At 37.6% G+C, this 144179-nt stretch overlaps 8 protein-coding genes across 11 annotated transcripts in view; 4 read left to right on the top strand and 4 right to left on the bottom strand.

Moving 5' to 3' along the window:
- Positions 1–3002, bottom strand: part of LOC100893494 (RWD domain-containing protein 4) — a 16667-nt gene extending 13665 nt beyond the window's left edge. The window contains exons 1-2 of the mRNA XM_030992084.1: positions 2863–3002; positions 892–972 (exon numbers count right to left, since the gene is read on the bottom strand). Of these exons, the coding sequence (XP_030847944.1) occupies positions 892–972; positions 2863–2889 (108 nt within the window). The 5' untranslated portion in view covers positions 2890–3002. The remainder of the gene's footprint in view (positions 1–891; positions 973–2862) is intronic.
- A 305-nt stretch (positions 3003–3307) lies between these two features.
- On the top strand, positions 3308–19152 carry LOC585438 (notchless protein homolog 1). The gene is made up of 13 exons (XM_030992083.1): positions 3308–3445; positions 3819–3957; positions 5369–5586; positions 6830–6909; positions 7573–7649; positions 8189–8323; positions 8829–8984; positions 10992–11127; positions 11628–11674; positions 12154–12356; positions 14586–14628; positions 15309–15496; positions 17626–19152. Exons 2-13 carry the CDS (start codon positions 3826–3828, stop codon positions 17636–17638), a joined length of 1428 nt encoding a protein of 475 aa, XP_030847943.1. The 5' UTR covers positions 3308–3445; positions 3819–3825; the 3' UTR covers positions 17639–19152.
- Positions 19015–25416, bottom strand: LOC100893606 (protein rolling stone). Of its 4 annotated transcripts, none has more exons than XR_974147.2 (4): positions 25163–25416; positions 21097–21343; positions 19769–20688; positions 19015–19696 (listed from the first exon to the last, which is right to left on the bottom strand). XR_974147.2 is itself a non-coding variant. In XM_003728393.3 (3 exons), exons 1-3 carry the CDS (start codon positions 25232–25234, stop codon positions 20180–20182), a joined length of 828 nt encoding a protein of 275 aa, XP_003728441.1. In that variant the 5' UTR covers positions 25235–25416; the 3' UTR covers positions 19015–20179. The 4 variants fall into 4 exon arrangements, 1 of the variants encoding a protein (XP_003728441.1); XR_974148.2 differs by having other exon boundaries at positions 19015–19624; XR_974149.2 differs by having other exon boundaries at positions 19015–19768; positions 20129–20688.
- Positions 25417–27965: 2549 nt separating this feature from the next.
- LOC115926451 (protein rolling stone-like) lies at positions 27966–30455 on the bottom strand. The gene is made up of 3 exons (XM_030991171.1): positions 30291–30455; positions 29435–29675; positions 27966–28616 (listed from the first exon to the last, which is right to left on the bottom strand). The coding sequence occupies exons 1-3, from the start codon at positions 30453–30455 to the stop codon at positions 28081–28083; spliced, it is 942 nt and encodes a 313-aa protein (XP_030847031.1). The 3' UTR covers positions 27966–28080.
- A 3526-nt stretch (positions 30456–33981) lies between these two features.
- Positions 33982–46043, top strand: LOC100893425 (short-chain collagen C4). The gene is made up of 6 exons (XM_003728390.3): positions 33982–34216; positions 35317–35411; positions 42196–42448; positions 43220–43333; positions 43810–43971; positions 45079–46043. The coding sequence occupies exons 1-6, from the start codon at positions 34114–34116 to the stop codon at positions 45567–45569; spliced, it is 1218 nt and encodes a 405-aa protein (XP_003728438.2). The 5' UTR covers positions 33982–34113; the 3' UTR covers positions 45570–46043.
- Positions 46044–51610: 5567 nt separating this feature from the next.
- LOC753022 (protein rolling stone) lies at positions 51611–70736 on the bottom strand. Its single transcript, XM_030992081.1, has 3 exons — positions 70270–70736; positions 60505–60739; positions 51611–53783 (listed from the first exon to the last, which is right to left on the bottom strand). Exons 1-3 carry the CDS (start codon positions 70357–70359, stop codon positions 53251–53253), a joined length of 858 nt encoding a protein of 285 aa, XP_030847941.1. The 5' UTR covers positions 70360–70736; the 3' UTR covers positions 51611–53250.
- A 6542-nt stretch (positions 70737–77278) lies between these two features.
- Positions 77279–89103, top strand: LOC592714 (probable 2-ketogluconate reductase). Its single transcript, XM_030992080.1, has 6 exons — positions 77279–77295; positions 80857–81085; positions 82274–82430; positions 84537–84720; positions 85425–85603; positions 88656–89103. Exons 2-6 carry the CDS (start codon positions 80873–80875, stop codon positions 88910–88912), a joined length of 990 nt encoding a protein of 329 aa, XP_030847940.1. The 5' UTR covers positions 77279–77295; positions 80857–80872; the 3' UTR covers positions 88913–89103.
- Positions 89104–95325: 6222 nt separating this feature from the next.
- Positions 95326–125255, top strand: LOC100893980 (alpha-(1,6)-fucosyltransferase-like). Its single transcript, XM_030992079.1, has 7 exons — positions 95326–95678; positions 96159–96273; positions 96948–97185; positions 111476–111728; positions 118773–118949; positions 120431–120581; positions 124036–125255. Exons 1-7 carry the CDS (start codon positions 95521–95523, stop codon positions 124198–124200), a joined length of 1257 nt encoding a protein of 418 aa, XP_030847939.1. The 5' UTR covers positions 95326–95520; the 3' UTR covers positions 124201–125255.
- Positions 125256–144179: the final 18924 nt, after the last annotated feature.

Raw genomic sequence — 144179 nt, 5'->3', positions numbered from 1 at the left:
GATACCACAGCCCAACGCTAACAGGTGTCCGCTAAAGGGTCCCAACATTTGTATTATTTAGGCCTGTAACCGATCATTGGATCGAGGGCTGATCATGAGCCGATCAGGGGTGATCGGATAATAATTTCCGATCGCCGATCAAGAAAAATGATCGGAAAAAAATCAGCAGAATTTTGTAATAATTTTTTTAACCCAGTCATGACATTTTGTTGAGCATTTGATAGCCAAAAACTTGAAAATTTTCGTCATTAAAAAAAATTGCCGATTATTTTTGCCGATACCAATCACAGGTGCGAGGATGTCGCTCCGATCGTCCGATCCGATCAAAGCCCCAACTTACAGGGTTAGTATTATTTTTGGATCCCTAGAAGTTTAAACTTTATAACAGATGGCTCCTGCAAAAAGTCTATGTGAATTAAAATCCAGACTCTGTGAAGAAGCTAGGAGCCCTGCTGATACATCATGGGGGGGGGGGGGGGGGGGGGGGGGTTCACAAATATCCTAAGTTGAACTTATCTCTAAGTTGGACATAAAAATTATGGAAAGCCATTAGCATCCTTGAAAATAATTTGTAAAAAATAATTGATTACAAAATATTGATTCAAATCATTCATATTTTCTATTATCATGGGAGATTTCAAGTTCTTGATGTGGAATACGGTACATGTATATGAAAGTCTAAAATACTTGAATTTTTGCTTTGAATTCTTTTGAATATATTTCATTATAAGGCTACGAATGGCTCTCCATAATATTTAAGTCCAACTAAGAGTTAAGTTCGACTTAGAATCTTTGTGAAACACCCCCCCCCCACCATATCAATGATATCCAAGCTTTTTTAGCATCTAGGGAAAACAAAGCAACAAAACAGCTTTGAAACAAGATACTTACCCTATACTGATAGGTTGTTTCATTGAGCTCTTTAAAGCATGTATCCCCATCATAGATTGAAAGTAGAACTTCTCTCTCTTCCTGTAAAACACAATTATCAAAATGCTACTTTGAAATATGAAACAAGAATTTGAATGACAATCATACACAACTTATTTACAATTAACTTGCATTGAATTTTCTTGCATACAGCCACAACAAGGTTTGTATGAAGTCCAATAATTGCACAAGATAATCATAGGCTTAATACAGTGTGTAGCAAAAAGGAAGTCACAATATTTGTTGTAGAATATTTATACTGTAATTATTAATACATTATATAGTAATGATAAATTCAAAACACCTATGAAGACTTTAAAAACATTTTAAGTCATCTTTTTAGAAGGACAATCAAACCTGGATTAGAAGTTGCTTTGGGTCAAAATTTAGAAAAATCAGTACAAAAAACACTGTAAAAGTGGACACACTATAAGAAAGTAAAAGATACATGTAGATGTAGTTTAAACTAGTGTTTGCTCACGCCTCCCTACTTTGCCGAAAAATGGGAGGAACGCTATTTTCAAACTGTTATAACTTGTGGTCCCTTGGGGCAAGCGAAAAAACAAGCGTATGGATAGATTCCTACAACTAAGACTACATAGTTTTACATACTTTTTCAAAAATTCATAACTTTCTTATTAGTTATCCAATTTTGCTCAAACTTAAATTGGTTTGTCTGATTTTTCTGCTTCTATTGAACGTAAGTTATTTTTGGACTGGACTTGTCCTTTAAAGCCTGTCCTACTTGTAGCTACCTATTAGTCCCCCATGATCCTCTTTTTCTAATGTTAGTTGAGAGCTGAGTTAATGAGATAGCTACCTGTCAGTGACCTCGCTGTTTGGTCTAATCCCTTCTGGCCCAGTAGTATTGACGGTCTTTAAACAAATTTTCATTTTCTGCATATTTAAGGTACAAACTTGCAAGTTGTACCGGAATGTTCATTGATTTTTCTATTTAATGTGTGGTGTCACGTAATATATTATTACGTAGTCTAGATCAATTGACTTTGCCAATGAACTTAAGTTGCACTAAGTTAAGTAGGCCCTCTCTCACTTAAATTCGAAGCCACTCGAGCGGATCGGCCAATGAGAGCGCGTAACTTCACTGTACAGCGCTCAATGCGCAAAGTTTGTGGCCCGGTCCTGTAAATAATTCAAAGCTGCTTGCACACATAGTCTAGCTGCATTACTGTCCTGGCCGTGTATTAAAAGCTGTGCTATTGATTCTCAACATTTCAAACACCACTGTACAAAACTCAACTGATTTTACTCAAAATTGAAAACGCTATCACGCACGACGCGCGCTAGATTTCGAAAAAAATGCTATACCTTACGTGTGTTATAACCTCGCCTGTGCACTTGCGCCGCGCCAAGTCATGAAAATGTCACGCATTGCCATTGGCCATTGCATTGGCATTGCTGATCTTTGATTGAACTTGGCGCCTCTGGCTCTGCTTTATTAGTGACAAAAGATGACACCTAAATAGCAGTAAAATACAATTATTTCAACTTACCGATGTTAGAAAGAATAATTTAAAAGTTCAAATCGTGAGTCTACTGTCAATTTGTCAAACTTGCCGATCTGGGGCGGGTTCCTAGAAACCGTCATAGATCTAAGACTAAGTCTAACTTCTTGACTATCCCATTGAAACGCGTGTTAATTCTATAACACACGTTTCAATGGGATAGTCAAGAAGTTGGACTTATGACGGTTTCTAGGAACCCACCCCAGCCACATTGTATTCATTGTATGCATCTGTTGACTATTCATGTGTGCAAATGCTGCCTATTAATACACGTAGGTCTAGATCTAAAGTTAGAGCCTAACTTTAGAGGTCAATACGCAAAGACATTGGCATTAGAATTGACTCTAGTCTAACTAAGACTCTATGCTTTGTTGGAGTGGATATATTATAGATAACAATAACGAACCTGTTGTTCCTCTTGATTGGAAGTCATTCCCGATGTTAACGTGTTCCAGATTTAGCAATCTTTAAACTTTAACCCATAACCATGATAACGTTTATATTTAACCTCAATCCGAATCGTACGTACTGCACTGTCGCTGAGCTCCGGCCGCCTCGTTTTAAATCGGAGTTCGGTAGTAGTGAGGTCGACCTAATGAAATTATCCGGTCGTTTTTTCTTGTTTGATGTGGTACTGGTGAGAACATAGAAAACCTTGAGTTTGTACTTGAACAGTACTTCACTCATTGTTTAATTTCTCATGAGGTTTCTAGGAAGCTTTGCAATTTATCGTTTTTTATTTTTTGCCTAGTTTGTTGCAGAGAGCGCATCGAGGAATTTATTCCAATATGTAATGTGGACGAGTTGTAAGATACCTGATTTTTCTTTTTTTGTTTTCTCTTCTATCCACATGTCTTGTTTATTTTTTCTCTTACGCACGTGGGTTGTCAAATACATGTAGACCTGCGATACCGGCGTACTTTAATACTTTAGTACAGTTAAACCTCGAGTCTTCGACCGACCTCCATTATTACAAGTCCACGGTAAAGGTAAAAACTTCCAAACTTCCTTTCTACTACTTTTTTTCTCGTAGATTCAGCTTCACATAAGTCAGGTATTACCATCAAAAGTAAAGACAAGTCGTCATTAGAGGTAAGCGCCAAAGCGGTCACGTCACCAGCTTTCCCCTTGTCATGCTTGTGGAGCGCCGGAGCCGCCCTATCGCAGGGGAGGTATGATACTGATGATAGTCGTACTACTACTACTAGTGTAAAAAATCTGAGACACTGTCTGTTAATCTTTGCTGGAAGGAAGACTGAAGTTTACAATCATTTGGGAATCGAATTTACTCATGATGCTTGTAATGTCATATTTCTTTAGTATATTAACCACTAGATCTACATGTATTTCATCCAATTACAGGTAGACAATGGAAGAAGGACAGCGAATTCTTGCTCAGTTTGTGAGTGAAAAAGGAGAGGCTGCAGGAGCTCCTTTTGATCTACCTCTAGATGTCTCAACAGAAAAACTACAGTTGATATGCAATGCAATTCTTCAACAGGTTTGTAACAGATCTTTAATAAGATACTGTAGACATACTAGACACACTTGTGTGATATTTGTTTGTGTGTTTTCACTGTGTGAATCAGATAAGTTGTTCAGTTTTATAAAATTTTCTTTGCCCACAGAAAAGATATTGAAACACTAGTGTGATATGCTTTTAACTTGAAATTGAAGGGCATTTAGCTTAAAAAAGAAATTAGTACATGAATAGATCTACATTTACAATTTGAAAGGATAATATTTGTTTGATACTCAGCTTGATACCCCTACATGCTGCTGGTCAGCCACTTTTCAACATTCATGTCAACTCTGGCTCCAGTATTAATCACTTTCAATAAATACATATCATATGAAAAACATATTTCAAAAAAATTGAAAGAAATCAGACAACTAATGAGAAAGTTATGACATTTTTAGTGTGATTAGAAAAAAAAATCTTTCTTTTCAAGACAAAAGGCAACTCTGTTGTATGGTTATGATAACTTTCTTCTTGTAACGTATACATTATTTTTGGGGGTGTAAATTTTGATATTTTACATTTCCTAATTTTTCTAAGGATGCTATTCTCTCAAACATAAATCCAATTTATTGAGGGTAGCATTTTGTTTAACATACCTGTATGACCTAAAATGTCTCTTTCTGTCAAAAGCCTGAAAAGTGATAGTAAGGAGATTTATAAAAATTAAAATCAGAATTTATTGGTAAGCAAACTCATGAAAACACCCCTATTCGTTAGTTTTGCAGGATATATGAAGTTGCAAACATTGAATATAGGATTATGCTTTCAATCAATGAATAGTGAAGGAATTCCATCACAAACATTACTTTTGTTTTAGTTTTTTGCGATCAGTTTTTAAGATATTTCTGCTTTTATTACTCACAACTTATTTTGGGACCGAAGTTCTCATTAAAAAAAATAATGATTTCATATTCAGTGTTACCCAGACAAGAGGACATTGGGACGAATCTAGCTCTCTTAAAGGGCCCGTGACATTGAAATATATGTATTCCTGTTGGTGTGCAGTCCTGCATACATCTCATATTTTGATATGTAAACTTCTGAATTGCTTCCATAGATTTTTAAATAGTTTTTGAAATATTTGTTTTTCAAACTTGTTAAGCTCCAACCCAAAAAACCTTCAGATCTCATTCCCCTTATGACATCATCTGTCAGTCATCAATGAGGCACTTCTTGATCATTTTGAAGCGCAATTTTGTTATGGCTTCAATATTACACCATATCACAGACACTGATAACACGTAGAGCCGTGCATCTCAGGTTTAACATTGTTAAACGATGCCTTTAATGATTTCATACCAACACAAAAAACAAACTGATGAGCTTTTAATGATTTCAAACCCACACAAGAAGAAATACTGTGAAGACTTTTTTATTTTATTCCACACAGGAAGATACAGTACCATATGCATTCTATGTCGATGAGAAGGAGATCACATCCACTCTTTCAGAGAGTCTAAGTAAGGAGGATCAGGAGACAGAGCAAGTGCTCTCAATCGTCTATCAACCTCAGGCTCTGTTTAAAGTAAGAGCAGTCACCCGATGTACAAGCACCATAGAAGGACACGCAGAAGCAGTGATATCAGTAGCATTCAGTCCAGATGGAAGGTAATCCTGGAGACAATTTAACTCTAGCTGCTCTGGGGGGTGTTTCACAAAGATCCTAAGTTGAACTTATCTGTAAGTTGGACTTAACAGTTATGGAAAGCCATTAGCATCCTTGAAAATATTTTGTAAAAGTTATTTTAAAAGGCATAAAATGTGATTCAAATCATTCATATTTTCTAATATCATGGGGGATTTCATGTTCTTGATGTGGAATTTATGAAAAGTCTAAAATACTTGAAATTTTGCTTTTGAATATATTTCAAAATATGGCTACAAATGGCTCTCCATAATATTTAAGTCCAACTAAGAGTTAAGTTTGACTTAGAATCTTTGTGAAACACCTCCCAGGTGGAAATAATGTCCTTTCTTGGATTTTGGAAACTGTTACATTTGAGATAATTCTGTTTTATGGCTTCCTTTCTTTCATTTTTCTCATCTCTTAAAGGCAGTCTGTCCCTTTTGCAGGCTGAAAATACAAAATTGTGTAAATCATATATGGTAAACAAGGGATATTTAATACCAACTAAAACCTCTTAAAAGATTAGAACTGGTAATTGCCTCTTTATTGAATTATATCAACCTTTTGGAATTTTCTTACACGCATTGCCAAAAATATGCCTAGAAGGTAGTCTGATTTTCAGACTTGATAAGTTTAATTTTTTTCATTATAAGAAGTGGGTCATCGATGTGTACAAATGATAATGTACCCTTTACAGCTAATTTTATATATGTTATAGACAAATGTAAAAAAGTCAGTCAGGCAGTCACTCAACAGTGTGTGACAGTAAAGTCTAGAGATTAAACGGTTTCCCTTGCATACCTAGATCACTGCTAACGTTTACATTTCACAGATTGACATACATGACACACTCATGATTCCTGCAAAGGCCTAAAAAATTTGATGTTGGCTGCAAAAAGGGATTCACTACCTTTAAAGTCTTGTTGAGACACAATGTTGTAAACTTTTGAAAAAGAAAAAGAAACCATTTTAGAGTAAACGAATCACAACACTCTTTCAACGTGGCTTGACCTCATCTGACCTTTGTGCCAGTCTGAAGGTATAGAATTCATTTACAAGGATTTTGCTTGGAAAAATGAAGAAAAAAGTTTCTTATATCTTTTTACTCAATTTTTGTTCTCCTCTTAGCATTTTCATCATCTTTGTTTTCTATTGAATGATAAGTATATGAGTGACCGATATATTATTTTGTTATCTTAAAGTGTATGAATATTTTATGTCTAGATATTTGGCAAGTGGCTCTGGAGATACAACTGTCAGGTTCTGGGATGTAACAACTGAAACACCACATCACACCTGTAAAGGTAGGCAGTTAGCATTTTGGTATTTTACACTCGACCATTTTCGTAATGTATCAAAACCTAATGCATACTAATTGGAGAGGATCTTGCAAGATACGTCACAGAATTGCTGGTGACAACTTAAAAATTTAATAACTTTCCTATTTTGAATTGGATATTACTCAAAATTTCACAAATTGTTTCTCTTATTTGTCTGTTTGTATTAAAGCCAAGTAAATGGCAAGTAGATATTCCCTTTAATTCTACATGTAGGTACATGAACATATCTTGTAGGTTATAAAAATGTACTTGTTTAATATCAGTTGTATCTGTCATTGTTACTTTTTATAAGAAGAGTTCAAGAGTCAATGCCAGTGCCAATGCATATTCACTAATGCACTCAATAACATGTATCAATTACCTGATATGCTTGAGTGCTAGTTACTTTAGCAGCTCGGCTACGACCAGGGTAATATGTGTAAAGCGCCATGAGCGTCAGAACCTGACGGATACTGGCGCTATATAAATAACCATATTATTATATTATCTTATGGGTGTATTAGTTCCTGTGCTATACCTGTAGATACACGAGATTGGTTTGGACTTCATTAATAAATCACCTGATTTTCCATGATTTTAGATCACTTCACTTTTCATGGAGAGTGTTTCTGCTTTTATTTCCTATAGGGCATAAGCACTGGGTGCTGTGCATAGCTTGGTCTCCTGATGGTAGACGGCTAGCTTCAGGCTGTAAGAATAGTCAGGTGAGTGCATTCAACGGCTGAAGACAGCACTTACACTATGAATATGACGGACAAAGAAAGCGGACAAAATATACAGTTCCTCATTCTACCCTCAACAATCGCTATGGTAGACAAAGGAACATCCCTTTACTGCTATTATGTAAAAAATGTGTAGAACAGGTGAATATACATGTGACACCTGTTCTACAGATTTTTACATAATAGCAGTGAAGGGATGTTCCTTTGTCTACCATAGCAATTGTTGAGGGTAGAATGAGGAACTGTATATTTTGTCCGCTTTCTTTGTCCGTCATGTTCATAGCGTTAGTAAATTCAACAGAATTTGCTTGCTCAAAATGATATCATTTGCACATCTTTACTACTCAATTGTTAACATGTTGCTTGAGTGATTCTAGCTACTTCAGACCATTTAAGATACATTCTACTTATCAAATTATTGCTTCTTTGTTTAAACCTCTGATGTCAAGGATATTAAATCTATCAATGTTGTGAAGATGATTTTCTTTGTTTATATGATTGTTTTTTTGTTTTGTTTGTAGATCATTGTGTGGAATCCAGAGACAGGTAAACAAGAAGGGAAGGTATTAACGGGACATAAACAATGGATAACATGGTTGGCATGGCAACCATTTCATCTCAATCATGAGTGTAGACATCTTGCATCAGCATCCAAGGTAACTAAACTTTCTTCTTGGTCTTCCTACTAAACCTTGATGCTACAAATATGTTATATCCCTGAAAGCAAAATTTAAGTTGCTTTATTTGTTATTGTTTTCTGGTGCAGTCCTTAGAGTAATGCACACTTTAAGGGATTTTGAATCTCTTGTATAAGGAAAGTTAACCTAATGGATTTAGACCCACATTCAAGGAAACAATTCTGCTTTCTGCCTTCGTGATGAGCATCAAAAGAAGTTATTAATAAATGAATTGTTTGAAAATCTCCATGAAAATTTAAAAGAAGGATCAAAACAACCGGTGCTAACATCACGGTTAACTCTAAAATCCTAGGGAAATGGGAAAAACAACAAAAGAATAAATTGATTTGCATTCTTGTATTAATTTCAGCCATTGTGTATTACTCTTTTTACAGCTGAAATTTTGTCTTGTAGTTGAAAGATAGAAGTAAATTCCATACACATTTTTCAGTTAAGTTTTCCTTTATTATCCCTGATGATACAGGACGGAAATATAAAAATTTGGGATGTTGTTCGAGGTGCTTGCTTACGAACACTGTCCGGTCATCTTCAATCTGTAACGTGCATTCGATGGGGTGGGACTGATCTCATCTATTCAGCCAGTCAAGATAGAACAGTCAAAGTATGGAGAGCTTCGGATGTGAGTATGAATAGATGAACTGTATGAGGTCATAGGTCATTGGCACATTGTATATGCAGAGGTATGAATAGGGTGGATTCACAATTAACAGCGCCCCCACTGGCAAGCCACGACAGGTCAAATTTTCAGCCTCGCGAGTCAACATCTTTCAAACAATGCATCGTGGCAAAACGCTAGCCACCAATCAAAATGACGAAGGTAGTCCAAACAGTGTAAATTGTTTCAATGAGTTGGATTGTTCTGATATCAGCGCACATTTTTATGCCTCTGTTACGAAGTAGCCGGGGGCATTATGTTTGCAAGTTGTCTGTCCGTCCATCCATACGTCTGTACATACCGTTCTTGTGATTGTGTTATCTCAAGAACCGATTGATGGATTCCTGCCAAACTTAGGTCATGTATGTATCTTGCAAAGCCAATGAACTAATTAGATTTTGGGGTCATGGGGTCAAAGATCAAAGGGTCATACATGTAAATGAAAAAAAGTTTGTAATCAAGATATTCTGAGAACCTGTTATTACAATCAAACTTGAATTTTAAAAATTGCTTCTGTTTTGGTTTGTAAAAATCGCTCTTTGACGGAGGCATCATTTTCGACTGCTCGCAGTCGAAGGTCCATCTAGTTATATTCAATTTGGATGTCAAAACTCATCCATCAATTAATTCTGACGGAAAATGTGGCTGTTACAAATGGTTACTTCTTTTTTTTTTTTTGGGGGGGGGGAGGGCCAAAGTATTGCGGATAGGCGTTAACAAAATTATAAAGGACACATTACATGAAGGAACAGTGCACTTCTTATTAATAACGGGTATTTTTCAGATGTAAAAAAGGACACTTTTCAGTAGAAAAGAGGACAGTTAAGTACTTGAACAAAATGGGACATTGTGCCCCCCCCCCTGAATGCCGCCTCTGTAATTGATCGTTTTTTGTATTAACTTTTGCGATACAAAAATAGTAATCAATAGCGATTTGTGAATAAAAAATGTTATTCTTCATTTTTCTGATCCATACCGGTAATCAAATTGAAGTTACATGTAGCCTACATTTATGGCCTTTCAAACCAATCAGGATCACTTCCTATCAACTTTAAATTGATATTACCCGTATCCGTAAAATTAGTTATATATTTTTGATGAACAGGGCCTAAACCTTATACAGTCAAACCTGCTTTAGTGACCACCTGTCTACAAAGACCACCTGTCTACAACCTGTCTACAAAGGCCACATTTGTTGTTTCCCTTGACAATGGTTTCTCATTGAATCATGTACTAAAGGAACCTGTCTACAAAGACCACCTGACCTCAAAGGCCACTTTTTGTGTTTCCCTTTGGTGGGCGCTATCGACAGGTTCGACTGTATCAATTTTAAGATCAATTTCAAGGCTTGATGACACACCCCAAGGCCTGACAGGTTATCTTATGTAGGACATTACAATATCCTTATCATTGGGTGAGTACTATGCTCACTGCTCTACTGCATACATTTCTTTTTCTTCTCTGACATGGTCTCTTATACAGTAGGCTTGCGGGTGCACCATGTGAGAGAGAGGGAGGATTGAGGAATCCTGAAAAGGACTCTCATTAATCTTTCTTGAGGGTTTGTAGTCCTGAAAAGGACTGTTGGTATAGTCCTGAAAAAGACTTGGTTATCTTTCTTAGCTTATAGTTCTAAGGAGAACTATAGCGCTTGGAGACGACGAGTGGCGGGTGTGGCTCGACGTTTCGAACAGGTTGACTATCCGTCATCAGGAGTTCAAGAAAGATTATCGAGAGAAAGAGATCACCGAGACTCCTTTTCACGATTCCTCAATCCTCCCTCTCACATGGTGCACCCGCACGCCTACTGTATATCTACATCACCCTGCAAGCCGACACTTACAAGCAGCATGGTCTCTTATGTAGGACATTACAAGGTCATTTCATTTGTGGTTTCATTCATTGCTTTTTTGATTTTACAGGGTATCTTATGTAGGACATTACAAGGTCATTTCATTTGTGATTTTACAGGGTATCTTATGTAGGACATTACAAGGTCACGGGCATTGGGTGAATACCATGGCTCTGAGTACAGACTATGTGATGAGAACTAGCTGGTTTGATCCTGTGCAAGCTACCATCAATTACCAACGCATCAGCCAATCAGGTTAGTTATTTATGGGACCGTTTAGTCATGATCTTTGGGACAGGTTAGTCATGATCTTTGAGACAGGTTAGCCATGATCTTTGGGACAGGTTAGCTATGATCTTTGGGAACTACCTGCTTGATATTTTGTTAACTTTTACCTTGCTAATTTTCAAATATTTGAACTGCTTTTCCCCAGCTTGTGAACCTCCGACTAAAGTGCAAGTTAATGTAGTTTTAAACGTCTTGGAGGACAGATCACCTTTGTCATTTCTAGTATTTATATCATAGCATTACATTATTCAGTCCTCAAATAGTGATAAAAAATTTCTAATACAAAATATTGTGCTAATACCAACAAAAGTGCTGAAAATGCAGTAAAGCTGCATTATGGTGGCATGGAAGAATGAATGAGATGTGCATGTACTCTATGTAAGAGCATTCTTGATTCTTTCTTATTTGCATGTAGACAATATTTAATCTGAATCATTTGATACATGTTTTTTTTTTTTTTTTTTCAGCTGAAGAACTGTCGAAGATTGCTCAGGATAGATATGATACAGTGAAGGTAAGAAGGCGTCCACATGGCTATTAGTAACTACCAATACCTTTTAAATTCATCGGTCCAAAATAATAAGATTTAACTTGGATAATTTTTGAATATGAGTTATCTGAATACATAATAGGATACCAGTATCTGTCAACTATTCTGATTATTTTGTGTCATTAATTTTAGTGAAATATTAATGCTTGTGCAATATTTTCAACTGGAAAGTTATATGAAGTTAACGTAGTAGAAGTGGTGGTTATTTTACCTGACTGCTATGAAATCATAAATGTTTGTTAGTCAGCAACCATAGGACCGACGGCTTTAGGTCCTCTCCGAGAGACCTGGTAATGAGGATTAATGCCTTACCAATGGGCACTAGTGCATCGCCTTGGTTTCGAACCCGGGTCACCGGATTACGAGAGCACTGCTCTACCAACTGAGCTATCGCGCCTCCTATTTGTCATTCATATTTGTCATTCATTCTTCTACTTTGACAGGGATCTGAACCAGAGCGCTTGGTGACAGGCTCGGATGATTTCACTCTGTTTCTATGGCAACCAGAAAAAGAGAAAACATCTGTTGCTAGGATGACGGGTCATATGCAACTTATTAATGATGTAGCCTTCTCTCCAGACACTAGGCTTGTAGCCAGCGCATCATTTGACAAGTCCATCAAGTTATGGAATGGACACACGGGCAAGTAAGTAGAGTGAAGAATGGAATACTAGTGTTCTTAAAGGGATCGTTTTACAATGTTAAATCTGAGTTACACAGTCCTACATGTTACCAGTGTCTGTGATATGGTGTAATATTGAAGCCCTAAATAAATCGCGCTTCAAAATGATCAAAAAGTGCCTCAAAAAAGTAAAAATCTTTGAGTGACCGGTTTTACCATACTCGTTTTCCCCAATAGACTGTAGTTTCGGTGAACGGTTTTCAAAATTTGTAATTCCAATCATTAATATCTTGATAATCAGACAGGCGATCAGTTTGTAAAAGTCATGGAGTTCCTGACCGACCTAAAGGTTTATAATTATCATTGCAGCATGAGCTAAATCAAGGACTATTTCTAAAGGATCTAAGAAAAAGTTACCGGATTCCTTTAAAGTGGAAATCCAACCTTGATAGAAAATTACTCTTGGAGGAAAGCAGATAAATCAGAGAAGTAGACTGGTGAAAGTTTGAATGAATTCTGACGAAGCATGAGAAAATTATGAATTTTGTAATCACCTAAGGTATCGGTATTGGTAATGTCTCTGTGATGAGGTGGCGGACAACTTTCCTATCTGTTCCAACACACAATATGACTCAAAATTCAATTTGTCAAAATGTGTGACTCTGGAGGGGCTTTTCTATTTAGAGGACCTTTATCCCTATTTTAACTGGGCTATTTCAGACCAGGTTTTTACTGGGGGGGGGGGGGGGGGTTAATTTGACCCCCCCCCCCCCCCCCCCCCCCTAAGATCCCCCCTAAGATCTCGGCCGTTTCACTGCTGATCGCGGCGAAAATTTGCATACATGTCAAGTGAAGTGTATAGAATACTCTGGTAATTTCAATTTTTCGAAAAAATTGCTCATTTGCATATTTATGGTAATTTATGCAAATAAGGTCATAAAATTCACATTTTTGACCATAAATCATACATTATTCATATTTGAGTATTCTTTTTCACTACATATATTTGTTAGACCATTTGGAATAATAATACAACACAAAAAATTGGAAGAGCCAGGTTATTCCTTATGTTATCTCTTGTTTTGATAATTTCTTGTGTATTTCATTGTTTTTTTAACTTATGTATTTTATTGTTTTTGTTGTTTTATTTCATTTATAACTACAATTCAACTATTTCGACTTCAAAACAAACACCTAAACTTTAAAGAAGACTAAATAACCAATGTTTTATCTCTTTTTAAGAAAAATGACATTTCCATATGTTTTGTACACAAATCACAAAAATGAGCGATTTTCGGGCCGACATGCGAAGACAAACGGTCACGTGACTTTGTAACTATACGTCCGATTTTCGAAAAAATTGTTTTAAAAGATGCGTAAGACTCAAAAGAAAAAAGTCATGAAAGAAAAATTGTATATCTGCAGCAGTTTCGGAGTAGTCGCGAAATTTCTACAGGGGGGGGGGGGTCAAATTGACCCCCCCCCCCCAGTTAACGTAGGGTTAATGTTATCCATTACGTATTTTGAGTAGTGCCCCAAGGGAGAAGGCTTTTAGGAGAAAAACAGAAATTCAAGATATGTTTGTACACATTAAACAGGAGAGTTATCTGCATCTACGTCTCAATCCTTTGACCAAACTGCCAATTTGAGTTTCGCATAGACTTGGTGATCTCATATTTCAAGCATTCATAAATTTTGTATCATAGTCTGATTTATTTCAAACTTTTGCCATTCTGTTCCTCTTATTTTTCTGCTTTCATACAAAAGAACTTCATACATGGTTGGATTGCCCTTTAGACTAAAGAAGCATTCAGAATTATTCCGAACAATATACTATGAACCCATGTGAAAGAAAATTGCAAGATTTAACATGGTTAAAGAAGTACAGCCAGTTGAAAAGGAAGCACTGTCTGTGTTTGAGTGAAAAAAAACCTTGAAACAAGCAACATCCCTTTGAAAAGTAGGAGTTAATTTTTGAATTCTCTCATTCCCATACGCTCAAGAAAGGGCATCCACTTGTGTAGGCAATGTGAACCATTGTGATGAATGTGTAGTGTGTAGTGTAAATCAAAGATCTGACTTGTTTTGAAAGGCTTCTTAGAAACAGGTATTAAAGATTAATCCAGAATATATATTATGAAATTTGGTCAGTTAGGACACAGAGTCGTTAATTATAAATACATTTTCATAGAAATCGAAGAGTTCTTATGTTTCTAGTATGACTGATAATGAACATTGTGCTTATCCTGCTAGGTTTATCACTACTCTGAGAGGACATGTCAGTAAAGTTTATCAGGTAAGAATATAATGTATCAGTGAAGGTTGGTTCATATATGAAGTGGCAGACCTTGGTTTTTGTCTTGCCTACCTAGCAATAAGCGAGACATAGGCGCTGCTTTTTTGGTGACGGCGGTGGCGTAAACATCATCATTCCATGGCCAAGACTCAAAGGAGGGGGTGGGGGGGGGGGGGGGGTAGAACGGACCCCCCTGTGCAAATGTTTATTCATATTCTGACTGGGCTTTTTTAGAGTAAGTTTTAACTGGTGGAAGGGGAGAGGGAGGGGGTGGGGCGGGATCAATTGAGCCCCCCCCCCCCCTTCGATTTCAACTTTGGAAGGTCCCAAAAATGGGAAAATTTGCACGGATATTGACACGTATAATAAAGAGTAACACAGCGTTTTTTATTTTCAGGAAAAAAACAAGGTATGAAGGTATATCTTTAAAAAATCTGGTTCTGAAGATGAAAAGAGATCTAAATGAAATTTGTTGTTTCATTGATAGTTTGTTTGTTTGTTTGTGTGTAAAGATATCCTGGTCATCTGAAGGTCGTTCAGTATGCAGTGGTAGCTCTGATTGTACTCTTAATGTATTTGTTAAGATCAATAAGATGAAATCATTGAAATGAGATCAAATTCAGTAGTAATTGAAATTGTTTAATTAAAAATGTATTGTTTTTGTCTTTTGGTGTGTAAAGGTGTCGTGGTCATCTGACAGTCGTTTACTATGCAGTGGGAGCTCTGATAGTACTCTTAAAGTATGGGATGTGAAGACCAATAAGATGAGCGGAGATCTGCCCGGTCATGCTGACGAGGTCTACGCTGTGGATTGGAGTCCCGATGGGCAGAGGGTCGCTAGTGGAGGAAAGGACAAAGTACTCAAGATGTAAGTAGGATTAGGTCAAAAGGAAAAGAAGACGTGTTGAGTAGATGAGCACAAAAAGAATAATAATAATAATAATAATAATACATTTATAGAGCGCAGAAACTATCCAACATTAAGTTTATATTCTACTGCGCTACAAGAGCTCCTGATATGCTTAGATTTACAGTCAATTAAAAAGATGTGTTTTCAGTTTCGATTTAAAGACATTTACAGATGGTGATTTCCTGACTTTAAATGGCAAGTTGTTCCAGAGTTTTGGGGCTGCACAAGCAAATGCTCGATCGCCTAGCGTTATTTTTGTTTTGATAGATGGGATCTGCGGCATCAAAGTATACATGACTAGTAGATGTACATTTCAAGAACTAACATTTTTTAACTTTGACCCTTCTTTGATTAGTCGTAGTCGAGTGGTTTAAACACTTGACTTGAAATTCAAAGGTCGTGGTTCGATCCCCGACACAGCACTTATGTCCTCTGGCAAGGCATTAATCTTCATTTGCCACACTCGACCCAGGTGAGGTAAATGGGTACCTGGCAGGAATTAATTCCTTGAAATGCTGGAGCGCTGTAATGGCAGCTAGGCTAAAGCTGGGGTAATAATAAATGCGTCTTGGAATAGAACTTCTAGATAGAAGGCGCTAGAGAAATGCCTATTATTATTATTATTACTGTACATCTACACCACATTTTAGTCTTAATATTGTCATCAACTGTGATCGAATTTAACTTCTCTGTTTATCTCTTATCCTTCCGAAAAACTTAGAAATTAAAACATGTTTTCACCATATCATTTGTTTGGAGCCACAAGGCAAAAGGGAATTACATCTGTTAAAGATGAAGTTGAGTTCTGGTCATGTGATTGCATTGTGAAAGAAACGGTGTGGAACCGACCAGAAGAGGTTGATCATCTAGCATATAAGAATTTGTGTGTATTGTAAGGTTCTGGAATCATCAAAATGATAAGAAATTTGGCCAAGTCTTGGTAAAGTTACAAACACTTGCACAGAAAGATGTATATGGGACTACACGAACACGTGGCGTAAAAAGCCGGCCCCCCCCCCCCCCCCGATTTTTACGATGTTACATGCATATTTAGAATATGAAGGCATTTGAAGAGCCATGCTTTTCATGGAACATGTCTTATCTGATGTTCTTCCACACTAATAATAAGAATGATAATGCTCACAAATTATTTTTCACCTCTTCCCAGAACTCAACCTTCTCTTTAAAAGAATAGAATCAGAACATAAGAAAATCAAACAATACTAGTGCTTAATTTTTTTAATTTAATAATGTTCTATACTTGATGCTGAATATCATATTGATTATGGTATATATGCGGTAAATGCAATTTACAATTTTGTTAAAAACGAATGTCTACAGAAATTTCTCATTTAGGATATTTACAATTGTTTTATGTTCTCTTTGAATTTAGTAATATTAGGGCTGTATTATCTTAAATGGAGAGCACATGGCAGTTTATGTGTTCTCGATATGATTCAATTCAATTCAATTTATTTATGTTTCCAACAAAACATAACAAATCAATTATAAACATTTACAACAATTTAGGAGTACAAAATGGAAACAGAGGGGTCCACAAAAAAGCAATGCTTGTACAAGTGTAAACCCCTCAAATGATTACTTGTATGTACACAATGGGGAGTGAATGAATGCTAAGACCATGGCTATGACTATAACTATAGCTTAAAAACAAAAACAAATTGATCACAATTTTATATCAATGATAACTGTGAACTAGAGAGACAAAAGTTTGTAATTTTTGTGATCGATTGGAGGACTTGTGTTCATTCTGGATCAATCAAAACTCTTTAAAACTAAAAATAGGGCCCGTATATCACTCTAATATACCCCTTTTTCATTACTACTTATAATGACTTTCCTCAAACACAAGACATTAATATGATTTCTATAATTATTATCATTAGATACCTGCAGTATGTTATAAACATTATTCCATTTTCTAGCTCAGCTGTTGGTATTTCTTTTAAATACCTCCAATTCAAAGGATTCAAAACAAACTTTGCAATACATTCAACATTTGGTCATTAGTTTAGATGAAAAGTTTCCCTTTTCCCTAAGTGAAGTATTCAATGTTTTATTTACAGATGGAGAAGATAACGTCAGCTAGAAAGAGCAAGTTCTGTGATACTTGAGTCATTCCATCTTTGATAGGACTGACACAGAGTGCTCAGTATTTATCACCAAGGAAGGGAGTGAACATGCTAGAGAGAGAAAGAGGCTGGCTACCCCCGCTTCAAAATCAGTCGGTGTGTTTGACCAGGAAAGATCTGTCTAGTAGATTCATGGTGATCAACAATGATCAGTGCTTTCCCTTCAGTCTAGAGAAGATTTCTAGACAGTTTAGTGGATATAAATAGTAAAGGAGAGATAGCCTGGTGAGTTCATCATGTTATAGATACATCAGGAGTGTTCCCTCATTAAATGTTAAAGTGATATCCGACGTTGCATTGAAATAATGCAAAATCAGAAAAGGGCATAAAAGTTGACAGTTAAAACTTAAATATTTCTCCAGGAATGACAATAATCAAGACCAGTTTTCTAGCATTTGTGCTTCATCCATTTTGCCAATACTATTATGATTATGACGGTAAAGGAGAGCCAAGAAACACAATATTTTAACACACTTACAAAACTTGAATCAAATTATTAGTTGAACATTTGATACCAAACTCTGGGAAGTAAGAGAATAAATTTGCATTTACCAAATCCATGTTCAGGATGGCGGAATGGTTGCTTCCCTGCTGTCCAGTTTATATTACCAATATATGTTTCTGTTTGTACAATATCATTTCACTGTTCTTTTTTTTAAAACAGTAATCTACTAAATTATTCATACCCTTACCAAGTTTTTCTAAATTTTTAAGTTTCTTTGTAAAAATGAGATTTCCTTGATTTCTTTTAATGAGAATGTGACATACTAAAGTTTACATCAAAAAGTAGTCATCCTGTCCATCTTCCGTCCTTGAGATATGCAAAACAAAAATAAAACATCAAATTGACAGGGGTTATGAATAATTTAGTTGTTAACTGCATATCTAGTGTCATGATGACCCAAAAAGAAGTATGAAATATATGCTTAAAAGTGTATTTCTTTATATTATTAAATCTTACCCTATAGCTGTTGTAAAGCATGTAATCAATGATATACATGTAGTTACCCTGTTCACATAGAAGTAGGTATCAAAGTCCAGCTATTTATTTCACAATATCTATTGATTATTACTATTTCTTATGAAGCACTTTACCGGTTTTAATGTAACCGACCAAAGCGCTTATAGTATTATTATTACCCTGATCACTGGATTCAATTACAATCCTGAACTTTAAAGTGCATACTCTACACTCTACTTTGAGAAACAAGTAATTTCCAAAGGAGACAAAAAGTCTGTCTAAATAAGTGCCACTAACTTACAATTTATGGATATATAACTAATCATTAAAAAATAAAGAAATAACAAGTCACATGCAACTTCTTTGCTGTAAACCAGTGGAATTTGTTACTTATTACATGCATTTTTTTAAAATGTATTATTTCTCGGGAACTTGCATGTTTCAATTTTTTTAGAATAGATGTAGTGAAATTAAAGAGAGTAGGTAACACACAAAAAAAAGGTTTTTAAAAGATACTTGTCAAGAAAGTTTATGATCTCCTGAATTTGAAACTTCAATGATGCTTTTTCACCCATGTAACAATGTCAGGTAATATAATCTATATTTGAAGTAATAAATTATCATCATTTATTGGCAGTATTATTATTCTGAATAGTTCTCTTTATGTATATACACTTGCCCTAAGCTAAATGTAAGGAAAAATGGCATGGGAAATATTCTAAGGAGAAAAAATATTGGAAGAGAAAGAGATAGAGAGGGGTGGTTATCAATGAGAGAGAGAATGGGGATATCAGAGAAACAGAGAGAAAGAGAGAGAGAGAGAGAGAAAGAAAAAAGGTGGGGTGTCAGGAAGAAAGAAGGGCCAGGTTCAAAGCTATATCAAGAAATGTTCATGATTTGAATAACGTATAAAAGAAAAAAGGTTATTCTAAACCATTTTTTAGAATATGGTGAAATGAAATGTTATATGTCCTATATCCCACTAAATAAGTCCTACCATCATCAGTCGCTCTTTTACTTCTAGATGATCTCACAGTTACACACCTATATCCCACTAAATAAATCTCACCATCACCGGTCAATCTTTTACTTCTAGATGATCTCACAGTTAGGCACCTATATCCCACTAAATAAGTCCCACCATCACCAGTCGCTCTTTTACTTCTAGATGATCTCACAGTTCCACACCTATATCCCACTAAATAAGTCCCACCATCACCGGTCAATCTTTTACTTCTAGATGATCTCACAGTTCCACACCTATATCCCACTAAATAAGCCCCACCATCACCAGTCGCTCTTTTACTTCTAGATGATCTCACATTTACACACCTATATCCCACTAAATAAGTCCCATCATCACCAGTCGCTCTTTTACTTCTAGATGATCTCACAGTTACACACCTATATCCCACTAAATAAGTCCCACCATCACCGGTCAATCTTTTACTTCTAGATGATCTCACAGTTAGGCACCTATCACATACAGGCCTTATCAGTCTAGGAATTATTAGTACAGAGTGAAAGTCAAGAATATGAAGTAACCATAGCCAATTCTGTTAAAGGTATGATTTCAGGTGATCGAACCCTTTCAGAACAGTTACAATCGTCAGCCATCTTGTTCCTCAACATCTTCAATCCTACAAACATCCACTGAAACACCACTGCGCCTACAGTCTCCCCGACGATGACTAGCCCCACGGTCCTGGCATGGTTGAAGTCCAATATGCCATAGATATATGGACGTCCATACGGGTCTGTTCCGCCAGATGCCCAGTAGATTGCTGCAAAGGTCAGATAAACACACCCATATACTAAGGGATAGACTACATGTAAGAAACGAATGGGTATGGCCGTCACCATGAGATCTATGAATAGGATGACGGCAGGTAGTGCATGTACGTTGATGTTCTCGGCTAGTTTGTAGGTAGGTAGATCAACGCCGACGGTTGGCCAGAAGGATACGAGGATGAGGAAGGAGATGTTGATACATATGCTGAAGAGACACCATTGTAGTCTGTACAGGATAGGAGGCTCTGAATAAAAACAAAGACAGAGAAACATATGTATTACAAGATACACTTTTTTTCTTCTCATGTGGATCAGAAATTAACAGAACAAAAACGTTCTACGTACTCGAGACGTGAGGTCAAATCATCTTTATCTTTTAGTGGTGTTGTTGACTGTTGCCTTGACTGTACATGGTTTGGATAATAATTTTAGTTGCAGCCATGATTTATACAATATAGATGAAAATCGATAGTTTATGAAAATTTAGCTGACAATTACTATATTACATAATATACCACAAAATAGTAAACTGCTATCTGGTTGAACAGTCTTTGTTTTTTAGGGGGCGGGGGGGGGGGGGGGGGGGTAAGGGAAGGAGAATTAAACATGGTTGAGACATATGCCTGCATGTTGCATTGCTGAGCAAATCTTACCATCATTGTAATCGTTGAGATACATGCCATACCAGTGGTAGTAGGCATAGTCGCCTACAGCATTCAGGAAGGCAACAATCACATAGAATGTGGTGAGGATAAGAGTCCAGTCAGATAGATAGATGAAGATCTTTAATCCAATCACTCCCGCGATGGCTGTAGACAGATGAATCACTAAAAACACAACGAAGTAAGCCGCTACTAGCAGACGATACACCACAAATGACAACTTGGCGTGGGAACCACACTGTGTGGATATGAATTTGAAACCATCATTGAGATATTGATTAAGGTGATTAATCTTACAATAAGTTTGAAGCCAATGCAGTTGTTGGGTCACAATTCCTTGTTTCGAATATCGATTTGAAAACGGGGATATCAACTCGAAATGCTATAAAAAGAAACAATGTCGTAGTTAAATAAACCACTCAGTTATACATTACATTATACATGTAGATACACTGCGATTAAAAAGCATAAAATGTAGTGTCAAAAAGGTTCATTTAATGGTCCCTTTTCAGCCCGATAAATCGGACAAATAATAAGACTCCGATCTCACCCCGTCAATCTCTTTCCTCTATCTTTCTTACTAACTTACTATACCCTCTTTTCTTTATGCTCTTTCTTTCCTCACCTTTCGTCTCCCCCTCTCTCCCCCTCTCTCTCTCTGTCACCCTCCCTCTCTCTCTATTTCTCCCCTCTCTCTCTACCTCTCCCTCTCTATCTCTCTCCCTCTCTCTCTCTATTTCTGCCCCCTTCTCTCTCTCTCTCTCCCTCTCTCTCTCATTCTCTTCCTCCACCACCCTTCCTCTCCCTCCTATCTCTCTCCCTCTCTCCCGCCCCCTCTCTCTCTCTCTCCCTCTATCTCTCTCTCTCCCCCTCTCTCTATCTCACCCTCCCTCTCCCTACCTATCTCTCTCCCTATCTCTCTCTTCCTTTCTCCAGCCCCCCTCCCCCTCTCTCACCCTCCCTCTTCCCCTCCCTCTTCCCTCCTCTCTCCTCCTCTCTCTCTCTATCTCAACCTCCCCTATCTCCTTATCTCTCTCTCTCTCTCTCTCTCTCTCTCTCTCTATATATATATATATATCTCTGTATCACTTAAACCACTGGTGGCCAACCCGCGGCCCGCGAGCTCTTCTGGTGCGGCCCGCGGAGCAGTGAAAAAATACTTCATAAATGAAATGCAGCCACATATAGCAGCGATAAAGTAGGGTAAAACATTTACACGCAGCTATCTCTAATATTTCCATAATTTGATTTCATCTTTCACAACGCATTGACTCGTTACTTGGTGATACACTGACTCCTCAAATTCCCTCTCATTACATTATATTAACGACATTAATACCCGCATTAATATCACTCGCCGTGTTAAAATCAATTTCTAATTTCCGCACGCAACTGTTGTGATACACTGACTCCTCAAATTCCCTCTCATTATATTATATTAATGACATTAATACCCGCATTAATATCACTCGCCGTGTAAATTTCATTTTGTAATTTCCGCACGCAGTAACAACTGTTGTGAATCGAGAAATAATGTTTGAAATGCCATACTTGTTTTCAAACTTACAACTCTTTTCTCCCGCCGTACAATTTTCTCATGAATCTTAATCGTAAACTTTATAGTCAGTCCCCTTCCCTCTACACCGCGTTCAATTAGATGTACAGTGTACAAGTAATACATTTAGGATATTCTTTCTGCTGTGTCCTTGATTTTGATTGAAATAACAACCAACATGGCAACGACCTCGAGACCTGCGAAGAAAAGGAGAGTTTCTGATGAAGGCAGAAACTTTAAATCAGATTGGTCTCTAAAGTATTTCTTCATAGAAGAGAAAGGTGGACCACTTTACCTCATTTTCACCAGAGTATGTAATGGAGGTTAACAACATAATAGAAAAGTGCAAGCCACAGAAATCACACTAAATATAAGCCTGATTTGTGTTTCTCACTGATCTTGTTGTTTGCTTGTTTGTTTTTGCAGAATTTCAGGTGTGTACACGTATTGCATGAGTGTGTGTGTGGGGGAGGGGGAGACTAGCTACGGCCCGCCAAGTTATGCCAATCGTTAGCTGTGGCCCGCGAGCTTTAAAAGGTTGGCCATCCGTGACTTAAACTTACTCTCTGTCAATCGGTCTTTATCTTCTTTTTTATTTTTTCTTATTTTTTAAAAAAAAACTTACACTTTCTTCACCATGAATTTATAATATCAAGACGATTCTCATGATATTTCGCATATTTCATTATGTCCAACAACCTCTTCATAGTATATTGTAAACACTCTTTCAATTCCACGTTTTTTTAACACATACATTCATACAAATCTTGCATTGTTTGTCTTTTTTTTTTTTTTTTTTTCTTTAACTAGAAACTTTGTCAAGAAAACACCCTCTTTATTCCAAATCTCTCAAAATGTCTAGCGTATCCATAAACAAGTAATTGAATCAAACACATTTTTATAAAGAAATTCTTCTATTTCAAAACTGCATTTCAATAGAGAAGCAATAACATCAACATGTAAATTGGGTTAAATGCGCAGGCATCATCATATGTAATTCTTTTTTTCAAAGAAAGGACTTATTTGTCCTTTCTTTGAAAAAAAGAATTACATTTGAAATTTGATCTATAATGTAAAATACATGTAGTGTTTACAAAAAGTAAACAATGTACAGTGAACAGTAACTATTCTACTATGCAAAACAAAGTATAAGGGACCGGCTATATGCGTGATACTTGGTAGGTCTGGGTCGGTATCGTGGGCATCGATCTTGATCTACTGAAGACCTAAAGACCGGCAGGCGCAGGCGGCGGCCGGTAGTCTCGCCAATTGGCATTATCCCCCCTTTTCCCCCGGTCTGGCCCTGGAGGCTAGGCTAGAAATTACCCCTAAACGCGTATACCGGCGAGTACAGCAGGATTTTGAAAAAGTACCCCTTTTCTCGAAAATGGCCCAAAATGGACGTTTTGAACCACTTAATGCGGCACCGCGCGGACCATGTAGGGACAATCTTTAAAAAAAATTTTTTTAAAAACACCCCTTTTTACGCCTTTTCTTGGTCACGCATGCTTACAGTATTTAAATTTTACTGAGACCCCCGGGAAAATAATGTTCCATTATTGAAAACGTGGATTCTGATGTAAAATATAATGCTCAAAAAAATGACACTAGTTGATTTTTTTTTCTCATGAAATGTGCCCAAAGTGCCGAAATTTAGGTTTTAAGGGGCAACCATTGTTTCTTTGCATTTTCAGGACAAATGTTTTCGCCAAAAATTTTCGGTTGATGTAGAAAACCGATCACTTTGAAAAACAGAATAAATATGCTAATGGTTAAGACCAACAGAAGACCACATGGGCCCGGAAGTTGCTCTAAAAGGTTCCAAACGATCACCTACTCACGACAGTCAAGAGGGCTGCTTAAAACCATTTTCGGAGGTAATGGGAGCACAGTAAATCTGTATTTCCGTATGATACATTGTGGATATGCAGCTATGATGGTTAAATAGTTATGTCTCAGATACCGAAAAAGCTGATTTATTTTTCATCTCATTTCATTTCATCTACATGGTAACCCAAAAAGGTCAAGTTACATAATATTTCAACAAAGCAATGATTAAAACATATTTACCAAATGTTAAATCATTGTTATGTTGAAATATTATGTAACTTGACCTTTTTGGGTAACCATGTAGATGAAATGAAATGAGATGAAAAATAAATAAGCTTTTTCAGTATCTGAGACATAACTATTTAACCATCACAGTTGCATATCCACAATGTATCACAAAAACACTTTCAAACCTTTGCTCCCAGAGATTGGTCACGGGACCTACAGGCTGGTCTCTAACTAAAATGGAGCCAACAAATAGAAAGAGCTAGTTAAAATTTGTCCCGTTCAATACACCATTTATGACAATAAATCAAACATTAAGAGTAGGCCTAATCATTGAATCCCAAGGAAATATGTTTGTTTTACACTAGCGAAAGTAATAATTAAGAGGGCTCATTTATACAATCGATAGATGCATGGAAATGAAGTGAGAACCAAATATATATTTACCAATGGTCTGACTATGCTGCTCGGATATCTAGTGTCAAAATCACAGGCGGAACATGTATCTGCGTCACACATCTTGATAAATGTCTGATAGAGATGTTCGAATGTTAATATCCTGCCACAATTTTGAAAACACTTTTGATGTGGACGATAAAACCGGGCAATGGGAACTTCCCGTTTTGACGGAAAAAACCAAAGCAGTAATTGATGTATGTACCAAAACTGAATGAGAAAGGCGTTGTATGTATGGAAATAATGTATCATACGAAAAGTACTATCCAGAAATAACATATACAAGGCTACCAGGATAAATATGGGCTAAATACCGTCACCTGACTTTGTGCTGGTAATCGGCGTATCAGGTTCTTAAGGTTATTCACTTTTTTTTTGTGACGACGCATAATTATACACATTATGACTGTAGATCCGTTCTCATTTACCGAAGCGAGTCTATTCATTGAAGGACAACAATCACCTTTATATAACTGTCCTTAGATAATATAATAATAATAATAATAACTTTTATTATTAAAACTATTTTTATTGAAGGACAACAATCACCTTTATATAACTGTCCTTAGATAATATAATAATAATAATAACTTTTATTTACCCAGGGTAGCCACTTCAGTTATGAAACTGTTCTTCCAGCGGGCACTGCATAACATAATATGTTATTACTACCCTTCTCCAATCTAATATGCTGAGCGCCTAGCTAGAAGGCAGAAGGTCCCATTGTTATAAGTCTTTGGTATGACTCGGCCGGGGTTCGAACCCACGACCTCCCGTTCATGAGGCGGGCGCTCTAACGACTGAGCCACCATGCCCATATCCCTAGATCGAGTATCTCTACACTCATTATATCTAAAAACAACAACTAACCCTTTGGCTAGACAACTACCCCTAGGACATTTGCTACCAATAACACAAGTATCCCGTATCCCTATACAAACTAATTAATTAATAATAATTATATTTGCTTATATAGCGCCTAACACTTACTTTATCAGAAGTCTCGAAGCGCTCTACAATAATGCAGCATAATTACCCTGGCTTTAGCAGTGCAGCTGTTACGCGCGCTGCGTTTCAAGGAATAAATTCCTACCAGGTACCCATTTACTTCACCTGGGTGGAGTGTGGCAAATGTAGATCAATGTCTTACCCTCTAGGATAAATAACCCTAGGATAAATACCCCTGTGAAAATTAACTAGTTACCCCTATAGGACAAACAACCCTATAACAAAATTACCCTAGGACAATTACCCCCGAGAACAAGTATCCTTAGGGCAGATACCCCTTAGATAAACTACACCAGGACAACAACCCCAGGACAACTAACCCTAAATGACAATCAATTCTCTCCTGATATATACCATTGGTACAGTTAACATTATTGCTAATACGAGGGAAATCACCTCGGGGTGCAGTATTTCGTAGGAGTCCTTACCTGTCCGATGGTAAATTCAACGAATAAAGGCGGCGTTTAAGGTATTACAAAGTTTTGGTAAATTTTGAAAAATGGGTGGATAATGATTCTTTACAATTTTGATATATTTGGATGCCCCTGTGGATGTATTAAATGCACTAGAAATATTAGTCCCTAAAACACTTCAGCTTTCAAGAAAAATTAAATATAACCATTCACCGGTGCTCCCGGTAAATTTTGATAAATTTCAAATAGCTCCTACGGCCGTACAATGGTCGCTGCGACTATGGAAATCTCAGAATATGTAGTTGTGCTATCTAATTTCCGAACGGGAATAGCTAATTGGTCGATTTTAGTCAAGATACATTGTTTCATAGCTTAATTAATAGCTTGACCTTGAGAGGGAGCTATACAACATAAAGTGTTTATTATTTACAATTTCATAAATTTAGAGTCGATTTTGACTTCGACAACGATCACTGAATATTGTAGGATCGCATATGCTTCCAATATGTTCATTTGAACCGAATTCATGACCCCATACCAAAACTTTGTATCACCTTTAAAGCTAGTCAGAGGATCTTCGAAACAAAAATCAGTTGGTAGTAGCTAATTTGGAAGCATTTACCCGTAAGAAGCAATTCATTGCCATATTTGATAGCACTTTACTGGTTTTATGAATAAAATCCAACACATGAAATCGAAATAGGACCAATGATTCATTTACCTGGGATGGGGGCTACATTTGAAAAAAAAGAAGAAATGCCCCTCGATGGGCGTAATTGCTACATGTGATGCTCTGTGGCCTATATTTAAATAATACGGGCCGGCCAAATGTTATGATGCACATCTGACTTAAAGACCGTCACCACTACTGGGCCAGAAGGGATTAGACCACACAGAGAGCCATCGAGGTCACTGTGACAGGTGGCTATCTCATTAACTCAGCTCTCATTTAACATAAGAAAAAGAGGATCATGGGGGACCAACAGGCACCGATTGGGGAAGTTTTCTATATAGAGGGAGCAAGTAGCTACAAGTATGGCAGTGTGCCTTTAAGGCATAGTTCTGGGGGTAATAGCCTTGTGTGTGTGTGTGTGTGTGGGGGGGGGGGGGTAAAAGGATGGTTGTCTTGGGACAGAGGAAGTTGTTATATGTTTTTTGTATTATTATAGACATACAAATGGTGTCTTCCTCACAGTATTATGTTCATGATCATGGATTAGTATAACTTTCATTATTTAAAAAAAAAATAAAAAAAATAATAATAATCTTATTAATTCCGTGACTATGCCTATAATTTTTTTTCGCTATTGAATAAAGATCAATTTCATAGCTCTATATCATTTTTCATCTAATATAACTGTATTTCAAAATTGAATGATACGGTGTACGGCGTATGTAAAGTAAAAGTTTTTACAGAGCAGCCCATTGTGGTATTGACATTATACCTGTTTCACTTTGAGGTAAAAAAGCATGGTAAACTCTTCATTCTCATTTGTTATGCTCATTCGTTGAAGTTCCATATTTTGTCGTTGTCAAGGTTTCAAGCTCCTCACCATCAGGCTCCTTGTCAATCGGACAACACTTTGCGAAAAATTTCTCCCTATAGAGAAAGAAGAGTGCAAATGATCCATGAATCAGGAAAGTTCCAGTGATCTCTCCAGCTACCACAAAGATCACTCGGACGGGATGTTTACCGAAGTCAAGAAAGATGTAAATATAATGATTGCCATAGGGGTCTGTTCCTCCTGCGCCCCAGTAGATGAGCGCGAAGATGAGGTAGATGAGACCGAAGCTGAGTGGGTAGACGATGTGCTCAAAGCGGAGGGGAAATGTAACGACACCGACTTCGAGAAAAGCGATGATGACCCACATACCATGGAGATTGATGATCTCATAAGCTCGTGTTGTTGGACTTATACCTGTCACGATGACCCATACCCAGAATGTAACAGCTCCAACACAGGAAGATGAAAGAGAGATGTTAAAGAACAGCCATTGTAGTCTGAGGCGCCAGGGGGTGTGTCCTGCAAACGGTTGAAGCGATGTTTGATTATATATTATATTGACCACATAATTTGTCCACATTTCTATGCATATTCTATGTAATCATTTTTCTGAAGTCACCTTTGTCGATTCATTAATTCCTCTCTTTTTGAGTTTCTCCTTTCAGCATACTTTTCACCCTTGGCGTACGCAGAATGTGGTGTATGCTTAATAAAAAGTGGTATTATCAATGCATTGAATGTATTTATAGCCACTATCAAATTCTCAAAATATTCTGAATCAGGTACAACACCGCTATCTCTATTTTTCCTTAAAAAGTATGTACTGGGTGATTTGAAATCCAATGCCAACTGCAAAATTATTATATTGATCTACAGAGCCCTACCGCTCCATGAATATCACATTATTATAACTTATCAAGCATCCATTCACTACAGAATCAATATAAATTCTTACAAATAATATGAACTTGTAATTAAAATATTCAAATTTCAAAATTCGTCCACGTTGAGGTTTTATTAGCAAACGACCTACTATAATGATTTAGTATGGGATACGTGGCGTAATAATAATCTATCTTCCGGCGGGAATTCAATATGCAACATGTATCCTTCAACAGTCTTGCAATCTATTCCTTTCACATTTCCGATGAATGGAAAACTTTGGAAGTTAAAATACACTTTGAATTGAAATATAAACTTTTTGACGTCAAAGATATTTAAAAAAGAATTATTGTTTTAAATGAGACTTTATTTTTTAACTTTCTTGTCAAACATTGTGTTGATTTTTGTGTTTATTTATTTGCTCTGTTCGAGTGCTTCAACTTTGTTTTGATTACCTGTCGAAACGTCCAGGGTGAATGATTTGTATTCTTGATAGATATCTATGACAACGTTCACAAATGAGAGAAGGAGATATAGAGTGATGGCCGTGTAGGTCCAGGTCTCCAAGTAGATGAACGTTTTCGCGCCTATACGACCTGTTATTTCCCGCGTTAGGTGGTAGATAAGGAAGACAAAGGCGTATCCAGCCACACCGACACGAAACAAAACGAACAGGACGATTGGACATCTCGCACACTAGTATTGATAAAAGAAAAGGAAAAGAGGAGTACCAAATAAGAATAGTATCAGTGATAACGAAGAAAGTATGGTCTAAAATAATTAGGGGCGATAACCTGTATCGTCCGTGAGCAATTTTAGAGTTACTTAATATATAAATGCAGTACTTACTAAATATAATGATGCATTAGGTTAGCGTGGGATGGCCCCGTAAATTTAAGCAAACACACACACACACACACGCACACACACACACGCACACACACGCGCGCGCACACACACACACACACACACACACACACACATACAACACACACACACGCACACGCACACGCACTCTCTCACCCTTTCTCTCTCCCTCCCTCTATTATAATGCTTTCGCCAGTTTATTTAAAAGCAAAATTATACAACATTATTTATTAAAAGAAAAAAGAAAAGATATTTGCATATGATTTTAAGCTCCCTGTCTGGTGTATTTCTCCTAAAGGCGGTGTTGTTGATTCAGTATCAAGGTTCAAAGTTACATTTAATTTCAGTTCTTTCTACTGATTATGAAGAAAAAAAAACCGAGTCTCTAATAGAATGATTAATAATTCCAGTCATCGTCCCCACGTTGGCCCCTACATGACTCACCATGGGTTTTGTGAAATCTTTATGGCAATCATGATTGAGCTTGACCTGTCCAAGTTCTAAAGAATGGCATCCATGCACCAGGGCATCCATGGATCGTTCTGCAGTTGTCGGTGGAAGAGGTTCTACAGCTGGAGGGTCTACTGGTCTTGACGTCTTAGAACCCATACCTGGTCTTTACCTAGCTTGTCTATGTCGTTCAAAATTAACTGAACTTGATTATTTCCTGCAAAGCTCTGTTTCAATAGAAGAATGTATGAAGTCGGATGTATTTCTGCGTTCCCTCACGTGGATTAGATATATTACTAAAATCTTAGCAATGTGTTGATGCTTTGGATATTATCCGTTCCATTGAGAAAATATCCATTGATAGCTATAAGTAGGTGAAATATACTTCATAGGAAGAAGTTTGTTATTTTACACCATGGCGCCTTGTAACGTAATTCGAAATGAGTGAGCGAAGAAAAAATCCCGTTCAGTATTAAACAACTTATCTTCCTTATAATGAACCTGAAATGCATAACTGAACAGCAAAAACTGCATTAAGGGTCAATGTTTGTGTGTCTTTCACAGCGCTTCAGTCTGTGAAGAGGGCGTTTTAGTGTAATACAAGCTGCTAGTGGCCGAGATGTACAGGTATGTCCATTCGATCACTATAGCGTATTTAAAGGAAGGGGCGAAGGGGCAGTTTGCTCCTCCTGATAGATGGAAGTCCGACCAAGGAAAATATATGCAGCAACTATTCATAACTTTTAATAGCAGGTTTAAAGGCCGGCTGTCCTTGTTCAGTCAGGGATTAGACCACACAGCGAGGTCACTGACAGGTGGCTATCTCATTAACTCAGCTTTCAATTAACATAAGAAAAAGAGGATCATGGGGGGACCAACAGGCACCGATTGGGGAAGTTTTCTATATAGAGGAAGCAAGTAGCTACAAGTAGGAAAGTGTGGCTTTAAAAGGACTAGCTGTAAAAGTAAGAAACCCACGGAATATAGTCATATTCTCAAAAAAGTTACTTTGGGTGATACGCCCGTAACACAAACCAAGGCCCTCAGAAAGTGAATTACTTGCTAAAAGTATATGGATCATATTGAGATGTATTGCGCCTCCTGGTAGCAAGTGCTGAATTCGCCACTGTATTTGATTCTGACAGATCCTTGCATCGTGAACTGATATTTTCTATTTCATAAACATGCCAAATTTCAGTTTGAAACCAAATCTTTTCCAACAGTATTATGTCTCCAGAGGCATAACCATGGGGATGGGGGAGGGGGGGGGGGGGGGTATGCATGAGAGTTTGGGCTTGCAAAATATTACAGTGACTAGCACTCGATCCATAGGTACCGGAAAAAAACATTGATTAAGTTTCATTCCTTCCTTCATTCATTCATTCATTTATGTATTTAATAACTGTAGCTCGCTTCAGCCTGAACGGCTGTAATTCAGAGACCCCGTGAACTGAATAAAGATATACAAATTATGATACAAACAAAAGCCAGTAACAAAAGATAACAAAAACAAAATCATATGATAAATAAACAATTCAAATAAAAACAAAGTACAAATTTATAGGCATGGGTAATATACAAAAATAGAAAAAAAAGAAAAGAAATCAAACATAAATTATTATATGTGCAGAAAAAAAATTAACAATAATAAATCAAAAGTAAATAATAAACATAGAACCGAAAATATGTTGACTCTTCGCCCCATAGTCAGCCCTATCCCCGCGGAGTGACATGATGTTAAACAAAAATGTATATATTCTCTATTTTCATTTCCTGTAAATGTGTTCCAGCATTTCTTCCCCTATAACTTTAACTCTTTATTCTAAATATGTTGGCCTTCAGGTACTGAGAAATTATAAAAGAAGTGTCTGGTATCATACATAGAGTTAAAAAAATTAAATTCTAAAAATTATTAAATAAAAGAGATATCGGTGGTATCGATCGCCGATATCGCGTTCGCCCAGTAGAAATAAATACACGGTAATTGACCAATCAGATTGCAGGTATTCTTCTACCCTATTTTATAATAGTTTTTATGTTGTTCAATTACAAATATGTGACATTTATGAGATTAAGTTTTGTCTTGATGTGTAAGATTATGATATCCGTGGGTACTAGATAAAAATACATATTATTTGAAATGGCTCACATTCTGCTTGTTTTAGGATAAGGATTACTCCTTGAAATGCACTGTGCAACGATTTACGGCTGCCGGAGCTAAAGCTAGGGTAATAATTTCCAAAGCTCTTTTGAAGTGCATAGAGACTTTAAATCATAATGTGTTTTGCGCTATACAAGAACGGACTATTATTATTATTTATCATTATCTTGTGTTGATTATTTACCTATCTTGAAGAGGTGTTGTGGTTGAGTGGATACGTCGCCGGACTGTCGATCACAAGGTCCGCGGTTCGAGTCCCGCACTAATGTTCTTTGGCAAGACATTGATCTACATTTGCCACACTCCACCCAGGTGAAGTAAATGGGTACCTGGTAGGAATTTATTCCTTGAAATGCTAGAGCGCCGTATGGCAGCCGTGCTAAAGCCAGGGTAATAATCGGGAGCGCCAGGAGGGTCAAATCTGACTGAAATGAGCGCTATACAAGAACCCACTATTATTATTATTATTATTATTATCTTATTTGGTTCACTGAAGTCAACTTCTTTAGTATTCAGTTTGTATGGCAAAGGCCATTTTTTTAAAGAAGACCATGGCTTCAAATAACCTATTTGTTTTTTTAATAATTAAACGGTCAGCTTAAATTATTAGATGATTACCATTTGTTTCTTGTTGTTGAAAAACAATCATAGTATTTTCTACAATTAAATCATTTCTTGACCAGTTACCATAAGAACGGCCTAGAAGTCACGTCCATCACCTGCTTTATGGCAAACAAACAGATTACGATAGCTGAGGGTCCTAGCGAACAGAAAAATCTTCATTTAGAATTATGCAAACATTTACCTAACAATATATTTATTAGTTTCAGGTAATTTTTTTTATACAGAAATCATTTTTTGTGTGTGAGCTTCTTAGTATAAATCAGAAATGTTTGTTAAGACATTCTGGCATATGAAGGAAGGCCAACTTAGCCGGTCTGGCAAGGCCGGACCATTTTTATTAAGTATCTATCGTATAAAGCATATAGTAGTTTTAGATGAGTATCGGTGAGCTCAGTGTTCTAATAATTGACATATTCCTTTTAAATTTCTTAATTTGTTTCAAAAGTTAGAACAATTCAAATAGTTTATTAATTCTACCTTAACGTCTTTCCATAGTCTGGTATTAACATAATTGTTCGTCTTATTTTTCATAAATTCAATATAAAGGACAAACTCAGTAATACTAATAATGAAATGTATACACCAATTTGCATTTTGAAAATTGTGCACACCAATTATATTACACTTTTCATCAATACAGACTATTATTTTATACTTAATCTTTTTTTCTATTATCTATACCAACGATAAGGGCAGCCGGAGCTAAAGCTAGGGTAAAGATTTCCAAAGCTCTTTGGAAGCGCATAGAAACTGAGTCACGTCTTTCGGATGGTGACGTTTAAAGGTCGGTCCCCAGACGTAAATAATCATACCTAATTGATGCACGTCTGTAAAAACCCAATACACACACATATAGCTATCCCACGATGGGTTGTGCCGAATAAGCTCGGGCCCCTCCCTGTCACCAAATTTGGCAAAAAGTGGGAGGGGCTTTAGTGGTATAAATACCGGAGCCAACCAGTTTCTTAGACATTCGAAATCATCTTCTCATCAAAGTGATTGCAGAAATCTATCATCAACACACTTTTCAAGATGAAGTCGTTCTTTGTCATCACTCTCGATCTATTTGCATGTCTGTGTCTTGTTGGAGTCACCCAAGCCGTTTCTGTTTCAAAGGAAGGTACGCACGATGAAGGTGAGGTTTCTGGGCAGGTTTGATTGATATATCATTGTGCTACTCATCACTGTAAAACTACTACCTTTGATGTATTTTACACAAGTGCCGAAGCGGGGTAGATATCTTCCTAAATAACAACATCATTGAAGTATATTTTGAGAAGTGTTAGGAGGATTTTATTTCCCGACCAACGTCATCTTAGCCCAAATTAATACAATTGATTTAATCGATAACTTTGATCCACAAGAGCATTTTCTGGTGTATGATTTAAACTAAAGGTATTAATTGGGATTGGCCAATTGCAAGTTTCTAGTTTAAGCCAGGGACAGGATGTGCAAGTATATTACATTTTAAAATAATGTATAGGATAGGACTGAGAAAGATAGGAGGTGGATAGGATGCGTATATTTTGATGCATAACAACATTTTACAAAGTCAAATGAAATCATTTTGTGACCAAGCCCTAAGGTCGAAATTGGTAAAACAATGTTTGCGTGTATGGAACATAATTATTATATATATATATATATATTTATCACCAGGCAGAAATCTAGCCTTTCTAATATATATATATATTCTAGTCAGCTGATATGTTTTATTGATATAGTTGATATTCAAATACTCTGTTTCTACGTATATATAAACTTACGTCATTGATTCGAATTTGCGTTGATAATTTTTCTTCCCTGTTTAACGTTTTATTAGGAATACGGTTGAACAAATTAAGCTAATACATTCATGATAATGAAGGTAACGGCCACAACATTGTACAAAGAAAATGGACAAGTTAAACAAGATTTTGATCAAAATATTATAAATATTGATCACTTTCTCCCTAAAATTGTAATAAGTCATTACGCAACAAAAGTTGTTTTTTCTTTCTCTCTCTCTCTCCCCCTCATTTTCTGCTTCTATCCAACTGTTTATATCTCCTACATTCTCTATGCACCCACCCCTCCCTCTCTTATCTCACCTCCTCTAGCTTTCTTTCTCTCATTCCTTTCCTCTATCTTCCTTCTGTCTCTTAACCCTACTCCCTCTCCCTACCTCTATCTAATCTATACATTTCTCAACGTGTCCACCTCTCTCTCTCTCCATTTCTCTCTTCTCGCATGTAGCTTTTGACATTGAAAACATTCTAGATTCAGGCAAACTGACCCAGACAGAAGAGGATAAAATCTCTGAAATTAGAAAACAAGTATTGTTCCTTCAGGTATGTACACGTTTTTTTAAAAGTATACATCTTTGCTTTCCATTTAAGACCAGTTTGTATAAAATCGCACTAAAGTTAGGCCAGGGCACTGTTTCATAAAACTTGTTATCAATAAAAGTTGCAATAACTGTTATAAGCTACTGCAATTGTTGCACTTGATTGGCTGAGAGCACATTTGTAGAAAAGTGACACTTTTTATTGATAGCAAGTTTTATGAAACAGGGCACTGGCCTAACTTCAGTGCAATTTTATAGATGTGAAGGTTCAATCCTCGTGGAGCTCCAAATAATTCCCTCCAACATAATCTCTAAGACGTGATATTTCATTTTTTATTTGTTTTATTCGGGCGTCATTTTTTTAGTAATGCATGGAATCCCTGCTAAAAAATCTTAAAAAATTACAAAGGAATACCATGTAGGGGTAGATGCCACGCGTATTTTATAATGAAGTAAATGTTATTTTTGGCTCAATATTTGAAAGAATGTAAACAACAAAAAAAAGGCCTATATACCTTTCTTTAGAATGGTGAATACATCTAATTATCTGATTGGTCGAAATTGGATTCGTTATTTTAGCCATGCGCGCCTACCGGTCAGTAGTTTTAGAAGGATGTCCGCATGCCTGCCTACCGGTCGATAGTTTTTTTTTTAAAGATGCCCGTTGTCCCGTGAGACGGGCCGCATAAATAAATTTTGTTGAGATCCCCGTTGGTTTACGTGTTCAAAGTTTCTTTGTGCGAGCGCGGATACCATACAATGCTTTTTGTCTGCGATTCACGACCATATCTCTATGTTCACGACTGATCGCTACATTCAGGCAACTTTCCAGCGAAGATTTACAGACATTGTCTCTGATTTGCTTTGATGTTTTAACCAGTCTTTACTCAAGAAAAGGATGGAGTAAGATTTCTTTATAAATTTGTCTGTGAATTCGTTATATAACAAATATATGGATTGCTTTAATATTCGAAACATAGCTGTTATACTGGCTCTCGGGGATGTAAATCCTGCTGTGACCCCTCGGCGCGCCGCACGCCCCGGAGGAGCGCCTCGGGTTATAGCAGGATGTATCGTCCACTTGAACCTATATAAACAGCTAGTGATGCCTCTCATAGCAGTCAATATATCTATATTATTATCTGAGGAAGACCTTTCAAGTGATAAACTTTTCATTATGAATTTGATGTAATAACCCTGTTTCATATATTACTCACAGCAATGAAACATAAAAGTGTGATTTATTGTCCAGGATTCTTCAAAGTCATTGATTATAAAAAACTAAACTCTGGCGTCGACGATTCTATTTCACACTTATTTTCTTTTTCTTCTAATAAATGATGAATCTTGTATGGAACTTACTATTTAATTTGAAAGGAATGTGCATTAGGCACAGGCTTATGTCGAAAGTGTGTGGTGCGACGCGGTGCGACGAGGTGTGGTGCGTTAAACGCACCCTTTCGACAAAACTTGTCTCGAAAGGATGCGTTGGAAACGGAGTACCCTAAAAAGGTCGGGCTATTTGAGGTCTTGATACGGCCGGGGGGGGGGGGGGCATTATGCCCCCTCTAAGTTCTCGGCCGTGAAACGTCAAGTCAAGTGTATAGAATACTATGGTAAATTTCATTTTTTGAAAAAATCCCTCATTTGCATATTTGTGGTAATTTATGCGAAAAAATGTCATAATGTTCACCTTTTTACCCATAAATCATAAATTCTTTATATTTAAGCATTCTTTTTTCACTACATGTATTCCTTAAACCATTTGAAACAATAATACGACAACAAAATTGGAAGAGCTAGGTTATTCCTTATTTTATCTCTTGTTTTGATAATTTCTTTGTATTTTATTGTTTTTTCAACTTTTGTATTTTATTGTTTATGTCATTGTTTTTTATTTCTAACTACAATGTAACTATTTTGACTCCCAAAACAAACACCTAAACTTTAAACAAGACCCAATAACCAATGTTTTATCTCTTTTTAGGAAAAATGACATTTCTATATGTTTTGTACACAAATCACGAAAATGAGCGATTTTCGGGCTGCCATGCAAAGACAAAAGGTCACGTGATTTTGTAACTATACGCCCGATTTTCAACAAAAAAAGTTTTAAAAGATGCGCAAAACTCGAAAGAAAAAAGTCTGCGAGCAGCGGGGCGCCATTTCAAAAAATATTTAAATCTATGAAACAAATTCAGAAGTTTACATATCAAAATATGAGATGTATGCAGGACTGCACACCAACAGGAATACAATTGTATTTCGATGTCATGGGCCCTTTAAGGCGGTACTCCATTCTCAATAGATATATTCAAAACAACAACTGCAAATATCACCCAATCAAATCGAATTCAATTGTGTTCCTTAAGTGACACTACGGTATGTTGCCGTCAAAGCAATCTAACAGCAAACGTGATACATGAAATCGCATCTAAAATTCATTCAAAATTACATTGTCATTAACCATGTCATTAATGAGATATGAAGCGAACGAAATATATACAATAAGAAAAGGGGGGCAAAAAGATGGTGCCTTGCTACGCGGCAGAGCATTTAATCACTCATCATTTATTATAAAGCTCTTTTTTCATTACACAAAGCGCATAAATGAGAAATACAAGAGAGGGGAGACATGGACAGATTTTGGTTGACAATGAAACGTGCTGCTTTATTTTAGAGGAGTTGAATGGGTTTATGATATATAAGTGATAAACATTTGCATTCAATTTGCATTAAATACTTGTAAATTTATTTCAATTTCAATTTTATCATAAATTTATCATAACGCGGCCACACCGCCAACCCGTCTCAAAACCGACTAAAGGCTGAAAGTGTCATTTAACACCTGGGTGGAGAGTAGCAACTGCAGGTAAATACCTTGCCAAAGGATATTGGTGCGGTGTAGGGATTCGAACCCTCGACCTTCGCATCTCCAGTCAAGCGCCTTAAACCACTCGACCACGACACTATCCCAATATAGGGATTAAGCAGGGGCGTTAACATGCTCATGACGGGCTCCAAGCATTTATTCCCGTCGCACTTTATTGGATTTTTAATCTCATTTAAATTGGATACGAAAGAACTCACTGAAGATCACGTTCCATGATGATAGGCTAATTAAACAAATTGATATTAATTCTAGTTGGGGGAGATAAAGTATTACGTGTGTTTTCTTAGCATTTATTAGTGTCATTGTTCTTTCCGAATATTGCATGAGATTCTTATCTTGATAAATGATTATAGTCCTACAATAATTATCATCCAGAAATTATAGCCATGCCAGATGTTCTACTCATTTTTATTCTTTCAACCTTTAGACATCGAGAATGCCAGAGAATCTGTGGTTCTAAGCGTGATTCAGTTTCAAATACGTCTTAGTGTTGTATCATTTAAAACTGGGAACTGGGCTGACATATTGCAGTCGTCTTCATTTTTTACTTTAAAATGTGAAATTATGATCCACTCAGCATTTTAAAATGCAAGGTTATAATTGTCATGAACTCAATTTTTTTTTTTTAAATCCCAGAACGAAATATTTGCAATTTCCGTCACGAGAACCAATAGCCTACCTCATATCATTATTGCCCTATTGGTACATAATGGGGTAGCGTTAGCCAGCCACCCCCCTCATTGGATGATCAATTAAAATAAATTTGGAATATGGTGAGTGAGAGAGAGAGAGAGACAGGTATAGGGGTAACAACAGTAACAATACTAATATTAATATTAACTATTATAATGCTGCTACTACTACCAGGGAGAAGAAGAAGAGGACGAATGAGAAAAGGGGGAGGAGAATCATTTTAGCGATATTTATATAATATTGACTGGCCTTGAGGGGTATATCAGAAATATTGACCAAGCTCAGATCATATTGCCCCGAGTCGAAAGACGAGGGCAATATGGTCTTAGCGCGGTCAATATTTCTGATATCCCCCGAAAGTAAAGCCAGTCAATATTTTTATTGTTATCTAAATCAGACATCTAGAGCAAATACAGACATCCACCATGACAATCTCAAGAACTGAACAAACTTTGTCAAACCAACACTGTGCATCCAGTGCTTGACAAAATTTTCGATACACTGCAAACAGTGTGTATTTTGGTGTGATTATTACGTCACAATAGAGTGCGCGCAAAGTGCGCAGGTTCTCGTACGCATAATAGATGCGCAATGAAAATGCGACGCGGTCAATACAAGATGCCCGGCCGGGTGCGAGACCGTGGAAAATACCAAGGTATATTTTCACTCGTCTCTACACGCAAAGTCAATACGCGCAGGGAGACCAAGGAAAATACAAATAATATACCCCTCCGTTCCCACTGCTAGTGAAAACTAGGGCAATACGGTTTTGTAAATGACCAGCTCAGATGTCTGATACGGGTAATAATAGTTATTATTTCCTCTATAATCAAGGTATATACATGCACATGACATACTTTCGTGGTAATGGTATCGGATTTTTTAACTCATGAAAATTGGATACGAAAGAACTCACTGAAGATCACGTTCCGTGATGATAGGATAATTAAACATATTCATATTATTAATATTGAGGTAGATAAAGTATTACGTGTGTTCTGTTTAGCGCTTATTAGTGTCATTGTTCTATCCGATTATTGCATGAAATAATTATCTTGATAAAAGATTTTAGTCTTATCATAATTATCATCCAGAAATTATAACCATGCCAGATGTTCGACTCATTTTCATTCTTTCAACCTCGTGACATAGAGAATGCCGGAGAATCCGTGGTCCTAAGAGTGTTTCAGTTTCAAATACGTCTTAGTGTTGTATTATTTAAAACTGGGAATTGGGCTGACATATTGCAGTTGTCTTCGTTTTTTACTTTAAAATGCGAAATTATGATCCACTCAGCATTTTAAAATTCAAGGTTATAATTGTCATGAACTGAAAAAAAAAATTCAGACCGAAATATTTGCAATTTCCGTCACGAGAACCAAAAGCCTACCTAATATCATTATTGACCGGTTGACACAAATGGGGTAGCGTTAGCCAGCCGTCCCCCTCATTGGATGATCAATTGAAATAAATTTGGAATATGGAGAGTGAAAGAGAGAGAGAGAGAGAATTGGTAACAACAGTAACAATAATAATATTAATATATACTGCTGCTACTACTATCAGGAAGAAGAAGAAGATGATGAATATTATTCCTGCCCTGTTGGCACACATAGTGTCACGCTAGCCACCTCCTCTTCATCGAATGATGAATTGAAATGAATATGGGATGCGGTGAGAGAGAGAGAGAGAGAGAGAGAGAGAGAGAAAGAGAGAGAAAGAAAGTTGAGATGTTAACGAGGGAGAAGTGGGAAGGAAAGTGAAACTGAAATAAAAGAAAATGATAGGCAGATAAGGAGATCTACGATTCCCTGTAAGCCCTCCGCATTTCGCCCACCTATTGTTAGTACGACCAGTGCCCGCCCCCTTTTAACGTCAGTAGTCCTACGCCACTGCCCGCCCATAGTTATCATGATTGTAATGTTTTTTTTTATCAGAACCACTGTACTTGAGATCCCCGTTTAAGTTGTCTAAAATGACAATTTTCTTCTCCAAAGGGATTCCATTTTAGGGGTTAGTTTATATTTTGTTTATGCATGGGATGATATACGAGATATAGTTAAAGGATATTGTTGAATCATTATCTCCTCGAATTCAACTTTGCCCCGCAGATAAAGCAATGTATAAGTTTACAGCATGATTCACAACATGGCTTAATATATATTTAAACAATATGTATTTTTTCATGGTGTTACGGACTCTTTGAAGGGCGTTTTCGTTGTAGTGGCCGAGGTATTTTCATCGATGAATGCATATCGGAATGATCGAAGTGTTATAGCAAAGTAGAGGTGTTGTGGTCGAGTGGATACGTCGCCGGACTGTCGATCACAAGGTCCGCGGTTCGAGTCCCACCGCTGCACTAATGTCCTTTGGCAAGACATTGATCTACATTTGCCACACTCCACCCAGGTGAAGTAAATGGGTACCTGGTAGGAATTTATTCCTTGAAATGCAGCGCGCGTAACAGCTGCACTGCTAAAGCCAGGGTAATTATGCTGCATTATTGTAGAGCGTTTAGAGACTTCTGACAAAGTAATTGTTAGGCGCTATATAAGCACTGTAATTAGCAAATAAAGCACATTCGATGTTTTTTCTACCCTCTCTATCAAAATGAAGTAAGAATTATATTACTAGACATTGAACTCGTCCCGGAGACGAATTATGTGATCTGCGGCTTTGTTCGAGACATAGCACATGAAATAACTCAATGGGAGATTTGGTATTAAAAAACAACAACCCCAAAACATAACTGTGCAATAAAGTGACAGGATGAATAATTAAAGCAGTAGCCCATTGCTTAAGGTTCCCTTTAAACTAAACAAATAAATCCCTGGCTAGCTGGAGTAAGACATGCACCACAGGATAAGTATTATTTTACTGATGAAAGCAAAAGCTTTCTAGATCTGTGCTCTTATTTCACTACATAATCTTTTCATGAATGATTAAAACCTTCAAAATCTACTAATTCTACTCGAAGGTGGACCATTTTTAACGTTTTTGGGCCAAAATGCCTATTATAGTCTACCGGCAACTTATCGTAGGGTTGGAAGGCATCTTCCATCACAAAAAAAAATCCATATCAGATTTGAAGACTACCTTCATCACACTGCCTTAATCAAAGAAAATAATATCGAGGGTACGGTATTAGTGATTTTCTTTCAAAAAATGTGTATCTTAACTTTTTAACTACAAAATCGTGTAGGAATCCGTTGCTGAGATCATCCGTTCCTTCTCAACTCTCGAACTCGTTGCGAAGAATCCATCAATGATGGCCAAGATTCACATTCCTGACTCTCTCGAGACCGAGTTTGAGCTGGGAGAACCTGAAAAGACACGACGTCGAAGGGAAGTCGACTCGCCATCGACTCTCCCGACATCGGTCCCATCATCAGGCGCCGAGCAGCCAAGCCTGGGTCAGAACCCATTCGGACCATACTCATGGCCCATGTATTCTGGTAAGAACACCAGGTCCCCGTCTCTTAAACTTTCTTATCAATAACATATGCTAAGATTCTACGAAAATTGCAAAGATTTTAGCATAGCTTATAATAGTTGAAGTAACTAGTTATCTATAACAATTCTTATGGAATAGAGACTAGAAGTTTCTTAATTTCTCTAATGCCTATCGCATACGAATGCTCACCTTAGTCCGTGCGCTAGGAAATCAAATGTACATTTTGCATTAACCTTTCGAATGATGATACTCTCACCTGACACGTAAACAAGGACACATAGCAGGCCTTGAGGCGCCTAAAAAGCCAGCATGTAACAACCAGGAAATCGACCTCAAAATCTCCAGATTTCAAATCAGAAACCACTGCATTAGACAGGGCAGTACTGGTAAAATATTGTACGCAATGAAAGTTGAACAAAAACATCAAAGCTAACAAATGCGTTGACTAGAAGAAAACAGAAAAACGAGTGAGCCCTACATAAAATGCCCAAACGATCTTTTAGAGCCATAGGTCATGTTGGTTGGACATGTAAGTCCCTTCAAAGTCCGAAAATAGGAGATATCAGTATCCGAAACTAAAATATCTATGCGTCAACTAGGAGAAATAAGAAATTATCGATGGAACGTATGACGTAGGCCATTATCATCCAGGTGAAGAATGACCTTCAGACGGAGCTATTTTGATTGGAATATAATTTTATGCCGGCAGAAGTGTTTAAGACTCGCAGATCATTAAACTTGATATGAAATGAATATGCTCTTTCTTCTCTAGGTGAATGCTTCATGTGTCCTCCTGGTGTTCCTGGACAAAGAGGTCCTCCAGGCACACAGGGGGTTGCTGGAAGGGACGGTAGAGATGGAAGGGATGCACCGACGAGTCCACAAGGTAGGTTTATAACGACATCAATCTGACACGATATAGCACGACATGCAGAGGTTCTAGAACAAGCATAATTGTGACATTGTGATTATTCAAGTTGGAGAATGCATGGCTAGCAAAATAAAAATTAAAGTTATTGGAAAACACATCGGATATTGTAACTCCTGTGTTGTCTTTAGCAATTTACTCAATGAAGAGATACTATAGGCTTATATAAAAAAATACAATATGAAGACGGATAGTTGAAGGTCACTCGAGGGTTTTTTGTTTTCACATTCTTATGTCCTTACAGCCGCCGCTTAAAAAAAGCATACGTGCAATTAGCCATTGATAATGGTGAGAATATAAGCCGGGTAAATTACACAATAATATGTGGTAGCTTTTTGCGGCTTTATTGAATTAACTACTTTTGATAATATACGTTTATTCAAATCGATTCATAGACTCCAATGTATGAATTTTCTAAATGTTTAACATTTTAGCTGAGGTACCTCCCACTTCACCCAGCGACGAAACAAACCCAACTGAATTACCCGGTGATGACTTAGTGCGTCCAGTATGTAACATGACAAGTCTACCTGGTGTCATCTATACTCGCTGGGGCAATGATGTATGTCCTGAAGATGCAGAACACATCTATTCAGGTTGGTACAGATGGGTAATATCACATGGGGAAACACTCTGAACATGTTTTTGACATAATCGCAAGGACTTTCTGAAAATCAACCACAGCCAATTTCAATAGCCTTGTCCGTATGTCATATTGAAATGTGCGAACACTTTAACGCATTTCAAACATGATGGGATACACAATAGGAAATGAAATATCCTCGAGTTCATTTTTCAAAAGTCTTTGCCCACTTGTTTCAATGTTAGTGTAATCTACAATCAATCTGATGTTGTGCAACAAACTCAAACGAAACACATGCCTTCAATAGGCTCACTGGCTGAAAAGAATCGGTGAGGGTTACGTGAAAGCACAAACGTAAGCCAAGTTTCTTTGAACTTGACCCTTATTTATACAGCAGATGCAATATAAAAACAAATAGAAAACCGAATTTTATGCTAACAGATCATTAATGTTAAGGTAGTAATAATAGCTACAATTATATTGCGCAAATATCAATCCTATATAATGCTCAAGGCGCCTATAAGTACTTTAATTACCGATGTCTTTAGATCGGCTGCCCTAACAAAAACACTAAAAGGCATTCAATTAATTAATAATTACCAGATTCACACTTACAACTCCTGAGTGGAGAGAGGCAAATGTAGATAAATTCTTGCAAAAGTACATTAAGTACGGAACTCGAACCCCGAACCATGTGATCAACATTCTGGTGACGTACCGCTAGACCATGACACCCCTGTGCAACTTGTTATGCAAATGAGCTATGTAATGCCATTACCAACCATAAGGATTAGCCCAAGTGGAATACTCTACTCAGGTGCCGTTATGGGTTGTGGAGTTGTCGTATATTATGTCATTAGACAGTAGATAATATGATTCGAGGGTCGAGTCCCAACCTAGTTTACTAATGTACTTTGCCAAGATATTAATCCACATTTGTCACTCGCTGCGCAGGTTTAAATGGGTACCTGGTTTGAAATTACTCCTTGAACGTTCTTCGGTGTTGCCTACAGTGGTTGTCATTGGTCCTTCATCATGCTTAATTCGATTCTGATGAATTTGAATTTGTTATAAGTGGGTTTACCTTTGTTTGTGATACATTACTTTGTGATTTAATCAGGTTCTATTGGAGGTGCACACTTCGATCACACTGGTAGCGGCTCAAATTATCTCTGCATGCCGGACGAGCCTATCTATGACGAAGTAGAAACTTCCTTACATGATGACCGAGCCCTACTATACTCCTCTGAATACCAAGTCGATTCTGGTCCTTCACGAATACGACAAATGCATGACCAGACTCCGACCTGTGCAGTCTGCAGGGCGCCCTCTGGTCGCACCAGCAAACTTATGATCCCTGCCCGCAACGTGTGTCCTTCTCAAGAGTGGCGTTTAGAGTACGCTGGTTATATTATGGCAGAAAGAAACACACACCAGAGATCGGAATTTGTGTGTGTGGACCGAGAGATGGTTCCTAAAACGGGTACCATGGGGGATCAGAATGGTGCGCTGTTGTGCCTGACAGAAGTCCGGTGTGTGGTGGGTGATGGCTTGGATTGTGGACCCTACATCGATGGTTACGAAATTACTTGCGCCGTCTGTACTATCTGACAAAGTTGTCAGTTCTTGTCATGCGTTTAGAACATCTTTGTTACGTACACACAACAGTGATAAAATGTGCACCTTAGTTTCAGAAACATACCAGTGATAAAGTGTAAACCTTAGTTTCATACACACAACAGTGATAAAATGAACACATCAGATTCAGACACATACCAGTGATAGAATGTAAACCTTAGTTTCATACACACAACAGTGAAAAAGTGTTTGATAAAATTAGGCCTTGTTTTCCGATTTGTTCTCTAAATATTGTAAATGTATATTGAATTTCGTGATAGATTTTCTTTTCCTTCAGGACAGATTAGTTCCTTTGCTTCTCTGAATTTTCTGACACAAATTTGTATTGATTCTGACTGACAGAAATGTGATACGAAACTCATTGATCGTTCATTGATTATGTCTATAAATAAGACTTTTCTTTAATTGAACTGAATTAAACAGACATGGTCTATATACAATTTCAAAGGTGTTGAGGTGTGCTTAATGTTGTCTATAATGCTAAAAAAACGGTTGTGAGAAAATAGATTTAACGGGAACTTGCTTTAGATCAATTTTATCTGCATATGGAGAATTAAAAATAGTCAATTCATATTAGGCCTTTGCATCTGTAAGGTGGTGATGCTCAATTAGATAGTAAGGAGAAATCGTTAGATCCTGATTGCCTGTTTATTACTCTACAGAGTGACAACTTGGAAATGATCTAGATGGTTAATTTAACAGAGCTCACTGGCCTCTTTTAATTATAAAAATTGATTGATATAACGACAAAATTAAACGAAATTAAAATAAAGCAATCAGGAACCCATTTTATATATGCATAACAAAATCGCAATATGACTTTCAGAAATAGATTTAAGGGCAATCTCAGTTGTTTAACTCTATTGTACTTAAGAAAACTTAAAATGCAAAAGTAGTAGAACTGTGTGTTTGGCATTGGTCGGTCAGTGATAAATCGGACATCATCTATCCATCTAAAAAATATCTCTCGTTTTTTTTTTCTCTCTCTCGCTCTCTTCTATCTCTTCTACATCTTTACTTTTTCTCTCTCTATCTCGCTGTTGTCTATGTGGTCAATAATTACCTTCCAGTCTGTCTGTCCGTCACACACATACACCCTTTTTATTCCCCCTTTTTTCCCTCCCTTCCTCCTATTATGTCTCGAACCCTATTGAGATATGAATATTTCCATGGAAAATGAACCCTATTTAAATCTCGGAATGTTGAACCTTCGGTTAAACGAACCTTTGGAATGATGCAACAATGTCAAAAAAATGAACCATCTGGTATGGTAAATTGATGTTTGGCATTGCGATTCTTCGGAATGACAAACCTTCGGAGAAACAAGTGTTCCATGAGTTACAGACCGGGCCACAGCCCAAGTGACCGACAATGACGGTTTTGTGGATTCTCTAGAGGGTTTGCTATACTGACAGCCCTTCAGGCCCTCAGTGCTGGTCTCGTAGGCTGGCGACTTAATAAACGCACCTTCAGAAAACTACCTTAAGGCCTAAAAAAAAAAATGTTGTATTGTCCTTTGCGACCGACCCCAAAATCTTGAATTCTATGGTCGGCTTTTTAATTTTTGTAAACATTTTTTTTAAATAGTATTTTAGAGAAAATAAGGCATTCTAAAGTGAAAAATATCAGCCCAATCAGGGCGAAAAAAGAAGAACAAAAAGTTGATAAAAAAAAAGGATTTCCGACAGACCGACCCATGTTTTGGCACTAAAATAAACATCCTTTTTTTTATAGGCCGAATGACGAGTGATTCCTTTTATTGGTACCATGCACATTACTTATCGGTTTTTCTTGTACCTTTATCTTGCCTTATATCACAAGATCATACAGTGCGTCCCAGAAAAAAGAAACCGAGAATTATCGATGTCATAACTTAATCACAATTATAATTTACAAATGACACATATTCGTAAAGCTTAGATCCTCCTCTTTCATTTGGTGCAACTCATATGATGCATATTTCACGCATGAGTAATTAATAACAATTTGAAGAGAGGAAACCAAAAAGTCATTTGGCGGGCGGTATCTGAATTTCAAAGAGAAAAATCACATTTCTAAAAAGTTCATTTTCTGCCCTTTCTTATGACACCTCAATCAGGAATAACAAATTCTGTTTGTTTAAAGTAAAGCTTGCTTTTTCATGATTTGATTAAACAAATTCTTTTTCACTGGCTGCCTGCCGTAGCAACTAACAGAGTTGACAAAAGACTTAACTCCGTTTCGTTGACGATCAACCATGCATCAAGTCTTACGTCTTCTTTGTGCGTGGAATATGCATCATAAGAGTTGCACCAAATGAAAGAGGAGGATCTAAGCTTTTTTTCTGGGACGCACTTGAAATTGCATAATAATCCCAAGATCTTTTAGTTTTAAATCATGTCATCACATCTCACGTCGTTTCGCAAAGTTGTTATCAGAATTTTAGTCTTGAATCTCGGTACCCTTTTTTTTTGGGGGGGGGGGGGGGAGTTGTTGTGGTTTGTTGATTTTTTTTGGCTTGTTAAAATGTTAGATAATTTTAGGGAAACTTTCGGGAAAATGTTGTTAAGACACCATTAAAAAAAACACGTGTTTTTCACAGTTGTAAGATATTCAACGTCCCCGCTTTACGTAGTCCAGAATCTGGCCGATTTAATTTTGATCTCTAGTCCATCACACCAACGCAATGCGACCTTCCACTACTTACTTGCTGACAGCCGAATATGGCGTGGACACCAGGCGAAAAGCTGGGCCCATAGGGCTGGTGAGCGTATGAGTTTGTTGATCACGCCATCTTCGGCGGCTTTAATCAATTATTGTAGGGAATATAAAGAACCGACCAGATTTTGGACTACGCTTTAAGTTTAATTACTCGGATTTCGGTAAGAAGCGGGAAATTCCATTCTTACTTTTGCTACAAGACATTACTATATCGCTAGGAAGAACAGATCTACTAGATTAATTGACTCTAAATAGAGCGATCCATCCGTATCATTTTTAAATAATTATCATTATTGTTCATGTTTATAAAATACGTACAGTGCGTCCCGGAAAAAAACGAAACCGAGAATTATCGATTTATCATGACTTAATCACAATTATAACTAATAAATGACACATATTTGTAAAGCTCAGATCCGCTTTTTTCATTTTTTGATGCAACTCATATGATGCATACTTCACGCATGAGTGATTTTAAAAAAATTGAAGAAAATTACAAAATATTACTCTACCAAAAGCTGATAAAGTCATTCCCAAAGCATTCATTAATTCATCACCATAATCATCATCATCATCTTCTTCATCAGCATCATCACCATTGATCAAAGTAAAGTCCCCATTACACCAAACTAGTTCTCACTACGTTCTGGAACCGTCCTTGAAAATCGTAAAACGGTTTATGGTCGGGGTCGAATGTGTAAATAGTGTCTATAATACGATCCTAGATCGTACATAAACAGTCCTCAATACGTCCATCTCGTCTGTAACCCATCCACATTCAGTTCATATCAAGTTCAGATAAATACGGTGTGATGGGGGCTTTAACAGTCCTCAATACGTCCAACTCGTCTGTATTCCGTCCGCAGTCAGTTTAAACCAATTCTTAGCTAGTTCTACCTTGTTCACAATGTCCAAACCATTCTAACCAGTTCGCAACTTGTTCTAACTAGTTTGTAACCCGACCACCCCGTGCAAGGACAGTTCAACTCGTCCTCATCTCGTTCTTAGTGCGTTCGAACGCGCCCCTATAGGCTCGAGGGCTACAAAAACCCAGCGCGTTCTTGCAATTCCTCATTTCCGTTCAATAATGCTACTGATAAATATTGATGCTCGACCACGTCACGTTGTAACACGTTCCTAGTAGGACCGAAGTACGGCAATTCTGTTCGTAGTACGTTTATTTCGTTTTAATTACGTTGTCACTCCGTCTAATTGCAGGAGGGGAAACATTTTGAACAGGCTCGAAGTTATAGAACACCCTTCTCGTCCAAGCTAGTCCGAGCCCGTCCATGACGTTCTTAAATAGATAGTAAACAGATGCTACTACGTTCCTTCCGTTCGCAGACAGATTGAGCCCATTTGGCAACATTTGACAGAACGAAGTGAGAACTAGTTGGTGTGATGGGGGCTTCACTTGAATGTCTTGATCTGCACAGCTTGACGCGTTGAAGTTGGACGGGAATAGGGACTTTTAGATTTACACGACGAGAGCGTGGACTGCCGCGTGTGACATTGTGCTAAGGCACTGGGCCGTGCCTGGCTGTGCCTTAAAAGGACGTCACATGTACCTTAAAAGGATGTCACACGTGACGGACCACGTTCTTGTCGTGTAAATCTAAAAGTCCCTATTAAGGAATGGCAAGAACGCGCTGGGGTTTTATAACCCTTGAGCCACGACATGATTGCACTCGCTCTAGGAGCGTGTTCGAACGCATTAAGAACTGTCTCTGAACTGAGTTAAAATGGATTTGGTCGTATTGGGAACGAGGTTGAACTAGTTAATAACGGGTATAAATTGACTACGGACTGGCTTTTACTGCCTGGAAATGGCAAACTTACCCGATCTGAACTTGATATGAACTGACTGTGGACGCGGCACAACGGTATTGCTTTTTTCCTCCTCTTTTAAACAGCAACTCCACGTATGCCTAAAGATCTTGACAATCAATCTCTATTTCTGACTGATTTATAATCATGATCAGGATAATTATAGTATTATAAAGTAGATTTTGATTATAAGGGCAAATCTATTTTTCATCAGCAGCAATGGTTGAAATTCGTCTATACTTACGGGAACGCGCCTTCATTCGTTATGCCATACATGCATATCATTCTCTGCTTGGCGATAGATCTTTCTCTACTTCTGCACCCAGGTTGTGGAACAGTCTTTCTCAAAACCTACGCTCTTTCAAGGATATTGTGACCTGCTATACTTTCAAAACCCACATCTATTCCATATACAACTAGCCATAACCCCAGTCTTTCCCAGGTGAATCATGGGCGACATAGTCAGTCATTTCTAAGTCTCACCCATCAGTACATTTGAGTAGGCAGCTGGATATGGGCGGCCTACACATTCCCAGATTGGATTGGATAACTTCCTACAAATCTTTCACTATATTGAGATTTATTTGAATAATAACTACATATGTAGTGAAAGTAGCAAGGTAGTCTCTCCTATTTAGTACTCCTGTTTAAACAGCTGGAGTCAAACAAAATAGAAATACAAATAAGTCATAAGTCACCTTGAGCTATTATCACAAACATGTTTCAGGGTCGCATGTGAAAGGGTGACCGTCTACATGTACTTATACATTAGAAATAACCTTGCCCCTTTCACATATCAGTACATATTAATGAAAACAGTTCTAGAGACTTTGAATTTAAAAATCGTCATAATACACAAAAACTCGGCTTAATACACAAAAGGTTCTGTCGAACTAGCTCGGGCCCCTCCTTGTCACCAAATTTGGTAAAGAGTGGGAGGGGCTTAAATTGTATAAATACCGAAGCCAACCCGCCCCTTGGACAGTCGAAATCACCACGCATTCATCTTCTCATCAAAGTGATTGCAGAAATTCCCTCATAAAACCTTTACTTTCGAGGTAAATTAAGAAAAATCTCTCGGTTACTATCAACACACTTTTCAAGTTGAAGTCGCTCTTTGTCATCACTCTAGCTCTTTGTTCATGTCTGTGTCTTGTTGGAGTCACCCACTCAAGCCGTTGCTGTTTCAAAGGAAGGTCCGCAAGATGCATCAGGTTTCTGGGCAGGTTTATATTTATATATCATTTTGCTACTAATCATTGTAAATTTATACCATTGATGTCTCGTACACAAGTGCCGAAACGGGGTAGATATCCTCTTACAACGCCAATAAGGTAATTTAAGAAAGGTGTTTAATACATACATAATTTATGGCCTGACCCACATTTGGTGCTTCGGCCAAAACTTGGGTGCTCAGTCATCCCTTGCAGAAAATTATGAATAGCGAACCATCCGAGAGAAAACAAATGACTCTTTACAATGAAATAGATTTCAAGGTCACATAGATTATGGCCTTTTAATCATAAGTTACCAAATTTAGGTATAGGTTGTTTTTAAATATGCACTGTATATGTCTCTAGACTAGAGTGAATAGGCCATTTTCGTTATGTAACCAAATTTAAAATATAAGTCTTTGTGAAGTACCTCAATACTAATTAATTCATTCACCTGATAAGAATAATAGTATTTCAATATGCAGAATGTTTACTGCATATATTAGATGTTGCTAGGTATGTCAACGCATTACATTTGGTTACATTACGAAAATAGCCCATTGATGCATTACCATTTGGATCCTACTTTATTTGACGCTGACGTTTCTCTATATTTCAATAGGCAAGAAGGTCTGCATTAATATACCGGTTTACTAACATATTCACATTTATGGATGTTTCCTTCCTAGTAACGAGTTATTCCATTAACCTGTTATTCATGAATGAACTACAAAACTGGTAGTCCAGTCTGCATAAATTAGTTGATGCTTTGTCGGGCAAGCATCTGGCAACCTTTTCGGGTTGTCAAGAACAACATTTGTATCAAATTTTGAATATACATTTTGAATATGTTAGAAAACCGGTCTATTGGTGACAAATAATCTGATAGCTAGGCTTCTGTATCAAAATCAGTTTCTTCAATATGATTAGTATCAGCAAAGAGAATAATCAAGAACTCATGATAAAGGAAGAATATTGCATTAATGCAATAGAGAGAAAGGTCCTACAAAGTTTAAATTGCAATTAATCCACAAAGAATCGAAATCAAGAAGAATAAACTTAACACAAGTATTTAAATTCACGTTGTAATCGTGTGCATAATAACCCGACTTTCTTTAATATTCGTCAAATCAACCCTAAATAAAAAAGATTGGCGTAATAATAATAATAATAATAAAGTCATTTTTATATAGCGCATAATAATAAGCTCTCTATGCGCTTTACAACAATCAATTATATAATAAATTACATGATTAATCTTAAGATTTAATTATGCATGAATTAACAGAAATACATGTCGTATACAATGATGACTAAATCAGATGTAATATAAATGATATAAACTTATGAACACAATTATAATTGTTAAATAATTTCGGTCTTTTATTGTAGTAAGGAAATAACATTATTTGACATAAACTAGCGTATAATTACAGACTATTGGATGAACATAACAAATCCCCCCCCCCCAAAAAAAAAAAATCCGGGATGATGTAATTTTGGTTTTACTGTTATCTGTTTGTCGTTAATCTTTTAATGATTTTTGTTGTTGTTTAATTATCCCGAAAGTTGTCAGGGGCTTGACAGAAGTCGGCTGAGTTCTCTCCGAGGACGGTTCGGGGGTGATTCGGTTCTCGACAAAGTGAATATTGACACTGCGAGTTGATCTATAATTGTCGGTCCTGACCATGTAATTGGGGTAGGATCACGCAGAATCCAGAATCTTACGATAGGATGTGAAGTCAAGTTGATGCTTCGGATTGAAATACTGCTACGACTAGATGAGGGCCACACAACCGAAATCAAAGATGAACAACTATATTTATACCACATACCAATATAACTTTTTACAATTCTCGCCTGATTCTTCTGTCGATCGGCAAGATTACCACTGATCATGGTTATATAACATGTTACCTATCAGAAAGCTCCATATGAGATCCCGTGGTTGCACCATTTTCTGTGTTGGTTCCATCTAAAGCTGTATAAGATGGATTGACTTGATGTGTTGTCCATTCCCGAAGAAGATATAGCCCTTTGACTGCTGCTTGGCACACTATGGAAGCTCCTATCACTTCAACGACAAAGATCCAAGCCTGGCTAGGATCATCGCCAAAATCAAGTGAAGGATAGATGAAAGGTAGACCCCATGGGTTGGTACCGCCTGCCTTCCAGTAGAGCACAGCGAACAAGACGTAAACCAAACCAAGGCAGATCGGGTATATAGCATGAACAAAGCGGATAGGAACAGATGTTGTGAGGAGGTCTACTAGAGCGAAGATAGCTGGTAAGAGATGAAGATTAATATTCCTCACCATGTTAGCGAAGAGTATCTGGATGGAAGGTGTGGTGTAGTAGAGGATCCAGAAGGCGAAGGTTATCACTATAGAACCATTCAGGACCAGGTTGAATATAAACCACTGGAACTTGAGACGAGTTGGTGTAACTGCATGAGGAAAAAGAAAGAATCATTGAAATAATGACTATCAATTAGAAACAAAATGACACCATAAAGATTTAGCTTTCCAAATGAATTTGTGAGTACCAATATTCAAAATCTAGCACCCTATCAAATTCCAGTTGGATTTTAAAGTCATTTCAGACCAAAGACAGTGAACATTTTAAGATATCGTCCCTACCTAGCTAACTGTTTTAATTTGTATGTCCCCTCTACTAGTTTCTATTATCACGTCTACTCCTCATTCTTATGTGTGACTTGTCCTCATCAAGTACTATAATGTATCGGGCTAATTTTGGGGAAAATGGGTGTGTGTGTCCAGATAAAGATTATTGTTTTTCCGTAATTTTTAATCTTGATTTCATTCAACATGAAAACGATACAATGATTCTTCAAAAATATAATTCCTTTTCATCATAATAACATAATTCCAATAACTCAATACATGTTCAATTAATAGATTACGATCGAGAAAAAAGGGCAAATATCCCCCGTCACCCAGCCACACACACAATGTACACACAACAAACTACCCTGTAAGGACAGGGGGAGAGAGAGATAGTAAAATGACAGACAGAGAGTCAGACAGACATTATAGAGAAATACATAATTAGGAAGAGATCGAGAGTTAGAGTGTCTGTTCTCTGGAGAGGCAGGGGCTTATTACTTCTCACTTCTATCATAATTTCGCTTACGGCCGATAATTCTTCTTCTCCTCCACTTCTCCTCCTATTCTTCTTCTTCTTCTTCCTTTTGAATACAGACCTCTTTACAGAGTATTATCGTACTATACTGGGGGTGTGTGCAGGTGGACCACAACACCGGGGTTGCCCCCTACTCTTATACGAATAGTGCAGTGGGTTCTTAACGTGCAAAGGTAGTGACTCTTCTCTACACGGGGCCTCCATTTAACGTCCTATCCAAGGGACGGAGTGTTTTCCACTAGACATAACCTGCGTCTATGAACAAGGGAAGGGTTACGTTCTACTTCCTCTTCTTCTGCTTCTTCTGCTTCTTCTTCTTCTTCCACTGCTTCTTCTTTATTTCTTCTTTCTTTTCCTTTCTTTTTCTTCTTATTAAAACAGTGTTTTACAAAAGAGAGGACAAACTTAGGTTGATTATTTTGCATAACTCTGCTTTGCCCGGAAAGGCAAGATATCCGTTATTTGGAATATACAGAACACTAACGCGTGATATATATTTAATTCAAGGCAATTTTTTCATGTAGTGCGCAGATGAACTCTACATGCAGTAAAGAAATCTTTACATCATGATAAATGAAAACTTAGAATATTTGTGTACATGTTTCAAAATGTGAGAACAAGTTAAGCAGTAAACTCTTGGATAAGTTCTAAACAATAGGTGCTACACAATAACGTATATGAAGTTAAAACAAATCACAATACGTTTTAATGTTGTCATTTCGCATATAGCAACATTTTTTTTGCACGTATACACTTAAAGAAACAGGAGGAGGAATCCATACAACTCATTATTGTATTCATTTATTCCCATTGTTGTATGTTTGTACATGTACCAGCATTTTTATTTGATTGATATCTGATACAGAAATGTCTACACAAATCCTTGAAGATCGTAACACAATATGCAAACAAAGAGAATATTATTTATATCAACAGTCATGTATATTAAAAATTGCTCATTTCCCAAGCTGCCTTAAAGGTACCCTGTCCCATTTGCCGGCCAAAAAATGAAAAGGTTAAATTCCAACGGCATTTGGAAGATAATACTTATTTAGAACCCCCCCCCCCCCAACAAAAAAAGAAGGGGGGGGGGGGCTTGAAAATGTCTTTAAGTGGGAAAATAATGACTATTAGTTGTCAAATCGACTTAAAAGCTATAGAGCCAGTAAGTAATAGTCTGATTTTCAGACCATTGTACCAAATGGTCGTACGTCTTATGCTGCGCAAAGATTCAATCGGTTTAATTTTGGCCATTACAAGAATTGAGTTATTGATGTAGACAAATGCTCATGTACCCTTCACACCTCATTTTATGTATGTTATTACCAAAGAAGAAGAAAAAATAACAGTCAGTCACTCAATAGTGTCTGTCAGTAAAGTCTAGCAAGTAAACGGGTTTCCTTGCATATTTTGAATATTAGGACACTGCTAACGTTTAAATTTCACAGATAGGACATACATGACATATTAATAATTCCTGCAAAGTTCTACATAATTTGATGTTGGCTGTAAAAGGGACATACACTGTCGCTCATAGAGTTGGAATATTTTAGTTTTACCCCAATTTATGGAATTATTTAAAAAATAATTTAAAAATAATAGATCTAGATAATAGAATACATTGTCAGATTTTATTGAATAATAATTTGCCAATGTGTGTTTTGCGTGACTGCTAAAGCATGTGTATGCTACTATGCTTATCAACTAGGGGACCTACGCCCTTAAGTCATAAAATAACAGTAATGAGGATTAATGCCCCACAAAAGGGCACTAAAAAATCCTCTGTGTGCCCATGCCTTGAGCCATAATGCATGGCCGTCCAGAGGATTTTTTTATTGAAAATTTATTGCATTTTCTTTTTTTAAATTTATTTATGGAAACTGCCCCCTATACCCTAGCCCCCGCTGCGTACAGTTATGGTTCAGTGACAAAGCAATGGCCTCGTAACTGTGAGGAACCAGAATCAAAACCGTGTCGATGTGCTATATTAGTGAACTTTTGTGGGGTATTAAGCACTAGAAAAATTAGCCCCTGAAACACTTCTGCTTTCGAGAAATATTTAATATAAAAATTTACCGGTGCTCCCGGTAAATTTTGATAAATTTCAATTAGCGCCTACTGCCGTACAATGGTAGCTGCGACCATGAACATCTCAGAATAAGTAGATGTGATATATAATTTCCAAAACGGGAATAGCTAATCGGTCGATTTTAGTCAAGAAACATCGTTGTATAACTTAATTAATATATTGACCTTGAGAGGGAGCTATACAACATAACAGTGAATTATTTACAATTTCATAACTTTAGACTCGATTTCAACTGCGACAACGATCATTTAATATTGTAGGATCGCATATGCTTCCAATATGTTCATTTAAACCAAATTCATGACCCCATACCAAAACTTTGTATTACCTTTAACACGAATGACAGCCTTCCTATACAGTGCGTATCAAAATAAAGTGTACTAAACTTTTGTAGGTTCTTATTAAAAACGTATGACCTATGTGACCTTGAATCATATTTCATGACGAAGGGTATGAACTAATCCCCTGTCTAATGATTTCATATTCATAATTGCGCTGCTCCGGATGCTTGGGCAGCAGGCTTTTAAAGATGTATTGTTAAAGTCCTCTTGTACCAAGTTTGGGCTGAAGCAATGAATGTGGGTAAAATGCCATTAGGGGTTTTTCGTTTGTCACGTCGACATAGTCGACGTCAAATATGTGACGTCATTTCGGCGATCTGCGCATGCGTCGGGTCGTCTGGCGTCGTCAGGCCACATTTGCGAACCCGTTCATCGATGATTTGAGGTTCGTCAGACAACTAATGACCCGTCGTCAGAATGGCGTCATCTTGCTACATCGCAGCGTAAATCAGAAAGTAAAAAACAGAAAGAGAAAGTGATAGAATGATTAAAAAAACAAAGAATAACATAAGAAAAGGTGATAGAAGGAAGAAACAAAGAATAACATAAGGAAAGACAGAAACAGAAAATGATAGAATGATAAAAACAAAGAATAATATGAGGAAAGATAGAAAGAAAAATGATAGAATGATAAAAACCACAATAACATTAGGAAAGACAGAAACAGAAAATGATAAAGAATAGACAATGGAAAGATAGAAGAGAAGATGAAAGATAGAAAAACAAAGAATAACATAAGGAAAATAGAAAGAGTATAATAGAATAATAAACGAAGAACAAAATAAGAAGAAGGAGAAATTGAATAAGCGCGTGCGGGGCCCATTACGTCATCGTGTAGAGAACGGGTGTCGACTTAAAACGAAAAGGGTTATAAGGTAGTGAACAGGACGAGTGTCTGACGCCAATTCGCATCGTTAGAGGACGTGAACGACGTCCTCGTCCACACAAACGAAAAGCCCCTATTATTATGTGTGTGTGTGTGTGTGTTATATCACTCCAAAACAATTGCTCACCTATTTACATTGACTATTAGACAGTTGAAAAGAAAATGTGTTAATATCAACTTAAACTCAAGGAAATGCTTGTTACAAGCAACATTTATGATTTTCTCTTCGATATATATGATGACAATGTTGACTTCATTCGCATCACTTGTATAAGGTAACCCTTCTCATTCAGTGATAAAAAATGGATACAGTTTATTTAGGATGTTATCTTTCTTATGAAAGTCTACTGTTAATTTCTGTGATACTTATCATCATATGTGTTTTCTCTTGCATGTGGGTCAAGTAACCTTTGAGTTTTCACTCGCTATTCGAAATAACACATAATGCTCATTATGTATTTGAAATGGCACAATGGACAAATGAGCAGAGGAGACTGAGATATCGTGATACAAGAAGTTAGTAGTAGGATGTTCAATATAATTAAAGGTTATCCTGTGGATCGAAACAAGGTTCTGTGAAAGCCTATATACACTGTATCATTTTAAACAATAAAGCACACTGGGCATAAGGCATAATTTAACTTTTACAAGGGTTTAAGACGAAAGAAGATCATGCACAATGGCCGGATACCCACATTCGTTCCATCAGCTCAAATTTGGTACAAGGCGATTTTGACAACACTTTTTAAATTATCCTGGTGCTCGGTCACCTGTATAGCAGAATTGTTTGGACAGAAAACAAGTTACTCTCCATCGTAAAAACACATTACAAAGTCATATTGGTTATTACTTTTTAATTAGGAGCTACACTTTTAACACAAAGTTGAGTACACTGAAAAAACGAAACCGAGAATTAACGATATTTTATCATGAATTAATCAAAATTATAATTAATAACTGACACATATTTGTGAAGCTGAGATCCTCCTCTTTCTTTTGATGCAACTCATATGATGTATATTTCACGCATGGGGGATTAAAAACAATTTGAAGAGAGGGTACCAAAAAGTCATTTGGCTGGCGGTGACATTTATTAGTTATAATTGTGATTAAGTCAGATAAAACATCGATAATTCTCGGTTTCGTTTTTTCTGGGACGCACTGTATATTGACTCTATACCTCTAAACCATATACATGTAGCTCTACATTGTCGTTCGTGTCATCAGTATAACACATTTCAAAACATTTTGAGAATGTTTTTTTTGGTAAAAATACCCACTCTATAGTTACTCTATCCCTCCAAACCATATACATATTATACTTTTTACACAAAGTTGAGTGTCATCAGTATTCCAGTTATGTTCAAGCCCCTTAAATACTTTTCAAATTGTTTCAACTTGATCTCCTCCAAACAAAAATATGAAAATTATAAAAATTACAGTAGCAAGGAAACACCCGCCTTTTTTTGCGAATAATTGGGAATCGTTAAAGTCTAACTAAATCGACTTAATAATAATAATTGTAATGGTACTGGTTTTATTGAAAATTCATTTGCAGCCAGATGGCTGAATTGCAGAATTTTGTACACTGTAAAAACATAAATATGTATACAAACATAAATCGTATTAAGACATATCACACAGTGAATTAATTTTCTAAATAAATCAGTGTACACATATATATATATATACATATTAATAACATTCGCTTAAAATATAACAGTTGCTTAAATCTATTCCACAATCATCATAATATGGCTGGAGGAAAATAAAGAAGAGAGGTAGGGAGGATAATAGTGCAGACAGCATAGGAGATCCAAGAAAAGTACGAGATAGATAAAGACAGAGGGAGAGAAAGGGAGAAAAGGAGATAAAGCGAGAGATAGAGAGATATGTATAAAAGATAATGCTGAGGATGAGAGTGAATAATTATTTTGTATCACGTTTTTACCCCTTCATCTATATCTTTATGGATTTTTTTCGATTGAATGTATCATGATTCATACATTAAATAATGATATAAACCTATATACCCACTTACCAAACCGTTCTCTGTCTATACATCTATATATTTATCTCTCTCTTACCCCTCGCCCTTCTGTCTCTCTCTCCCCTCTCTCTCATACTCTCTGTGCTGTGTCTTTTGACTTTGGCGATCGATTTGTTTTCTACCTATTTCCTTTGTCTCTGTCCTTCTTCGGCAATAACCCTGGCTGTGAATCCCTCTTCCCATGCAAGCCATTCAAACTATCCATCAAATCTACTTCTGTCTCTATTCCTCTTCCCCGAAATCTTTTCCAATTTTTCAGCCCCTCCTCTGCCTGACTTCACTTCCCTCTTCTGTCACTTCTCTGCCAGTTTTGTGGGTTTCATTTTTCACTCTCTTGTGTTATGTATTATTGCTTTTTAACATCTTCATGATGGTAAAAATTGGTTTTGGTTGTTTACAATAGGTCGCCCAGTCGTTACTGAAGTAAAATATGGTTTGATGCCTTTTCATTATGACCATACATGTCAAACATGGTTTAGTATATGATAATGTACGTGTATATGAACATATAAAATAAACATTCAAATATATCCAATAAAATATAATCGAATCAAACCAAAACAGGATTGCATTCTGAAAGATTCTTCGAATGGGGTATTTAATTTTGAAAGTTGAAAACATGAAAAGCATTAATCTTACCTTCTACTAAATCACCTCTGTTTTTGAAGAACAAATACACATCTACTAATGTATTGATGAACGCAACCAAGACATAGAGGTTGAATATCAGGTACACCCAGGTAGTTAGAAAGATAAAGGTTCGAACCCCATCAAAGCCATTAATTGTTGTCACCAGATCAAAGATCATATACGTCATGAAATAGAGGAAGACGATCGAGCGATAGATAAAGTAGAGAACAACGTTGACGCCGCACTGTTTGAAACAACACAATGAAAAGAATGTATTAATATTGTGGAAGTATTATAACTGTAATTTCTGATTAAATTGTATAGACAATTTCACATTCAAAAGTATCAAGAAAAAAAAATTGAAATTCCAGATAACTGACCATGTAAACGTTGTAAAAGCCTTAAGATTTTTGTAATTAAAATTAAACTTAAATAGGCACCTAATTTTCCTCTCTTTCTGCCAACGATAAGAGTGCATTTATCTTTAGCATGGAAACCAACAACCCTGTAGATAACCATGGATGTCGCTAGAACACTTGGAGTGGGGATGTGAGTGTGACACCTCGATTTGCAAACATGTATGTTGCACCGTAATTTACGCTCCCCCTCTACAGTTACACATTGATTATTACGACCACGTTAAAATTCGAATTGTATATAAAGCCCACCGCACACCATATGTTACAACTTCGGTCCGGCCTTGGTTGATCTTGCAAAAATTATCATAAGATATGAACATCTTAAACGAAATCGGAGATGTTGATTTTTGTCTTTCAGTCGGGCACATTTTATTTAGTTTTTGTTGCATTTTAACAACGGCTTCGGTATACTTTAAATCATCAGTTGTATCTTATATGGCGAGGTAGCAAAAAAATGGGTAAAAATTAACGTTATGTAGTTTGGAACAGGGCATTTCAAATAGTTTTTATCACAGACCTGAGCTTAATATTTATCCCTTACCTATATCTTCTCTTAAACATCAGCGTAAAGCATCATTACAGTATCTATTGTGACTCTCCAATATCGGGGAACGACCTTTTTTTTATATGAAGAGGCCAATGCAATTAACAGATCTGTTATAACTCTAAAGTTAACGTATACAATGCGAGAGAGCGTAGCGACCGACCTATATAGAGATGTTACATTTTTGAATAGTAAGGGCAGTGTAGAGCCGAAATATAGAGTGCTCTAGCCCAATGTTTTTCATCCTTTTTACAGTCATGGCATATTTTTTTAAAGGGGAAGCCCACCCTGATATCAAGTGGTTTTGATTGAAGAAAATAAATGGGAGGAAAAGGACAGTCAAAGATTAAGCAAATTCCGATTAATAAAAAAAAAAATTGGAGAGGAGCTCGCAAAATCCTTTTTTTTTTATTCATCAGACTGCTAAGAAAGCATAAATGCTTGTAAGTAAGCAACCAGACGGCCGACGGCTTTAGGTCCTCTCCGAGGGACCTGGTAATGAGGATTAATGCCTTACTAAAGGGCACTAGCGCATCGAACCCAGGTCACCGGATTACGAGACCACTGCTCTACCAACTGAGCTACCGGGCCTCCTTATTTGGGCATCTTGCTGCCCGAATGTGATAATATTCGGCACCTCGCTGTCTAAAAGATATTCAAGCACCTCGTTGCCCAATAAATAGAGGAATTAAAGCACGTCACTACCTGAAATCTTTAGTTTGTAAATGTTAATGTTTGTAAATGTTACGGGCGAAGAAAAAAGACACTTATTTCTTTTAAAAAGTTATTTCTTCATCAAAATACCTAGCACTTTCTAATATTTTGTTTTCACGCAATTGACGTTTATTTCAAAATGAATCCAAGGTAGATATTAAATAAATTTCTCTCGCGGTATCCCGGTTGGATAACGCTGCTATCGCCTTATTATGCTAACATTTCTGTAAATAAAAAGTTAAAGACCCAGGACGCCCTTGAGTTTTCAACAATTTAGAGCTTTCAACATGGGCGTCATGAGCGACAGAAATTGTAATTATCTCTCGATATTCACACATCACTTATCATTTAATTTCGGGAGAAATCTTTTATCTTTCTGTCTTAAAAATAATGTCACAGAACTGTTCTTCCCAGCTATTGCTCTTTGTTCGTAGGCAGTCTTCACATTCACATGTTGTTCCAACTCATCGGTAATGTAATCTGTACGTTTATATTTAATGTTCATGTTCTTCCCCCCCCCCTCCGTTTCCTTTTCTCTCTCTCTCTCTCTCTCTCTCTCTCCCCCTCACACACTCTCCTTTACCTCTCTCCATCTATCTTTTCCTCTTTTACCTTCCGTATTTTCCCGTTTCTCCTCTTTCTTCCGTCGCTTTCTTTCTTTCCTTTTATTTGTAGGCTGCCAAAGAGGGGTCCTCAGCTGATCCCCCACCCCAATCTGCCACTGATTTATACATTTATGTACGCATTACGCCTGGCTTGTGGTGGAGTCGGGTTTCCATCCCATTCAATACGTTGCCGACCCGTTACCCAGTTTTTGTTTAAATCTCTCTCTCTTCTTCTCTTCTACCTTATTTGCTCTTTTCCCCTCTTCCGTCGCTTTTTCTCCCCCTTTTACTGCCGTCAAGGAGGGGGGGGGGGGGGGGGCAGGGGTGCACCCGATTGCCATCCCTGAATCCTCCACTGTTAGATGGTAGTGTTGTTTGCTATATTAACCCAAATTCGATTTAAACTCGCAGGAATTATTTAGAACATAAGGACCTGGGATATTATAGTATGAAGTAAGATTTAAACATTTAAATTTTCAATAAATTATTACTGTTTATTGACCTCTTAATTTTTCCACTGACTTCTTTCTAAAGCAGAACTTCAACTTGAAAAAACCTTTACTCTCGACTTCGAATGTTATTATTCTCGGGCACTTTAATTGCAATATGCTCACTTGTAACCGAATATCATCTAAACTGAATAATACTTGTATGTGCACCTACCTGCAATTGAATAAAAAAACCCAACTAGAATACAAAATAATAGAACCGCATGGATCTGATTTTACTGCATTTTGAGACGAAACGTTTGAATCGCAATGCGGTATAAATGGGACTCAGCGATCATCAAAGTAAAAAAAAAATATAGGCATCTGTTTCTCTTATGCTATAATCTTATTCTTTTAATACAACCTACTTAAAATTGTGATGATTGTTAAATGTTATGTTAAAATGTAACATTTTGTTTGTATTTATATATTTATTTATGTACATGTATATGCACCTTCGAATGTCCGAAGACAATAAACTAATCTTGAATCTTGATGCGAGTCGAAACGTTCTGATACGATTTGATGCGCTTGGATGCGGTATTGTCACGATTGGTCAATTTCAGGGGACACGATCTGGTCTCCCGTTCAGATACGATCATAATACGTTCCGGTATGATTGTCCAGATTGAGTCTACGATTGGGTCTCGATGTGACACGATCATCACGATCGGGGTCCCCAATTTGGGACGATCGGGTCGCGCAGATACGTTCGGATACCTTCCGAATACGGTCATCACGAACTGATGCGCTCTGTTGCGACATGATACGATTGTGGTCGCGATGTCTTCCACGATAAGGGTCCAGAGTGATCACGAATTGAACTACGATTGGACCCCGACGGATACATTACACAGGCCGACTGACCACGAAGTTCATGTTTCTTGAACTCCTACAATGTGACCACTACAACTCATAACCATTGATGATGGTAGTAGCTGAGGATGATGACATGCCATTTGCAGTATTACTGTATGCTTAAATTATCGCCAGAGAGATAGAAGACGATCATCAGCCAGACCAGCCAAAGCCCCAACCACAAAGGGCCAGGAGAGCTGCAGAACAGGCAGTTCTGGGTGCGACCATGGCTCACAGAGGAGAGGAGGCAACATTCTGGACAGTTCTCCAGCCTCCTAGACACCCAATTGAGGCTGAAAGATTCAGTAGCGTTCCAAAACTACACAGGGTTAACACCACAGCTCTTCGATGGAGGCTTGCAGCTTGCGCCAGCAACCGAGAGAGAACGCACCAGTTTTAGGCAACCCCTCTCACCAAGACTAAAACTGGCAGTGACACTGGAGACAACAGTCGGTCCATTGTGTGTGCCTTCAGGTGTGGAGTGTCCAGCATCTCAGAGATGGTTTCAGAAGTATGTTAGGCAATTGTGCAAGTGTACAAAGATTAGGTTTTTAAGCCTGCCTATGACCCCTGAAGCCTGGACAGCCGTAGCTAACTAGTTTGAGCAGAGATGGAACATCTACCACGCCATTGGGGCCCTGTACGGCGAACACATTGCTATCAAGAAGCCACCCCACACTGGCAGCCTGTACTACTATTACAAGGGCTTCTTTTCGATACCACTCCTCACTCTGGTAGATGCAGATTACAAGTTTGTGTGGATCGAGCTTGGTGGAAAAGGACACAATGTCATGTCAGATGCTCAGGTATTTGGCGACTCTGAGCTGTTCAACGGCCTTGTAGAGAAAGCTCTAGGACTCCCCCACCCTGTCCCTCTGACTGCAAGCCATGATGACCTCCAAGAAATGTCCTTCTTAGGATGGGAATGACTCCTTCCACTAAGGAACTACCTCATGAAGCCATTATGGCAGAAGAGGGACGGCCAGAGAGGAGAGGATTTTCTACAGACTCTCAAGGGGGAGGAGAGTGGTGGAAAATACCTTTGGGATCCTGGCCAATAGATTCAGGTGTCTCCTCGGGACTCTAGAGCAGAAGCCCTAACACTGTGAAGGGTATGGTGGAGGTGGCAGTGACAATGCACAACCTACTGAGGCAGAGGCATCCAGGCATTGCATCACAAGAGGCGGACCATGAGGCTGAAAAACCACAATGTAATTTTCCTATTCCATTCTATTTTCTACTTCTCCCTTCTCCTTTCCCTTTTTCTTTCCTTCTTCATCGATTCTACTTCCCTTTATACCGACAGGGGAGGCGCATTTGCCATAAGGAAATTGTGTCTGTGTATGTGTGTGTGGAGGGGAGGGGGGGGGGGGGGGAGGGGAGAGGTCACATTGAATTCAATATTATTATTATTTATTTCTTTTTTACTGTGATAGTTGCATTTCATATAGAAAATTATTTCCTGATATACCGATATAGTGTTAAATATTTAGAACATCTGTAACACATTTCGGAATACACAACAAATCATATTCACGAAGAAAAATCAGGCAAAGGCTACTTATTTTTCAATCGCTTGTTCATCACGTTTTGGAATGTGTGATCATTACGTTATGTAATCCGAACTCGATTTCTTTAAGATTCAGCAATACGATAGGGTAATTGCCCTTGAGTTGATATTTTGAAAGACTCAAGGGCAGCGCTCAAAATACACGGGGGCGGTGGGCGATTCGCCCCCGTAAGCTACATAATCGCCCCCGTCAGGTTGCTCACGGGGGCGATTGCAAAATTAAAAATCGCCCCCGTGGAATTTAAAATAAAGATTATCTTTTCTGTTATAACTTTAACACAATATTGAGTTTTAATTTTCAAACCTTAAACCAATGAAATGGAACTTAGATTAGCGTGCAAGATTTCTCGTTTTATGAGTATAGGCCTATTATTACCGATTCAGCTCGCAGTGCAGTGCCGCCGTCAGCAGTGGTTATAGGCCTACTCTGCGCCGTTAGTAGCGGTATGTGTGCACGCTACCGCGCCATGTCTGCTGGAGCTGGAGGCGATCGCGCAAGGGCAGAAACATGGTCATGGAGAAGTTTTTCGTTGTGAAAGCGTTAACCCGCTGAAATCTGGTGATTTCAAATGACCAGCAAATAATGAACCTCGACCAGTAAATCAATATTAGGGACTTTTAGATTTGCACGATGAGAACGTGGACTGCAACGTGTGACCTCCTTTTAAGGCAGTGCCAGTGCTTAAAAGGACGTCAAATGTGACTGCCAGTGCACGTCCACGCAAATCTAAAAGTCCCTATTAAGAAGAAGAGGAAGACCAATATCTCGTGGAATGATATGGTAACATGGGCAGATCTACGGGGGGGGGGGGGGGAGTGGAGGACTACTCTATTTTATTTTTTTCAGGGGGGGGGGGGAGTGAATGGCCGTTTTAGCATGACTTTCTTTTTAACTCTTACTTTCACCTATCTTAGATAACCCAAGTTTTTGGTTGCTGCGTTATATGTAGTTGATAATGCATGATTACAATAAAGAGAGAGAGAACCACCATCATTTTCCAATGCATTTCTTAGCGTCTCAACCCTAAAAAAATAGCAAAACTATTTTTGAGGAAAAGCATTATACTGAATTAAATAAAGAATAATAGCTTTATATTGGATCATACTAATACTGATACGGGCTAAAGACAATGTGGTATTTGTATAGAGGTATTCCAAAATGACATTCTGATAATCAACATTTGTTCTGGTATCATAAATGTATATACGCATAATACAACTGATCTTTATGATTTCTTAACGTGACATAGCTTCTTCTCCACCTGCAAACAAAAAAGAAAACAAGGTTATTTAATAAAAGGATCATGCGACAAATAATCATTGTGATTCAAATTGATGCAAGGATTTTTTTTAAATAAGCAATGCTTTTCACCAGAATCTTCTTTGTAAAAACGACTTTTACAAATCTCAGCCATGCAAATCTGCCACTGTGTTGTAAGATCACTTTCAGATTAGGAGAAGTGTATTCTTTAATGAGTATTTTACATTGAATGGAACGTCTCAACTCAGTAAGCATGGCTGAGATTTGTAAAAGTTGTTTTTACAAAGAAGATTCGGGTGAATAGCAGTGCTTATTCAAACAAATATTCGCATCAATTTGAATCACAATCATTATTTGTCGCTTAATCCCTTTTAATGACCTTGTTTTCTTTCTCGTTTGCAAGGGGAGAAGAAGATATGTCACGTTAAAGACATCATAAAGATCAGTGTTGTATGCGTTTATATTATATACACAGGCCAGTAACAGCTATGTAGCTTGTAAATTTGTAAGAGGGAAAATGCTGATTGAAATGATAATGATGAAATAGCAAATAATTGAGGAGTATCATAGGTACCAATTCAAGGGATATTTGTATAAAAAAGAGCCCCCGTCAGTACTAAAAGAGCCCCCGTGAGAAGGCTTACGGGGGCACTTTTTTTGGGGGGGGGGGAAGAGCCCCCGTGGACAAAAAATTAATTTGAGCCCTGCTCAAGGGGTTAAATACAAATTTTTATTCAACCATGATAAAAAAACGGTTTCCCACTTTCGCTTCTATTTTGATTAAGACCGAGTTCAATAAACATGGGCCCAATAATCTTTCTTTCTTCCTTTGTTAATGTATTTATATATATGTGTATACAATGTTATATTATCGCTGATGTAAAACATCTTTCAGTTTCAGATATAACTGAGATATGTTAACAAAGTATTTTTAAAGACTTAAAATGGAACATGTTTTATTTATTTTACTTTTAATTACTTGCATTACTTGCTCGACATACATTTATTACTGTAAAAGGTTATCGTTTTTACATTGCAATCCTGTGATCCTATAGTTTAATTATGAAAGAAATATCACATGAAAACAGCGTACAAAGATTGTCCTTCTCATCCGTCATGAGAAAATTATTATCGTAATTATTATTATTATTATTATTTTTATTAGTATTTATATTATAGATGGTTCAAATTTTGCTGTTAAATTTCATCTTTTAATTCGTCAATGACAATGTTTATTACCTTGAATCTATAATTATTATTGCATAGTTTATGTGTACAGAAATGTTTCAAAATCTGCTTTGTAGCTAGACCCTGATGAATAAAAATAGTAAAATCACTGATTAATATTTAGTCAAGAAAAATACTAGAATAGATACAAAGGAAAGCCAAATGATGTTCTTTCTCGGTAAAATGAAGAAAGCCAATGTGGGCAATACATCTCCGTCCTTATTAACGTCTGTTTAGCAAAGTATTCTGCTTTTCAACTTGACATATGTCTACATGCGTATTTGTCACCAGATGACAAAAGGAATGAACGATCATGACAAATTACCCCAACGCCTGTTTTATGAGACTCCCCTTAACAGCAATAACATCTGTGTGAGGAGCGTATTTATCAAGAAAGTCCCTTGTCATGATGAATGATGAGAGGGTCGTCAGACAAGGTTTTTTTTCCTTTGTTCAATTTATATAACAGTACCGTGGGACATTTCCACGAAGATTGTGAGTGTATGGGCATTAGGATAGATTCAAGTTGAAGTTTATTAATTCCCCAAACATAATAATCGACTTTTAGAATTGTGTCTGGTAAAATAGAAAATATTCTTTTGGTCCTAAAGAATGTGTACATGTAGTTTTAAACTTTCTTGGGATTGTAAGATTTGTGTGTGAACATAGTTTATTAACGGTGTAAATTTTAAATAGCAATAGTCAGATGGCCAGATACTACGAACATCTATACTTACAATTGATATATTTATTTCATGTTGATTCCTGGCATATGTTAGAATTTAAATATGTATTTCATGCAACCGCTACTCACATAACTCGGAATTTGATTCATCTTAGTTTTCATATTTACAATCCCAGCTGTGTTATGTAAACGGCATCTCAAGTATGATCCATATCTTGCGCTTCTCTATTTCGCCGCTAAATATTTTCTCACGAATTGGGCAAAAAAACACCCCCCCCCTTAAAAAGTCTTGGCTACGCTCTTGGTTCATTAATTACAACTATACCATAAGTCCTCGGACCCAAGCAATCAATAATTCTTGTACCTTATTTTGAATCATTTGTACCTTATTTTGAATCATTTGTACCTTATTTTGAATCTTTCTTTTTTTAACCTTATTTTGAATCATTTGTGCCTTATTTTGAATAATTTGTACCTTTTTAACCATCTCACGTCTTAGGGACGTTGCGCATCAAACATTTTTTGTATATGCTTTGTTCCTACTATGTATTAATATATATTGTAACCCACTGAATTTTATTATCTGCAAACAATTATTTTGCATGGTGAATAAATAAAACAAACAAACCAACCTAGGAATAATATTTAAATCCCTATTGACAACTCATATACTGCTAAATAAAAGTTCGTATTGCCTCAAAATTCAAGTAGTTATCATGTTATAGGCCTAGCTTATTCTGATTAAAGCTACATGCACTCGAACTCAAGCTCAAAATAGATTTATTGTATCATCAGATAAATGGAAATAACAGCTGATATTCTATTCATTTGTATCGATTATACAAGAGTAGGCATGAATGAAAAGCAGTAAATTCAGCATCTGGATTGAGCAGTCTGCTGCTTTCATATCTGGTAAACATGTGAACACAGATTGTAATTGTTCAATTTAATCAGATAAGTGTATAACATGTAAGTCATTTTTGACAAACACGTTTTCTCACTTCGGTTCTATTGTATCCACCATTGTGAACTAATTCATTACTGTAATTATCATTATGATTAATTTTAGAATTTGTTCGTAAAGAAACAGATGATGAACTTCAACCTTTCTTTTTATTCAAGTCCATTTGAAAGACGCAGTAAGAATATACGTTTGCAACAATAAGTATGAACTCTTCTGTATCGTATGTCTATTGATAAATACCTACATGAATATCTTTCGCAAATTTGATTTTGTTATAAGACTGTTGCGATGATACGCTGCAATGATGATGATGATGATGATGAACAGCATTTGTATAGCGCCATATATCTGTTTCAAAAAACATTCAAAGGCGCGAGCTCCTCCAATAAAATTAGCATTTAAATTAGCAATAAATGAAATAAGAATGACCCAATCTTACCTGTGGCACGTTGATTGTTGGTGAAGTATCTGGTTGAAAACCAAAATCAGAGCATTTCAGTGACCAGCAAGTCCGTGATTGTGCTTCCATTTTTATCCCCTCTTACTACAATCCTCTTTCTCCAGCTCAATTCGACTGAGGACCAGATTATTAGGATGGTCGAGATATCCTCTCGTTTGATACAAAGAATCAACAGTGTCTTCTTTCTCTAGCTCAATTCGACTGAGGACCAGATTATTAGAATGGTCGAGATATCTTCTCGTTTGATTAAAAAAATCGAAACAGTATCTGTCCGAGTGTAAACAATAACGACAGTCAATACATCATAAGCCTGCAGATCCGGTTCCTCCAAGTATCATACCATACACTGATACCAGCACTGATACATGCATCACCTACCAGCACGCAATATTGAATGCCAAATGGTTTCGTGTTAGATTGATTTGAAATGAATCGATTTACTTTTCTCATTCATGCAATATGGTTCGTCTACCACAAGCCATGGATGGAAGGTGAGCGTTCACACATGGCGGTTGATGGGACTAAAACTACTAACACGCACATGGCCCCGTTTTACAAAGAGTTGATATGAATCGCAACTTATTAATTCAATCGCAATTATGTACATAACTGCAAACTTGCCTTGATCGGAAGACTCGCGATTGATTTGAGTCAACCGCAATTCTTCATAAGACGTGGCCTTGCTGTATCAATTACGAATAATATCAATCATAGGCCTATACCGTGCGTCCCCCAAAACTATACACTTTTGAAATGGCTGCCGAATAAAAAATATATGATTCTGTAGGAAAAGTTTCAAATGTATGGAAAACATGGAAATTACAACATGTACCATCACCTCATCCTGTCTCCGATGAGCACACTACTGAGTCTACCAGGGAATGTTACAATGCTACATTAAAAAATGCAATTCCTGTTCCCTCAAGCATAAAAGTTTGGTTTATAAGATGAATTTCACTCAGCAAATCATGAATGTATCATATCACCCTCAAGTTTGTAAGCTCCAAAGGATTTACCTCTCACATATTGGAAGGCTAATTCCTGCGCAACCTAATTTTCATACCCTTTACAAAAGTGAGCAGTGCTCACCCAAGCATGAATTATTTTCGGACTGTTGGTGTCATATGAAAATTGAGTTTATGAGCTTTCCATACATATAAAAGTTTTTCCCCAGAATCATATATTTTTTATTCGGCAGCCATTTCAAAAGTGTATGTTCTTTTTTTTTTTGGGGGGGGGGGGGGGGAAGCACGGTAATGTAAGAAAACATAATCGGTCAAAGAGCTAACAACAAATAAAAATTATGATAATAATAATAATAATAATGATAATAATATTCCGCGTTTATACAGCGCTTATACACTCTTAAAACTGAAATGTTGAATCACCATTTAAAAGGGCCGAGGAGTGACAACTCTTTCAAAATGGTAGATTGACACTTTGAACATGCTGGATCCAACCTTTATAGTGTTGGATCCAGCATGTTCAAAGTGTTAATCTACCATTTTGAAAGAGTTGTCACTCCTCGGCCCTTTTAAATGGTGATTCAACATTTCAGTTTTAAGAGTGTAAGCTTATAATGACGCCACGCTGCTGGATATGATTACTATTCTGCACATTTAAGGTATATGTCCCATTTGCAGGCCAAACGAATTAAAAGGTTAAATTCCAATATAATCACTTCTTTCGAAACAAAAGGGGTGGAAAATGTCTTTTTGTGGGAAAATGACCACGATGGTTGTCGAATCGACATAAGTGATAAGTAATTGCGATCACTTATGTAAATAGTCGTATGTTTTGTGCGGCGCAAAGATTCAATCAATTTAATTTTGGGACATAGCAAGAAGTGGGTTATTTATGTAGACAAATGCTGCATGTACCTGTTACAGCTCATTTTATGTATTTTATTACCAAAGAAAAAAAGAAGTCGGTCAGGCACTCAATAATGTCTGACAGTGAATTCTAGAAAGTAAACGGATTTCCCTGCATAATTTGAATACTAGGGCGTTGCTAACATTATAATATTAATGATTCCTGCAATGTTCTACAGAATTTGATGTTGGCCGTAAAAGGGACAAAGTATCTTTAACTACGTACGCATCCTACTAGGCACCTGCGTAAGTAACTAAAATCCCTGAAATAAATGACGAGCCAGGATTAGAAACGACGACCTTGGCATTCCAAGTCAACCACTCGACTACGAAACGATTTCTAATCGAAAGGACTTTATTTTAGAATTGGGGAAATAAATCCACTCATTTTACTATTAGTGAAGTGGTTTAAGCACTGGAATCACTAATTGTAATTGGATTAGCATGGAAACACTCGAAAAACAAAAGGTGTGGGTTTGGGCCCCGGCACGTCACTTATGTCCTTGGGCAAGGCATTTATATACATTGTTTCTCTCCACCATGCAGGTGTTAAATGGGAACCTGGTATAGGATGTAAACGTAATTGAAGTTGGAGCTGAAGGAGTGAAGAATGTGCACTTTAATGTGCAGAAAAGTAATTGAATCAATAATAATAATATTAATATTTAATTTGTATATAGCGCTTAATACAAATGTCTCTAAGCGCTTTACAAATATACTATTAACCAGGTCAGGTAAGGCCTAACGAAAAAAAATGGTGCATTGCCCTTAGCGACCGACCCAAAAATCTTGAAATATATGTCGGCTTTTAAATTATTTTATTTTTTAAACTTCTTTTTAGAGAATTTTTTTTTAAGCATTCAAAAATGAGAAATATGCACAAAGAGGAAGAAAAAAAAAGTAAAAAAGAAAAAACCTTTCCGACCGACCGACCCACGTTTTGGCCCCTAAAGGTCAATAATACAACATTTTCTTTGTTTTAGGCCTAATGAAAAAGTGCTATGTATAAAGTCGCTACTATTATTCTCATTTTTGTACGAGCATGTTTACTATTGTGTTTCCAATAGGCGTCTTAATTCACCTTTTTAAATAAAAGATAAAAAGGAAACTCGCCACCTCCCAAGAAGGAACTGACGCTCAGAGCCATTAACTGATGAAAATCTTGGCATTCCTTAAATAAATATTATAGGACTTCGTTTAAAATATATCACAATCATGTTCCATTAACAGCGATTTTTGTTATGACGCATAGCCCTACTCTTGTGAACGTAAACTTTAAGAATCATTATTCATGGAGTAATCACGGTAAAAATTGTAAAGGTATACTACACACTTAAACATTTTTTTTTCTAGAATTACTTATTAAGCCGCGGCAGTAACTTTACTTGACCCCTAACTTGAGTATACGATCGGTTCTGAAAGCTATATAGAGGTAGAGGTGGAACGAAGTCAACAACTCAAAGGCCAAGTCCACCTCAAAAATAATTTAACTAGAAGCAGAAAAATCAGACAAACCAATCAAAAAAGTTTGAGCAAAATCCGATAAGTAATAAGAGTGTTATGAATTTTTAATGACTTTGAAAATCACAAGACAAATTGGCAACTCACTGATGAGTCTATGACGTCATTGCCTCACTATGCACTATTATTGTTTCCTTTGTATTGATAATATAAATTTCCCATTCCCCCCCCCCCTTAGAATATTATTTCCTCACATAAGCATCCAAGTTATATTGACAGTAATATGTTTTTGTGTGGATGCACTTATAAAGAGTAATTTTTTTCAGTTAAATCATGCAAAATTTGAATTCGGATAAACTATTTATATAAGAATCAATAATTTTGAATATACAATATTCAGAAAATAGTATCAATTCTTCAAAGTTCAAAACAGATTTTTAGAAATGTTATGCCTGCAATATGGGAGGGGAGGGGAGGGGGAGGGGGAAGGGGAGTGGGAAGGGGATAATTCCAAGGATTTTAATAGAGAGGAGGAAAGAAAGGAGAGGGTTTTGAGGATAAATTGTGTTTTGATAAAAGAAAAACTCATAACCTTAATTCCGTATAACAATGTGTGGAAAAAATTAGTTTATAAAAAAGAATTCAGTCTTATCAAGGGGTTTTAAGTGATGGAGTCCTATCCAGATCATTCCCTTTGTACCATTTTCGATTCCACCAGGAGGAAGGATTTCAGGCATGTGCTTTAATATTTGGATCTTCCTTGCAGATACGTACACAAACAAATCCTACCTAGCTGCAAACTAACGGGCCACTTTCAAAGTGAAATATGCTTTAGTAATGATAATTGCTTTTCGCTACCATTCGTCTGATAATACGAGCAGTAGGCCTACATAGTGCTTACCTTTACAGGAGGCAAGCGAAAGGAAATGGAGCAAAATTGCTGAAATATTAATCAAAGTTACTCGACGGGGCATGTGTGGGCACAAATCTGACATATAACATCATAAAGAACGGTGGTTCATGAACAAATTCACTTTTTATTTTCGTGAGCCGGAAGTAATCGGAAAAGTGTCAAATTGCAGTTTTTAGGTCTGCAAAATGTTACTATTAAAGCTGCTCTCATACAATGTAAGCAAATTTCTTGACACAATTAGGCTCTTGTATTCATATTCTATCATCTGTTCGATTTTTCCCTCATTAGTTCAAATAAAAAGTGAAATATTAAGGACATTTCTTTGTGAAAAAAAAAATCACCACCCAAGCTTTCCAATGATATTAGCGGCTTCGAACCTCGGACATCAAAGGTACTGCGGAACACCAGTAGATTCTATTGTGCAACTATAGAAAACGGCAGCTGCTTGGAATAATTTGTTGCCAGTTGGGTCTCCAGCTCTTAAAACTCCTCGGTCTTATCCTGAAGAAAAAAAATGCAATGCTTGTTTTAGTTTTTGTGATGAAATAATTGTGTAGTGCGGTTGTATTTTCCTATCATGTGATTGTGATATATTTTAGTCCTATACATTGTGAAATTATGAACAATGAATTATGTTGTATTTATTTTTGTTTATCAAATGATAAAAAAGTACATGTATGTTGCAGTTTTGTATAAACAATGTTATGAACGGAAAGGAATTTGAGTTTTTAGAATAAAATTAATCAAAACAAAATATAGGTCCTACAAGGCTATTACAGACTTACTAAATAGAACAAAAATATGATTTGGCGGTATTATAATTATGGAACCAATGAAATTATCATGCAAGATAAAGGCAGGAATTAAAATACATTGGTTGCGATGGTTGTGATGGTTATTTCTTTCTTACCTGACTGCTAAGAAAGCATAAATGCTTGTAAGTAAGCAACCAGACTGCCGACGGCTTTAGGTCCTCTCCGAGGGACCTGGTAGTGAGGATTAATGCATTTAAAGGGCACTAGCGCATCGCCTTGGTTTCGAACCTGTGTCACCGGATTACGAGACCACTGCTCTACCGACTGAGCTATGAAAAGGAGTTCCCTCTTCCCTTGTTCTTGCTCCTTCTTTCCTTCCTTTTCTATCTTTCTTATTTTTCTTCCTTCCTTTTCTTTTCTTTTCCATTCCTTTTTTCCATTTTTCGAGTGGAGTATTTTTTTCGGTTGGGTGACAGCAGCAGCCCCCACCCCCAGCAGCTTCCACCCCTACCAGTATGTCAGTGCCGGATAGCAAATATAGGTCTGATGAGCACGTTCTATTCTGAGCGACATTTCACGAAGTGACGGTAGTGAGGAAAATCCGCACACAAATTGTATGCGATTTTCATTCACTACCGTCACTTCGTTAAAATAGGGACGATTTATTAACAAACAGACTGCTCAAAATATGCAGGTGCATGCATGGGATTTTGGATCGACTGTGTACTCAAGAGTCATTCGAAGCTTTTTTTCTCAATGACGATAACTGAATCTTGTGCTCATATATCGTAGCTGCCATCATACGTTTGTGGACATCAAGTGTAAAACATCGTCTCTTCCTAATCATATATATTCTATGTATATAACATAGCATGCATTGACGTTCAACATACATCGTACATGTACCGGTAAGCTTCAATCATGACTGTGTGTCATGCTCCTTTAGTTAAAGCACTCCTTAGTTAAGCATTCACCTCTCTAGTTATAGGGGGTCACGCGCCGATTGTAATGAACCAAAGTCCTTATTTGCATGAAGACATATTGTACAATATATAATAAATATTAATCATAGTGAGTTCTTGTATAGCGCTCACGTCTGTCAGATTTGACACTCCTGCATGGCGCTTGTATATTATATTTTTGTTTTAGTTCTTACTTTTTGGTTTACCTATAATCTTTTTTTATATTGTAACATCAATTATGTTTGCAGGTTCATGACTTATTTTCAACGTATAACAATTTTATGCAATTTTAAACTCATAATTTGGCATAATTAGGCACTTTATATCAAGTCATTTTTCAACTTAGAACTTCACAGTCAAATGTGTTAATGCTGAATACTTTTGGTGTATGTATGCCTATCAGATTATTTCCCATATTATGGAACATTCTTTTATTTTGATCGAATTTGTAATTACACTGGAATTGACAAGTCGATTTGGATCAAACATTTTATTACATAAGCTATTGGCATTGTGTTAAATACAGTATTAGTCCTGGTTACTACTGATGGTGGAATGTACTTTATATGAGACGACGCGCTTTTAGACTTCTTGATAAAACAACAAGATAGACCTTTCAGCCTATACATACATCGTAAGTGTTATGAAGGGTGAAGTACATGGAAAACCTGGCATGTGCATTTGTATTGCTCTAGTAAATTTGAGAAGGCATACGCAGGCCATGCACTCATTCCCATGGTGAAAACGGATGTCTCACCAATAAATCCTGATATACTTCCTGCCACTTGCCCTCACGTATCAAACAAAGTCGATTTGATGCGAACACACCACAGTAGGGACTTTTAGATTTGCCGAACAACAACGTGGATTGCTACGATCGACGTCCTTTTAATGCACTGCCTTGCATGGACGTCACACGTATCAGTCCACGCAAATCTAAAAGTCCCTATTGTGATATGCAGTGCACACTCTGCTTGTCCACTGAATTCAGAGATGTCATTACTTTCAAAGGGAGATATGTTTATATTTACCTTAAAAGTTTGGTAAGACTAAGCTTCCAAGTGCTTTGCACAGGACAGAACTTTTTGATTCTAGAAGCACTTTTCAGTTGAAAGTTTTAGCAAGATTTACTCGCCCTTTTATGTTGACATTTTCTTTTAAAAAACAGAGAAACAAGATAGTTCAAACATTTCAGGTTGTACAATATGTTACAGCTGAACCTGCACATACTCGAAGCGGGAGGATATTGAAACAGCCTACTTTGTTTACTCTTTAGCTTGTAAATAGACTGCTTTATTCTTATACATTTTATTATTATCACTATCTACATTGTATGCATATATTGAGTTTACTAGTTGGTTACATTGTTCTCGTTTGTACTTTGATACACTTTAGATTAGACCTATTATCGTTTGTATCTTTGTGTCGTTATGTATAATCAGCAAGTCCCTGGTATAATGTAAAAGAATTGTATTCACAAGTCATGCATTGCTATTTATACTTTCCTATTCCGAGAAGAGTCAATAAAATTCTTATTCTAATTTTATAATGATCGTAAATGATTGTGACTGGCACTATGAATATGACTGACAAAGAAAGCGGACAAAATCTACAGTTCCTCAGGTAGACAAAGGAACATCCCTTCACTGCTATTATGTAAAAATGTGTAGAACAGGTGTCACATGCATATTCACTTTCTATTGACCTAATGGGAATCACCGTAAGCTCCGTGTACAAGCCACCTCAAGAGCCTTTCGACCTGCCCGGCAGAGCTACTGACGGCAGGATGAATGTGGTCATTGGTGATTTCAACAGCCATAGCATTTCCTGGGGATATAGAGAAATGAACGAAGATGGTGAACTCGTTGAGACATGGGCAGATGCTAACCAGCTGTCCCTCATTCATGACGCTAAGCTTCCTGCCTCTTTCAACAGTGCAAGGTGGAGACGTGGCTACAACCCTGACCTGATATTTACATCTACCAGGATTGCTAACCAGTGCGAGAAAGTCATTCTCGACCCAATCCCTCACTCCCAGCACCGACCGATAGGGCTTAAGGTTAATGCAGTCATTACTCCACGAGCAGTACCCTTCCGACGTCGTTTCAACCTGAGGAAGGCAAACTGGGAAAAGTTTGCTAAGGACTTTGACTCCTACATCCAGGACCTACCTGCCACCCCCCAAAACTACGACACCTTTGTAGAGTTGATGAAGAAATCGTCAAGGCGTAACATCCCCCGAGGATGTCGCACAAGCTACATTCAAGGCTTGACGGACCACTCCAAGGTGATGTATGAAGACTACATCGAACACTTCCAGATGGACCCCTTTAGTGAGGAGACACTGGAATCTGGAGAAAATCTGACCAAGGAAATTGGTGAATCTAGAAGGAGGAAGTGGCAGGAATTCATTCAATCCACTGACATGACACATAGCAGCAGGAAGGCATGGAAAACGATCCGGATACTGGGCAATGACTATACAAAGGCCCAACCAAGATCTGAAGTCACTGCTGACCAAGTTGCCCATCAACTCCTATTGAATGGTCGGGGAAACCCTGACCATCACCCCAGAAGAGCCAGACTCCCTAAGGTCCCAGACGCTCTAAGCTCTCAAGATGACCCAGGCTTCACTAGACCGTTCACCATGGACGACCTGCTTGCTGCCATCAAAGCAATGAAAAACAACAAAGCTGCTGGACTTGATGACATCCTCTGCGAGCAGATCAAACAGCTTAGACCAGGCGCCCTCAACTGGCTTCTCAAAATGTTCAACGAATGTTTGGGCACCAACAACATCCCAAAGCTCTGGAGGAAATCCAAAGTTATTGCCCTATTGAAGCCTGGTAAAGACGCAGCCAGTCCAAAGAGCTACAGGCCTATCTCCCTACTGTGCCATACATATAAGCTGTTCGAGCGGCTTATCCTTAACCGCATCGCCCCATTCGTGGATGAACATCTCATTCCAGAACAAGCAGGGTTTAGGCCAGGAAAATCATGCACTGGCCAACTCCTAAACCTCACTCAGTTCATCGAGGACGGGTATGAGAGTAAGCTAATCACCGGAGCTGCTTTCGTTGATCTCTCTGCTGCCTACGACACCGTGAACCACAGAATCCTTACCAGGAAGATCTTTGAGCTGACAAAGGACGTGAGACTGACTGGACTCATCCAGACGTTGCTGTCCAATCGGCGATATTTTGTGGTTCTCAATGGGAATCGCAGCAGATGGCGCAGACAGAAAAATGGCCTACCACAAGGAAGTGTGCTCGCACCGTTACTCTTTAACGTGTACACGAATGACCAACCGATCCACCCAAACACCAGGAGCTTCCTCTACGCCGATGATCTCTGCATCGCCACCCAGAACCAGTCTTTTGTGAAGTTGGAGGAGTCCCTCAGTGATGCCCTGGCCGGTCTCATCCCATACTATGCGACCAACCACCTGAGAGCTAACCCTGATAAAACTCAGATAAGCGCATTCCACCTCAAGAACAGGGATGCCAACCATCAACTAAGGATCAGCTGGTATGGGAAAAGGCTGAAGCACACTCCCAACCCAGTCTACTTAGGCGTCACACTCGATCGCTCCCTTACCTACAAGAACCACATTGCCAACACAAAGGCAAAAGTTGGAGCCCGTAACAGCATCCTCAAGAAGCTAGCCAACACCAACTGGGGGACTGATGCCAGAACAATCCGGACGACAGCCCTCGCGCTTTGCTTCTCTGCTGCGGAGTATGCATCACCAGTATGGAGTAGGTCGGCCCATGCACCCAAGATTGACCCAGCTCTAAATTCATCTTGCAGAGCGATCACTGGATGCCTAAGGCCAACTAAAGTAGAAGACATCTACCTGCTCTGCGGTATTGCCCCTCCACACGTCAGAAGGTTGGTCTTGTCCCAGAAAGAAAAGGACAAACAAGAAAACAATCCACTCCACCCACTCTTCGAACAACAGCCAGTGGGCAAGCGGCTCAAATCCAGACACAGCTTTCTGCACTCGGTAGAGCCTCTTAATACTAGCCCTCACAACCAAAGGATGACTTTGTGGTCTAACCACCTTCAGACCACTCCACATAAACTCTCCCTCAGCCCGAAGGAATCCCTTGCAACCGGCTCCAGTGAGACTTGGCCTACCTGGCTTAGCCTCAACCGCCTAAGAACTGGCTACGGTCGATGCAGAGTCCTAATGCAGAGGTGGGGTCTAGGAGACGAACAAACGGCATGTGAATGCGGCCAGGAACAGACAATGGAACACCTGCTAGTCTGCCCACTCCTGCCAGAGCCATGCACCCAAGATGACCTGGAAGCCGTTAATTGCCGTGCTAAAGCCTGTGTGGACCACTGGACGGGACTTGTGTAGTGACTCGATAAGAAGAAGAAGAAGACATAATAGCAGTGAAGAGATGTTCCTTTGTCCATACCGACTCCACACCGACCGGTGTGCGTCGGTCCGTCGTCGGTCTGGTGCCGGTCTTGTTGGTGTGATTGGTGTATTTTCATTCATTTATGCCTTTGAAAATTCAGTCAATGTTTTATTCATGTGGTCTTAAAAGTATAATATTAGATCTCATAATTTCCATAATTGACATTCATTACAGACGGCTATTCTCGATTATGGCTGACAATAGACCGTGGATCCTTGCGACTACGTTGCCTTTTTCACACGAGCAGAGAGTCATTGCGGACAAAGCTTTCAGACTTGTCGTCTGGAGAGACTTTCTTCAAAATCAAGATGAATATCGAGATAAAATACAAGGAATTTTATATATACCAAGTGAGAAACCACCGATGGATGAAGAACTGCTTCGAAGTATGTCAAACTTGAAGGTGAGATAAATTATATACGACTGACCTTTCGGCGAGATACGAAGTATGCCAAACCTAAAAGGGAGAGATGAAATATACCAAACCTAAACATGGGATATTAAATAACTATTATACCAAACTTAATGGCGAGAATTGAAATGAACAAAACGAAAGATTAGGTTTAAAAAATATCCTGAACCTATAAGTGAAATATGGATTGTGCATACACATGATGATGAAAAGTTAATTTGCAATTTTTATAAGTACTTTGATAAATATGTACAGAGGTAAATAAATCAAAATATCAAACTTCATAACTTTCTCATACTAATTATGCGGGTCCTGTAACCTTATTCGATTACACAATTTTTCAGAGGATATTTCTTTTAACTTTGTAGCGGTCACCCCTAAATCAAAGGGGGTCCTTTAAACGAAAAACAACTTTTTGATAAATAATATTTGAAGAAAACTTGGAACCACCGTGAGTCTGGTGTAATTTGAGAAAATTAAATTATTTTTTATTTTTATACGAATTTTAGTGGAATTGGGATTAATTAATTTACATGTGCCAAGATATCGTTTTTGTTGTAATCAAGTCAATAACTTTGGATTGCTATAACTTCTCACTGAAAAGAGAACAAACCACTCCTTCACACAATATCTTGCCCTTGTACCTGGGAAGGTTTCTGGAAAGTTACACACATAAAAAAACAAACTACAATTTCGATATAGGCTTATTGAAAATAATGTTTTTTTGATTTTTAATTTTTTTTTTTATCACAACAATTATATTTTTACTTAAAATTGTGATGTCTATTATTACCAACTACGCAAAAATGTAGGTATTAAAATGCAGACAATTTAACTCTCTTTCATATGCCTCCAAAGCCATGGTGCTAAGAGGTTACCTTAAAAATATTTACGAAATACTATTTCGCCTCAAAAGGGCCGCTTTTTTGGACGCCCCTCCTATTTAGGGGTGACCGCTACAAAATAAAAAAAAAACACTGAAATATTGTGTATTATGATAAAATCCTTCGAAAAAACAAAGTGTGTTTAGTTTATGAGGTAGTGGCAAACTTTGATTTGCTGCTTTCCTTCAAAGTTACTTGATATAAATGATGATAATAATAATATATTAATACTCGTATTTTCACCAGTCTCTCTCTCTCTCTCTCTCTCTCTCTGTATTTCCATCTTCTCCCTTAGGTGTTAGCCACCCATAGTACAGGTACAAACCATCTGGATCTACCGTTACTATGGAAACTAGGTATAAAAGTTGGTCATGCACGTGGTATCCTGGATGACACCTGTGCTGATTTTGTTTTTGGATTGCTCATCGCTGCAGCTCGAAGATTACCAGAATGTAAGCGACCACCCCCTTAATCAAAGCTTGGTTTACTATGTTTGACACTGTTATATTAATAGGAGACAATTACGTCACTGATCCCAAACCCTCAATACCCTTAATTTCTTCGGTTGACCTTTGCTGTTCGGCCGAATAAATTTTGGCTTTTGCTTGGTATGCCAGAACTTTGAGAAAATGTGATTACGCAATAAAGTGTTATATAGTTTAAAATTTGGGGATTATTTTATACGGAATGAGGTCCATTTTCTTTGTTTGACAATAATAAAACATTACGATTTATCGAAATTATATCTAACAAATCCCACCATTTCTGTTAGAATCGGTGACTCCTAGAGAACGAGAGTTGATAACATGAGATGTTCAGGGGTCCAAACAAATGATGAATGTTTGATTGCTCATAGGGCACCGTGATCACGATTACATGTCATTTTCCACAAGGTTCATAAATCATAATTCTAAAAGTTATGAATTATGAATCTTTGTACTTAAGAACCTTCGTAATATTTCAGAATTTATTTCAGAATTATTGGGAAATTTGTGTTTCGGAATTATAAATCTTCGTAAAAAAATATCCTTCGGAAAAACGAGTACCTCGCGGGACAGGTATACTAAACTCTAATATCAATTTTCATATAGTATATCCCCGTGATCACTCTTAAAACAAATTAACACTTTGAACGTGCTGGATCTAACACTATAATGTTTGAATGTAGCATGTTAAATATGTTAATCTGACATTTAGAAAAACAGTTCATTCCTCGGCCCTTTTACATGGCGATTTAGCATTTTAGTTTTAAGAGTTTACCTTCGTCTGGTGTGCATAAAATTACGGTACCTAGTTTTGTATGATTTGATACACTAACTTATGCGAGTGAAGAATGAATAGTCAATAAGACAGCCCTTTGTATTACCATTATCACTACCCATATAATACTGGCACATCGCTTCTGCTGGAATAATTACCAGTATACTTTTATGGCATATTTTTCATTACCTTATAATTCAAGGGCTGAATTAGTATAGTTTAGAAAACATGGCTTTGCTTTACATGCAGAACTATGCATCTACCTAAATTCGATGTAAGAAATGAGATGTGAAAACACATCCCATATTATTTAATTTAACAAGCATAGCCCATCTCTTTAAAATAATTTGGTGATGAATACCATAGCATACCATAATATCGGTTGCAGATTTTATGTAAGTGGAGTGCAAAGAATTGGCACTAATTGGTCAATACGGTTTCTGAGAAATCGTTTATTAAACTATGATGAAAGATGAGCACATTGACACGGTGTATCCTTATTAAAGAGGCTCTAACTGAATACCGTAATGGTGCTATAACTTTTGAAAAAATTAAAGTATGAAAAGTCGATCACTCCAGAAGGTAATAGGGAGCAAGATATGGGTGGCTACAATGATATGGTGCGTCTTTCTTATTATTCTCTTAAATTCTAAGGCCTATTGATAAATCAATCAACTACTCCCAAGACCACATCAGAAGTTAATAAATACTTTTGAAGTCGAAGTCTTCACTGAATTTGTTTTGCTGTAACAAGAGCAGAAATCGAGAGAAACAGATCAGTTTGAAAAATAAGAACGTTATGAATTTTTAGAAGTTGTAATAAATCAAACATAAGTTTGCAACTCTGTGACGTATAATTACGAGGTCTTGTTCTATTTGCTCTGTACAGAAAAATGACCGGATTTGAGAATTTATGTTTGATTCATCACAACTTTAAAACTTCATAATATTTTTAGATTTTCAATGGCCCGGATATTGCTAAAAAATTGTTACTGATCTGTTTCTCTCGATTTATGCTTTTATTAAAGAAAGATAAATATCAGGGAGGACTTCTCCTTAAAAAATATCGATTAACTTTCGACTCAGTTTTGAGAGAAGTTGATTGATTTATCCATATTCCTTAGAATTTGACGATTAAAAACTTCCCTGAAAGTTTGAATAAAAATTATCAATGGATAATAGATTATAAAATGTCTACGTTTGCTATGATTTATTAACAATTTGATATCTGTACAGCAATACAAATACCCTAAAGTTCTAAGATATCGTCATCATTTGGGACTTTCCTTTGTATACAGGTATAGCCCACGCACAGGGCCATGAAGAAACTGAGCCTGGTTGGGTTAAATCTAATGTTCCAATAGGAGTCGCAGTGTCTGGAGCAAGACTCGGCATCCTCGGCATGGGATCTATCGGTTATGAGGTCGCGAGGAGAGCTACAGGATTTAAAATGAAAGTCCTCTATCATAATCGTACACAGAGGTAAATTGATATTAGCAAAATCCAGTGATGGAAACGTTTGAAAGAATACGTTGACACCGCTTTCTTGATTCATATTTCCGATAAACAGGTACTGCCAAACCTGTTTTGTGGCTACCTCTTTATGAAGGCCACCTGTTTAGAGAAGCCATGTTTTTTGTCTCGAGAAAGAAATCTCCCCTTGTCCTTTTGACAAAAGATACATTTCAGTGAGCTACTTGTAACAAACATTATAATTCAAATGACAACAGAACTCCAGAATTAGTATTTATGAAACACCATTTTCAATTAAAAGTGTAATTTATGATAAAAACATAATCACATAAGGCGTATCCCGCGGATAATATTTGTTCTTTTTATTTACACCTATGTAGGTTTCTATTAAAGAATTAACAAAATGATAGCTCGGACCCCATTGGTAATACGCTGTCTTTAGTTATCCGTATCGAGTTATATTTTATTCCCGTTTTTATTATTTGTCTCATATATTTCAAATTACACTTGATGAATACAATAAATTGAAAATTAATCAATCGATCAATCAATCAATTTATCAAGCAATCAATCAATTAGGAAAACACATCAACAAATATTGCGGACCCCCCAAGCACCCCTCACAAACAGAGCTTAGTGTCTTTTCAGTCCCTTCCGATTTAAGATATTAAAATGAAGTCTGGAATTCTCATCCGTCTTGAAATTTTTTATAGAAGTGCAGCTGAAGAGAGAGAAGTGAACGCCACCTATTGCCAATCATTGGAGAAAATGCTTCCTGAGCTGGATTATCTTGTAATAACTTGTAGTCTGAACAAAGATTCCAAGCACCTGGTTGGCAAGAAACAATTGGACCTGATGAAACCTACTGCTATCATTGTGAACGGAGGAAGAGGTTTGTTTGTATAACTTGCCTTTAATGTCTTTAATTCTCATTGGTGGTTTGATAGTGGTGGTGTTGGTGGTTATAGTGGTGATAATAATAATGATCCGTCAAACCAGGGAGGTTGAAAGAAAAGGAGGCGAAACTCTTGTAATTTATTCAAACGCATTCTTGAGTTCTAAAGCGTAACAATGGGATGTGTAACATTCCACTTGGCTTTGAAGTTCCATGCTCCGAACCGCGCTTCCACTGCGGGGACTTTCGGAAGCCAGGCACCAGTTTTACATTTATTACAAAATATTAAATTACCGGCAAAATTTTAGTGTAAATCAAAAACTTTATATGGGGATTTTATTTGGAATAGTGCATCAAACAAATTTTCAAATTTAGAACTCCGTCCTTCCTTTAATTTGTGTGCCAGAGTTGGTAAAAGAAAAATTACATCCTGTCAAAAACTCAATATTTTAGGATGATGCGCTAATTTGTGCATGCTTTAATGCCCCGTTATTTGATCCATGATTTACAATCTTCAATAACATTAAGTTTGCTAATGCGTGTTTTCGCGTGTTTTTTGTATTTTTCATGTTTAAAAAAGGATGAAAGTACACAAGTTTGTGTTCGCTTGTTCTACTCTTTACACATTCAACAATGGATGAGAAATCATTGGAAGGGACAGCGAACAGTTGCAGTGATACTATTTTCTGATGTAGGAATTCTAAATCCTGAAATTTCATGCGCTCTTTTATCTCACCACCTGGTCAACAGTTGTAGATTAGCGCATAACTTTTCGGCGGCTTGGAGCATGGGGTCAAAGGAGAGCGGCTTGATTCCAGTCCTTCTCTATCACGTCCCTGGTCAAACCGCAGGTCGTATGATGATGATGATGATGATTCACAACATTTGTATGGCGCCATATATCTGTTTAAAAACCATTCGAAGGCGCGAGCTCCTCTAATCGAGTTAGCATTTAAATGTCTGAAGGAAGATGTGAGTTTTGAGTGAAGCTTTGAAGTGGTCCAGGTTGTCAATTTTGCGAATAGATGATGGGAGGTAATTCAACAGGCGAGGAGCAATAGAGGAAAATGCCCAGTCTCCATATCCCTTGAGATGAGTAATGGGCATCTGGAGAGTAAGGCCAGATGAGCGAAGTCCAGGGCGAAGATGACGCCGCTCGATTAAAGATGACACATATCCTGGGGTCTGACCATGAATTGCCTTAAATGTGAGCAGCAGAACCTTGAATTCAATTCTGCTCTTGACAAGAAGCCAATGTAGCTCAGCCAGGACAGGAGAGATGTGATCATGCATCCTCAGCCCAGTAAGCAAACGTGCTGCTGCATTCTGTACCGCTCGAAGTCTGTTCAAGGTTGCATGCACAAGGAAGGCCAGCTAGGAGACTGTTACAGAAATCAAGTCTAGAGGATATAAGTGAACGGATAAGGCTTTCTGCTGCCATCCTCGTAAGCAATGGTCTAATGGCTGCAATGTTATGAAGCTGGAAGTAAGCAGTGTTACATACCTGTGAAATGTGCCTGTCCATTTTCATGGACTGATCAAAGTAGACCCCAAGGTTACAGGCGCTTACCGTAGGAGAGACAGACACATTGCCAACTTGGAGCTTCATGGAGTTGATCTTGTTCCTCATATTTGTTGAAGATATTATAAAGTATTCAGACTTTTTAATTGTCATCTTATTAAAAAACTATATAAAAAAAAACTACCGGCAAAACCGCGGTAAATGTTGATATGCGATGACATGCATGATTTTGGATAGCTTTGAATATAACTTTTGTGTGTGGTTATGAAACAATTGAAACGACTTTATAAAAGACGTCCCCTTGAAAACATGAGTCAAAATTTAATATAGTAAATTGATGTAAATGCTTCCCCTTCTTCTCTTCTTTTCCCTCCTTATGATTATTTTGTGCACAAATTATTGATTTATACTTCCTCCTTGTAGATTTGTTCTTTATGTTAAAGGTAAAGACCAGTATTGGAAACGCCCCAATTTCAAAAAATGAAATGGAAGCTCTTATTACCAATCATGTGAAAGAATATGTTTTGACTAATATATGATGATAACAATTTTGCCGGGAAACCGCCTACTAATTGATATATTTGGTAAATTAGTTTATCTATTAGTATGTAAGAGATAAACGCACGTGTCGCGCACGTGTGCGTAGTCCCATAAACAGCTTTCTGTGTACAGTGCTTGTAACTTTACGAAGACTGGGCCAAATTTCTTATAATTTTGATGATTCCAGAACCTTGCAGTACACACCAATACTTATATGCTGGATGATCAACCTTTTCTGATCGATTCCACAACGTTTCTTTCACAATGCAATCGCATGACCAGAACTGGTCTTTATCTTTAAAGGTGCTATGTCCCATTTGCAGGCCAAAAAAATGAAAAGGTTAAATTCCAACTGCATTTGAAAGATAATACTATTTTAGAACTTCCCTAAAAAAGGTGGGGCTTGAAAATGTCTTCAAGTGGGAAAATAACGACTATAAGTTGTCAAATCGACTTTAGGGCTATAGAGCCCAAAAGTAATAGTCTTGATTTTCAGACAATTGTACTGAATAGTCATACGTTTTATGCTGCGCAAAGATTCAATCAGTTTAATCTTGGCTATCACAAGAAGTGGGTTATTGATGTAGACAAATGCTCATGTACCCTTTACAACTCTAACTTTTCATGTATGTTATTACCAAAGAAGAAAAAGCCAGTCAGTCACTCAATAGTGTCTGACAGTGAAGTCTAGCAAGTAAATGGGTTTCCTCGCATAATTTGAATATGAGGACACTGCTAACGTTTAAATTTCACAGATAGGACATACATGACATATTCATAATTCCTGCAAAGTTCTACAGCATTTGAGGTTGGCTGCAAAAGGGACATAGTACCTTTAAGGGGTTTTTCTTACAAGCCTTTATAATCTTTTTTTCTATAATGATCGCACATATTGGTTGTTACTTGTGATTATTTGACAGTTATTTTTCTACGTGTCGTTTTACAGTGGAACATTTGACTTGAATTTGATTATATTTTCGTCTCCAGGTTTGATCATTGATCAAAATGCGATGGTAGATGCTTTACGTAATGGTAGGCTCCGTGGAGCAGCTTTAGATGCCACTCATCCGGAGCCTTTAGCTAAAGATCATCCTCTCCTACACCTCCCCAATGTTATCATCACGCCTCATCTTTCATCACACGTTGGGGACACTCTGAATAAAGTAATGCAGAACTGTATTGATAACATTAATGCTGGTGTGGAAGGTCGCCCGTTACCAACCGAAGTTGAACCACTCCTTTGAACAATAAGGGAGTTTACAGATAGCACATGGTACAAATGACCCCAAATATCCACAGATCTTTTACACATGGAGAAGTTCCACTTTGAGCATCTTAGAATTATAACTGCCAAAATCATACTTGTGCTTCATGAATACCTATTGTTTGACCTCTTGAAAAGAACACTTCCACCTGCGTATCATAGAATGTACCGTTGGTGCATAAATGAATAATGTTACATAACTTTCATGAGCGCGTATCCAGTGTTCATCTCTGTGGGTTTTACCATTTTGGTACAAATGACCTTTAGCTGCCCATGCGCAGATTGTATCTGTAAACTGGCTTATTCCTTCAGCTAGGCAATCAAACATGGTGCAATAATCACGAAACTTTAATGAATTATCAAGCATCTCATGCGAATGGAAATCGAAGGTATTTTTTAAATCCATCATTCATTGGGGAGACTCAGAATAAAGTGATGCAGTAAATGTTGTGTTGTTTGAAGGTCGCCCTCTACATAGCGAACGATGTCAAACCTTGATCCATTCCTTCCAATCAAACCTGATTTATTCATTTCTGCATGGTTCAACAGTTTACATAATATGATCATGACCATCACGGTAGTAAACACTGGGAGATTACGATCATTATACATTTGCAATTGCAAATAATACAGAAGCATACAGATGTATGACAATACAAGCTTAACGCTTGAGAAATTGCCACACCTTTCATCTAACAACATAATTTGTAAAGTGGTAGAAGAAGAACAACAACAAATAGTTAAGCTACTACTAGACTAACGTAGCTACTATTCAACTGCTACTAAACAACTCACAGATTAAAACTAAAATAAATAAATTAAATAACTGGAAGAAGATTTAAAGAAAAATATTATAAAAATTTAAGAGGTTTAAAGAAAATAAGAATGAAGAAGAATAGAATAGAATAGCCCTGCTATTTAATGTCTAAAAATTAACATAAACATGATACAATCCTGATCCTGCAGAGTATGTCCTAATTCTTATATTGCATCCATATTCACATAACTTACGAAGTATACAGAAAAGTGGCATTTTAAAATTACCCGATTAAAATTAAGGTAATTCTTAAAGATTACGCTCGCAGTAATTGATCAAAATTCATCAAAACATTAATCTTATATTGGAGATAACAATTCTGAATAAACAAAGTATCTTTTGAGTAGATGGTACTTGAAGAGATTTAAAAAGACCATTGACTGCAGTCACTGCACATGAATTTCGTGAAGTTGAAGTTCGTGACTGCGAAAATAGAAACTGTTTTTACTCAACATGATCTTACCTTCCTAGAATCACCAATATAACTACTTCTTCTTCGATCATGATTTGTCCTTCTTCTTTATCGGTTTTCTTTTTCCTTGTCGTTTCGTGGTTGCTAATTGTTTTGTAATATTGTTTTGTGTTTTCCAAGTCTTCGTAAGCACAATTTAAAACAATTTTATTTTTTCTGGGGGATCCAAAAACTACAAGCACTTCTTTTTAGTGGATCCCTCCCATTTCCTCAGAAAGTAAGAATTTCTTGTAATGATTTTATTATGTGTACAGTGTTAGGCTATATGATTGTGTACTTATTAAGATAAAAAATGAATATGTATACATTGTTTTCATACTTTCTGTAACAATATCTGTAATGCCTTTGTTTATCTTTCTGTTAGAAATGAAATAAATACGAATGGAATTGAATTGAATTGAATTTAAATATTTTGTTCTTTAATTTTCCATTTTAGAAACACGAAAAATGAAGTATCTGCACGTACCCTCATTCTTACAGTCGGTTTATTTACTTTTTTCTATCACACTTTCTAAGCGTAGTGCCAAAAAATGACCGAAATGACCATATTGTTATTGATGAGGGTGAATTTGAACACTTTTTCTACCATCAGGGCACCAAATCCTTTTCTTATGATAACGCCTGGCAAAATACCTCTGACAAAAGTGGCCAGAATGACAAAAACTTCATGAGCAGGATCAATAGGATTCCTAAAGCAGTTCATCTCAAAGTCCGGTCCGCGGTCCGTATCCGGACTGCAGGGCAAATCAACCCGGACCGCCCGGGTCAAAGCCTCAAATGTCTTTATTAAAAAAAAAGAATACAAGGAAATTAGAAAGTATCAAGGATCTTAAAAGGAAATTGACAAAAGAAAGAATGTAAGAAATACTGAAAAAAATAAACCCTTTCTCCCTTTTATCATCGATTTGATAATAATTATAATATCGAATATTTAGGAGCACTAAAAACAATAAGCATCACAGCGCTTACAAATATAAATATATGAAAAGAGGACAAAAACATACAGTACAGGAAGTATATCACATAGATCATTGGGGAAAAAGGTGAGTTTTGAGGGATCTTTTGAAGGTGGCAAGACAGGTAATTTCCCTTATGGAAAGAGGAATGCTGTTCCAAGACTTTGATGCAGCTACTGCAAAGCGTTTTTCAGCTGCTGAGAGTCTAGATTTGGGAATGTTAAGTTTACATGTGTCGGTTGCTGAACGAAGATTACGAGTTGGCGTATATATTTGGAGGGTGTCAGATATTCAGGTGCCAAATGATTGAGTATTTTAAAAGCATACAAACAGAATTTAAACAGAACACGTTGGTAGAGAGGTAACCAGTGGTGCTCCTTAAGTAAAGGTGAAGTATGAGTTCTTGACCCAAGGCCAAAGATTAATCTAGCGGCACGATTCTGGACAGTTTCAAGTTTCCTTCTAGCATAGAATAAAAAGTAAAGATGGAATAATTTTTTTACCCCAATTTTTTGAATGATTTTGACCATGATTTATTCCTATTAGATCTAGATAATAGTATACATTCTCAGATTATATTTAATGACAATTGGGAAGTGTTTGTTTTGCGTGATTGCTAAAGCATATGTGTGCTACTATGCTAATCAACTAGGGGACCTACGTCCTTAAGTCATAACTAACAGTAATGGGGATTAATGCATCATAAAAGGGCACTAATATAGCACATCGACACGGTTTTTATCCTGGGAGCTCACAGTAACGAGGCCATTGCTTAGCCAATAAATCATGACTGTACGCAGCGGGCGCTAGGGTACGTCGATGCCCCCACAAAATAAAAAAAACAAAGAAATGGCAATAAATTTTCAATAATTCATTGGATTTTGCCCCGACCCCCAGCATAAACAAATCCTCTATGTAGGCATGCCTTGAACCATAATGCATGACCCTACAGGAGATTTTTCCTGTTGGGGATCGGGGGAAAATGATTCATTGGCTAAGCAATGTCCTCGTTACTGTGAGCCCCCAGGATAAAAATCGTGTCGATGTGCTATATTAGTGCCCTTTTATGAGACATAATCCCCATTACTGTCAGTTATGACTTAAGGACGTAGGTCCCCTAGTTGATTAGCATAGTAGCACACACATGCTTTAGCAATCACGCAAAACAAACAGTCCCCAATTGTCATTCAATATAATCTGAGAATGTATACTATTATCTAGATCTATTAGGAATAAATCATTGTCAAAATCATTCCAAAAATTGGGGTAAAAATAATTATTCCACCATTATGACCAACAGTGTATATTGGTTAAAATCATCCGCAAAATTGATATATGAAGAGATAGATAGGTGAGCACTGACATGGGTAACCATAATACCTGAATTCAAATTATTTTCAGGTCCATTTGAAGAAAAAAAAGTATGACGTAAGTATGTCGTAAACGTGACGGGACAATGCATGTCATGTTGTTACGCATTGCACGAACGATACACGGTCTCCGTGCAACTAAATGTCACGCACTGGCACGCCTCAATGCTGGGCAATGCGGGAACAAAAATTCGTGCAAGTGTCAAGGTGGCTATAAAGGGGTGTTTTTTTTTTTTTAGATTAGACGCGGTGCGCGCGGTACCGCATTAAACCATAGAATATGAGTTCCAATTTTCAAAAGATCAGTCGGTGATATCGTTTTAGCAAAACATTGTGTTTTACTGAGGAATTCGCATTAAAACATGGTGAACACCATTACCCTGTTGCGGAGCCCCCTTTATACACGACTAATATGAAATAAAAAGTAGTCAAATAAATATTGATATCTCTTGATAGTTTTAATTGATTAAGAAGGTTTCTTGTCGAAAGCGTCCAAATAAGTATCGGTATATCATTTAAAGATAATACCGGTACTTATAATATTGCACTCAGTGTGAGGGCAGTACACGTAGTTTTAACAGACATTTGAGCGCTCGACGGATCACAGGAACGAGCAGTTGCTACTAGTACAAATCGATCGTGATAAATGTGGGCATGTTTTTCCTGGATTTACTAGCTTCAATGTATGCCTTGTTTCCATGATTTATATTACCCCTCCCTTGGAATATCTAAACATTTCTTGTCTACTAGCTTCACATTAGAGGCGTTTACGCGGTAAGTTATTGGACGGAATAATTATGATTATTTTTTCCGCCCTTATTATTGTTCATTACTGTTATTTGTATTTATTATACCCAGCACCTGATTACATGTGTCCTCTGATTAACATATTTGGGGAGCGAAGTATAAATGTTGACCGTCTGATCAAGGAACTATCACAGATCGCTGTGATATCCCCTTGGTCTGATCATTGACCTAACACAAATGGTCTGATATTGTACTTCTCTAGAGGACTGGGACTAAAATATTTTTTTTTTTAATGATTGCATGACGGTATCCCGCCAAGCTTTCTTATTAAGCAGAATGGACAAATAATTGAAAGCATATGCAAAATGTAAGGATAATGATGATGACGTTAATGATGATGATGATGATGATAATGATAACAATGATGACTATGATAATGGAGATTGGATAGAAAGAAATATATAGAGGGATGATAAACTATTATGACAAGTGTCAATAAAGTTTCCTTTTAGGGCCCACTCGTTTCAAATAAACAATCACTTTTTGAACTGAATAAAGTGATAAATGGTTTAAGGGGGTATCTCACTAAGCGGCGAATGCTACAGAACGTGGCGAATTTGGGGTTTCGTCAGGGTTCTTAAAAGGTTGCAAAAGGTTTTTTAAAAGTTGCAAGAAAGTTCGCAAACACTTTTCATTGTCGCAAACAGTTTTTCTTGTTGCACTTATTTTTCCGTAAACAGTTGCAAGCGTTTGCAAAACAGTCGCAAGCCTTTACAAACGGTTGTAAGACGGTGTCGCTGACGTTCTTTTTGATTCTCTAATGCTAGCGACCCCGCTACCATATGGTTTCTATCATTATAACATCGACCATTGAGTACCAAGAGTTAGCAAAAGATCCTAACATTCACAAATAGTGGCAAAGGATTGGCAAATAGTTACTTATCTTCGCAAAAAATGTCGCTCACATTATAGTCGCTAATAGTCGCCAACTGCCTTTCGCAAACACTTTCGCAAACTTTCGCTCAAAATGTTGCTAATTGTCGCTAAACATCGCTAAAAGTCGCTAAAAGTCTCAAAAGCGCACCCTGACATTCGTAACAAAAGTTGGCGAATCAAAAATCGCAACGTTCGTTGAGGCAGGCTCACACTATGACGAATAGGGGGGGGGGGGGGGGGGGGTTGCAATTTTGAATTTCCTGCCAATCATCGTGTGTTGCCTTTAATCGTCGCTGACGAATCCGTTAGTGACCGCAGACGGCCGAAATAATCAGTCGCGTCCGTCGGCAAATTTCAGCATGGTAAAAAATTTGTGGCGGCAACAAAATTCGTTGTGATTCCGTTCAGATTTCGTTGGAGACCGCAACCCCCATATCCTTGACGTTTCCATGCCGTGCGATTCCGTCTGTAGTCGTTTTGAGGTCGTCACAATTTCGTTGTAGTCGTTATCAACGACCATTGTCTGAGTAGATGACCGGAACGTTGGTAAGAGTGGGAACGCCAAACTCGACTATACATAGGACCCGTACACACACACTGGCTTTGATGTCGACCGCTGAGTCACGTCATTGTCGCTGCAACCCACCGCCGCCCAGACAACGTCCGATGTTGGTCGCTATAGACTCCGTTCCCTGCCGCAGCCATTCTTCCATTGCCGTCGTGCCGTCGCTGAAGGTCGTTCCCACCCGTCAGTGAATTTTGGTTTCCCCCTTTTTGCAGTCGCTTTTTGTGATTTTTGTGTGAATGTTGTGATATTCACGTCCGTCGTCTTTCGCGTGGTCTTTGCCGCTATTTTGTGAGCTAGCGTTGAGACACCCTTTACGAACGTTGAGAATTTTGTTCGCCTCTGCCCTAAGCGACATTTAGCGACAATTCACAACATTTGAGCGATTGTTTGCGAAAGTGTTTGCGAAAGGTAGTTGGCGACTTTTAGCGTCTGTAAGCAAATGTTACTGACGGTTTTTGCGAAGATTAGCCAATTATTTGCCAATCCTTTGCCATTATTAATTTTGTGAATTTGGGGACCTTTTCTAAATCTATGGACCAAACCCTATAGAAAGGGAGAATAGGGGGAAGAAACGACCTTCTGTTTTCAAGAGATGTGACACGCCAACTACCTTTAACATTATTGTGATACCGATTAATTTGACGCTGTCTATGTCATTATCTTAATCTATAATGCAGAAAGTAGAAATACGTTTGGTTGCCTAACGAGGGAGAGTCGTGATCATGAACAAATTATACAAGTTGATGTTGACGATTACGCTAGCCTTGGTTATCGTCAGCCTCAACGTATTCGACCAATCTCTTTGGTCTAACCAGCACAGTAAGCATTTCGAGCACGACTCACCTAGCAAGGATATCAGGAAACATGCCCAAGAACAAAAGTAATTAACAGTTCTTTCATTTCGCCAATCTTCTTTCTTTCTATCTACCAAATATTGAAAATCATAGGAAGGGAGCACTACCCACCCCCTGCAAAACTTAATATCCACTACGGTAATCCTAAATAGACAAAGAATGGCTGGAAAAATTGGTGTTAGGAAGAGAAAGGGGGAAAGAGAGACAGAGATGGAGAGAGGGAGAGAGAGTTATTTCTCATATGGACTGTCCATATTTAAACTCTACATGGACATTAGTTAAAAGAACAACAGTCTTCTTCCTATAGATATGTTTAGTATAAGTATATATGTTACCTTTAATCAAAGTACAGATTTCGACTTTTAATTCTATTGTGTCCAATAAACTTCATGACCCAATCTAAATGAACGGTGTCTTTGTTAATTTATTCATTGGTTGGTCTGATCTTCTGATAAAGGAATAACCTGTTTTATCACCTTTTTTTAATCTTTTGAATTTCTTCCCAGGTACATCATATTGGATAATAACACTTTGAGTCAAGGAGATGGAAATTCATCATGGAAACAAAATGAGTCGAAAAAGCTCTCAAATCTTATACAGCAGAGACTTCATTTTCTTCAGGTATAGTAATGGGCAGAGTTAGGCCAATTTGTCTCTAGATTTCCATGAGATATTTATGTAAGAAAAATGGTCTACCGAAAACATGATCGGATAGATTTTAAAGTCATTTCCAATAGTCTTGGAGTCCCCTTTTAAAAAATATGAACAATAACCATGACTTCAACCGAACATGATTTAAAACGATAAAAAATGGTATTGAAATAAGTTTCTTACCGGAAAGTCGTTGCGATCGTCTTTAAAGATAAAGTTGAGTTTTGGTCATGCGATTGCATTGTGAAAGAAACGGTGTGGAACCGACCAGAAAAGGTTAATCATCTAGCATATAAGTATTGGTGTGCACTGCAAGGTTCTGGAATCATCAAAATAATAAGAAATTTGGCCCGGTCTTCGTAAAGTTACAAGCACTGTACACAGAAAGATGTATATGGGACTACACGACTTGAACATGTGGCTTAAAAATCCGTCCCGAGTTATATGCCGTTACTTGCCATATTTAGAATATTAAGGTATTTTAAGAGCCATGCTTTTCAGGGAACATGTATCTGATGTTCTTCCACACTTGCATGATAACAATGATAACGCTCACAAATTATTTTTTTACCTCTTCCCAGAACTCAACCTTCTCTTTAAATCCATACTAGTGTGATTTCTCCGTCCTAATCTTTTTTCAACAGAACCCTCCAGATTGTAGCAAGGCCAAGAAGATCGTGTGCAACTTTGAAGTGAGATGCGGCTTCGGTTGCCAGACTCATCATTTGTCGTTCTGCATGATAATGGCTTACGGGACTGGGAGAACGCTCATCCTTGAGTCCAAGGGGTGGGACTATGCCGAGGAGGGATGGGAAAAGTTCTTTCGTCCTCTCAGTGAGAACTGCCTTGATCGAAAAGGAGAGACCACCGGCAAGTGGACAAGTAGGTATATCATTGGTACTGATAATCATAATGATGATGATGAAAATGATAATATTGATAATAATGATGATAATGATAACAACAATAACAACAACAAATAATAACTAGACTTTAATTCGTCACTTAGACGAATTAGGTGATACGTATGATAATGGTCTACATAACGAATAATGCATTACACGATATATTATTTTGTAAACTGCTTCTCCCATTCATATGCTTCTCCCATTATGATCTATTCATATGTCAAGATTAAATTGTGTCTCCTTGATCATCATGGATCTAGGGAAGATAGATTGAAACAATATATGACCTTCGACCCTGTGCAGTAACCAGTTACACATTTGACTCTAATTTACATCATGAAGAACACCTTTTGACGATTTTTATCTTATTCAAAGAAATGAAAATGTAATTGATAAATGATTATCATCATTATGATAATGATGATCATGATGATCATGATCATGATCATGAGCGCGATCATGACAGCTTATTGAAAAAATGAGGGTTGATTTAGATAGCATATAGTCTCAGCTACAACATACTAAAAAATCAACAAAATCCAAGCCGAAATAACGGCGATATTGCTCGCAAAAGACAGGAATGTAGACTCCAGATTTTAGAAAAAGTCATCTCCCATAGGGATTACACGCAAAAAGTAATGGATTAAGTGAAAATAGGGTAATAATAAAGTAAAAAGGGTTATTTATGACATTATTTGCGAATCTACGTGTTTAAATAATCAAAGGAGATGGTACAGTGAAGGTCAAAAGGAAAAAAAAGTGAGGAAAAAAAAGTGTTGGAGACACCCGGACTCGAACCAGGGATCTCGAGGTTGGAAGTCAAGTGCGTTACCGATATACCAAAACATCTCCCATAGCGATTACACGTAAACGGGAAATGGAATTCAGAAATCCTACTTTGCAAGTGAAATATGAGCTTGATCCTGGCATCTAATCGAAAAATAAAAGGCACACTTTTGATAGCTCATTGTCTCAGCTACAACATATCCAAAGCTCAGCGAAAACAAAGCTAAAACAACGGAGATTTTGCTCGCGAAAGACAGGAGTGTAGGATCCAGTTTTGAGAAAAAGTCATGTCCCATAGAGAATACACGCAAAATGCGAAAAATTGACATGCCTCCTTCAATCGCAAAAATACACCCTGATACTTTTGTCAAAAATAAAAATTGTGAATATTACATTTGTAGAAAATTGTCTCAGCTAGAACATATCAAAATTAAAAAGAAAATTGATCCACATTTACAGAGATACAATCAATTTTCCAAAAATATGCTGACGTCATAATATGCAAATTAAATTTTTGAGTTTGGAGGCCATTATGATGACGTCATGAGTTAATTGAGGATAAAATGAGACATGAAATCATATCTCCGACTCATAATCTATCCAAATATGAAAAAATATTAGGAGTTTCTATCTATTCTAAAGAGTTACAATGAATTTTATGTAGGCATGTTTTTGCCCATGTATTGTGGATAAAGATAACGTAAATCCGCGCGTGCTGTCAACTTTGACGGACGCTCGTTGCGTAAATAAAAGGTGAACAAATTATCAAAATGCTTGGAAAAATGTACCGAATATGATGACAGAAAAAAATCGGCGATTCTATGTTGCAAAATGCCAGTACGCGCGAAAACGCGCGCGCATGCGCGTGTGCGTAATTTTTTTATCAAATGCTCCATATGGCCTGAAACGTATGCAAAAAAAATTTGGGATGATTTAGAGCATTTTAAATTTTTGCGCGCGCGTAAACGCGCGGACGAACGCGCACGCGCGCATTTGCGCACTTTTATTGACCTCAACTTGACCGGACGGATATTTATCTTAATCGTGATAATTATGAATGAGAAATACTTTTCCGTCATGAAGATATGATCATTAGTTGATTTTCACAAAATGGCGCCTGGATGACGTCACGATAATTTTGACTCTCTAAAAAGTCATGCAGTTCTAAGTTAGACTAAGATCTATCATCATAGCAAGTTTCATGATAATGGCTTTATTCAGTCTTGAGATATCCTGCGAACAAATTCGAGGAAGAATAATAATAAATAAATAAATAAATAAATAAATAATAAAAATCTTGACGAAATCAAAAGGTGATACGTCTACGTACGTATCACCTAATAATACTAATAGCAATATTAATAGTAATAATAATGAAAATAATAATAACAATGATAGTAATTTGTCGCACCAGGGCCCCGTCTTATACAGAGTTGATCACAGGTGATATTATTACATTGATAAATAAAATAAGTATCTCCATAATACGGCTTTGAAGTTTAACTCCTCAATTTTATGGAAAGAATATCGAAATACGAAACATATTAACAAGTTTAACTAAAAAATCTAAACAAAAGTATATACAGTGTTTATTACAAGATAAGTCTGATGATCCTGGTGCATTATGGTCAATTTTAAAGCAATTGTCCTCTGGCATTGATCAGCTTTCCATAAAATTGAATATCAATGATAGTGAAATTTATCAGCCTGAAATTGTTGCCGAAAAACTGAACGACTACTTTATTGATAGTGTTTCAGAACTACTGGGAAATGCAGATTGGTGAGTCAGTGAAACCACAAGTCCGGATGTAATTGTCGATTGTCTATTGCCAAAGGAGAATTGTGATGACCTTGATCATGTTGATCGTCAAATTTTTGATATTCCTCTAAGCGTAATTACTTACGATTTTGTTGTAAAAGAAAGTGATAGCCATTCGGTAAAAAAAAACACAGGGCCTGATGACATCTCTGTTAAAATGTTGAAAATGATGAACTATGCTGCAAATGTAATAGGTAGTCTTATTTATATTTTTAAACCTTTCTTTGTCAAAGGGCATTTTTCAAAAGCATGGTGCTTGGACAAAATTCGCCCTATTTTTAAGGGCGGTTATCGATTATGTATAGAAAATTTTCGACCAATATCCTTATTGTCGATTGTTTCAAAGATTTTGGAGAAATAGGTACAAAAGCATCTACATACATCCCTATTAAATAGAAATTTCTTCAGCGTAAGTCAATTTGGTTTTAGACCAAAGCATTTATGTGAAAGTGCTCTATTGTGTATGGTTGATGACTGGGCAACTGAAGTTGATAGGAGTAAATTTTGTGGGGTAGCGTTTATTGATATGCGTAAAGCCTTTGATTCTGTTAACTATGATGTCTTGCTTAACAAACTTTCTATAATAGGATGCTCTGATAATCCATTTACATGGTTTAAATCTTACTTTTGATTTAGGGATCAATTGACAGAAATAGGGGGTAAATTATCTAATACAAAGTCAATTATCTCTGGGGTACCACAAGGCTCGGTTGTAGGGCCCCTATTGTTTACAATATATATTAACGATTTGGTTTCTAGTATACAGGGTGTATCATAATAAAGGATATTGAAGTTTAATGACGATTTATATGAAAACTACTGATTTCATAATCAAGCACTTATGTCTGTTGTAAAGGACAGAATGTCCTCTTTTTAATGACACCCCAATCATACTTCTACTGTCACAGTTGACTGAATAACAAAGCATTGCTGTCCACCATGTGAAAGGTGCACTGTGCCAAGTTTGATAACATTTCCTTCTTAGACACATAATCCACTCATTGTTCAGCATTTCAATATGTCTGGGCTGACACAAGCACTAATCTTTGAATGCTAACTTGTCACAGTGCACCTTTGACATGGTGGACAGCAATGCTTTGTTATTCAGTCAACTGTGACAGTAGAAGTATGATTGGGGTGTCATTAAAAAGAGGACATTCTGTCCTTTACAACAGACATAAGTGCTTGATTATGAAATCAGTAGTTTTCATATAAATCGTCATTAAACTTCAATATCCTTTATTATGATACACCCTGTAGAGTCAGGAAAAGTTGTCATGTTTGCTGACGATGCAACTCTGTATGTCAGTGGAAGTAATTTAGAATCGGTTGAAAGCCAACTAAATTCTGCAATGAATTAAGTTTACAAGATACAAGATACAAGATATTTTATTTGGTCTTTGCGAACAGGTTACATAGAAATTCAGTTTCCACTGGCGGTACAGTAATATTCAAGAAAATACATAATTACAAGAAATAAATACATCACGTATATAGAAATAAATGAAATAAGGAACAAATACATGCAAAAGATAATGAAGCGACAAAAGTGGACATCTAAGAATAGATTGGTATTAAATGATAAAACAACGAAAGTGATGCTTCTTGGTTCTCGACCTCGACAACGATTGAATACCTTGCAGGATAAACAATATCTTTTATAAATAATGGTACTTTATTATAATGCGTATCTGAATATAAGTGTCTGTGTGTGACGATTGATGATACTCTGACATTCAAATCTCATGTTACTTCTATTGCAAAAGTCATGAAACAAAAACTTGGCTAAATTAGAAGAAATAAGTATATATTTAATGTTGATCAACTTAAAAGATTATACTGGGGATTTGTTCTCCCCCATGCATTTTATTGTTCAACCATTTGGTCATCTTCATCCGAATCAAAATACAAAATATTAAACACGCTACACAAGCGAGCAGCATAAATTGAAAGTGGATACTTGGGAAACTTCATCGGAAACAGTTTTTCGAATACTAGCCTGGCCTACTTTGAAAGAACTGTTTAAAAAGTCCATATTATGCGTGGTGTATAAATGTGTAGTGGGATAGCACCATTCCGGTTATGTAATAAATGTGTTCTAAACGACAATGTTTCTACACGTGTAACACGAAGCACTAACAGGTTATTATTACGTATCCCTCAATGTAAAACACAATATTATCATTGGACATTTGTATCAGTTAGTATAAAATAAATTGAATTGTTTGTCTGATGAATGCTGATCTGCCCAGTCCTTAGCAATTTTTAAAAATCTCATCAAATCTGGCAATTAATAGCTCATTCTCTCATGAAGGTCGAGGAGGGGGGTTGTAGTAAGGTCAAATTTATGTTATGCTTGATTTTAATGTAATTTGTGTTTTGTAAACAGGTTGTAAACAGGTTGTAAACAGGTAGAGTAGCTATACCTAACTAAGTGCATGTGAAGTAAGTGTGATTGTATGATGTCGTGCGTGTGTGTGTGTGTGTGTTAGCCTTTGTTACCCCTGTCATTTCTATATATAATATTGTTCATTGTCATTTTATGTTGTTTTTAAACAGAGCCCTGTCGTAAACCAGCCTATTTTTATGTTTTTAACAATGTTTCGTAATGGTTATGTATCTGAACATGATACTCTGTATAAAGATGCGAAATAAATAAATAAAATAAATAAAATAAATAAAATATCAGTCGCAATTATGTACGTAAGAGATAGGAAACTGCAAACTTGCGATTGATTACGGGACATGCTATAGATTTGGTTCAATCGCAACTCTTTATAAGACGGGGCCCAGGTCATCGACTTTAACTTTATAATTTCCCGAGCGAGTAAAGTTTTACACCTAATTCAGAGGAAATGGGTAAAACTATAAAATTATCACCGGCGGAACCAGGATTTTACAAAAAGGGGTAGGGGAATGAAGCCAACGCTGCGTGAAGCACACTTCGGGCGCGTAAACGCGAGCCTTCTGGTTAGAGTCCAGGGGCAGAGGCTCTCGGGTTTTGGCCTTTAAGAACCTGCAGGATATTCGTCTTGAGCGATAGAAAATACACACACTTTCTTAAGGACAGTTTTATACAACAGAGGGTTGTCTAGGGAACCACTTCTATCTTTCCGGATGGGGTTCAGCTCCCTCCTTATATCACCTGGTGGGTTGTATGGACAGTCCTCCCGCCATGATCTCGAGTCTTCGTAATTCAGGTCCTGGTTTCAACCTCACGGACAGGCGCCCGTTTTGTTACAGCTGGCTCCCTCTGTGGAGATAATTGCATGACAGGACGTCCAAATCAAGCCGATCATCACCAATATTGTGTGTTTGCTCAAACAATTTCATTTTCATTTCGTCTCAACTCGTCTTGTGGATGTTCGTCAACAACATCAAACATCGTCCTCGTCACACCATTCTAAGGTTGTCTTGGAAACCAGTTCTATTTACCGATAGGGTCCAGGGGCAGAGCCTATGCCGAGTGTCTAGGGACGGAGCCCCCTGAAGTTCTTAATTTTTTTACAAATGTAGAAAATACACGATGGCCGCCACGGCCGATATTAATTGTAATTTCATCCTTGAAAGGCACGTTGCCTATGTCATTATTATTTAATAAGTCACCTCTCTTTCTCATCTAAAGAAAACTTTATAAAACTGCTTTTTCGTACTGTTGTACTTTCGTCCATGGTCTCCGTAGGCACATGTCGAGCAAAGCCATCGGAAATGAAATCTTTATGTGTGAATTTACCTAGATATGTAAATTATTTAAGGTCTTATCCATTCTTTCTTTATAAGATTGTGCTTAATTCCTCTTGATAAGATCCAATCGGTCGCATTTTGAACTCACAACTTTTGCTCGGACGCTGGCATATAATTCTTCAGGTCATCGAACACAACAGTAGTGCGCAGTATGATCCTGAAGCAATATCTTAGACCCTGTAGAAAGAAAAACAATTAAATATTGAAGATAATCCTTGATAATGTAGTAACTTGATTACAATGTAGGCATATTTTTTCCCACTTTAAGGTTACCCATTAGAGGTGACCCTTTTCATGCTAGAAAGTGTCCTTTTTGTTGGTGCCTCCCTTTTAAAGACGCTCCGCCCCCCTATTTACTTGTACATTAGAGGCAAAAATTCCGTTCAATATTGTATCTTGGGATGTATAGGCCTTCCTAGCAAAATCTATTTCAAGGATTTGTTTCTAAGTTGCAATTTTTCAGGGACACCCCCTCCTTTTCACTTCAACTGCGCACATGGAGAGCGCACAAGGACGATGTGAAATTGGGGCTAATGTATTCAGCTACCATAGAACCCATGTAATACAGTGCGTATAAAAAAAGTGTACCCAACTTTGAAAGCTTCTCATTAAAAAGACATAACTAATATGAATTCGAAATCTATTTCATGATGAAGAATATCTTGTTATCTGTTCAATGATGCCCTATATTTAAAGATAATTGTGATATTGTGATGTAAAAAAACTTTCTATAAAAATATAAAATGAATATATCGAATGAGGATTTATTGTTCAAACATTGTCATTTTTTTGGCATGTTCACTTATGTTCCGGTTATTTGAAAACAAATAAAATGAAAACAAAGTGTCAATCTGCGGTATCATTTGGTATCATTCTCCCTCAGCAATTCAGTTTAATATGTACATCGCAACAAGAGTGTTGGCTCAGTCAGTAGAGCGTCCGCCTCACAGCCAGGAAGTCGTGGGTTCGAACCCCGGCCGCGTCAGACCAAAAGACGTTAAAAGATGGGAGTTGTTGCTACCTTGTTTGGCGTTCAACAATGAGGGATAGAGCAACGTCGATCTGGCGCTGCTCAGTGGCTGCCGGGCTCACGATCAATTGGGCAAAAAGAATATCCGTTTCGGTTTAATACAAATTTGGAGTGGACTATTAGGCTATTATTATTATTATTATTATTATATTTCTTGTGATCGAGGGGTCACTGCAAGGCTCTCATGTAAGGCAGGGGCATCGGTCTTACTTGGGAATGAAATGCGAATTAATATGGCTAAATAATATTCAGTGTTAGAGGTGGTCCTATTATCGTCTTTCTTTTCTTTTAGTTTGTTTTTTCCCCTCTGATCTTTAAAATACCTTGCTTATAAAAAGGGAAGAGGAATATCCCCCATTCCCCCGCAACTATGCCACTGGTTACAACGATAAAAACTTCATCTTCCAAATCACACTGCAACATGCACACTATGGATTAGCACATTTATTCGCAGAAACCACAACAACCATACATCTTTTACAAAAAAAGAAACATACATTACAATAGATATGCAACTACTGTTCAATAATCAATTAGCAACGGCGTAGTTATACCAGCAAAAATGGAAGGGCTCATGCAAATACCCCTCCCTTTCTGACTTAGCCATATATATATATATATACACTGTTGGTCATAATGGTGGAATATTTATTTTTCCCCAGTTTAGGGAAGGATTTAATTTTTTTTTTATTTCTAATAGATCTAGATAATGGCATACATTCTCAGATTTTATTGAATATTGATTTGTGAATTCCTCCGTGTGGTCATGCCTTGAACCATAATGCATGGCCCTACAGAGGAATTTTTCCTGTTGGGGGCCGGGGGAAAATGCAATGAATTTTTGACAATTTATTGCATTTTCTTCGTTTTGGGGGATTTGTGGAAGGGGCCGCGTACCCTAGCAAACACTGCGTACAGTCATGATTCAGGGGCTAAGCAATGGCCTCGTTACTGTGAGGCCCCAGGATAAAAATCGCGTCAATCAGCTATATTAGTGCCCTTTTGTGAGGCATTAATCCTCATTACTGTCAATTATGATTTAAGGACGTAGGTTCCCTAGCTGATTAGTATAGTAGCACACATATGATTTAGCAGTCACGCAAAATAAACACTCGCAAATTAATATTCAGTAAAATCTGAGAATGTATGCCATTATCTAGATCTATTAGAAATTAAAAAAAAATTAAATCACTCCCTAAACTGGGGTAAAAATAAATATTCCACCATTATGACCAACAGTGTATACATCTGTAAAGCGCTTTGAGAAGGCCTTCGGTCTTGAAAAGCGCTATATAAGAACTAACTATTATTATTATATTGAAAAGCAAAAACGTGAGAATAAACGTAGAGTGTGAAAGGCAACATAAAATGCACATAATATTACACCAGGGCCTCTCCTCACTTCAAAGCCCTGTTCTCTAATAGTTTATCTACATTTTAAGACCAGTTCCCATACAAATATACACAATTGTATCTTAAGTTTATCCATTAGAATGCTGAGAATTACACTACATTAGATCCAAACTGTAAATTTAAATTATATCATTCCAAAAAAATAGTTAACAACTTTTCTTATTCAAAGTTCCATTTAAAGACAAATTACAATGTCGATTTGGTTGTCGGGACCCGACGATGACGACTAGGACAGACCTTACAACGACGATGTGAAATTGGAGCTAATGTATTCAGCTACCCGTACAACCAATGCAATATACACGACCGAAAGTGTTATAAACACGATTCTCATCAGCAAATATTGTCATTAGAGGTCAGTTTTCTATTTCTTTTAACATAATTAAATATTAGTTCAGTCTGTATTGATAATTATTTGCTGACTTGTTTGCTAAAAAATGATCTGTAAATTTGATTGAATGATTTGATTGATTTGATTGAATGATTTCATTCGTCAAGTATGAGCAAATCTACAATATGGGAGAAAGGAAATATTAACTTAAAGGTACACAATGGGGGGGGGGGGGGTATAGCTAGTGTTTCGTTATATGTTCAGGATTATTTTGTATTTAGTGTAAATCACTAGATTATGGTTTGATGGTTGGGCTTGGAGGGCAACGGACTCTTTATTGTTATCATTATTTGAAGGTGGGGAATTTATATTAAAGTTTCAGGAATAATATCATAATTTAAATACGTTTAATATGAGGAAAGGTCCTTATTAAAGGCATCGTCTAACAATGTTAAATCTGAGATGCACGGCCCTACGTGTTATCAGTGTCTGTGATATGGTGTAACATAGAAGCCCTAAAAAAATATCGCGCTTCAAAATGATCAAGAGGTGCCTCAAAAGAGTAAAAATCTTTGAGTGACCGATTTTATCATACTCGTTTTCCCAATAGACTGTAGTGTAATGAAAACCGTTAGGAAAACGCAAAATGTGGTTTCGATTTCCAATCATAATCAGACAGGCAATCGGCTTGTAAAAGTCATGGGGTCACTGACTGACCTAAATATTTATAATTATCATTGCAGCATGAGCTAAATCCAAGATTTTGTTTCAGAATCTGAGACAAAGTGACCGGATCCCTTTAAGCACATCGCGTTACTGTATGATGGGAAGATGGCTGTTGGTTCTAACAATAGCGACGGAATGTTGAAACAAGTCATTATTTGTTGTAAAACAGGAAAAAGTAGAGAAACAGTATTTGTAGGCTACTGTATATAAATATGGTAAACATAAACCTGTTGTGTGTTGAACACTTTGGAATCCAAAACATCCTATACCATCATAATATAATATCGTCAAACCAAATTTAGATGAATAAATCTCTCTTGTTTTGAACAATCATTCAAAGCTAAATTGGAGGACTGGTCATGCGATTACATTGTGAAATTTAAAAAAGTGTCTGGAAGCAATAAATATTGGGAAAAGCTGATTTACGAAGTACATAATTAACACTGAGGGGTGTTGAAATTATCAAAATGGAAATAAATTTGTACATGAAGTTTTCCTGAAAATCACACGCATTGGTACGACTTACACACATATGGCATGAAAGTTTGGTGCAAAATTTCCCAACTCTTTCTCTTCATATTTCGAATATAAGGACATATGAAAAGCATTTCTTTTTCAAACTTATTCAGTCCCCTCAATTGTTAATAGCATTTCATCTTTACCAGAAGTTCACAAGACAAGCTAGTACTTTATATTTTCAATGCCTTCGCCCACCGAAGGTACGGACTTGAAACATGGTGATAATTGTATCACCATAAGCCAACCATTTATTAGATTTTTGGATATGTATGTCAAATGCCATAGAGGTCAATTTCAATGAAATGACAGGTAATTAGCCTCATTATTGCAATACTTTAAGAATGGTTTGAGGTATGAACTTAAAGAGAAGGTTGAGTTCTGGGAAGAGGTGAACAAAAAATTGTAAGCGTTATCATCATATTACGCAAGTGTGAAAGAACATCAAATATAACATGTTCCTTGAAAAGCATGGCTCTTCAAATACCTTTATATTCTAAACATGGCATGTAAAATCATAAAATCGGAACGGATTTTTTTGCCACGTGTTCGTTTATTCCCATATACATCTTTATGTGTACAGTGCTTGTAAATATGTAATATAACATTTTGATTATTTATAAGCTCTTTTCCACTTATTAGCATAATATCGCAATGAACAAAAAGACAATACGCATGCGTTACGACAGAATCCTGGGCCTGGCGGGGGCCGGACCATAACTATATCGACCCGAACTTAAATTGTAGAACAAAGGTCAGAGTTGGGCGGGGGGGGGGGGGGGGGTGGGTAAATGAATCTTAAAAGGGTATATTTGGGGGCCAGAAACTTCACTGGATGGAAAATTCACATGAAAAAATAACAAAATAATGACCCCATCTCACGGTCTCCCTTAATTTATTTTAGACCTCTTGTTTGTTAACGTGTGTTTGAATTTACACCATTTACTTATTTAGGTTTTTTGTTTGATCAATGATTATCAATCAAATGGCACAGATCATTTAGCCCACTAAACAAGTGCCATTTTCATATGTTTAATGCCCAAATGATTACTCGTCTCGTCTTCAATGATCTTTCATATTACCCCCCCCCCCCCCCACCTCCCCGACTCTGACCTTTGTTCTACATTTATTCGGCCCAATTTTCTGTCGAGAGTAACGCATGCGCCTTGTCTTTTTTTCATTACGATATTATGCTAATAAGTGGAAATGAGCTCATGAATATTCCAAAATCCCCATTTCGCTGGTGCACTAAACATTTGTCGTCTTCATAGGCTAATACATGAAAAGTGGAAGCAGTGTGCACTTTTGACCCTCCAAAATCTCCCCATGGCTAGACGGATGCAGAAGCGGAGTTTAACCCCGAAAACCCCACCCCCTGCGTACGCGCCTGATCATACAGCATTATGATTACAGAGTGCCTGCATCATCATAATCACCACTATCATTACATATCTTTCGCAAAATAAGAAAATGAAAATATTTTTTAAAAATTAATATTTATGAATATTTATGAATATCAACATAGTTTTTTTCTACAATTATCTTTTTAAATGCAACATGACATAATATCATATCAAGAAAAGGAAGAAAAGGAAGGCAACAATGGGGGGGGGGGGGGGGGGGGGGGGGGGGGGGGGGGTCTCTTTAACACTTTTGACGTTTTGTTGTTGTTTTTTACTACTATTGTCATTATTATTTTCATTATTATTACTATTATTGTATCCCCCGGCAGTATGCCGGAGGTTACTTTGCATTCAGCAGAGTTACGCCACCGCCGCCGCGTCCGCCGCGTCATGTTGTTGTCTACGCTCTATCTGCCACGTTCCTTGATGGATTTCTTTCAAATTTTGTATGTATCTTGGTTAAATCTACACATCTTCAGTGTTTGGTGATGCTGCCACCTGTGTTCGTCTGTTCCATGGTCAAAGGTCATATTTTGGTGGGTGTCTATAGTGTGCGCTCTGCAGTTTATATTTTATGATGGATTTCTTTCAAATATTGTATGGAGATCTATCTTGGTAGAATCTACACAACTACACTTTTAGGCAATGCTGCCCTCATTGTTCTGTCCTTTATAGGGTCAAACGTCATATGTCCTTTATGCGCTTTAACTGCCACATTTCTTGACGGATTCTTTCAAATTTTGTATGGAGGTCCATCATAGTTTACTCCAGGCCTCTTCAGATTTGGTGATGCTGCTACCCAGTGTTCCATCTTTTATAGAGTCAAAGTTGGTATTTTAGGGGAGATCTTGTGTCGCTTTGCAGGTCACATTTCTTGACACATTTCTTTCAAATTTTCTATAGAGATGCATTATACTCTAATCTAAACACATATTATTCTAGTGATGCTGCTCCTAGTCTTGACAATAGTCTGAGTCACTGGTGGCGATATCTACGTCATGGAGAGGGGATCTTTGTCCCTCCTTCAAACATAAGGATGACATTGCCGGGGGATACATTTGCATTGCGCGGCAATGGAGATTACGATATTTATAGTTACTATTATTATTATTATTAGTAGTAGTAGTAGTATTATCATTACTAATAGTATTACTACTATTGTACTACTCCTACATCATTTTATTTTTCCACTTAAATTTAGTTTCGAGTTCAGCATCCCTAAATATATTTGTGAGAACTTGAAGTGACATTAAATATCAAAGAATTATGTTACATGAACATGCATTTAAGAGGACAAATACATAATAATGTCATGGTCCTCGATATATCGTCTTCCCTTCTTCCTCTGGTAGCCTTAAAAAGGCTATGTAGCATATCGCGAAGATGAACTAAAGATTACAAGTGGCATGAGGAAGACAGATGATTTTTTAGGGGATAAGGGCATTAGATGCCTCTGGAGTTCTTGGAAGTTCTTTGGACTGTCAGCATGCACTACATATCATGGAAGGCATTTCCATTCATTCTGAGACAGAGCGTTGGGCAAATGAAAACTTGACTTTGTCGCTTCTGGCTTGATACATCTTGAGGGTCATGTCATGGTTCTTTCGTGTTCGTGATTTGTTGAAGGAAAATATGACTTTCAAGGGAAAGGCAGAGAGACAGTTGCCTATCTTGTGCATCATTCCCAGTCTACTTGCAAACCGCCTTGTAGATAGAGTCGGCCACTGCAACGTCCTGATCTCGGCATTGGATCTTTTTAAGATCCTGCATATCCGAGATGTTGTAGGGATCCCAGACGCCGGAACAGTACTCAAGATGAAGGCAGACAAGGGACTTGTAGGCCTATGAATGAAGCCTGGTAATCAAACCTCCTGGGACAACCTGCATAATAAGAACAAAAAGAGAGAAAGAATATAAGTTTAAAATCAGCTGAACTACATCAGATACGGTTAGTTATTTTTTAACTTTGGTATTGGGCCTGTGTCTGCAGAAATTATAGACTGTCAAATTAAAATAATTCTTCCAGACCTCTGGTCCACGATATTGACGTCTGTTTGCGAATTATAATATCTGTTTGAATGATCTGATATCTGTAGATGAGAAATGTGATGTCTGTTTGAACAATATGGTATTGTCTGTTTTTCATTGAATAAATTTTGGCCCTACTTTGTAGGCAGATGAACTTCCCATCAAGTTCTTGGGGGTAAGAAGGTCAAAGGACAAAGGTCACAAAGACGAAGGTCAATCAGAGACAATTGTGACTTTTTGATCTTGAACATGAATCGCATTCTCATAAAAAAAACATAAATGGATGTAAACTAACTAGTATGCAGCATAATATCGTCATGATCATTGGATGGTGAAAGAAACCGAGTATGGAGACAGGTCATATGATAGATGATAGTGAAAATACCGGTTTGTAAAAGTATGCAATATGTGGTAGAAATTGGTGTTTACGAATTAACTGAAATCATTTATCTTGTTTTCCATCTATAGGTCCTGAAGAAAATGAAAATATCCAGGTGGTGGAACTTCCCATCGTAGGCTGGTTATCTCAGGACCTAAGGCCGGACTTCCTGCCATTGGCAATCCCAGAAGACATCTCAGAGAGACTGGAAAGAGTACATGGTAACCCCGCCGTTTGGTGGATAGGTCAGATCATGACCTACATTCTGAGACCTCAGCCTCAACTCCAAGAACTCATGGACAATGAGACAGCGGCCTTAGGATTCACACATCCGATTGTTGGGTGAGACGAATAAATTGGATTTGATTTGAGTTGATTTGATTTAATTTCTTTTCACTCGTGGTAGAGGAATCTATTTGTTGGTTACCCCCCCCCCCCACCCCCACGCTAGCAAATTTCAAGTCAAACCACCGAAGTATAACAGGGATACCCCATACGAAACTCCAGCAAAGGCCTGTTTTCTACTTCTCATGGGAAGTAATATTGAATTCATAATAGTATACACTGCAGTGTTACGGTACAGTATTACACGGTCCAATACTTGGTAGTGTTTGTACTGTACTGAATATGTTACCGTACAGTTTGATTCTGGCTATTATTGCTACATGTATGTCGTAGTTTATATCACATTTAAGATGCAAACAAAAAAACACATTTCAATAAAAAACATTTTATTTTTCAGTTATGCTGTTTGAGTTGAGTTGAGTTGAGTTGAATTATTTTTTTGTTGTTGGGGGGACCGGGGGAAAATGCAATGAATTATTGATAATTTATTGCATTTTCTTTGTTTTTTGTATTTGTGGAGCGGCGACATACCCTAGCCCCCGCTGCGTACGGGTCAATGTCGCTATTCATAAGGACCGCTATTCATAAGGTCCGCTATTCATAAGGTCCATTATTCATAAAGACCGCTATTCATAAGGTCCGCTTTTCATAATTGGAGAAAAGGGTCATTATTCATAAGGGTCATTATTCATAAGGACCGCTATTCATAATCAAAGAAGAGGGTCGGTATTCATAATATTAGGAGAGGGTCGCTATTCATAATAGGAAAACGGGGTCGTTATTCATAAGGGTCCCTATTCATAATATTACAAAAGGGTCGGTATTCATAACACAGAAAGAGGGTCGCTATTCATAATACGAAATGAGGGTCGCTATTCATAATACAAAATGAGGGTCGCTATTCATAATGCAAAATGAGGGTCGTTATTCATAAGGGTTATTATTCATAAGGGTCATTATTCATAATAAGAAATGAGGGTCGCTATTCATAAAAGGAGAAGAGGGTCGCTATTCATAATAGAAGAAGAGGGTCGGTATTCATAATAGGAGAAGAGGGTCGCTATTCATAATAAGAAATGAGGGTCGCTATTCATGATAGAAGAAGGGGGTCGCTATTCATAATAGAAGAAGAGGGTCGCTATTCATAATAGGAGTAGAGGGTCGCTATTCATAATAAGAAATGAGGGTCGCTATTCATAATAGAAGAAGAGGGTCGCTATTCATAATAGAAGAAGAGGGTCGCTATTCATAATAGGAGTAGAGGGTCGCTATTCATAAAAAGAAATGAGGGTCGCTATTCATAATAGGAGTAGAGGATCGCTATTCATAATAGAAGAAGAGGGTCGCTATTCATAATAGGAGTAGAGGGTCGCTATTCATAATAAGAAATGAGGGTCGCTATTCATAATAGGAGAAGAGGGTCGCTATTCATAATAGAAGAAGAGGGTCGCTATTCATAATAGGAGGATAGGGTCGCTATTCATAAAAGGAGAAGAGGGTCGCTATTCATGATAGAAGAAGAGGGTCGCTATTCATAATAGGAGTAGAGGGTCGCTATTCATAATAAGAAATGAGGGTCGCTATTCATAATAGAAGAAGAGGGTCGCTATTCATAATAGGAGAAGAGGGTCGCTATTCATAATAGGAGTAGGGGGTCGCTATTCATAATAAGAAATAAGGGTCGCTATTCATAATAGAAGAAGAGGGTCGCTATTCATAATAGAAGAAGAGGGTCGCTATTCATAATAGGAGTAGAGGGTCGCTATTCATAATAAGAAATGAGGGTCGCTATTCATAATAGAAGAAGGGGGTCGCTATTCATAATAGAAGAAGAGGGTCGCTATTCATAAAAAGAAATGAGGGTCGCTATTCATAATAGGAGTAGAGGACCGCTATTCATAATAGAAGAAGAGGGTCGCTATTCATAATAGGAGTAGAGGGTCGCTATTCATAATAAAAAATGAGGGTCGCTATTCATAATAGGAGAAGAGGGTCGCTATTCATAATAGAAGAAGAGGGTCGCTATTCATAATAGGAGGATAGGGTCGCTATTCATAAAAGGAGAAGAGGGTCGCTATTCATGATAGAAGAAGAGGGTCGCTATTCATAATAGGAGTAGAGGGTCGCTATTCATAATAAGAAATGAGGGTCGCTATTCATAATAGAAGAAGAGGGTCGCTATTCATAATAGGAGAAGAGGGTCGCTATTCATAATAGGAGTAGGGGGTCGCTATTCATAATAAGAAATAAGGGTCGCTATTCATAATAGAAGAAGAGGGTCGCTATTCATAATAGAAGAAGAGGGTCGCTATTCATAATAGGAGTAGAGGGTCGCTATTCATAATAAGAAATGAGGGTCGCTATTCATAATAGAAGAAGGGGGTCGCTATTCATAATAGAAGAAGAGGGTCGCTATTCATAATGCAAAATGAGGGTCGTTATTCATAAGGGTTATTATTCATAAGGGTCATTATTCATAATAAGAAATGAAGGTCGCTATTCATAAAAGGAGAAGAGGGTCGCTATTCATAATAGAAGAAGAGGGTCGGTATTCATAATAGGAGAAGAGGGTCGCTATTCATAATAAGAAATGAGGGTCGCTATTCATAATAGAAGAAGGGGGTCGCTATTCATAATAGAAGAAGAGGGTCGCTATTCATAATAGGAGTAGAGGGTCGCTATTCATAATAAGAAATGAGGGTCGCTATTCATAATAGAAGAAGAGGGTCGCTATTCATAATAGAAGAAGAGGGTCGCTATTCATAATAGGAGTAGACGGTCGCTATTCATGATACGAAATGAGGTTCGCTATTCATAATACGCCCCCCCCCCCACTCGGCTACGTTCCTGTAGGGGGGGCGATATATAGCCCTGAATAGTTGTCTCTTTTTAAAGTAACTATATTTTATCTGTTATCTTTGATAATTATATAGAGCCAACCCCCGCTCATGTGGTGACGAAAAAAAGTAAAACATAACACACATGTAATCCTATCGTAAATTTTCCTCCTTGTTGGAAATCTTGCCCCATCACCCTGCCCCCGACTGATCTTATCCAGGCTACGCCACTGAGATATTAAGTACGCCAAGCAGGCCCATTATCCATTTTAGCTTGCTATTTAAGAAACTAGTAATTGTTTATACGACAATAATGTTTTTGTAGAAAGTAATTTTTATTAGGACTTATGGACCTACAAATTACTGAGCGGAATTGGACCTGACAATTGGACCTAAGCCCAGTATCTACCGATCCCCCGAGCCCCCCCCCCCCATCAGTACGCCCCGGCGCGGATCCAGAATTTTTCAATTGGGGGGGGGGGGGGGACGGAAATTTGAAAAATGCGCAGACCGTTTTTTCAACTCAACATACCAATACTGACAAGGTCATATTAGAAGCACGATACGGGTACCTAGAAGCAGGAACAATTTTGGAAAGGGGTGCAAGCTCACTTCACGTCTCTTGTCCGATATCAACATTCCCCGTTTTTAAGATATACATTTTTTTGACATTTTCATCTGGGGGGGGGGGGGGGCTAAAGCCTCTTGCCCGATTATTTTCTAGTTCACAATTCTGCTTGTGAGCGAAACGAGCGAGCAAAAATTTGAGCATTATATGTTTTTTGTGAAAGTGTTCTTTATCACCAAGATAAACGAGAAAAGATATCAAAAATTCATATTCGGGCAGCTTGCTGTCCCCCCCCCCTCCCCTCCCCCACCCATTACGCGCGAAAGCTTTGAACTTTCATTCACTATTAGAAAAAGAAGACGATTTATTGTACCATTCTCGACTCTTAATCCTTGTCTGAATTCAGTTTTCCCCCTCGCTTTTACATTTCATTAATTATTAGAGAAAAATTACGATTTGTTGTACCGTTCTCGACTCTTAATAATTGTCTGAATTCTATTCCCCCCTCTTGCGCAAAGCGCGTAAGCTTTGACCTTTCATTGTTTAATGCAATTATTAGAGAAAGAAGATGATTCGTTGTTCCATTCTCGACTCTTAATCCTTGTCTGAATTCAGTTTCCCCCCTCCCGCGCAAAACGTGGAAGCTTTGATGTTTCATTAAATTATTAGAGAAAGAAGAGGATTTGAAGAGAAATGAATATATGATATGAATAGCGACCCCTTACTCCTATTATGAATAGCGACCTCATTTCATATTATGAATAGCGACCCTCTTCTCCTATTATGAATAGCGACCCTCTTCTCCTATTATGTATAGCGACCATCTACTCCTATTATGAATAGCGACCCTCTTTTCCTATTATGAATAGCGACCCTCTTCTTCTATTATGAATAGCGACCCTCTTCTCCTATTATGAATAGCGACCCTCATTTCCTATTATGAATAGCGACCCTCTTCTCCTATTATGAATAGCGACCCTCTTCTCCTATTATGAATAGTGACCCTCTTCTTCTATTATGAATAGCGACCCTCTTCTCCTTTTATGAATAGCGACCCTCTTCTCCTATTATGAATAGCGACCCTCTTCTTCTATTATGAATAGCGACCCTCTTCTCCTATTATGAATAGCGACCCTCTTCTCCTATTATGAATAGCGACCCTCTTCCCGTGTTATGAATAGCGACCCTTATAAGTAATGAACCTTATTTCGTATTATGAATAGCGACCCTCTCGTCGTATTATGAATAGCGACCCTGATTTCATATTATGAATAGCGGTCCTTATGATTAGTGACCCTTAATATGAATTATGAATAGCGACCCTCATCTCACGTTATGAATAGCGGTCCTTATGATTAACGAACCTTATTTCATTATGAATAGTGACCCTCTTTTGCCATTATGAATAGCGGACCCGGAAGTACGGGAATTTACACGTTATGAATAGCGGTCCTTATGAATAGCGAATAGACCCCCTGCGTACAGTCATGATTCAGTGGCTAAGCAATGGCCTCGTTACTGTGAGGCCCGAGAATAAAAACCGTGTCGATCAGCTATATAAGTGCCCTTTTGTGAGGCATTTATCCTCATTGCTGTCAGTTATGACTTAAGGACGTAGGTCCCCTAGTTGATTAGCATAGTAGCACACACATGATTTAGCAGTCACGCAAAACAAACACACGCAAACTATTATTCAATAAAATAAGAGAATGTATACTATTATTCAGATCTATTAGGAATAAATCATTGTCGAAACCATTCCATAAATTGGGGTAAAAAAAATTTCTCCACCTTTATGACCAACAGTGTATATAAAACACCAACCTTTTTTTCCCTTTCTAATACACTTATTTACTCTTCCGATATGAGATTTCCAAGTCAACTGTTGATATACAGGTATATGGATTCCTACAAATGATGCAACATCTACCTGTTTTATTTCGGTGTCGACTATTTTCAATACTCCTTAAATACCTACTGGTTGTCAACTCCCTCGTATAAGTAAATAATTCGTTTTTAACAAATTTACTGTAAGTTTATTCATTTTACACCACGTGGACACCTTATCGAGATGCATATTAACTACATCCATATACCAATAGTAAAAAAAAATTTGGCCTTGAAAATTGAAGGGTCCAAATAAATGCAGCAAAATAGAGGCGGTGCTCCGGTGGGGGTGGGGAGAGGCTCAGTGGGCACAGAGTCTTCCTCACAATTTTTCAAGTACACCAAAGTGTCATTTTTTCCTTCTGATAAGTGCCCATTTTCATCCCTTATAAAGTGTTCCTTTCATCTAAAATTAGTACCCTGTTCTCCTTGTAAACGTCCCTATACAAAATCTTATCAGTGTCCCTTTCTTTATAATGAGTGCCCTTTTCTCTTTAGTGTCTCTTTTACAAAATATTATAAGTGTTCCTTTCTTTACAATGAGTGCCCCTTTCTCCTTTTAAGTGTCCCTGTACAAAATCTTATCAGTGTCACTTTCTTTATAATGAGTGCGCTTTTGCCCTACCGATAAGTGCTCCTTTTAACTATGATAAGTCCCCATTTATACTTCTGAAAAGTGCTCTTTGCTTTCTTTCTGATGAGTACTCTACCTTTTCATTTCTAGAGAACCCTTCAAAGCGAATTAGTGTCCCTTTTCAAATGTGATAAATGCCCTTTACAAATGTGGCAATGGTTCCGAAATTCCAAGGAACTGCCATGCACATTACCCTAAAATAAATTATGGTGAAAATAAGCCATTATCGGTATAAATGCTACACGACACTTCGTCACCTCAGCCACAAAAAAATGGGACCATAATTTAAAGCAAACGAGAGCATTATTTTATGAAATTTCTCCAAGCTTGCTCTCTACGTTCGATCGCATTTATAGTATACGCCTATACGGAATTATTGAATTAAATTGATCGAGTGAAGTATGTTGACATCAGTTATATTATCTTAATGCGACCTACAAATCATAAAAAAATTCTGCTCGCTCGCACTTTAGACCGTTAAAAACAACCGCAAAGTATGACGCGAAAGCAGAAATGAAGATCCAGATAAAGAGAGAAACAATTATAATAATAATAATAATAATAATAGCTAGTTCTTATATAGCGCTTTTCAGGACCGAAGGCCCTCTCAAAGCGCTTTACAGATATATATATTATTACCCCGGTCATATGATTCAGGCTTACCCGCACACAATGTATGCACATTCTCCACTCCCTGGGGAGCATTCCAGCGATATTGTATTGTATTAATCAGATTGTAGGAGTAAACATGTGTACAAAATGATGTCTCAATATTGCATTCTGTTAACGCTTTGTGATTACTATGTGTAGGTGCCCCTTTCCCCTCCAAAGTGCTTTTTATTTTGATGCTCCTTCACCTCTGCATTGCAACTAACAAACTTGATTTTCAGATAGAAAAAATGCCTTTGAACACATGAATAATCAACACTAACACAATTGTCAAATATGTAGTACATTATAGAGCAATACATGTATTACATTGATTAAGACTTTAAATCACTAAGGTACATTTCTAGCTTTGTCAGTCAAAACAAAACGAGCTGAGGGTTTGGAGCTCTTCCGGATATCTTGATTACTAGCATTGATTTCACGATAATCTTTTCCCTCAATGACAGCGTTCAAGTGAGGCGTACAGATAAGCTCGTCCAGGAAGCCAAATTTCATTTTATCGAGGAGTACATGCTCTACGTCGAAGAATTCTACCAGGAATTGGAGAAGAGACAAGAAGTGCCGGTCAGGAGAATCTTCTTAGCAACAGACGAGGCCAGTCTGCTCGAAGAAGCTAAGAAAAAGTGAGTTTAGGACAACATTCGTGGCTTAAGAGCACCAGAACACGTAAAGGTATTGTGGTATTATGGATAGAACTGGAATTCTAATCCCTGCCATATAGCTCGCTCTGAGTCTTTTGGCAAGACATTTAACTACATTTGTTAATTGCCACAATCGACACAGGTAAAGCGAATGGGTACCCGCAGGTAGTAATTCCTTGAATGCTTCAGTGCCTTCGTCAGGGCATTTTGGCTATATCAGAGGTAATAATCCAAACTATTAATTTGTAATATGCGCCATACAAGAACTGAGTATTTTGATATGGTGGTAGGGTGATTTGATAGAGATGTTTACCGTTTGCCCTTTTGGCAGACAAATCATAGTTTTTTTTCCTAGGTCATGTTCGGAACCTCAAATCAAGGTACGAGATCCCAATGAAAACTTCGGAACACAGTAATATTTGTACAGCAAATATTAATAACAATAATAATAATAATATCGGATAAAAACAAAGCGCACATACCCACCGCGTAAGTTGCTCAAGGCACCCTATATTACTCCGGCTCTGCTAGACTCTGTATCAGTGATCATAACGTTCGAGGAATTCCTTCCTGCCGGTACCCATTCAACACCAGGGTGGAGAGTGGCAAATTTAGATTAAGGTGTTATCGAGCGAAAGGGAGGGGGCGGGGGGGGGCGGGTCTGATTTAAAAAATGAAATCCACAATCTTAGATTTTCATCACTATACAATTTAATCCCAAAGAAAAATCAAAACAGGTTACAAATAAAAAAAGAGATATAATATATACTAGTAATCAACATACAGTTACAAAGGGAGAAATAAATCTACGAATTGGGATTATCATCATCAATGTAAAGTAGTAAAAAAAGAAGAATGATATCTAACAAGCAGGCACATAAAAATGAAAGAAGGGAGTTCCGGGCCCCTTGGCAGTCCTGAATACGCCCCTCATCTTCTTTTTATACCCAGATCTATGGAAGGCCCCATCATTCAAAATGGGATAAATTCATCTATATATATTCTGGAAAGTAACTTTTGGTAAAAGTAAATACAAATAAAACTTAAAAATTACAATCAAAAGGCATTTAAGTTTTTGAAAAGTCAACTCATCTCTCTATATTTTTTGTCATTACAGAAGGTTGCTTGTTGTTTTGATGTGGGGGGGGGGGGGGGGGGTCTTGTGGCAAATGAAATAGAAAGGTTAATTTCATATCATTTGTTTTTCTTGATCATAGATAAAAATTATATCTTATCGGCACTTATTTGATAATTCCAAACATTCAATCATAGAGATTGATCGATAAAGTTCTAAAAACATCTCAAATAATATATGAAAAATAAATCACAATGTCACAATCATTTCATGAAGTTCCATGTCGGGGATCGATACCATAATCTTCGCATCTCGAGTAGACTGTTTGAACACCGCTGCGAAGTATTTTGCAACCTGACTTTATGTACATATTTTGTTTCTTCTATAGATATCCTGGTTATGTGTTTGTCAGTGACAATACAATATCTCAGTCAGCCAAAGTATCAACAAGATTGTCAGAGGAATCTTTAATGGGTATCATCTATGACATTCATCTTTTGGCTCGTTCGGATTTTCTTGTTTGCACCTGCACCTCAAATGTATGTATTTCTTAATTTTTTGCGATTTTCTGTTGCATAATATGTAGAACTGTTATCTATTTATTCATTCGTTTATTTATTTATTCATTAATTCAATTTGTAATTATTCATTTTTTATTTATTCATTTATTTATTTAAAGTATTTAATTTGCTTACTTTTTATTCATTCATTCACTCATGTATCTACCTTTAAATTTATGATACCGATCAACTTGAAAAAGCATACAAAAACGCTTAAACTATTTCTTCTATTTTTGAGGGGGAGGGGTAGGTCACTTTGGAGTGTTAAACCTATTAAATTTTATGATTCGGATAGGTAAACAGAGCGCTGGTTGATGTTATTCCCTTAGAAGTCCACGCCATCTACCCCTTACAGCATCTTCCCCTTTTAATAACAAATTAAAAAAATCATACCTCTTTCTTCCCAAAAAAATAAATGGCCGATGGATTATCATCATCAATAGTGATCTGTCAGTTTATGACAGGTTTAGTGACCATATCAGAAGCCTACATCAAGTGTCTCTCATAGTACCTCGGTCTTGAGCCATCCGTTTCAGCATTTCATATCCTATTGCTCCACATTCTGCGATTAAGTCATCTAGAAAGCCTTTACGAGGTCTTCCCCTCATCTTCTTTCCAACGACCTTCTATGACTCTGATCATCAAGCCATCATCATGCCGCATTATGTGTCCTAGCCATTTCTTCTGTCTCTTTCTCTCTGATCGTTTGAAGCAGCACCCGCTTTTCTTGAGGTCGATGCCACACCTCTTCATCCGAAACTCTGTCCCTCCAAGACACACCTAGTAATTTACGCCAGCACCACATTTCGACCGCCTCCAATCGCTGAATGTCTTTCCTGACGAGTGTCCACGTCTCTGCCCCATACAACGTCACACTCCATACTAGAGAGATAATTATATTGTCGTTGAAGAAGGTAGCTCGTGCCAGTGCTGAGAGCAAGTTGACCTCTTTGGCGCACTATCCATCCTCAGTCAGCACACTGTCCAGATACTTGAAGTGGTTGACTTGCACTAGTCTGTTGCGATTTATAATGACGGTTATTGATTTTGTCTTGACCTTACTTATCATCGTCACCTTCGTTTTCTTCTCGTTGATTCTCATGTCATAGCTCATGACCACTTGGTCCATCTGTACCATCTGTCTTTGAAGGCCATCGGCAGTGACAGCGAGTGTGATCTGATCATCAGACTTAATTAATACTCCTCCAACGTTCACCCCTTCTTCTAACATTGCCAGAGCTTCTCTTACCATTGCATCTGCATAGATATTGAAGAGAAGAGGAGACAGAAGGCACCCCTGACGTGTTCCACGTCCAATGATGGCTGGTTCAGAGACCCCATCTCCAACGTGAACGCGTGCAGTTTAAGACATGCACAAGGATGCAAGAAGTCTACGGTGTTTCCAATCAATACCTAATGCTGACAGCACTTTCATCAGCCTAGTTTAATTGACACAATGTCTTTTCGTAGTCCACAAAACTGATATATAGGTCCTGACCATGCTGTTTACATCTCTCACTTAATATTCTCATTAAAGCAATTGCTTCTCGGGTACCGACCCCTTTACGAAAGCCAAATTGGCCAATTCCAATATAATATTTGGACCTCGCTTTTATCCGATGGTGGAGTACATTTAGCAATACTTTTGAAGCATGTGATACCAGGCTGATGGTGCGGTGATCCTCGCATCTGATTGCCTTTGTAGTCTTGGCGGTGGTGGTAATGTTTATTTTAACTGACTGGTAAGAGAGCATAAATGCTTGTAAGTAAGCAACCAGACGGTCGACGGCTTTAGGTCCTCTCTGAGGGACCTGGTAATGAGGCTTAATGCCTTACCAAAGGGCACTAGCGCATCGCCTTGGTTTCGAACCCGGGTCACCGGATTACGAGACCACTGCTCTACCGACTGAGCTATCGCGCTTCCTCTAGTCTTCTTAATAGTTATCAACTGGCTTCTTGTCCAATCCTCTGGCCACATTCCCTGTTAATAATAATAATAGTGAACATTTATAATGCGCCAAGTCTGTCAAAGTTACACTCCTGGCGCAGTTGCATGAAAATTAAACCTTTTGTTACATAACTGTACAAGCGAGCTAGAAACAAACGACGCTTTCATTATATAGTGAAGATATTACTTCGCCAACAAAATTACACACTGCCCGAATATGACGATTTTCAGGCATCCCATCGCCAAGACTATTTCCAGAGCGAGCAATCCGCGTGGGCGAAAATGAAAACTTTAATCTCTTGGAAATGTTGTTTCATCATCAAAATTCACTAGCTTGGATATAAAAGTAGAATATTCGGGGACCTAGCTGCCCAAACATAAAGATATTCAGGAACCCAAATGTGACTATATTCGAGTATGTCGCTGCCGAAATATGACGTGACTGTTGCTCGAATTGAAACTCCATCCTTACCCCCCCCCCTCGCCTTGTAGGTCTTTGATTGCAACAAAGCAGTGGATCGAGTTGCGACATTTTAGCGTAAGCTGCTTTCTATTTATTTGTTCTTCAACCGGGTGGCAAAATTAACGAAGTCTCTGGAGGAATATGACAATGTAGCAAGGTAGCAGAAAGCCCCCTCTCTTTTTGCGTTTTATGTGCCCCTTCAAGTGCCAAGCGGGGCACATGCCGCCCCACCCGTCTTCACATGCCCCACTGGTGAAAATTCTTGGGTAGCTTTCATTATCTGTAGATGCCTATTGCTCACTGCTTTCTGTGACATAAATTATATATGTCGATAGTGGTATAACACGACGTGTGCTTCGGGCTTTACAGTCATGCACCCTTTATTCTGCAATATCGAGAGAGATCGGGAGAAACAAAAAAATAGGACGCCATACCACACTTAAGAATTTTTTTCTCAAATTGGGTGATGCCCTAGAAGATGACCTTTTCGTGTTTCTATTTTTTTTCTTCTTTTTTGTTGTTGTGAGAAATGCCGATTCAACCAGTATATTTATTTCTTTAAATGCCAAGGATGAATCTTAAACAATCACAATAGTTTTTACTAAGTAATATAAGTCAAAAGAGATCTAATACCGTGATTACAACACAAATATAGCGTCTATTTTTTAACGATGTAAAATCAAGCTTATAGAGTGGAATACCATACACAATATCATGCCCACAGATCATATCCTTTACGTTAATCGCCCGAGCCTCCTAAAGTTCCGCTGTGGAATTGATAAGCACGGCCGGTTGTGACCATGGCTTAAAGAAGAAGGACCTTCGAAATCAGCCTAATATGCAAACTAACAGTCCTAATATTAATAAATGGTAGCCAACTATATTACAGAAAATTTGATTGTATATTTTTTAGAAGTTGTTTACTTCTAAAAAGGGAAACGCTACATGCAAAAGATAAATTAATAAACATGTATTATAATACAAATGACAATATGAATACTTTGCTCTCTCTCTTAACGCAGGTTTGTCGACTAGCTTATGAGATGATGCAGGATTACCATGTGGATGCTTCAACCAAAGTCCGCTCCGTTGACATTGGATACTACTGGTATGGTCAGAGACCCAATAGCTTAGGCAAAAGAGTCAAGATGCCTTTGTATGAAGGTTCTGAGAACATTCCCTTGTAATCACCGAAGCCTGTTGTCCGTTCGAAAGGCCATCATTTATACCTTATAGATTGGTTGATTGAAAACAATTATTTTCATAAAACATTGAACAGCATGCATCCCAAAATACAAAGAAATAAAGAACTACCAATCGCTGTGTAAACAAAATTGCCACTTGTCTATTATACCATAATCACAATAATATAGTGCCGGATAAAATATTACATGACTGAAGATCTGACACATGAAGACCTCATCGAGAAGAGAAGGTGGAACACAGCCGTTCAGCATGTAGGGCATGTATCTACAGGAACTTTTTACAAACAAATTAAAGCTCCGGCCGCTTCTCAGCCGGGAAGTACGATGCGACTCGGAAACGTAGCGGTCGCCTTGAAGACATTAGGTTCTGGTCTTTTAACAATAGACTTTGCCTTAATGAACGAAAATATGAAATGATCCAAATTACTTCCAAATTCAGAAACTTTCCCGACTTGGTTACCGGAGATGGTTCACTGAAGGGTAGTGGATACGTACTAGACCTTGGTGTTTTAATCGACAACAATCTTATATTTCAGCAGCATATTAAAAACGTCTGTATTAAAATCTGCATCTTTTGGAATCATTAAAGCCACAAATGTAAGTCCTTGCTGAAAACGTACGCTTTTAATTCATGGATGATATTCTGCAGTCGGTCAAAGGAGGTGCACACCGTATTATTCCTTGTTTGTTTGATCTCATGTTTGACCTTTAACATGTTTGATCTCATTTATATTATCATTATTATATATATGCATGATTTATTGAATAAAGAACAGATTCAAAATTTGTGCGTTAATTATAAGTTTTGGTTTATAATTTTTAGTCAGACAATGTTGCGCTTATAGAGACACCCGTATTAAGCCCCTAATAAACGTTGTGGATTATTATTATCATTAAGTGGAGGAACCAAGCGGGAGTCCCGTACGAGTTCAAATCGGACAGTTTTGTCCAGACTGTTAAGTGAATTTATGTATGTATATATATATATAATGTATGATATGACATGTAGAATGTATAATATACAGTTAACAACTAATTATTCATACCCCTCGTAAATTTGATGTTTTTGTGTTTTTCGTAACCTGAGAATGAAAGGTGGACTGGTTGATGAATTGGGGCCTTTGTTGAATATTTTGAGATGTAAGTTTTAATATACAACTTAATTTTTCACAAACTTAAAAATGAAAACATACTTGGTAAGGGTATAAATAATTAAGTTGATAAGTGCATTATGTAAAACGGAAAGTTTGAATTATTACATGTTATAAACTCATTTGCATCCCTCCTTAATTTCCTTCCTTTCTCTTTTTTCTCATTCCTATTCTTTTCTGTGTCTTCTTGTCTCTCTTATATCACTCTCTGTGCATATCTCGCTTTAACGAATACTCGCGAAAGGTCGCCATTGGCGGCCTTTCGCGCGCTTTTTGTGAGCGATATAAGGTGTTGAAAGGACGTTCTTGAGAGTTGACACGATTGTGGATTGGAAAAACAAAACAAAATAAGTTGGTGAATGCTATCCGAAAGCCCCCATCACCCAAACTAGTTCTCACTACGTGCTGGAACCGTCCTAGAAAATCGTAAAACGGATTGTGGTCGGGGTAGAATGTGTAAATAATGTATTTAATACGATCCTATTTCGTTCATAAACAGTCCTCATTTCGTCCATCTCGTCTGTACCCGTCCATAGTCAGTTGATATCAAGTTCAGATCGGATACGTTTGCCATTTCCAAGCAGTCCAAGCCCGTCTGTAATTAGTTTAGACCCGTAGTTCGCAAATTGTTCCAACTAGTTTGTAACTTTGTTTATAATTTTGAGCTCTGTCAAAAAATCGTCTCAATAATAATCATGGCATAACTTTGGAAAACTATGAATTTCTTGATACACTGTCGCTCATATAGCTGGAATATTTTTGTTTTACCCTAAGTTATGGAATTATTTTAAAATAATTTAAAAATAATAGATCTAGATAATAGTATACATTCTCAGATTTTATTGAATAATAACTTGACAATGTGTGTTTTGCGTGACTGCTTATGCATGTGTGTGCTACTATGCTTATCAATTAGGGGACCTACGCCCTTAAGTCATAAATGACAGTAATGAGGATTAATGCTCCACAAAAGGGCACTAATATAGCACATCGACACGGTTTTGATCCTGGGGCCTCACGGTTACGAGGCCATTGCTTTGTCACTGAACCATGACTGTACGCAGCGGGGGCTAGGGTAGGGGGCAGTTTCCATAAATAAAAAAAAAACACAAAGAAAATGCAATAATTTGTCAATAATCTATTGCATTTTACCCCGGTTCCCAACATTAAAAAAAATCCTCTGTGTGCCCATGCCTTGAGCCATAATGCATGGCCGTCCAGAGGATTTTTGTATGTTGGGGACCGGGGTAAAATGCAATAAATTATTGAAAAATTATTGCACTTTCTTTGCGAAGCCTCAATCGCTGATGTAGCGTGATTTCATTTCATTTCATTTCATTTATTTTCCACATTAAAAACCTAGAAGAATATACAAGGTAAAAGAATACATTTTTTTACATTTGACACATAGAGCGAAATAAAAACAGATACTTAAGAACGATGAAAATCTACATCAGTTAACAAACATCAACATTAAAACATAAAAAGGTAAGTAATTATGTAGATGGGGCTAGAAAAAGCAAAGCTTATCAAGTCTAGCCCCGGTAGCAATGAAGTCCCCCTGAGAATGTGTGTGGCCAAGTAAAGGCGGAGTAAACCAGTGGCGGATCCAGGGGGGCCAGGGGGCCAGGGCCCCCCCCCTGGGAAAAAAAGAAGGAAAAAAAAGAAGGAAAAAAAAGAAGGATAAAAAAAAGGAGGAAAAAAAAAGAAGGGGAAAAAAGAAGGAATAAAAAAAAAGGGAAAAAAAGGAGGAAAAAAAGAGAGAGAGAGAAGGGAAAGAGGAGAGAAAGGGAAAGAAAGAAGAGGAATCAGAAAAGAAAAGGGGGAAGAAGTGATCGGGGGGGGGGGGGCGAAAGAGCCTCGCCCCCCTTTCCCCCAAACACAAAAATAAGAGAGAAGGGGGTATCAGTTGCAATTTTTCCGCCAACAAGTTGTGGATCGGGGTGGGGCAAAATGCCCTTGCCTCCCCCCGCCCCGCTAAAAAAAGAAAGAAAGAAGGAAAAGAAAAAAAAGGAGAGCTAAAAGGGACCGAAAAAAAAGGTGAAAAGAAGGGGAAATTGATCATTTGCAGTTAATCCCGCCAACAACGTGCCTTCCCCCATCAAACCTTAAAGAGAGAGAAGGAAGGGAAGGGAAAGGGAAAGAGGAGAGAAAGGGAAAGAAAAAAAGAAAGAAGAAAGGTAGGGGGGATCAGTTGCGATTTTTCCGCCAACAAAGTGTAAATCGGAGGGAGGGGGCTCGGGGGAAATAAAATTTAAACGTGGTTTATTTCTACTTCCATAACGGTGGTTTTACACATAATGACATAAGTTCTTGAGATTTTTCCTCATTCTTTAGTAAATTATATTTTTGTATGCGTTTGTAAATTAACAGCCAGGCAAGAAATATGCTTCTTAAGATGCCTACATGTCAGGGCCCGGAGAACGGCGGGGATCGAGAACCTCCAGCTCCCCCCCCACCCTCCAAAGAGAGCAAGAAAGAAAGAATAGTTAACTACCAGTGTCACAACAAAATAAGGTATCAAAAATTGCTCATCTGACCGTAATTAAACGCCTTAAACCCCTGAGCTCTGCCCCCGGGACCCAACCAAGGGCCCTTGGGCAGGCCCCTTGATCTTCTGGGGGCTCCATCCGCTGGACCTCACGCCAATCAGTGTCCTGCCAGTGTCACAATAAGGTATAAAAATATGTTCATCTGACCGTAATCAAATGCCTGAAACCCCTGAGATTTAGGGGTTTCCGCACCCTCGACCCCAAAAGCAAAAGCTTCAGCGCTTAGCGCGAGCGGATGGGAGGGGAATGGGGGGGGGGGAAACTGAATTCAGACGAGGATTAAGAGTCGAGAACGGTACAACGAATCGTCTTCTTTCTCTAATGATTTAATGAAACGTAAACGTAGGGGGGAGGGGAACTGAATTCAGACGAGGATTAAGAGTCGAAAATGGAACAACGAATCGTCTTCTTTCTCTAATGATTTAATGAACGTACAATCTTCCGCGCTTCGCGCGGGAGGGGGGGGGATGAATTTAGACGAGTATTAAGAGTAAAAAACGGTACAACGAATCGTCTTCTTTCTTTAATGATTTAATGAAACGTAAAAGCTTGAGCTTCGCGCAGGAGGTGGGGTAACTGAATTTAGTCAAGGATTAAGAGTAGAGAACGGTACAACGAATCGTCTTCTTTCTCTAATGATTTAATTAAACGTAAAAGCTTCCGCGCTTCGCGCGGGAGGGGTATAACTGTATTCAGACGAGAATTATTTTCGAGAATGGTACAACGAATCGTCTTCTTTCTCTAATGATTTAATGAAAGGTAAAAGCTTCCGCGCTTTACGCGGGAGGGGGGAGGGAAGAATTTAGACGAGGATTAAGAGTAAAAAACGGCACAACGAATCGTCTTCTTTCTCTAATGATTTAATGAAACTTTAAAGCTTCCGCGCTTTGCGCGGGAGGGGAAAACTGCATTCAGACGCGCAGGCGCGTACACGGGGGGGGGGGGGGGGGGGGGGGGGGGGGGGGGGGGGGGGGGGGGGGGGGGGGGGGGGGGGGGGGGGGAGGTACGGTTTTGGTTGAACCCCCATATGGAAACGTTGTATCATCCGCTCAATCTGACTTGCGTGCATAGAACAAAATTAATAAGCATTTTTCCATGAAAAAGTGAAGTTTTCTAAAATGTGCGTTTCTTTCCAGCATTGGGGCGCCCGGAAGTCACTCGGGTAACATTTCATAAAGTATAATATAAAAAGACCATATGCAAATTTTCTGTACTTTTGTCGGAAAAAATACATTTATCCAGCACAATGTCGTCTCTTTTTGCGTTGGAGAAGAGCAAATAGCGAGTTTCAATCACACTTTGGCCGATCTCGCAAGCTCTCACTCGTTTCACTGTGGTCAAGAGACTTTGGGGCAAGCGGTTAATGAAAATACTAATCGTTAGCTTTCTTCTGGTATCAAACTTATTTTGATTGATTGTATAATTTTGTCGAATAAAGGAAACAAAAATGCTCGACCAACAACTCATCAGCGTCTGAATTGACCTTTTGACCTTGAATTCCCTGATGCAAGCCGGCACTAATGACGTGATCTTTGCTAAATCGGTGTCTTTTATCGTAAAATGCGACACTTTCACAATGTTTATACATCTTTTTTTATTATTAGTAAGATATAACATATTTTTTCTGATATCACTGAAGTTTTGGGTTTCATTTAATGAGTAATTTTAAAATAAGAGCCATTTTATTGTTTTAATTTACTGGATCGTACCATTAAAGTTGCAGGGTAGAAAGATGCATTTTCCAACCGCGCCAAATTTAATTACGTTCCGACATTATGTTAAATGGGTTCGTGTTGTTAAGAATCCCCTGCTTTCTGCTCCAATAAACGTCCACATGCGGAGTCGTTTATCAACTAAATTATTCAAATTTATGGATGCTTCCTAGCTTCCCAGGTGTTTGTGTTGCTGTTGAAGCATTTCATTCACCTGCTATCATTCTTTGTACTCCAATTGCCAGAACGCAAATTTCATTTTAGTTTTATAGTTTCATCGGAGTCGTTTATCATATATATGTATTCAAATTTATGAATGCTTCCTCCCCAGGTGTTTGTAGTGTTTATGCATTTCATTCACCTGTTATTATTCTTTGTACTCCAATTGTTAGAATACAAAATGCATTTTGGTTATATAGTTTCATGCAATAAGTAAGTCAATAAAAGAGTATGTTCTGCACAATAAAAACAATGTGTGTCCCTATTGTACAATGTAATGTGTCCCCTCATTTTTATAATAGTTATTTTACCCATTCACATAATGGAACTACCTGCCCGATGAAGCCATTGGCCTGTGACCCCTGAGCACTCAACACCGTGTGGGAGTCAGTTCGTGCTCATATTCTTTTATGAGACAAATACAAGCAAACGTTTCCATATGTCCCCCCCCCCTCGTTTTTTTTTTAATGTGTGTATCTTGGAGCAACCCCCCCCTTTTGTAATGTTTTTTTTTTTTTTTTTTTTACGCCAATGTCTAACCTTTAAAAGGTGACCTCACCCCCCCCAACGGAATAAATGTCAAATTTTCAAATTTCGAGACCAAGAAACAAAAAAAAGTGTCCTCTTACAACCCCCCGCCCCCCCCCCCCGCCCGCTTATTCAGCGGCTGGCTGAGTGTTGCGATTTTTTGGGGACCAAAAAAAAAGTGGCCCCCCCCCAAGAAATCCTGGATCCGCGCCTGGAGTAAACCCATCCTCAGGTGGACTCTCCCTTCAACAAAACCTTTCCATTGAGGTCATTCATTTTAATTTCTGGGTGAAATCACCACTGAAACATTTTCGATTGATTTTCATTCGTAAAATGTTGTGATATGTATTCCAAAAAATATATCTTAAGTACAAGAAACAACAAAAGTATTCCAAGGTTTTATTTAATGCAATAATTTGCTTACCATTTTTAACTTAATGTTTACGTATGTTTTTTATCATAATTTATGGGCCTACAACTCAAAGAGTAGAAAAGATTAAACATGTCTCGCTATATTACAACAGATTTACAGGAACAGTTTTTGTAAGCCGTTAAACAAAATAAATGAGAAAGAGTATTTCAGCAACATTGTCTGAGTCCGAATTGCAGTGGGTTGGTCCAGGGTGGGTGTGTGATATTCGTCTTCGCATTTATTTTATCTAATGAATGTTTTTACTCGATATTCCTTATTGTAATGGACCCGTATGGGACGGTTGTTCAGAAAAAAATGAATACGAACCAGGCTCGGAAATACAGTTGAAGTCCATTTTATTACTTATAACGTCGCTAAAAATCATATGGCTCCGTTTAGTCTCATTTCACAACGCCCCCTATCGTCAGAGCATGATCAGAGTCAGCAGCCTAACATGTTAGCCTATGGACGTTTTTTTTTAAAAAATCGTTAAAAATTAAAAATTCATTTTTTGTTTAAACGAAAAGCACACCCACCCCGACGTACGTTATCAATAGCTCTTTTATTGGAGCCCTCATGTCTCATTGACTTTTGAAAGTTCACCCACCGTAATTTTTCAAAATAGGTTGCAAGCTCGTCATTGCCTATAATACACATGTGAAACAAGTCTAACTTTGGACTCAGTTTACCAAGCGATTTGAAGATTATAGGTCGAGCACACGAAACATAAAAAGCATGAATTATCATAGATCACTTCTGCCTATTTCATTATGTCCATTTCATCCAACCCCCACCGTAATTTTTTCCATTTAGTAAAAGCAAACATTTTGCCGAGTTTAGCAAAAACATGAATATTCATGAACGGTCAGACAATACAGCCTTTTAGTACGTAACGTATAGTGAATGGGAATGGGCGATGATCCGTTCAGGAGGTAGAGGTCAGTGGTTTGTGCTGGCAATGTTCACGCGAGCGAAAATGAGACAATCGGAGCAATATGTAAGCCGAAGCTCTAGGAGTTAACGAAGATTATTTATTTAAAGGGATAGTTGAGTTCTTGTATCAGACCGCAAATGCCTTCGCAGTGCGTGGTTATTGCTCCTATTCTTATTTATGACATTTCTAGTGCCCTTTTAGAACCTAAAATTGCTATGAAGATGATTTTAGACCCCAAAATGTGTGAAATTTAGCCAATTCGATCATACCAACTCAGCTCTACTTAAAAAAAAAAAACGATGACCGTTAATTAATTAATTAATAATAACAATACATAGGACTGGGTGTGCGTATTATAACCAACACGAAAAAGTCACAAAAAGCCGACATCGGCATTAATTCGGCTGGAATAAAACGTATAAGGCGCTTTTTCGTCTTTCAACGGCTTGTTCAAATTATCTAATATTTGTGGTGGTACACAATTATTAGAAATGGTTATATTTATGGATATTTCAGCCGTCTCTGAACCGATTGTGATCAAACAAGGATGATTTTGTCATTTAAATTGTATGTTCTTTCAGATTTGACACTCAGTTTTTCTTTATCTCATAATAAAATTATTTGGTGTAGCGCCCTCTGCAACAGAACTCAACTATCCCGGACAATTTATAATTACTATCAAGCGAATTTAGGAGCACATCCTTTAAATAGAAAAACGGAACAAACTAAACGGGGGTACGAAGTGTGTTTGTGTATTGTTTTTTTTTACAGACGTGTAAGAATCAGATATGATTATTTACGTGTGGGGACCGACCTTTAAACGTCACCATCCGAAAGACGTGACTCAGTTTCGAACCTGCGTTCCTCGGCTGAATCAGTTTGTAACTTCCAATGTTAGCTGGATTACAGGCGCACGCAACAATTAACGCCTAGCCATGCAAATACTCATGTGACCGACATGACTTCAATGTCACATGATCTTATTAGCTATTAAATCGGGAGGGCCCTTACGAAGACAACCAATTACAAGATATATAGAATAATTCGTAAGCCACCCAAACTCGAGATTAGTTCAATCTACCAATCAAGAGAGAAGTTATACATTCAATTAAATATAACCACTGACATAGCACAATAAATAGAGTGGTTCTGACTGCGTACCGGAGAAAGTAGGAGGAGCCTAGAGCCCCGCAAGAATGTTGATAACCGTAAAAAACAGTCTATTGTGTAACGTGTTTATCGGAAATAAACACCTGTAAATCTATGCAGAAATTCAAGTCCAGGGGTTTGTTTACCCGTAACTGGCATACAATCGGGACATAATCCATTCTGTCCAACTTTAGATGTATATAAAGTCAAACTAAAATCATACAAATGATCAACTTAACTCAACTCCTCTATTGCTATAGCGCCCCCTTTATAGGTAAATATTTTGCAAAAAATCAGGGTTCCACTACATTTGTCCTAAAAATAATATTTAAAAAAGATTTTGAATTGCCCTTTAGGTGCCAAAACATGGGTCGGTTGGTCGGAAATCTTTTTTTTAAACTCCCTCTCTGGGCTGATATTTTTCAGTTTTGAATGCTTTAAAGATACTATGTCCCTTTTGCAGCCACCATAAAATTCTGTAGAACTTTGCAGCTATTATGAATATGTCGTAAATGTCTGTGAAATTAAAATGTTAGCGTTGTTCTAATATTCAAATTATGCAAGGATACCCGTTTACTTGCTAGACTTCACTGACAGACACTATTGAGTGACTGGCTGGCTTTTTCTTCTTTGGTAATATCATATATAAAATGAGCTGTAAAGGATACATGAGTATTTGACTACATCAACAACCCAGTTATTACCCCCCCCCCCTTTAGTATTTTATATGTGTGTATTTTGGAGAAAACCACCCCCCTTTGCTATTTTTTTTTTTTTTTTTTATTTAAAAAAAAAAAAAAATTTTATACCAATGGCTGACCTAAAAAGTAGACCTTACGCCCCCCAACGGAGCAAAATGTCAAATTTGTCAAATTTCGAGACCCCCCCCCAAATAAAAGAAAGTGTCCTCTTACCCCCTCCCCCGGCCCCCCCCCCCCTGCTTATATAGCGGCTGGCTGAGTCGTTGCGATTTTTTGGGGGGACCAAAAAAAAAAAAAAGTGTCCTCTTACCCCCCCCCCCCCCCCCCCCCCCGTTAGGATAATAGAAAACTATTGATGGCATTTGATATTTTAGTATCCATCAAACATTTATGACCATAAATTATTAGTTTTGTTGTCAATACGTTTTTACAACCAGTACTAAACTTTAGCTTTAACCTAAGTATTAAACTGTATTGTTCATAGTGGGTTTTCTACACCCGGCAAACATTTTCAGCCAAAATATTTATTCTGAATTGCAAATCACTGGTGGGCCTCTAACCGTAAAATAGGAGTTCCGAATGTTTTTAGATTTTTCTTGAAAGAATTTAGGGATGGACCATTTTTAATACTTTCACTTAGAGAATTCCAAAATCTAGGACCATCATACATAAAAGGCTTCTTCGCTAAAGTGACTCTCACACTCTGCCGTGTAGGCCTACCATGTGCCACCGTGCGCGAAAATGTCTGCGGACGGTGGAAAACGGCGAGGGCACACGGTGGAGAACGGCGAGGGCACACGGTGGTTCGTTATCAAAGCGGGCAACACGTTAATAGGGCGTTGGCGCTTATTTACACCCGGTGGGACCCGGCGAAAGTTTTGGGCATGTTCAAAACTTTGGCCGGCTGGCACCGGCCGCAAGTAAGCGGCAAGAGGACGGTGTTGAACGGTATGAGGACGGTATGAATACGTTATGAAAACGGTCACACTGTGTGAACACGTTCACAACACGCTCATAACCCGTTACAGAACGGTGATGAAAAATGGAGAGCGGACTGACCGTTGCCGTTCAAATCGGGGTATTTATGGCAGTCGTGTCATGACATCAGCAGTCCGGGGACTCGCTCACAGGACGCTCCGAGCGATGAGGGGACGCTAAGTGACTGGTAGGTGGCTGCTACAAACCCGGTGCACACGTTCGAGACCCGGTATGGGCCCGGTATGGAAACGGCCAAAATTTTCAACAAAAGTCAATCTGGGCGGTGAAGACGGTAGAACCACCTTCAACACCCGGTATGCGCCCGGTGAGAACGGTCAGAAGATGGCAACGAAACGGTGAAAAGATTAATTTTATGAATTTTTTTTTGCGGCCGGGGACAAGTTCGCTCAAAACCCAACGTTCTGGACTCTGTTGTTTTTTTAATAGCCCGGCAGGTGGACGGTAGGCCTACACGGCAGAGTGTGAGAGCTCCATAATAAAGTTCTAAAGAGTGGTAGGTGAAACTCGTTTGACCGTCTAGTTGGGTAATCATGAAATGACCGATTTAGGGGGAACATGGCATCAAATATATGTGGAAGGGTCTTTTTTGAATACTTATACATAAACTAGCAGGACCCGCGGAAATCCGCGGGATTCTAGAGGGGGGCAGAGGTGTAAATAGAAATATAGAGACTCTCTAAATTAGAACCTCCAAGAACTTCATTTGCCATTTATATTAAAAAAAACAAAAAACGATCCAACTGAACCGGTAGTTATTCTTTAAGCCACTGGAACTGCGTAGAGTTCCGTAGTGTGGCGTACCGACTACGCAGAAATTAGGCAGCGTATTAATGGAAAAATAGTCCCTGCGTAGGTTATGGGTAGGCTGACGTACAGGTTTGCTTATGGTTGCTTACTGTGTGGAAATCTTTTACTGCTTTGTCGATCTGGCGTAGGATAGCGTAGTGTTCCGTAGGCATGTAGCGTAGTGTTGCGTAAAAAGGCGTACTTTCTGCGTCAAGTTTCTACGCCGAAAGCACGCGAAAAAAATTAAACATGTTGACTTGTTTTCGTTCATATTACGCACCCCTTTCCGTCCCTCAGCATATAGTAACGTAGGCCAGCGTAGTTGGTACGCAACACTACGCAACTCTGCGTATTGACCCCACGCTAATTAGTGACCTGCCAGTGTCACAAATAAAGTATTAAACCCTAATTAAATGCCTAAAACCCCCGAGCTTTCGGGGGTTTATGGCCCCTTGAAACCCGTGGACCCCACGCCTATATTATATAAACACTCAATAACCTTGTTTAATTTTTTTTAAAGATTTACTGTAGATATAAGACAATATTAGTCTCCGATGGCTGAGTAGACGTAGAGTCGTATAGTTTTATAGCTGTATAGGTGTACAAAATTATGGCACTTCGGCCCGCACGCTGTTATGTTGACGGGTTCTTCGATGGATCGATAGACGTATGTGTAGTTGTATAGTTGTACGAATATTGGCCTGCTTGGCCCCACATACTCTTCGACTCTAGCGCAGCTCACTCACCCAAAGTCCTAGTCTAGTTCTAGATTTTTGTTATTCGCCGACTATAAACGTTAAGCCGATTGATGGCGCGATCCTTATTGACCGCGCGAGAATAGGGTCCAGATCAATTGCTTCAAGTTAACGACTTTCCCTGAGATTTTTCAGGGAAAGCCATTAAATAAGCCGCGCCTCCTAGCCAAAGTAATAGTCTTTGCTTGGCAGCATTTTGAAGTAGTATTGGGGAAATCTGTTTTGATCTAGTGATAAAATGATTTTATATTCCTTAAAAAAAATGCTATGTTGCATCAGAATCAATCTCAAAATTCAAATTAGATGTATAATGACCATTAAAACTTTCTCTTTTAACATTATTTCCTCTTAAGATACAATAAGGTCTGAAAATATAAACTACTGTGTTATATACATGCACAGTGTATTATAAGTCCATGGTGCACACGCTACATGGCTAGCTACACGTAGGCCTACTCAGTGTACTACATAGCGGCATTGCATATCCAACTTCCAAGTTTTCGAACCGTTTGGTGATTACGATTGCATTTTAATTGTGTTATACATTGACATGTAGGCCCTACCTATACAGTAATGTACATATATTTCAAACGGCAAATTCATAATTTATGTCCAATTTTGACACTATTTCGGGTTGGTGTACTTAGTGCACCTGTTTTTATCTTGAGCAACATTCAAATTACGAAAGATGTACCAAATCATTCGTGAGGCCTTATTACTTTTTTCGTTTTCCAGAGTAGTACTCAAAATTTCCAATACTCTCGTGGATTTATCTTTTTTGTTGATCTGAGATTATCATTTAACTGCTCTATCGTGATTGATTGATTGATTGATTTTTATTCGACAAGCTTCCAACATAGAACAATATACAAATAACAGATCAAAAATAAGTCAGCTTGAACAGGATAACCCACGAAAGCTCGAGAGCTTATTTCCAATGGGGTCCCTTACAGACATGTATAACATTAATAAGTTAAAATAGTAATATTTACAGACAAATAAGAAAATTAAAATAACTACTTATTAAAGATAATAATGATAATAACAACATTAAACTGATGATAGAAATATAAGTACAAGAAGAAAAGGAAGAAGGAGAAGAAGAAAAAGAGGAGATCGGAAGAAGAGGAAAATAATGATGAATTTGTAGAATTTCTATAACGTACGAAAAGTATATACAACATGAAAAAGTATGAACCGACAGAAGAATAAAAATTTCAATCATATAACATGTCATTCACTTCTCTTCTCGACTGTCAAGTCTTAGGTATTCCTTTAATTTCCTCTTAAAATGATCATAGTTTCCTATTTCTTTTACACCATTGGGAAGGAAATTCCAATGTTTTATGGCATTGTAATAAAACGAATTTCCAACACTATCTACTCTTTCTGGTAAGTTAAAGTTGAATCGGCTATTTCTTGTATTATGATAATCATGTACGTCAGTAATCGAAGTTGGATCGAATATAATGATTCGACCTAGCTAGTATGATATATTTTATGCACGTGATGCAATACGAGTTGTTGTGATCTTTGGTCGACTTCAAGAAAACCAGCTTTAGAAAGTTCGCTGTAGCCAACATGAGTTCTTGGACCAGAACAGTTGATAAATCTCACCATTTTGTTCTGTGTAATCTTCAACTTCTTTTGATCTGACTTGTTTATGTTACTATACCATGCAGGGTTAGCATAGTCAAATAGACATTGAATAAGAGCAAAACAGAGTGTACGTCTTGCTTTTAAATCCATACAACTTTGATATCTGTACAAAAATTTCAGACGAGAATTTGCTTTTTTTACAACTGATTCTACTAAAGATGAAATTGAAATTGTGCTAGCCACTCAATGCCTAAATACTTCACAGACTCTTTTCTCTTGATTGCTTGATTATTGTGTGTCACTTTGAATTCAAATGACTTTTTCGAACTACTTTTAGAACAAAATAAAAAGCTTTCTGTTTTTTCCCAAGTGTAAAGAAAGCTATTATCAGTCATCCAATCGACACACGTACGCTGTTCACTGAGCTTTTCCTCAATATATTTAGGATCAGGATTTGAATAGAGTACTACGCTGTCATCTGCGTACAATAATAGTTTGAAGTCTTTTATACAAATACACATATCATTTATATAACTTGAAAATAGAATTGGGCCTAAAATGCTTCCCTGAGGAACACCGCATGTTATAGACATTATAGTTTGGAACGAATATCATGAATGGCCACTATACTTGGTGTCGATTAGATAAGTAGGATCTAAACCAATCTAAACTTGCCTTATCAAAACCCATTAGTTGTAACTTCTTCAATAAGACGCAACGTTTCAAAAGCATTTGCAGATCAAGGAGCACCATACCAACAAAGCGCCCTTGTGAAGTTTCTCTCCTCAAGACCTCAAATAATCAGTCAAATGAAATAGACATGTTTCAGTCGAATAATCATGTCGAAAACCAGATTGAAATTCATAAATTATGATTTATTTTACCAGTAATGGATGACTCCGCGTTGTCTCCGTAACATATGTCATCCTACATTCTAGCTCAGTTTATAATTGTATTATTCAGACTTATACTTTGGAGATGTACTTTCTTATTAGAAAATGCCAATTTCAGGTTCAATTCAAACACATTATCAGATGTGTGAAATGCAAGCCTTTTCTAAGCAACTTTCATGATTTTTTGTTTTAATATGGAATCCAAAAAAAAATGGAAAAAAGAAGATTTGTATTAAACAAAAAAAGAAGTTTGGTTCAATGCAAATTGAAATGAAATTGCTCATGCAGAGGGAGGGGGGGGGGGGGGGGGTACTCCTCTGTACAAGAAGATTACATACTTGCCACCATAACTGGAAGACTTTTAGGGTTATTAATTCATAGAGGAATAAACACAATGATAACATGCCACTGCATGGCTTCCTATATGATGACAAGTATTAAAATGTCATAAAATGGATGATTAAGGAAATCCTAAAATTTGCACAAACCAGTATTATATAAGAACTATATATGAGGGAAACATAAATGTAGGTTAAAGGGAAAGTCCACCCCCAAAATAATTTTTTTTTCGATAGAGGTGAGTCAGGTGAGTGAAAGTTTGAGCAAATTCTGAATGGAAATAAGAAAGTTATGAATTATTGAAGTTGTGATCAATCAAATACAAATTGGCAACTCTGTGACTTATTATACGAGCTCTCCTTCATTTGCTTTGTGCATAATATTCCATAAAATCATGTTTTCTTCGTTATTGATGACGGAATATATATTTGTTATATTAAGGGTGCATGTATGGTTGAAATTTTTCTTGAGGGAAAACGAAAATTTTACATTTTTTTAGTACTGAGCAAATGGAAGTTGAGCTCGCATGATACGTCATAGAGTTGCCAATTTGTGTTTGATTGATCACAACTTCAAAAATCCTAACTTCCTTATTTTTAATCGGAATTTGCTCAAACTTTCACTGACTTGTTTCTCTCATTTTTCTACTCCTATTAAAACTAACTTAATTTCAGGGTGGACTTCCCCTTTAATGATGTTCAACGGTCATGTAAGAATAATACCTTGACTTTTAATCAGCACTTCTCCCTCTTTAATTTGCTTTTTTTTCCCTTCTCCTTGACTTCTCCATCTATAGTTTTTCTTATTCCGCCTCTCTGTCTTCCCCCTTCTATTCTTGCATGTCTCCTTCCCCTTTTATTCCCCTTTCTCCCACTTCCCCTTCACCTCCTTCCTTTATATCGAGTATGCAGTTCACATTTTTTGCATGCGAAATTTCCTGGAAACTTATGAAAACAGGCACTTCGAATTCTGATATATGGGTAATAACGTTTTTGAATAGAATGCAAATTTGGGAAGAAAAAAAATCACCCCAAAATCATGTTCTTTTACTTAAAATTGCGTTGTTAATTAATTTCAATTCCGTTGAGATTGGTATAATGTAGATAATTTGATCTACTTTAAAGGTAAAGGCCAGTATTGGAAAAAATGAAATGGAAGCTCTCATTACCAATCATGTGAAAGAATATGTTTTGACTAATACATGATGATAAAAATTTGGCGAGAAACCGCTTACTAATTCATATAATTGGTAAATTTGTTTCTCTCATGGTCTGTGAGAGATATAGGGTAGTCCCATATACATCTTTCTGTGTATAGTGCTTGTAACTTTATGAAGAATGCGCCAAATTTCTTATCATTTTGATGATTCCAGAACCTTGCAGATGCTAGATGATAGATGATCAACCTTTTCTGATCGATTCCACAACGTTTCTTTCACAATGCAATCGCGTGACCATAACTGGTCTTTACCTTTAATATGACACGAAACTCAAGGTGGTTCAAGGTTCCCTTGAAATATTAAAATACGATTTTTCGTCAAAAGGGCCAATAAAAAATTTAAAAATCTGAAATATTGTGTGATATGATAAAATCTTTCTAATAAATAACTTGTGCTTAGTTTGATAGTGGCAGGCATCTCAAAAACTAAGCATGGACCACATATCCCTGATATAAGCATGATATTTGACTTTGACCCTCTGTATTTTAAAGGTATTACAAAGTTTTGGTATGGGGTCATGAATTGGTTTAAATTAACATATTGGAAGCATATGCGTTCCTACAATATTCATCGATCGTTGTCGCGGTTGAAATCGAGTCTAAAGTTATGAAATTATGAATAATAAACTCTTTATGTTGTATAGCTCCCTCTCAAGGTTAAGATATTAATTTAGCTATTAAACAATGTTTATTGACTAAAATCAACCACTTACCTATTCCCGTTTGGAAATTATATATCACAACTACATATGCTGAGATTTTCATGGTCGCAGCTACCATTGTACGGCCATAGGCGCTATTTGAAATTTATCAAAATTTACCGGGAGCACCGGTAAATTTTTATATTCAATTTTTCTCGAAAACAAAAGTGTTTTAGGGGCTAATATTTTTAGTGCTTATAATACATCCACAGGGGCATCTAAATATATCAAATTTGTAAAGATTCACTATCTACCCAATTTTCAAATTTCCCAAAACTTTGTATTACCAAAACTTTATCAGCGTGTTGAAGGCCTAGTCTATCGTCATAAACGCATGCTGATAATTTCACAAAAAGTGGAAATATTGATTTGATATCTAAACAAAATATATTTAAAATGACAACAATAATGCACAATTATTATTTAAAGTTATATATTTCCCAATATTTATCAATTTCCAGTGCACGTCTTTAAAAATGACGCTTATAGCTTTGTAATAGGGTCTTGCAAATAGACAACATTGAATCCTGCCGAACGCTAAATGAAAGCGTTTCGTGCAGCGAAGTATAGTTAGCTAGGAATCTGTGCATAAGGCAGGGGGTTCGAAATGTCACATAGCACACAGCAGTATGTGTATGAATATGCTATTGGGCGCTATCACTCAATTACGTAATAAGGCTTGATCTTTTGACCCTCCTCCTTCTCATTTTTCCAAAAAACAGGACGCTATAAGCATGTTTTTTTTTTTTAATTTGGCCTTATATTAAATTAAAAAAACAATCCAACTGTACCGGTAGTTATTCTTTAAGCCACAGGAACTGCGTAGAGTTTTGTAGTGTGGCGTACCGACTACGCAGAAATTAGGCTGTGTATTAATGCGTAGGCTGGCGTACAGGTTTGCTTATGGTTGCTGACTGTGTGTTTTACTGCTTAGTCGATCTTGCATAGGGTAGCGTACTGTTGCGTAAAAAGCCGTACTTTTTGCGTCAAGTTTCTACGCCGAAAGTACGCGAAAAAATTAAACATGTTGAATTGTTTTTGTTCATCTTGCGTACCCCTTTCCGTCCCTCAGCATATAGTAACGTAGGCCAGCGTAGTTGGTACGCAACTCTACGTATTGACCCCACGCCAATTAGTGACCCGCAAGTGTCACAAATAAAGTATTAAAAATATGCTCATCTGACCCTAATTAAACGCCTATAAACCCCCCGAGCTTTCGGGGGTTTATGGCCCCTTAAAACCCGTGGACCCCACGCCTATATATATACACTCAACTCAGGACCCGCGGAAATCCGCGGGATTCTAGAGGGGGGCGCAGGCAAAAAATTAAGTTTTTCATTTCGGGGGCTCCATTTCAAATTTTTTGGAATTTTTCGGGGGCTACTTTTTCAATTTTCGGGGGCTCTTTTTTCTGGGGCTACTTTTTCATTAATTCATAGAAGGATAGGCCTACACTTTGTTGAGATTTGTTTAGTAGGCTAAGGTTTCAGGCTTCCTACTTCATAATTGCCTATTTAAAAAAAAAACATTTTTCTAGTTCAATAACTAAGTTTTCATGCATTGATTTGATGCAAGAACTGTAACATAATAGACCCTAGATTGTGATTATTTCTGACCATGAATTTCGATTATCATTTTTCAAAGTAAAATTTTCACAAGAAAATCAGACAGTCGTTTAAAAACGTAGACATTAGTAATACTTTTACTAATTCTAAGCTCATCTTTCGTAAATCTATTCACGAAACTATATTGAAATCGCGGCAATAATGATGCAAACCAACAGATAACAATTTCAAAGTGTCAAATCTCTTCGACTCGAGCTCAGCTCAGCTGAACTCACACAAACTCCAGCGTAACTCCAGGAAGCTCGAACACCGGCGCCGCAGGCGTCGGACGCCTGCGGTGCGCGGTGCCGGTGTTGGAGCTTCCCGAGCAGCGCAGCTGCACTGTGTGTACTGTATGTGTGTTGACTGAAGGCAGCTTGCGATTGAACTATCAGTCCAATGATTTTCTTGTGAAAACTTTCCTTTAGACAATGATAATCAAAATTCAGTAACCATGGCCGTAATAATCACAAAATGAGCTTTGATTTCATACCTCCATTCACGAAAACTATATCAAAATCGCGGCAATCATGATGGAAATAGGTCTCTAAGTTTGGACGTCGACGGGAAGCCCCGTGCTTGTGCAGCTACTACAAAGCACATCCTACCCTCCCATGCCATAAGTATTGCAACATGATGAAATTCGTTAAATTTGTGGTTAAATTTGTGTAGATGGTGTAATATGTGATCTTATACATTGACTCAATGCTACATGCTATACACACATACACACAGTTAATGTACACTGTGGTGTATGGGCTCTTCTATATACAATATAACCAGTCATGCTGGATTGCAACTTCACTCTGATGTTTCTCTATGTGTCTTCATTTGAGTACTAACCATACAGCTAAACAACCCCACATTATATGGTGGCAGCGGTGGGACACATTATATGGTGGCAGCGATATAGAACCTACTGGACAATATTTGTGAACTTTGCATCATTTTGGAGGGATTTTGGAGGCCATCTTACTGACACACTGTCATGGGATCAACAGGTGCTCCTTTCTACAGTCCCATATGATGGTTTTACTGTAAGTAAAATGTGCATTGATATTTGCATTGCTATTGGAGTTTGAGTAGCTGGTATGAACTATGAATGAATCATTTACACCCCGCATGAATTGGGAGGACCCCGACAGAGCCAATGCTGTTAAGATTTTTCATCAGCAGTGTGACTTATACTTCTCAGTCAAGAATGTTGCGATTGCTAAGCAAGTGGATCATGTTCTTTTGTTCACTGGTGCCACGGGTATCAAGCTTTACAACTCGTGGGGTCTGGAAGGTGAGGATAAGAAGAATCCAACTGTTGTTTGGGAGAAGTTCGAGACACAACTGAGGCCAAGGGCAAATTTCCGTGTAGCTAGGCTATACCTTCAGAAATATGTGCAGAAGGAGAGGGAAAGTGCAGATGATTATATCTCGCGCCTGAAGCTGCAGGCATATGACTGTGAATTTCGTGATGACACTGAGCTCCAAGAACGCATCATTGAGCAGTTCATCACAGGCACTAGATATCCTGAGCTCCAGAAAGTTCTTCTAGGGAAGGACAAGTCCCTCACTCTTACACAGATGCTTGAGCTGAGTAGAACATTTGAAGCATCGCAGATGCACATGGCTCAACTAGCGCAAGTACAGACACATATTCAGCCTGCATCGATTGATGTAGTTCGTCGGAAGACTAACACTAGTAACAAGTGTCCTAA

The sequence above is a fragment of the Strongylocentrotus purpuratus genome, unplaced genomic scaffold (assembly GCF_000002235.5).
Source record: "Strongylocentrotus purpuratus isolate Spur 01 unplaced genomic scaffold, Spur_5.0 spur5_scaffold_2, whole genome shotgun sequence".
Classification (NCBI taxonomy): Eukaryota; Metazoa; Echinodermata; class Echinoidea; order Camarodonta; family Strongylocentrotidae; genus Strongylocentrotus; species Strongylocentrotus purpuratus.
The sequence above is the reverse complement of the archived record's forward strand: the minus strand, read 5'-3'. Positions and strand labels throughout refer to the sequence as shown.

What these genes read in the sequence shown, in the direction of transcription:
- LOC585438 (XM_030992083.1), top strand. Translation starts at nt 3,826, where the DNA reads ATGGAAGAAGGACAGCGAATTCTTGCTCAGTTTGTGAGTGAAAAAGGA. An exon ending in ATAGATATGATACAGTGAAG is followed by an intron (nt 11,675 to 12,153) that starts GTAAGAAGGCGT and finishes CTACTTTGACAG; the next exon opens with GGATCTGAACCAGAGCGCTT. An exon ending in TGGAATGGACACACGGGCAA is followed by an intron (nt 12,357 to 14,585) that starts GTAAGTAGAGTG and finishes TTATCCTGCTAG; the next exon opens with GTTTATCACTACTCTGAGAG.
- LOC753022 (XM_030992081.1), bottom strand. Translation starts at nt 70,359, where the DNA reads ATGGAAGCACAATCACGGACTTGCTGGTCACTGAAATGCTCTGATTTT. An exon ending in CAACAATCAACGTGCCACAG is followed by an intron (nt 60,740 to 70,269) that starts GTAAGATTGGGT and finishes TGTTTCAAACAG; the next exon opens with TGCGGCGTCAACGTTGTTCT. An exon ending in CAGAGGTGATTTAGTAGAAG is followed by an intron (nt 53,784 to 60,504) that starts GTAAGATTAATG and finishes TTCCTCATGCAG; the next exon opens with TTACACCAACTCGTCTCAAG.
- LOC115926451 (XM_030991171.1), bottom strand. Translation starts at nt 30,455, where the DNA reads ATGGGTTCTAAGACGTCAAGACCAGTAGACCCTCCAGCTGTAGAACCT. An exon ending in AAGATTTCACAAAACCCATG is followed by an intron (nt 29,676 to 30,290) that starts GTGAGTCATGTA and finishes TATCAATACTAG; the next exon opens with TGTGCGAGATGTCCAATCGT. An exon ending in CACCCTGGACGTTTCGACAG is followed by an intron (nt 28,617 to 29,434) that starts GTAATCAAAACA and finishes AACCGTTTGCAG; the next exon opens with GACACACCCCCTGGCGCCTC.
- LOC592714 (XM_030992080.1), top strand. Translation starts at nt 80,873, where the DNA reads ATGGCTGACAATAGACCGTGGATCCTTGCGACTACGTTGCCTTTTTCA. An exon ending in GAAGTATGTCAAACTTGAAG is followed by an intron (nt 81,086 to 82,273) that starts GTGAGATAAATT and finishes CTTCTCCCTTAG; the next exon opens with GTGTTAGCCACCCATAGTAC. An exon ending in AGCTCGAAGATTACCAGAAT is followed by an intron (nt 82,431 to 84,536) that starts GTAAGCGACCAC and finishes CTTTGTATACAG; the next exon opens with GTATAGCCCACGCACAGGGC.
- LOC100893425 (XM_003728390.3), top strand. Translation starts at nt 34,114, where the DNA reads ATGAAGTCGTTCTTTGTCATCACTCTCGATCTATTTGCATGTCTGTGT. An exon ending in CTCATGGCCCATGTATTCTG is followed by an intron (nt 42,449 to 43,219) that starts GTAAGAACACCA and finishes TTTCTTCTCTAG; the next exon opens with GTGAATGCTTCATGTGTCCT. An exon ending in TGCAGAACACATCTATTCAG is followed by an intron (nt 43,972 to 45,078) that starts GTTGGTACAGAT and finishes TGATTTAATCAG; the next exon opens with GTTCTATTGGAGGTGCACAC.
- LOC100893980 (XM_030992079.1), top strand. Translation starts at nt 95,521, where the DNA reads ATGAACAAATTATACAAGTTGATGTTGACGATTACGCTAGCCTTGGTT. An exon ending in AAACATGCCCAAGAACAAAA is followed by an intron (nt 95,679 to 96,158) that starts GTAATTAACAGT and finishes ATTTCTTCCCAG; the next exon opens with GTACATCATATTGGATAATA. An exon ending in AGAGACTTCATTTTCTTCAG is followed by an intron (nt 96,274 to 96,947) that starts GTATAGTAATGG and finishes TTTTTTCAACAG; the next exon opens with AACCCTCCAGATTGTAGCAA.
- LOC100893606 (XM_003728393.3), bottom strand. Translation starts at nt 25,234, where the DNA reads ATGTGTGACGCAGATACATGTTCCGCCTGTGATTTTGACACTAGATAT. An exon ending in GCAGCATAGTCAGACCATTG is followed by an intron (nt 21,344 to 25,162) that starts GTAAATATATAT and finishes ATATCCACACAG; the next exon opens with TGTGGTTCCCACGCCAAGTT. An exon ending in TCTCAACGATTACAATGATG is followed by an intron (nt 20,689 to 21,096) that starts GTAAGATTTGCT and finishes GTTTTTATTCAG; the next exon opens with AGCCTCCTATCCTGTACAGA.